Raw genomic sequence first — 125,736 nt, forward strand, 5'->3', positions numbered from 1 at the left:
TTACCACTGTGAGTTCCAGGGTTGCTGGGGGTGTGGGGTGGGGGGGGGAGTGCAGGGAGGTGATCACTGGCTCTCTCATACGTCCCAGTCTGGAAGTGGCAGGGTCCATCCAGTCTCAGCGCATCCGTTCACCAGGCGTAGTTATTGCAGACCATTCAGAGTGAGTCACATGAACCTGAATCTGGTTCAGTTCCACGAGGAGACCCTGCAACAAGGATTTCAATGCAAGGAGTGTCGTCCTCACACAGCACCAGCAGGGAAATGGGAACGTGACACGAGGAAGGAAAGGATGCTGTGAGAAAGAGTTGGCATTATTGAGCAGGGGACTGCTGGGGCAGCTGGGGCTCCATCCTGCTGCTGACCTCTGAGCGATCACTTGTCTAGGTCAACAGCAGAGAGGGTTGAGGAATTGTCCTCTAATTCCCATCTGTCATGGAGACGTATCCCATTCAGCACAACAATAAGGAATATAACACAATATGGTGGGCCGAATATCGTCCCCCTAAAGATGTCCTTGAACCTAAGGATATGTTGTGCTACATGGAAACGTGAGAATGAAGGTTGCAGATAGAAATGAGGTTCCTAATCCAATGACCGTAGACAATGAGACCATACTGGGTTATCCCGGTGTCCCAATGTAATCGCAAGGGTCCTTTACACGTGGAAGAGGGAGGCAGAAGAGTCAGCGTTGGAGCTCGCGCAAAGTCAGAAAGACTAAAGCTCCTTGTTGGCTTTGAAGGTGGAGGAAGGCGCCACCCACCGGCCGGGAAGTGCAGGCAGCCTCTCGAAGCTAGAAAAGCAAGAACTCCGATTCTCCTCTGGGACTTCCAGAAAGGAGCGCAGCCCTGCCGACACCCCGAATTCATCCCCATGAGACCCATTTTGGACGTCTGACTTCCAGAACTGTAACACAATAAATTTGGGTTGTTTCAAGCCAGCAAGTTTGCAGTAATTTGTTACAACATCAATCGGAAATGAATAGACACACCTAGAAATGATGTGTTTTTAAAAATGTATCTGAAGTAAAAGATGAAACATTACCGAAGGACATTTTAAAGGTGCCTGAATAAATAATTGGCTCATGAATGAGTGGACAAACATACATACATATGTATATTCCCAACTAAAATTACAAACTGACTCAAAACTGTCTCTGGGAAGTAAAATGCACAGTAGTGAGGACAAACATTGAAAGGAAACAATGTCCTAGTGTGTCTCAACCATATTATAAAATTGCAGTAATGGAAACAGTGGCAAAGGAACAGACAATAAATTCAACAGACGGCGTAATGCAGTATGTGACTTTATCAAGGGGACGTCATGGGGTCTGAGTGGCGGGCCCCGAGACCATCCACAGAAGAAGACAGACGGTTGATAACATATGGCGGGATGGGTCTCCGAGGAGAAGGGGATCTACGAGTCTCAGGATCTCAGAAACCTCAGTTCAAGAGGAGGGAGAACAGAAGGGGGTGGGGCCAGGGAGAAGCTGGCAGAGTGCATGCCCAAACCGCCTGCGCTCTGGGGAGGTGGGAGGGGCTGGCAGTGGCCCTCAGAGACCAGGGCAGCGAGCGAAGGGTTTCTTGCAGATCCACAAGTCTTCTACACTACATTCGGTATCATTCCAGCCATCACCGGGCAATTGCACACGGTCTTTGTCTCTAAGATTGTTAGGTTCCCCTTCTTTCCAGAACCTGTGGACACCATCCGAGCTGAGTTCCCTCCTCCATCCCCACAACCCACCCTTGGACAAGCTGGTCCATGGCCTTTGTCAGCAAATTTCCAAGAACCAGCCAGATGGGGGAGAGGAATTCAGAGGTAGGGTTTTCAAAATGTAGGTTCAAAAACCACCTCCTTCAAAATCAGCTCTGGTAAAATAACAATGCAAATTCCTGGGCCCGTTCCTACACTTACAGCATCAGACCTCTCACCCCACCCAGGGTGGATGCAGGACTCTGCATCTCCACCCGGCTTCTCAATGGTACTGCCCAATCCCAGAGTCAGAGCACCCCTGGTTTGAGGTGGGGGTCTTTTCCCTACCCTCCTCCTTCTAGGCCATCACCAGAGTTGGAGGGGGCTCTTGTCCACCAATTGGCAGGATCCCTCATTGTGTTGGTCACTGAGGCCGATCCAGGTGTGCTTATTATTTCTGATATCCCAAGACTTCAGGAATTTCTGGGGGCGTGGCAGAGGGAGAGGGTGGGGCATCAGAGGCAGATCTGTGCATGCCACCTGTCCCATGCCTGCCCACATCCCCCCGGTCCCCTGCATCCCACAGAAGTTCTTTCTGCCGTCTAGCCTACAGCCCCTACCTAAGTTGTATGTGTTCACATGTGCATGCATGCTGTGACGTGTGGAAATGTGTTAGCTTGTGTCTCAGTTCACTTATGAATCATCGGAGGGATTACTCTGAATTCCCTTTCTGTCCATACATGGGCTCCTCTCACGTTACCTTCACAAAGCCATTATTCCTCGTCCAGGAAGCCTTCCCTGACTGCATGTGCATGTCCCCCCCCCCCCCCGCCACCAGCTGCCCACCAGACCTCCATCTGTCAGAGGGCAGAGGAGGGTGGCAGAAGGCTTTTGGTTGACCAGTCACCCAGCCCTGCCCCAGAGAGGAGGCTGGCCCGGCACACCCGCTCCTCCGCATTATTGATGACCACCAGCTGGGCCTCATGTCCTCACAGGCAGAGACAGAAGCTTTCCAAGTGTTCTAGGCCCGGGAGAAGAACACAGTTTCCCTGGAAGAGTTCCCAATCCCAGGGGCAGGGCTTGCACAGGCCAGCTCGGAGGGAGAGCGGGTTGGATTTGCCAGCTAAGGAGACAGGCCCCCAACACCTGCCTTAGATCTTGGGAACCCAAGGCTGGGACCCTTTGTTCGCTGTCAACTCAGTCCCTGAGAAATCCATGAGAAAGATCCCACCTCTGCTTTGCCATCCTCATCTGGCTACCATGGAAGGTGAGCCCCAGCCCCACCTGGGACCTCACAGGGGACCCCACAGCTGGGTTCCTCGATGTCCAAACTTACCCAGGGTGGTATTCATCCAGGTCAGCAGCTGCCGGATCTCCTCCAGGTCTAATTGCATCTGCTCCTGCAAAACGACCGCTGGAAGAAGAGGACTTTAGTTATTAAGCACCTACTGTGTGCCGGTTGCAGAGACGGCCCCATGAGAACAGGATCTCTGCATCTCACTGTGACCGCAACAGCCCATTAGACACAAACGAGAAAACTGAGGCTTAGAGAGCAACTTGCCCAATATCACAGGCCCCCAAGACCTCATGCAGGGGGCCAGTGTCCTCCTCCACTCCTGCCTTTCCTCCTTCATCCCTTGTCCAAAGTCATGCAGCCTCAGAGCCCTCTCCCACTCCAGAAGCCAGCATCCAGCCCCTCACCTGGGCTGCGGTTCTCCTGATGGCCTGTCTCTCTCAGCAGGGATTGTTGGATCCTGGAGACTACAATAGAGCAGAGAATTTCCCTTTATGAGTGCCAACTGTATGACTGATCCTGTGCCAGGTCCAGTTTCAAGGTCTCTGAGAGCCTAAATCTCCCCCGTGCCCCGGCCCCTCTGAGGAAGATAAGCTGTATTTCACAGATGAGGAAACAGGCTCAGAGACAGGTGGTAACCAACCCACAGTCACACAGAAGATGAGGCAGAGCTCAAATTCCCCAGTCCTAGTGGGTTTGGGGTTTGTGGAAAAGGGCAAAAGGGCAAAGGCCATCCAAGAGTGAAAACTCAAAGGCACTCAGGACTCCTAGTTCCCAGTCCCTGACTCACCTTGAACCAAGGTGGTCAGCAGGAGCATGAAGAGACCCAAAGAGATGAAAAGCAGCATCAGAGGCAGAGGGGGCCGCGTCAGACACCCTGCAGGAAGGGCAGAGCTGGGGGCTCCGGGACAGAACTTGCTCCACCCCACCCATGCTGGATGGAGCCTCCCAGCTGCCCCCTTCCCCAGGTGTTTGCTGCTGAACCACCCACCCCAGTACCTGGTAAGCTTCCTGATCTCCTGGGTCGCCCAAGGTATTTCTCAGCCAATTTCTGGCCAGCAAAGAGCTCCTTCTCTTCCGAACAGGACAGAACAAACTCAGCTGAGCTTTGTAGCCTGTTGAGCCCTGCCAGAGGCCAGACCCAGATCCCCCCAGACCCTGGAGCTCTGCCTTCCCCAGCATTACCCCAGAATGGGGCCCCACACACATCTCCGCCATCCTCCTCTCCTTTCTGCTCTTCTGTCCAACTTTTCTCTGTACTATCTGTGGTCTTAACAACCCCATGTATTGTGTATTGCCCTCGGGAGCCCCTCCTCAGACCAATTCCTCCCCATCTCAGGAAGAAGAGCAAAGAACAGAGTGAGGACTCCACTTCCTCTTGGGAAAGTCGTGGGTAGAGATGAAATGCCTGACACAGCTGTGAGAGAAGTCATTCAGGGTCGGGGCAGAAGCTTCTCGGTCAAGGCCAGCGCCAGAGGTGCAGCTCCAACCCCATCCAGTCTTCGAACCTTTGGCCCCACCTTATCGGAGCCTCAGGTTCCTCAACTTTGAAATGGGACAGTTACCCTGTCTCATACTGTTATTGTGAGGTTTAATACAGTGCACCAGTAATGGGTATAAATTGTCTATCCCAATGATAAATACTCAGTAGTAATAGCACTTAGCATATGCCCCACAGCCCTGTGCGATGTGTGTGTTCTCTCTCACTGCCACAAGTGATAAACCCAATTTTGTTCAATCATAGGTATGTTCTGGGTGGTCTTTGGCTGGGGGGCACTGACAGTTCTCACAATAGCCCTATGAGAAAGGTACAGCTATCATCCTCCTTTACATATGAGGAAACTGGAAAACAGAGTGGGCAAGCAACTGCCTGAGGTCACACAGCTTGTAAGTGGTGGGAGATGGACCTAGGCGGGTTGACCTCTGAGTCCCTGCTTAACCATTACACTAAGCAGTTACCTTTTCCCCCTTTGTAATTACTAAGTATTTTGTAGACAATCACTTTGAAACTATGTGTATCAAACTTATTTATGTATGGCTCCTGGTTTCCTATCTGATTCAGTCAGTTTTATGTTACTATGTTTCATTTTTAAACTAAAGTGAGTCTCTGTCTGAGGGTGGGGCAATGTATAGTGGCCACTGTAACAAGAAAGTATCTTCAGACTTAAGAACTATGCAGGCAACTCCATAGAATATAACAGAATTTGGGTGGCCGGATGGCTCAGTTGGTTAGAGCAGGAGCTCTTACAACAAGGTTGCCGGTTCAATTCTTGCATGGGATGTTGGGCTGCGCCCCTTGCAAATAAAAGATTGAAAACGATGACTGGACTTGGAGCTGAGCTGTGCCCTCCACAACTAGATTGAAGGATGATGACTTGACTTGGAGCTGATGGGCCCTGAAAAAACACACTATACCCCAACATTCCCCAATTAAAAAAAAAATTTTTTTAAACTGTACTCTTAAAAAAAAACAAGGAATATAACAGAATTAATTATGGGGTAATCTATTTATGGGAAGATTGGGTCAGAGAAGAACAGACCACCCAGCAATTTTGTGCAGATTATTCTCCGTTACCAGACCCCCTGTTACTGTGCTTTTTATAGTATAACTCGATACTAATGATTGACAAGACAAAGGAACAAAGAATACCTCCTGGTGGCCCTGTGATAGGTGACTGTTTAAATCCATACTGTCACAGTTTGAAATTTACCTCCATGTCATGTCATGCCTGCCATTACTAACAAAAATGTTTATGGCTACATTTTAAGACACAGATGATCATCAACTAGAAGGCTTTGATGTGCTTGCTAAGGACTGTGAAGTTTATCACATAATAAAACTTTAAAAGGAAATGAAATCCAGACACAGAGATGGAGTTGATTTTGTTCATATCTACATCTATACACTCTTATAGACAGCATATAATTGGATCATCATTTTTTATCCATTATGTCAATCTCTATCTTTGAATTGAAGAGTTTAACCTTTTTATATTTAATGTAATTATTGAAAGGGTAGGGTTTATATCTGCCATTTTGCTATTTGGTTTTCATATGCCTTGTGTCTTTTTTGTTCCTCAGCTCCTCCATTACTACCTTCTTTTGTATTAAATAGATATTTTCTAGTGTATAATTTAAATTCTCTTGTTTCTTTTACTATACACTTTTTAAATTAGTTTCTTACTGTTTTCCCTCAGGATTACTTTAACATCTTAACTTATAGCAATCTAGTTCATATTAATACCAACTTAATTTTTAAAGTACACAAAACCTTACTCCTATATAATTCAACTTCCCCCTCCCTTTATCCTATTATCTGAAATTACATCTTTATACATGTGTGCCCATCAACCTAGATTTCTAATTATTGCATTATACAGTTGTATTTTAAATCATATGGTGAAAACAGAGTTAACAAACAAAAAAATACATTTATACTGTCTTTTATATTTACCTATGTAGTTACCTTTATTGGTGCTTTTTGTTTCTTCATGTAGATTCATGTTACTGTCTAGTATTCTTTCATTTCATCCTGAAAGACTCCCTTCATTTATTTTATTGTGGTAAAGTAAACGTAACATAAAATTTACCATTTAAATTGTACAATTCAGTATGTTCATAATGTTGTGCCACCATCACCACTATCTAGTTCCAGAACACTCTCATCAACCCAAAAGGAGACCGCATACCCTTTAAGCAGTCACTCCCCATTCCCAGCTCCTCCCAGGCCCCAGAAACCGAATCTACACTCTGTCTCTATGAATTTACCTATTCTGTACATTTCACATAAATGGAACCGTACAACACCCTTTTGTGTCGGGCTTCTTTCACTTAGCATAATGGTTTCAAGGTTCATACATATTGTCGCATATATCAGTACTTTATTATTTACTGTGGCTGAATAGTGCAGTTTTGCTGGATATAGAATTCTTGGCTGACAGATTTTTTTCTTTCAGTATTTCAAATATGTCTTTCCACTGCCTTCTGGCCTCATTGGTTTCTGATGAGAAATGAGCTGTTGATCTTATTGAGGATCAATTGTACATGACAAGACATTGCTCTCTTGCTGCTTTCAAGATTTTCTCTTTGTGTTTCAACACTTTGATGATCAAGCATCTAAGTGTGGATCTTTTTCAGTTTATCCTACTTGGAATTCTTTGAGCTTCTGGATGTGTAGCCTGTCATTTTCATCAAATTTTGGAGGTTTCAGTCATTATTTCTTCAAATATTCTGTCTCTTCCTTTCCATTCCTCCTCTCCTTCTGATACTCCCATTATGCATATGTTGGTATGCTTGATGGTGTCCTACAAGTTTCTTGGGGCTCTGTTAAGTTTTCATCATTCTTTTTTTTTTTTTTTTTCTGTTCATCAGACTAGATAATCTCACTGGACCTATCTTCATTTTTTTTTTAAATTTTATTGGAGAAGGGGAACAGGACTTTATTGGGGAACAGTGTGTATTTCCAGGACTTTTTTTTTTAATTGGGGAACAGTAGTGTGTTTTTCCCAGTACTCATCAGCTCCATCCAAGTTGTTGTCCTTTCAATCTTAGTTGTCAAGGGCGCAGCTCAGCTCCAGGTCCAGTCGCCGTTGTTAGTTGCAGGGGGCACAACCCATCATACCTTGTGGGAGTCGAACTGGCAACCTTGTGGTTGAGAGGATGCACTCCAACCAACTGAGCCATCTGGGAGCTCAGTGGCAGCTCAGCTCAAGGTGCCCTGTTCAATCTTAGTTGCAGGGGGCAGAGCCCACCAGCCCTTGTGGGAGTCGAGGAGTCAAACCGGCAATATTGTTATTGAGAGCCCACTGGCCCATGTGGGAATCAAACGGCAGCCTTCAGCATTTGGAGCACGAAGCTCCAACTGCCTAAGCCACCAGGCTGGCCCCTCTAACTGGTTCTTTTTAATGTTTTCTATTTCCATTTTTATGTTTCCTATCTCTTGAAGTTCTCCCAGAGATCACTGAGCACCCTTATAACCAGTGTTTTGAACTCTTCCTCTGGTAGATTGCTTGTCTCCATTTTGTTTAATTCTTTTCCTGGAGCTTGGTTCTGTTCTTTAATTTGGGACACATTTCTTTGTCTCCCCATTTTCGATGCCTCCCTGTGTTTGTTTCTATGTATTAGGTAGGGCTGCTATGCCTCCCAGTCTTAGTAGAGTGGCCTTATGTAGTAGGTGTTCTGTGGGGCCTTGTGGCGCAGTTTCCCTTGTCACCTGAGCCGGGTGCTCCAGGAGAGTCCCTTGTGTGGATTGTGTGTGCCCTCCTGCTATAGTTGAGCATTGGTGGCTGTTTGCATGTCAGTGGTAGGGATTGGCCCTCAGGCTGAACGGTTGTAAGGACTGGCTGTGACTACAGTGGAGGAGACGTTGTGCAGGGGCTGATGGAACTGGATTTGCTTTAGCAGGGTTCTGGTGCCTGCCCGGTCTGCCCTTTGGGTGTGTCATCCTCCAAGGCAGCTGGGTGGTGTTTGGGCTCACTCCCAAGCTGGCCACTGGGTGTGTTGGCATCGGTGCCTCATAGGAGGAGCCCCACTGCAGGCCAAATTCAGCCGCAGCCTGTGCCCTACCTGGGGCTTCCTGGAATGAGCCACAAAACAGTCCACAGCTAGCCGCCACGCATGCTGGGCTTAGAAGTGCCTGGGAGAGGCTAAGCTGCAGACTGAGGCTGGCTGCCACTAGTGCCAGTCTTGGGACTGCTTAGCAAGAGGTATGGGGGCATGCCAAGGCCAGATGCTGCTTGTTTGGAGTTTGTGAACATGTGAGAGATTTTAGCAAAGTCCAAAACATGAGACAAGATAGCCCATTTGTATGGAAAAGCTACTGTAAGTGGCTTGGGTGGGCCTGCAAGTTGGGTGTGTGTGTGGGAGGGGGTTTCAGGGAATCACCAGGGTGGGGTAAATGGTGTTAGCCAAGTTGATGGAGACTTAGATATTGTGCTTGCCAAAGTCTGCACAATGTGAAGGGGAAGGTCTCAACAAAGGAATGATGCTCTCTGACAGCACTTCTGTCTGGAAGAAATCTGTCCCTCCAGCCCTTGCCCTGACCCCAGATAATTCAGTTCCTCCCTGTATACCCCTGGAGCCTTTCAAGCTTCTGCCCCAGTTCTGGAGCTCAGAGTGAGAGAGTCTGTCAGCGAGTAAGTCCGTGTATGGGCCCTTTCAGAGGAACACATGGGACTCCATCTCACTCAGCCACAATCTCAGCTGTTTTTCACAGTCAGATGTTATGGGGACTTCTCTTCCCAGCTCTGGAACTCTGGGCTGGGGAGCCTGGTGTGGTGGGGCTGGTACCCCTCACTCCTGAGGGGTGACCTCCACGACTGAGATAGCCCTCCTGATTTTTAACTGCCACATGAAGGTATGGGCCTGGCCTATTTCATGTATCCACCCCTCCTACCAGTCTTGAGGTGGCTTCTTCTGTATATCCTTAGTTGTAGGACTTCTGTTCAGCTAGATTTCAGGAAATTTTCAATGATGGTTGTTCTGTAGTTTAGTTGTAATTTTGATGTGGTCGTGAAAGCAGGCAAACACAGCATTTACCTACTCCACCAAATTGACCAAAAAATGATCTCATCATTTTATATAAGGGACTTGAGCGTCTGAGGATTTTGGTATCTGCAGGGGATCCTGGAGCCAACTCCCAAGGTCACCAAGGGACAAGTTAAATTTTGGGGAAGTCAAAAGTTATATGTGGATTTTTGACTGTATGGAGTGTCAGCACCCTGAACCCCTGCATTGTTCAAGTGTCAACTGTTTTTATAAAAACAGCTGGGGGCTGGCTGTTCAAAAGGAGAAGACTGAGTCTGTTTGCTTCACTGCTATAACCCCAGTGTTAAAAACACTGCCTGGCACATAGTAGTCACTCCATCAGTATTTGTTAAGTGACTAAATTAATTATTATTCCTTGTATGTTCTTGGTGGAGAAGAGGTGACATAACCAGAGTGACTGCTGGAATGGTTGAACAGAGTATAGAAGATCTAACTTGTGAATATGTTATAAGTCTTTTCGGGGAATTAAAGTCTTTTGTTGAGCATTTGTTTGGTGCTAAGAGACCTGTTCTTTCTCATGACAGACCTATGAGGTGGGTTTATGCCATAGACTAAACGTTTGTGTCCCCCCCAGAATCCCGATGCTGAAATCTAATCCCCAATGTGATGGTATTTGAAGGTGGGACATTTGGGAAGTGACTAGGTTATGAATGAGGTGAGTGCCCTTAGAAAAGGAACCCCAGAGAGCTCCATTGTCCCTTCCACTATATAAGAACACAGCTAGGAGATGGCTATGAACCAGGAAGTGCATTCTCACCACATATGGAATCTGCCAGAGCCTTGATGTTGTACTTGCAACCTTCAGTACTGTAAGAAATAAATGTTGATTGTTTAAGACACCCAGTCTATAGTATTTTGTTATAGCAGCCTGAACGGACCACTTCACATGGGGGAAACTGAGGCTAAGAGAGTAGAGGAGAACTGCTCGTGGCTGCACAGCTTGAGGCAGAGCTGGGGTCTAAGCCACGTCTGTCTGGTTTGGTGTACTCTTTGTGTCTACCTGGACTTCCTAAGGAGTTGGTGGCTTTTCCATCTCTGGAGACGTATCAGCGGAACCGGGACATCAACCATCTCAGGAAGGCCAAACATGATACTCTTTCTTGGGTGGACTATTTCTACCACATTATTATTAACCCTTTCGCCTACTGTTCCATAACTTGTGGTTAGATCCTGAACTAGCCATCCAGTTTTCCTTCCTGGGGCCCTAGAGTCCTGCTGAAAAACTTTCAGTTCCTCTAGGAAGCCCCTAGATCAGCTCTTTCGTTTCCTGATCTTTACATCTGCTGATCACTCTAATTGAAACACTACTTCTCCCTGCACCCCATTCAATCTCTGCTCCAATGCTTTACCTTTCAGAATGTAACCTTTCCCCTGGCATATAAGCTCCTTCTGGAAGCTCCTTCCGATATCACCAAACAATTCCCCAATTCTCAGCCATCACCAACTGCATGTCCTACGAATTTAACTCATTTCTGACATTATCAACCTAGAGATGGCATCAGAGCTGTTAAAAAAAAATTCAACTGGGTGAATTTTAAAGATCTCATTGGCTTTATTCAACCATTCATGAATAGGATTGCATCCAATCTAGCAGCTAGAAAGGAGCTCCAAAGAGCTGGGCAAGGCAAGATTTTAGAGGAAGAAGGGGGCAGGAACAAGGAAGTTGTACAAGGTAAAATAAAAAGTGCATTGATTATTGCAAGGTAGTTTCCCTGAAGGGGATGGCTGATCAGGCGATTTCTGGTTTAAGATTCCATTTCTGAGAGAGCTGAAACTGGCATTACATGAAGTCTTGGTCTGGTAGCATTGGGCTTAGCATAAGCAATTCCATTGTGGGTCTGTTGTCTTGTTTCTAACAGATCCCACAGATTAAGGGCTCAGTCCCACAAGACTGTTCCCAACTTCAGACACCAATTGCAAGTCCAGGCCACTCATATTTCTGACCAATTGGCTATAAGTCAGGGTTCTTACAACCCCCTCTGCTCAGTCCAACAATGTGTTAGAACAATTCACAAAGCTCAAGGAAACATTAACTAAACTTATGTTTACTGGTTTATTATAAAGGATACAGATGAACAGCCAGATGAAGAGGTACATAGGGTGAGGTCTGGAAAGATCCCAAGCATAAGAGCTTCTGTCCCCGTGGAAATGGGGTGCACCACCCTCCTGCATGTGAACGCCTCACCAACCAGCTCACCAAATCTCATTGTCCAAGAGTGTTTACAGGGCTTAATCTCCAGAAATTCCACCCAGAAATTCCAACCCTATAATCACTTGACCATCCTCAGGCTATAAAGGGGCCCTACTCTAAGTCATCTTATTAACATAAACTCTGGTGTGGTCAAGAGACTCCTTATGAATACCAAAAGATATTCTTATCAATAAATTACAAGAATTTTAGGAGCTCTGTGCCAGGAACTGGACTCAAAGAAGAAATACTGTATATTTCTTATTATATCACAAAAGCTACCCTAGATTCCCTGCACACTGGGTCAGGGGGCTCCTCTGAGCTCCCTCAACCCTTACGCCACATACCATGCAGAAATCCCATGCTTTCAGATTATTCTCTCTCTCTAGACTGTGAGTTCCACATGGGGAGCCTGTCCTTGGCTCAAAGTAGGTGTTCAACAAATGTCTAGTGAACAAATGAAGTAAGTGAGCAAATGTTTGGTCATCCCGCTGCCCACACACAGACATATCTTTTAATACCACCTCCTCCAGGAAACTCTCCTTCTCTATCCACTTGGAGCTTCTTCCCAAGTAGTTGGGCTGCACAGATTCTGTCACACCCCGTAAGCTATGATTTGGCAGCAGCAAGTCTTCCCCAAAGACCTGCCCAGGTCAGACCCCACTTACCTCCCCAATTCTTAAACAAGCGCCACCTGCCGCTAAAGAGGCATCAGTCTCCCCTTCTTTGAAGTGTGGGCTGGCCTCTCAGAAACTTGCCGGCAATCGAATTCCAGAACTTCAGCTAATAGCCACAGAACCGGAGGTGAACCCGTGGGCTGTGGGTAGGAATCAAAAACCTGTGGGGTTTCTCGCCAGGCTAGACAGCGCCGCCCATGGGCTCAAAGCGGCTTCAACGCAAGTTTCCAGAACAAATACCATACCTTCCCTCCTCCTTCCCTTTGCGCTGGCGGGACCCTATGTATGGCATGCCGCCCTTCCCCCACCTTTCCGACATTTTCATGTTCTTGTGAGTGACGTCACGGTTCTCCAGATTTGCTCATTTTTCTCACCTTGAGCCTTAGTTCCTCCTGGTCTCTGCTGCCCTGGAGAGCCCCAGGGAGGAGGGTGACACCTGCCCGCAGAGTTCTGCCCTGCAATAGTCGACTCCTGGGTCAGCTGTTGATTCTTCCCGGAAGGCTCCCTCTATTCCTGGTGCTGAGGGTGAGCTGTGCCTCACGTCTTGGAAGGAGGAGACTTCCATGAACACAGGTATGCTTCTCTTATGTTTGAGGAAAAACCTCCTTTGTTCTCTAGGTGTCACCAAACGTCACTCCTGCCTTCATCTCCCTCTTGCCCTCTCTGGGCTGCCCCGCCTCCCATCACTCTCCAAAAATAACCAGTGATGGTATCTACCTTCCCCTTGAGAAAACCAACAGACCAGTTTTGTCTTGGTCCCCCCATCTATTACAGGGGTGGTCACTCCCTTCTTCCTGCTTGAACCTCGTTCTCATCTAGGACTTCTCCTACCTTCCCGGCAGCTCCTGCTCCACTTTTCTCAGGCTCTTCTTCTGCCTGACAGCTAACATCATGTTTCTTTACAAAGAAAAACAAAGTCAGAGGACTTATACTTTCCAATTTCAAGACTTAATACAAAGCTACAGTAAGCAAAACAGTGTGGTCCTGGCATAAGGATAGATGTTTAACCAATAGAATAGAATGGACAGTCCAGAAATAAGCCCATACATCTATGGCCAGTTGATTTTTTATAATGGTGCCAAGTCCATTCAATGGGGGAAAAATAGTGTCTTCAATGAATGGTGCAGGGATCATTGGATTTCCACATGTGAAATAATGAAATTTCACTCCTACCTCATACCATATACAAAAATTAACTGCGAATGGATTAACAACCTAAATATAAGAGCTAAAACCATAGACCTCTTAGATGAAAACATAGGGGTAAATCTTTATGACACTGGATTTGGCAATAGATGTTTAGATATGGCATCAAAAGCGTGGGCAACAAAAGAAAAAAACAGATTAATTGGACTTCATCAAAATGTAAAAGCTTTGTGCATGAAAGGATATTATCAAAAAGGTGAAAAGACAGTCTACTGAATGGGAGAAAATATTTGCATATTATATATCTGATAAGGGTTTAATATCCAGAATATATAAAGAACTCCTGCAACTCAACAACAACAAAAAGACATACAACTCAGTTTAAAAACTGGCAAAAGACTTGAATAAACATCTGTCCAAAGATGATACACAAATGACCAATATAAGCACATGAAAACATGCTCAACATCGCTAGTCATTAGATAAGTGCGAATCAAAATCACAGTGAGATAACACCTCAGGCTTTCTAGGGTGGCTATAATGTTTAAAAATGAAAAATAACAGTGTTGGCAAGGACGTGGAGAAATTGGAAGCCTGTTGGTGGGAATGTAAAATGGTGCAGCTCCTGTAAAAACAAACAAACAAACAAACAAAAAAACAGTGTGGCATTTCCTCAAAGAGTTAAACATAGAATTACCATATGATACAGCAAGTCCATTCCTGGGTGTATACGAAAATAATTGAAAATAGGGACTCAAAGAGTACTTGTAATTGCACACCCATGTTCACAGCAGCATTATTCACAAGCGCCGAAAGGTGAAAACAACCTAAGTGCCCATAGACAGATGAGTGAATAAACAAAAAAAGTACATACAATGGGATATCATTCAACCATGAAAAGGAATGAAGTTGTGATACATCCTACAACATGGATGAATCTTGAGGACATTATCCTCAGTGAAATAGGCCAGACATGAAAGACAAATATTATATGATTCCACTTGTATGAGGTTTCTAACAACATCAGAGAGACAAAAACTAGAATGGAGGTTACCAGGGGCTGGGTGGAGGGGGCATGGGGAGTTAGTGTTAAATGGAAACAGAATTTCTATTTGCGGATAATGAAAAAGTTTTGGAAATAGATAGTGATGATTGCACAACATTGTGAATGTACTTAAGGCCACTGAATTGTACACTTAAAAGTGGCAAGTGATATGTCATACACACAAACACACACACACACATCCTGGGGATGCCAACAAAATGTACACTTTTTTTTTTAACAGGACTTTTATTGGGGAACAGTGTGTAATTCCAGGAATTTTTTCCAAGTCAAGCTGTTGTCCTTTCAATCGTACTTGTGGAGGGCGCAGCTCAGCTCCAGGTCCAGTTGCCATTGTTAGTTGCAGAGGGCGCTGCCCACCATCCCTTGCGGAACTCGAGGAGTTGAACTGGCAACCTTGTGGTTGAGAGCCCACTCGCCCAAGTGGGAATCGAACTGGCAGACTTTGGCGTTAGGAGCACAGAGCTCCAACTGCCTGAGCTACTGGGCCGGCCCCAAGTGTACACATTTTAAGAAATATTATCTATGTATCACTTTTCAAAGTTGAATGGAATTACCATAGCGATGTGTAGTATGACATTCGCTCAAAAGATGGCGTTAATGAAATGAATGCTAGCGTCATTCGTTGTATTACAACTTTAATACAGTTTTTTCCTTTCTTAAAATGTGTATACATTTTTTGCACCCACTGTATATGTATATATACATATATATGTGTATATATATATAATTTTTTAACCACAATTAAAATTCTTCAAAGAGAGAGAGAGAGAGAGAGAGCCAAAGCTGAAATGTTTCTCAATGTCAAGCCTCAGAACTAGACCAGCATCATCTCTGATACATTCTGTTGATTAGGACAAGTGACAAAGGCAGCTCAGATTCAAATAATGGGAAAACAGACTCCACCTCATCATAGGAGAAGCTACAAATATTGTCACCTTTTTTGCTCTTTATGAGACAAGTATGAGGTCTAAGCTCATATTAATCAATATTCACAACAAATGATTTCTGAATCCAAAGTTTAACCCACAAAAAATGTTTGTGCTAACATTTGTTATGGCTAAATACTGAGAGAGGAAAAAAAAGTCTTTTAATAAATTTAAATATGCAAATCTTGATTCCAAAGAAATGACAACCGCACACAAAAACTCACAGTGGTAGAATCACAGTGGTAAAAATTGGACAAAAATTTTGATTGATGAATTAAATGTTTACTGCAAACATTACATGGGAAAAAATGTGCCTGGTAAAAATGATTTCAATAAAGTAAAAATGAACTTTGAAAATCATTTAGGAACGGTATAACTGCACCGAATAAAAAAAATGATCCTGGAATCTAATTGCTAAATGCAGTTTATCATTCAAAAGTCTTTTTTCAATGAAAATGTGTTGGATTTTTTTTTCCCCACTGTGCTTATAAAAATGGAATCAAAGTGTCCCCAGAATAAAACCATCCTTTCTGTGGAAATGGCAGTGGGAGAATGAGAGGGCCAAATGTCCTGTGCATCTTTCTGATGTTCGATTTTATTCCCTAGATACCAGATGCCCCTATCTCCCAGGCAAGGCCCCAGAAATAAACTGGTCATGACCTCTTTCTGGGGGGCCCTGAACCCCACACAGGCTTGTACCTCTGCAGACCCCTCTGTCTCCCCCATCTTGGTTATCAGTCCAGGTTTTTCTGTTCCTCGGAAGTTGTGCCTCACACCAAAGTGGTCTTTCCTGAGAAAGAGCCTCTGGAAACAAGGGCAAACCCTGAGAGTATGGCCCTTCTGAGGGCTCCTCAGTCTTCCACACGGAGGGACCAGCTCAGGGATTGTCACTTGCTTGTTGCTTGGCCCTCACCACGTCCTGGCCCTCCTGACTTAACATTCTGCATCCCATCTCCAACCATGTCCACAGGGATCTGCAGGCCCCTCCCAGACCCACCCAGAAATCAGGGGACTGTGTTCATAAGTTCATTTCAGCTTCAAACTTGGCAAATCCAAAGTCACCTTTTAACTTTGTCAGGAGTATAAAATGCCCAACACATAAGCTGATTTTAAAAGGATGTAGGTAAAGATCTGTTCTTTAAAAAATACGAAATGAGGGAGGGGAACATGGGCTTGTGAGGGAGACAGAATGCATTACATTTATTTTTACCACCCGAGTTTTTAGAAATATGTTTTGGGGTTTTTCTTAACAGTTCCAGAATTTTAATAGATGCAATGTAGATAGTAAGAGAGAGGGAGAGAGGAAAGACATACAGAGACACAGGGAGAGTAAAGACAGCAACAGAGAGGATGTAGACAGATTCAGAGTGTAGACTGAGCACAGAGAATAGACAGAGAGTGTAGACAGGGACAAAACGTAGATGGGACAAAGTAGAAAGTCAGAGAGAGATGAACGGGGCCAGGGAGCAAAGGGATGTCCGTCATTGCTCCCCAAACCATACAGAACCCCCTACTATTTAGAAGGTTGAGATCTAGATCTTAGAAGGTCCTGGCACACCCCACTCTGGGTCCCAGCCCTGCTGTTCCCAATTCTGTCTTCCCATTTACAGTCCCTATTCTGAATTTATGATGTCACCCTCTCCTGAAAGGGTCCTTCCCTGCCCCGCCCCTCCAGGGCTCATCCCTGCATCTTGGCGTGGAAGCGTGTTCTTTTTGCTAAGTCTTGCGTACTGTCAGTGCCTATCCCTACATGTCCTTCCCTAGCATGAGTAACACCCCCAACACAAACCTTGCTTTCCCTGTTAAAGAGTGTTGGGCCCACCATTCATTTATTCATTAATTCATCAAACATGTATAAGCAGTTCCCATGTGCAGGGCCCCTACTCAACAGTACTGGGAAGACCTGACTTAGGCCCTGCATGCCCCCTTACTCCCCGCAACTGTCAGTCTGGGGAGGGTGGGGGATGAGGGCCGTGTAAGTAGTGATAACACAGCCTGATCACAGCTTTAATGGGGGGAACATAAGGCACTGTGAGCCTCAGTGAAGATACTTAACCCGGCCTAGACAGACTAAGGCAGGGGGTCCGCCTGAGTCTTCCGTGTGACCCCCGCCCCCAGCACAGAGCCGGGCTCAAAGAAGAGGTGTCCTATCACCGCCCCTTCAACCTTAGGGATTTCTGGCAACGCCCCTTCTCAGACCCAACCTTATCTGGCCCCGCCCCATCGTTGTCTAAGCCACGCCCCTCCGCCCCTCCCCTATGTCATTCAATCCAGGACTCAAGCCCCGCCGCCGGCAGGCTAACCGCATACCAGTCTCACGATCCCATTGGCCAGAGAGTCTCACTTCACCGCCCTCCTTCAGTGTCATTGACTCCCTAGGTGTCAATCTTCTTTATAGAGTCCCAACAGTTGCCATGGCTTGGTTTAAGGGGCAGATAATAATGGGAGTCTCAGGACGTCTCGTTATTGGGCAGAAAGCCCGGGTCTGGGCGGGGCTTAATGCCAAACGCCTGGCTGCCTCAGTCTGGGGTTCCTCAGGACCGCAGCCGTCCCTCAGACACACCCCTCTTTCCTCGCTATTGGCCCCGCTAGGTGTTGATCAACAGGATTCCACATTCTTATAGGCAAAACCACTCGTCCTTCATTGCTTCCCTAATTTCAATTCGCTTCTCTCTTCAGAGGCGTCAACCTTCTGGTCATAGTCAGAGCCCTCCTCACGGAATCGCCACAGATTGGCCAAACATCCAGTCACTCCTGGCAAGTGGGCGGGGCCAGGGTGCCTGGGGGCGGTGAATTGGCTAACTGGGCCTCGGGGGCGGGGCAGCGGCTCCTGTCAGCCGGTGAAATGGCAGCGGCGGAGCGGGTGGCGGCGGCGGTCTCGGGGGGCGGCTGAGGGGGCCGGGCCGGGGCTGCGGGGCAAGCGGCACGGTGGGGATCGGCGGCGCGGCCCGGGACGGCGAGGCTCGGCACGGCGATGGCGGCGCGCTCGGCGCAGGTAAGGAGGCGGCGCGGGCCGGGCCTCCTGGGCGCCTTCTTAGGCCAGCGGCTCCGCGCTGCGGCCCGCGGGGGCCGGGCCAGACCGGGAGTCCGGCCGCGTCGCCCTGGAACCCGCGCTGGGAGCCCTCGGCACTCCCAGGACGGACCTGGCCGTCAGCCTCAGACCCTGGCCTCCGCCCACCCTCCTTCCCGACACCTCCCGACTTCTCAGGGCCCCTCCCCGCACCCTTCCAGGCACCCCGTCTCCCACCCCGCCCCCTCCCGGGGAAGCCCTCCCAGGTCCATGATCCCCACCCACCCTCTTTACTGACCCTCAGGACCCCTCCCGGGACCCTCAGGGCCCTCCCCCAGCCCCACCCTGCAGACCCGCCCCCCCGCAGTCCCAGGATATCCCCCCAACCCGTCCTGATCCCTTAGGACCCCTCCCATCTGCAGACCCTATGCCATCCCTTCCCTCCCCTGGCTACCCATGCTATCTCGGGGCCTCGATCTGCTGCCACCCCCAAGGATACCAACCTCAGAGCCCTCCCTACCCCTCCCTTCTGACCCCACAGGACCCCTGCCTAGCCTCTCTGTAGGTCAGTATTCCTGACTACAGACCTCACCTCAGTCTGCTGGCTCATCTCCCACTCCCAGCAGCCCCCTGCCCAAGGGCACCCCTAAAAATCACTCTTCAGGGTCCTCCCAGCACACTCCAGTAACTCCACACACACCCCTGATCCTGATTCGTCTTGAACCCTGCTTCTTGGAAATCCACTCTCAAATCATGCTCAGGAACCCTGCTCCCCCGACCCCCCATGTTCTGAACCATACACACACGCGCACACACACACACACACACACACTCTCTCTCACACAGGGCTCCTCAACACCCCTCCTTGGACTTCACCTGCCCAGGCCCTTCTGGAGTCCCCAACAGCTCCCAGCTCTGTCAGGGCAGAGGTGTGAGCTGACTGCCCTTGCCCCAGGCAGCCAGCCTGTCCAGCCACACCAGCCTCCCTGAGCCAGTGCCCCCATTGTGGCCCTGGAGGTGGTGGGATGACCCAGAATCTCCCAGAACTCCTGTGGACACACTCTAGGCCTCTTCCCCTTTATCCATCTCTCCCTGCGTTGCCCTTCTTCCAAGGGAAGGACACTCACTCTCCTACACCAAAGTCACTCAAAAAGAACCCCTGCCTGCCCCCTGATTTATGCCACCTCCTGGTGATAGGGGGAGTTCAGACTGCTCCTGGCCCTGGTTCTGAAGTCTGAGCAGACTGGTGGGACCAGCGTGCTGACCCGTCACACCTGCTGGCCTCCGACAGCAGGGCCAGTGCTGCTGCCCAGGGGCAGCCCCTGACAGTCCATGTGAGTTCTTTCACCCACGACCAGTATGTTATGCCAAAATGAAACAGCTTCCTTCTTTTCTGGCATTTGGGACCCGGTGGGGCTGCGTTTGGGCCTGCCAGAAGCAGACAGCTCTTTGTTAAGGAATATTTTCGGAAGGGAAAAATGTGCTGAAGAGGCTTGGCTGGGACATGAGTGAGTCGTCGGCTTGGATTTTCCCTTAACTGGGCTGTGATCGAGCTAGAGGACCCATGTCCATTGCATCTTTCTGGGTTGTGTTGGCTCTTTCTGCCCGTCGTGCCCCACCACCACCCTCGCCCTCAGGTCCAACCTGTGGGTTCCCCTGGGCTTCTGTGGTTGACTGCGGGTGGTTTGAAGGAACTGCAGGTGGCTTGGCCCTGGCACAGGGATGAGGCGAGACAGAGAGGAGAGCAGATCACAGAACTGGCAAGCTGGCATGGCCAGGACTGCAGGGAGTAAGGAGGAGCCCCGAGTCCCTCCGGTGCGGAATCCAATCAGTCCAGCCCCAGCACTGCCTGTCTGGGCTCCTTCGAGTAATATAAGCAAGCCTAAAAAACCTCAGGTAAACAGGACCAGGCTTCTTTGTGGATGTTCACCAGTGGATTCTGGATGACCTGGGGGAAAAAGCACATCTTGGCTTGGGGCCTCAACTTTTCCATCTGGAAAATGGGATAAATTCTTAGAATAGTAGTTTATACTATAGGGGAGCCCGTGGGGTAAGGATGTGGCTTTGAATGTCCCCTGGGCACCGTGTGGAAGGGGTCAGTGGAGTGCAGGAGGGCAGTTGCCCATCTATGGCTGCCAGCAGAATCACCAGCCACCTTGTCCCTGGTTGTAATTAGGTGATGCCTCACTGGATAATGGCTGACTCTCTGTGGCCAAGCTGCCCCGCAGGAAGCCGGCTTCAGTCGGGGCTGAGAGATGGTCTGTTGTGTTGGGGACAGAGGGCAATGGGGGGGGCCTGCTTGTGGCCGTGTCTCCACCCCATGTGGACCACTGATGATGAGTAGGGAGGGGTTTGTTCTGCCCACTTGTTGAAGGGAGGAGTAAATGAAAAGACTCCTGAAGGTCATGAGGCACACAGGAAATAAACTGCACAGCCTCCCCAGGGTAGGACTTCGTGCGGGTGTGGGGGGCAGAACGCTGTCCAGGAGAGACTGTGAGCTCCTTAGGAAAACACCAGAAAGCTCCCAGGCAGGGCTTGTGAATGATATCAATGCATTTTTACCCTAGGCTGGGGGACAGGTTTGTGTCTTTGTGTATGTGCTTTGATAGGTGCGGGGGCCAAGGGGGAATGTGATGTCAACCTCCTCCTGCAGAATATAGATGCTGATTGTTCCACCACATGCCAGGATTTGAGTCAGATGCCAGGGTCTGAAGGAATGTAGAGGTGGTCCCTGCTCTGCATCGGAAGGTCCTCTCAACGTCACGAGACAAGAGCTAGAACCTGTAGTGCACACTGATTGGGCCCCTGCCACCTGCCCGGCCCTGTGCCAAGCACCGTTTACGTATTATCTCATCTAATCCTCCAGACAACCTGGAGGAACTGGGATTCCAGGGCCATGCCCTTACCCTCACCTCCTGCTGCCTGCTGTGTGGAAGCACGAGAAGACTTGTGTGCAGCGTGCTGCTGTGGGAGCACAGGAAAGGGCCCTGCGCATTTCTGGGGTGTCAGGGAAGAAGGAGCAGGGATGACGTATGGGGTATTCCAGGCAGCCAAAGTGCTTGGACGGAGGCCCAGGAAACAGGAACAAGTGCGGTGCATTCAGGGATGCGTGCCTCGTTTGATGGGCCTCAGCCGCAGCCTTCATGCCCCAAAGGCGACCCACGGGGCCCGCCCCATGGACCTCCCTGGTCACGGTGATGTGGAGTTGGGAGGACTCAGAAAGGTGGCAAACCGCCCCCTGCCTGGGGCAGGCTGCCGCACACCTGCTCTAGATGCCAAATGGAGGCGGTGGAAGAGGGAGGTAGTTAGCAGGACTGACCCACTGGGACCAAGGAAGAGATTCACCCCTTGCAGAGAGATGTCCACGGCTCCGTTGGCACCACTTGCCTGCACTTTTCTTCCATTTCTCAGCGCGCCGGAAGTGTTTGTGACATTGTTCTATTGAAGTCTGTCTCCCACGCAGCCCACGAGTGCCACGAGGGCAGGGCAGCTGTCTGTTGATGGTTGAGTCTCAGGTGAGTCTAGGGTACATAGCAGATGCTCCGTAAATGCTTGGCTGCTTTAGAAGCAGACAGTTGTCCCTACTCACCCGCTTTTGAAAGGGCCTGGAGCTCTTCCCGGGGTCGGTCAGCCTGCCTTGGAGAGCTTCCAAAGGCAGAATGGACCCACCTCACCCCTACCCCCAGGCCCAACCAGCCTTTGTAGCAGGAAAAATACCATCTTGGCCTTGAAGAACCAGGAACCTTCGCAAGATGGTACTTCTCTTATTCACCTGTCCCTGGAAGGCTTATGAGGCCTTTACATCTTTTCCTTTGTCATTCTCGGGGACACAAAGGTATGGGGACATGAAAGATTTGTCAGGAATGAACTTGTTTTGGTGGCAGAAAGTAAGCTGGTGACTATAAAGGGTAGCAAGCTATTTTTTAGGTCGGAAGGGACTCCACAGGTCAGAAGGGTCCGCCCTTCAGATTTTAGCCTGAAGGTATTTGCTGCTGCTGCTTTTATGACCAATAATGACGATTAGAGTTTCACGGAGTTTAATCTTTAAACAGGGTCACCACGTAAGGGTTGGGCCTACTGAGGAGGGAAGGTGTGTTTATTGATTCCACAAGTATCAGGTGCCTGATGGTGTGCTAGACGCTGGGATCCAGTGGGGGGCTGGACAGCCCCTTCCCTCATGGAACTTTCTAGCCAGCAGAGAGTACATATTATGGGCCAGCTTCTATCCCAAATGGGTGTTCGCTCAGGCATGCCTCCCAACAAAACCTGTGACGTGGGTGCTATCATTAGCCCTGTTTCCAGGTGAAGAAACTGAGGCAAAGGGCATTGTCCCCGAGATCACAGATAGAAAGTGGTAGAGGAGGGACTTGAACCCAGGTTTCTGGCTCTGAAGTCCTCGCAGGAAGCCAGGAGATCTGGGATCAGTTAGCCACACACACAGCCATGATATGTGGGTGTGGAAACATGCAGTGTCGCCTAGAGGAGCAGCTAGAACTGGGGCAAGGGGAGGGCAGGACGTCTGAATTCCAGCTGCTGTCCTGCTTACTTGACGAGCAGCTGGCCCATGAGTGGCCTACCTCTTGCCAAGGAAAAGGACATGATATGCCAGGCCATTTTCCCTGGAGTGGGAGCCAGGCTGGGCCATGGTGGTCTGCTGGGCCTGGGGTCACATGACAGCTTTCAAGGGTTCAGATTCAGAAATGACTCTGTGTTCCCATAATCATTAGAGGTGGATGGTCAGTCAGGGGGAGGGGAGGGAGGGAGCCAAAAGGAAAGAAAACTTGAGGCCTTTATTCCTGGCGCCTCTGAAAATGCCAAGCTCTGAAAGACTTTCACTGAGTGCCCGCGACGCTCGGTGCTTCCCGCATATTATTTCTACAGTAAAAGAAGGCAGAGAGAGTGGCAGCACAGTAGGTCAACACAGGGCTCGGGAGTCAGAAATCCAAGTTCAAATTCTGCCCCTGGTCTAGTCGAGGGACCTTTGAGTGACCTTTCTGCTCACAGTGGCACCTCTCGTGTCAGAGCTGTCCTTCACTTTTCTATCTGCACTGCTACAGAATCTCACTCTTTTTAATTTGTAAGATAGACTTTATTTTTTAGAACAGTTTTAGATTTACAGAAAAATTAAGATTGTACAGAGAGTTCCCGCAGAACCCAAGCCCAACTCCCCTAATAGTAACATTTTAGGGGAGTCTGGTGCCTTCGTTACGATTAATGGACCAATACTGATGCATTATCACTGACTATAGTCCACACTTTACTCAGATCTCCTCAGTTTTTCCCTAAAGTCCTATTTCTGTTCCAGGACCCCATCCTGGATCCCACGTTGACATTTCCTCATCATGTCTGCTTAGGCTCCTCTTGGCTGGGACACACTTTCCTTGTTTTTGATGACCTTGACAGTTTTGAAGAGGACTAGTCAGGAATTTTCTAAAATGTCCCCTAATCTGGATTTGTCACACATTTTTCTCATAGTTAAACTGGGGTGATGTGTTTTTGGGACAAGGTGCCCTTCTCAACCCGTCATACCAAGGGCACATGCTCTTAAAATGACTTATTGCTGTTCATCTGGCTGAGCAGCACAGAAACGTTTGTCTTCATTCATTCAGCAGACATTTACGGAGCACGTAACTAAATGTCCGGTGCTGTGTTAGGGGCGTGGAGTAGGAAAATTAAGAAGATAGGCCCTTGGCTCAGAATGTCCAGGACCCAGTAGGGCCGGCAGACCTATATATACAGAGGTCATTGCCACAGAACGTGTCCTGGGCTGGGGTGTAGGGGTGGGTATTGTCAGGGAGACAGGAGAGAAGTGAGCCAGGACACTGGAGGTGGGGGGGGACAGGAAAGACTCCAAACCAGGTCTTGGAGAATGCCTTTGCAGTCCGAGGGAATAGCGTGTGCTGACGTGGGCAGGAAGAAGGAGGTCCTCTTGGCCGGCTGAGTGTGGTGGGGCTGGGATGCGAGAAGGGGCGAGGCTGGCAGGGCTGCGTACACCATGCCAGAGCGTGTGGGCTCCAAGGTGCAGGAGGGGGCCGCAAAAGAGTTGGGGGCAAGCAGCAGGCCTGGCCTGAGCGGTGTACAGCTGCATCATGGACCAGGCAGGCCCGCCTGCAGCCGGAGGACGGGCCGGTTTTAGTCAGGAGAGAATGGACTTGGGCGAGCATCTCCACGTGGGAGCCCGGAGGGTTTCCCAAACGCACGCCCAGTCAGCCTCCTGACTTGGCCCACAAGGCCCTTCGGGGTCTTGGTCCCTGCAGGACTGTCGAGTCACTTCTGGAGTGGCACCCGCCCCTCCCCACTGCCTCTGAACCAGGTTCCTGTGCCAGCCCACTCCGTCCCTTATCTTCTTTGTAACTGAAGTGTAATTCCCATAACGTAAAATTCACCCTTTTAAAGTGAACAATTCAGTGGGTCTTAATATATTCACAAAGTTGTGCAACAGTCACCACTGTCTGATTCCCGAACACTTCATTACCCCAAAAAGAAATCCTGTGCACATTTTCTCGCCCATTCTCACCACCTGCCAGGCCCCAGCTCCCAGCAACCACTAATCAACTTTCTATCTTTAAGGACCTACCTATGCTGGACATTTCCTATAAATGGAATCGTGTCACTTGTGGTCTTTCATGTCTGCCTTCTTTCACTCTGCATCATGTCTTTGAGGTCCATCCATGTTGTAGCACATATCAGAGCTTCCTTCCTTTTCATGGCGGAATAATACTCCATTGCGTGAATAGACCACATTTTGTGTGTCCATCATCTGTCGGTAGACACTTGGGTTGTGTGCACTCGTTGACTATTGTGAATAGTGCTGCTCCAAACAGTCGTGTATAAGTTTTTGTGTGGATACATGTCTTCCATTCTCTGGGGTAGACATCTAGGGGTGGAATGGCTGGGTCATATGGTGACGCTGTTGTTTTATAACTTTTTGAGGAGCTGCCAGACTGTTTACCGCTTTACCTAATCCTTTATTCCAAGCGTTTCTCTCAATCTGTAATAGAAAGTTTAGATGACCGTTTCTTGGTCTCTTCCCCCTGTATCCTCTGAGTGGGCAGAGGCTGTGTTCTTTACCCACCAGCCTTCAGCCCTCAGCATGCTGCCTGGCACCTGGCAGGCATCCAGTAAATATTGGTGGGTGGGCAGATGGGTTCAATTCCTCAAAAATTTCTCAACTCTTAGGTCGTACCAGATTCAGCAGGAGACTCTGCAGTAGTGGTGAATCACCCCAAGAGTGGTGATTCCTGCCCCGGCGGGGGGTCTGATGAAGTTCAGGAGCCAGTTGTCAATCTCAGCCAGTGCTTGGGAGTTAGAAAAAGCTGGGAACGGAGATGTCACAATTGCCAACATATATTTGGCCATTTAGCCGTGAGAGTGAATAACCAAGGGCCGAGGCAGGGCCTGCAGGGAAAGAGGCACCGTGCAGGAGACTGAGAAGCCCTGGGTAGAGAGGCAGGAGACCCAGGAGCCCTGCCTCTTAGAAACTGGATGGGAGAGAACTTCACAAAGGGGGAGGTATGACCAGCAATGTCCAGTACCCCTGAGAGGGGACAGGGAGAGGGAGAAAGAGGTGGGAGACATCTGGCATCTGGACCTTTCTGCCCCCATGTACCCCATTCCAGCTCACCAGCTCAGTCTCTTCCCACCCCTCTGGCTTGGCTTAGCTTCCTAAGCCATGGTTTGCCCTCTGGGGGCATGGCAGATGGTGGTGCCAGCAGGGGCAGGGTTAGGTGGCCCACTACCCACTCTGTGGGGGCCAGGATCCCCCTTTGGGTGGCTGAGGTAGAGCAATGGCAAAGGGCATTGAAGTTGGGGACATTGAGAGGGGACCTATGTGTGGATCTCAGACGAGGTGGCCCCTCAGCACTTGAAGGGATCTGCCTTGTCTCTGTGCCCATCCAGCAAGGGAGGAATGGGTGCATACCCTGTGGAGATGGGGTCTTGTCACCTCATTCCACTCTATGTCCCATGCCTACAACAGTTCCTGGCCCTCAGACAGCCCTCGGTAAGTGCCAGGGAAGGAATGGTTGAGCCAGTAAGAGTTATAGTGCTCCGGAGAGGGAGGCAGGGCTGCCCACACGGCTGGGATGGCAGCAATCCAGGGTCCAGCCCAATCTCCTCCGTTACCAGGGTGGCGAGGTCTGGTCAGTGCAGAAAGTGTGCATGTGTGTGTGCATGCGAGAGTCTGCATGGGTGTGAGACAGTGTGTGAATGCGTGTGCGTCTAAGAGTGTCTGTGTATGGGTGTGAGGTGGTGTGTACCTGGCTATATGAGTGAATCAGTGTGTCTGTGTGAGTGTGTGTGGATTCGTCAGGAGAATGGCTTTCAAGGGTCAGGCAGTGTTGAGAGAGTCTGGGGATGAGTCAAGAGAAAGATCCTGAGGGATCAGAAGTTTCTGTCGCTCAGACTGCAAGTTTCAGCCCTGTGTAATGAGTCAAATCTATTTCCTGTACGAAATACACATTAATATGTGATACACAGCCGAACACACTCTGCTAGTGGATGGTCCTTGGTGTTTTTATAATCAGAAACCCAGACCGGAACCATTTTCTCGGGTTCTTTGGGGGAGGGGGCAGACCCATGCAGTCTAAGGCCCCCACTGCTCCCTAAATCCAGCTGTACTTCTGAGGTTCTAATTCTCACCGGCACCACCTAGCCCCACCACCCAACTCTGAAGCTGGGATACCCATGCGGCCTGCCCAGCCCCTCCCTGCTGGAGAGATCCTACCAGTTCAGCACTTCTTGTCCACAGCGGGTCGCCGCCCTGCTCAGCCACAGACGTGACTCTGCAGGGGGCCCTGGAGCAGCCCCCACTGTCCTTCTTTCAGGAATGATTAACTCCTGGCTTGGTGGTGCACATGGCTTGGTCTTTGGAGCAGGTGGTCCCTGGCTGGCTGAGCAATGAAAGCAAGAGGTCTTCCGGTTCTGCCAGGAGTTGCCACTTAGAGTTTGTACAACTTTCTGAAAGCCAGAGCCTTTGGCACCCAACAGACTGGGGGAGCCCTTGGGGACCAGAGGCAGAGCTAGTGGCCCTGGGGAGTCACAGAGAGAGTCCTGGGGAGGGAGGGTTGTGGGCCACCCACAAGGTAAAAGAAGAATGCACCCCCCACCCATGACAGGGCAGGAGGAAGGCCAGCACAAGGGAAGGAGGATAAGGTCAAGTCCAGCCAATCCCTGAGCCCGTGGGTATTGGTGGAGGCTGAGCTCAGGCTGCAGGAAGGTGCCCAGTGACCTAAGCGTAGCCAAGCAGGTGTAAAAGGAGGGATCTGCTGTCATCCTTTTCCATCTCCCTGTCCCCTGGGGGACCAGTTCCCCCCTCTCCAGGGACTGGGCAAAGACCCCTGCAAGCTAACCTGTCAGAGCCACGTCAGGTGGGGTCCAAGGGCGCAGAGTGGACCCCTGGTCCTGAGCATGCAGTGGGCATGAGGTGGCAGTGGGGAGCAGGATCATCCACCTGCTTCTATGGCCCCGGGGAGCCCTGGTCTCTCACAGCCGTGTGCTAGCCTGGGCTCAGCAAAAGTAGCGTGATTGAGCAGAAGGAACGCTGTCCCCGTGCCTAGTGGCCTTCCCTTTCATAGCCATTCCTGACCCCTAGGACCTCCCACCTGGGTGATGCCAACCCCTGCAGGCATGGCAGAACCCGGAGCCCTGCTTCCCAGCTAGCCCTCAGCCCTGGCCTAGGGGTGGGTAATAATGGCCAATGTTTGTGGAGCGATCACTAAGTATCAAGCACTGTTCTTACACGTCATGCGCAGTAGCTTGCTCAGTTCTCACAGCCACCCTCTGGGGTCAGTCCTGTATGATCCTCAGTCTGTGCAGACTCAGAGAAGCCAAATGACTGGCCCAAAGCCATACAGCTGGTTGAGGGGCTGCCACGCTTTTGGCACAAGTCCATCTGAGTCCAGAGCCTTCGCTGTGCTGCCTCTCATAGGGCTGGCACAAGGCAAGGCCAGTGTCCTCAGAGCCGCCGGGAGTGGGGGCCCAGACTACCCCCAGGAAGAATAGGAGAGATGACCTGGCATCTGCATGGCACATGGCCAGCCCAGATCAGCATACCCATCAGAGCCTGCAGCTCTCACTCTGTCAGTCAGAGCACAGATTTCCAGCACTTTGACGCGTCTCTGGCTTCCTAGCCCAAAGGGAGTCAACACTTCCGGGCACTGGCAGCACCGACAATTATCAGTAGGGAATAATTGCTTCTGGCTGTGCCAGCAGCCCACTTTGGTTGATGAGACAGGAAAGGTCAAATGCTGAGGCAGGACTCCCCGGGTAGGCCACAGTAGGGGACGGGGAGCAAGATGGTCAGGAAGCGCTGCCAAAGCAGGGACTCCTGTGCCCCAAGGTCCCAGCAGGGGCTCTGAGTGACGGGAGCCTCGGCCCGGGGGCCTGCTGAAGACTCGAGTGTGGTGTCGAGCCTTGGCCTTCATAGGACAGCTCGGGCCCTGGCGTGGCCCTCCGAGCTCGTCCAGGCATCTGGACGGCACAGGCAGGGATCCCAGAAGCCAGCGTCTGGAGTACAAGGCACTGGCGCGGCTGTCAGCTAGGCTGGGGTGCATAGGAACGAGGGGTGCACCGAGTGGACAGACCAGAGGTGGGAGCCCAGAGTGATGAAATGTCCCCAGGTGAGCAGCAGGCTCATTTGGCCCAGAGCTGGCAGGAGAGGATGGGCACTCAACCCAATGCTGACCACGTGTGTCTCCGCCCCCAGACAGAGCTGTGACCTGGCCCTGCTCGCAGCTGACGAGCCTGCCCACCATGGCAAGCCCCACTCTGAGCCCTGACTCCTCGTCCCAGGAGGCCCTGTCAGCCCCCACCTGCTCCCCTACCTCTGACTCTGAGAACCTCAGCCCCGATGAGCTGGAGCTGCTGGCCAAGCTTGAAGAGCAGAACCGGTGAGTTGGAGTTTGAAGGTTGGGAAGGGGCTGCACGGGTACAGCTTGGGCCCCAAACAGAACTTTCGCACACTCAGAATTGAGTGTGTCCCCCTCATACTCAGAATTGAGCCCAGCCCTGGGCAAAGGAAGGGTTCCTACCAGAGACAAGGGATGTCTTCTGTCATCCTCCTAACCCTGGGTGAACAGAGTGCCCCATTCAGATGGAGACTGAGGTTTCCAGAGGCAGAATGGATCTGTGAACCTGGCCGTGCTTCACAAGCCTTTGTCAGCCGGGGGATTAAAGCCTCTGACTCTGGAGGCAGGGCTTCCCACCTTCCTCCTCTGGCCCTCCCCTTGTTTTAAAATGTGGCTTTATTATCATTCAGCTCTGGTGAGGTGGACAGATGAGGAGAGGACTGCCGTAGGAAAGACAGTTTGTCACTCACAGGCCCCTAGAAGCAGGAAGCAGGGCACCCCGTGCAGGGCCCCACAGGGAGGCACCATGGTCGGTCAGGAGGCCAGGGGGAAATGCGGGCCAGAGCCTCTATTGTGGTTTCTGAGGGAAGGCACGGGTGACTCAGGGGAAACAGGCCTGGGACTGGCTGGCTTGAATAATTTCAGCGGGCTCTGGGGCATAAGGGCTGGCCCTAGCTGTCTGGCACCTGGCCTGGGGGTGACCAGGACAGAGATAGTGGCCCCTGAGTGTGAGAGCCTGATAATGGAGGTGGTGGGTTTGTGGGTTCTGGATTGGTTGGTTTGCACATGGAAGAGGCACAGTCGGTGAGTCCCTAACTATCTCTAAGAATTAGCTAGGCCACGGATGGGCAGTCCCTCTAGTGTCAGCGAGGCCCCAGCTGTCAAAGCATCAGAAACCCAGGGTTCATATAGCCCCTCGTTTGCTGGTTGCCCCCAGCCAGTGTCTCACCCTCTCTGCGCCTCATCTGTAAAGCGTGGATCTTGACAAAACCTGCCCTGCAGAGTTGGTACGAGACTCCATGAGCTGATTCTCAGCCCAGTGCTGGGCACAGAATAGGACAAACAAATGGGAGTAGCCTCTCCAGGGGCAGAAAGATGGACCACGGCTCAGAGAGGTTAGGGCACCGGCCAAGGTCACTGAGCAAGGACTACACAGCAAGAACAACTTAGACCCAATCCCTAGTGGCCTCTGGAAGCCCCAGGAGGAGGGGCCGGGCTCCCCAGCAGTCCCCTGGCCCCAGGGAGGCACTGGAGCCCAGGGACGGGTGGGAGGCGCCTGCAGCCCAGACCTGCCTCCACCGGCCCGCCCCGCCCCGCCTAGGCTCCTGGAGGCCGACTCCAAGTCCATGCGCTCCATGAACGGCTCCCGGCGGAACAGCGGCTCCTCGCTGGTGTCCAGTTCCTCTGCCTCCTCCAACCTCAGCCACCTGGAGGAGGACACGTGGATCCTATGGGGCCGAATCGCCAACGAGTGGGAGGAGTGGCGGCGCAGGAAGGAGAAGCTGCTTAAGGTGGCAGGGGTGGGGTGGTGGGGCTGGGCGGGCGGCCCAGGGCCAAGGGGCGGATGGCGGGTAGCTGGCCTGGTCACGTGGCCGCCAGACAGCAGTACCAGGGTCTGTCAGGGACCCCGGCATAGGCAAAGGGGTACAAGTGCAGACATGCAGGCAGTTTCAGGGGACCTTGCCAGGGCCGGGGGAGGGGAGACCGTGTGGGTGGGACTGGCCAGGCCTATGTGTGTGTTGTCTGCCCCCACCCCATGTTCCATGACAGACATGGGGCAGCACATGCAGCAGTGTGGATTCCATCTGCAGTGCACAGACTCAGCCAAGCTCTGGGCCACACATGTGATGTGGGCAAGCCCCTTCTCAGGGCTGCACTAGGTGGCTGCGGGGAGGCTGCACTGGGACGGCATCCAGCCCGGCCTCCCGCTCCCCCGCCCTGCCCCCAGGAGCTGATCCGCAAGGGCATCCCGCATCACTTCCGGGCCATCGTGTGGCAGCTCCTGTGCAGTGCCACGGACATGCCCGTCAAGAACCAGTACTCGGAGCTGCTCAAGATGTCCTCGCCGTGCGAGAAGCTGATCCGCAGGGACATTGCCCGCACCTACCCGGAGCATGAGTTCTTCAAGGGCCAGGACAGCCTGGGCCAGGAGGTCCTCTTCAATGTCATGAAGGTGAGTCCCCCGCCGCCCTCTGGCCCTGCATGCAGAAGCACTGTCGATCGGCCTGCTGTCACCGGGCCTGGCAGGGCCTGCCCTGACGCTCACATTCCCTTGCAGGCATACTCCCTGGTGGACCGGGAGGTGGGCTACTGCCAGGGCAGCGCCTTCATCGTGGGCCTGCTCCTCATGCAGGTAGGTGGCCGGGGCCAGGCCCATGGCAGGGACCAGCCCAACCGGGCCCTGCTTCCAGGAGGCGGACAAAAGCAGTGTTCCCCCCATCTAGTGTCCTAGAGTCAGAGCCTCCTTCTCCATCCACCTATCACCTCTGACAGGCCCCGGCCCAGGCCCCCAGTGGGTGGACACAGAGGGGCTGACCGCTTGTCTTGTCCGCTGTACCATCCAGGGGCTGGAGGGGCAGACCGTCCTACTCAGCCACCTCCCAGCGTTGGTCACAGAACTCCAGCGGGGGGCTCAGGCCGACTGTGTGGAGTTTATGGGGCTGGAGGTTTCCTCCAGAGAACCCAGCAGGCTTAGGAACAGGAGAGCGGAGACACTGGGAGGGGCTGTGGACGTGGCCACACTGGGGATTCAAGTCCCAGCTCCACTGTTCCTGCCAGGAGGTCTTCGGCAGGTGACTTCGGCCTCAGGAGATTTCTCATCAGTAAACAAGGGTGACGATATTTACCAGAGGTTCATTGTGAGAGTCCAGGCAGCCCACACAGTCTGCGTTCAAGAAATGTAACTGGAGCAGAGATAGGCCAGCGCTGTACTGGAAGAGTAGCAAGTGCCCCCAACCCCAGCGCCTGCCCACACTCACGCACGCCCCTGCCCGCCCCCCCCTCCCCCCCGCAGATGCCTGAGGAGGAGGCCTTCTGCGTGTTCGTGCGGCTGATGCAGGAGTACCGCCTGCGGGAGCTCTTCAAGCCCAGCATGGCTGAACTGGGGCTGTGCATCTACCAGTTTGAGTACATGCTGCAGGTGAGGCGCCCTGCGCAGCCCACGGGGCACAACCTGGGCTGTCCCAGAGCCACTCTGAAAATTCCAGGGCTGAGAACTCAACTCCAGACGTCCCAGCTCAGAACAGGGCTCTAGTCCCTGGGGGCTGTGTGGCACTGCCCCCAAGCAGGCTTAGAGGGACAGGGCAGAACTAGCCACTTACCATGAGAGCTCCTGAGAGCTCGGGACTCCCAGCCAGAGGGCAGAGGGGTCCAGCTGGCTCTCCTCAGACACACCCATGACCCCCTCCCTGTCTGCTCCTGGGATGGCGGGAGGAAGGAAAGTGTTGTCTGCCTGCCTTTGATGATTACCAGAGAGCTGCAGACTTCTCTGTTTATAAATAGCAGCCCCCGCAGGGCCTGCTCCTGGCTGGCAGACAGAGCTGAGTGTGTATACAAGCGCACGCACACGCACGCACACACACCCCTCAGCCTGCTCCGAAGCCTGTCACAGGTGGGGCTGTGCAGCTCTGTGCAGCTCTGTGCAGCAGTGGGCAGGGGGATGGGAGGCGGGCCCCAGGATACACCTAGTCCTCAAGCCTGGAGGACTGGGAGTAGTTGCTGTCGCGTAAGGGCACCTGGTCGGGCCAGCAAGCAGGGGACCCAGGCTTGCAGAGAAGAAGCGGCACCACCCCTGGCTGCTTAGCCAAAAGCCCCCAAGCAAAGTAGCTGGACGGCACCAGGGAGCCACTGGGTCTGGGAGGAAGCCCGGGGTAGGTGGTAGGGCGAAGAGAACCACCTGAGTCCCTTCTCCAGTGAAGGACATCCAGGGAATCCTAATGCCTTCTCCAGCCTGTTTCCCCAGTTGCTGTCACTTTGCCGCCGTCTAAAGTTCAGGCCAATCAGGCATGCCCTGAGCATTGCTGGGTACAGAGCATGAAGTGGGGAGCTGTGGGGGGAAACAGCGACTGGCGGAATACAGGGTGAGCCGCAATGGGCTCACTCTCTGGGTGACCTTGCAGAGGTATGTAAAACCATCTCGAGCCTCAGAAGCCCCCTGTCCACCAGTCGTAAGGAGCTCATGAGCCGGGAGGAGAGCAGCTGGGCCAGCACCTGTGAGCTGCTGCTACTTCTGCCACCCCTGCCTGCAGCCCCACTTCATGCTACTCAAAGCTCTGGGGTACTTCAGCCTCACCCAAACATAGTGCTGAGGGCACAGAAGAAGGGAGCCAAGGGCTGCCCAAGGCAGATCAGGGAAGGCTTCCTGGAGGCAAGGCTGCCAAGGCCCAGCACTTGCAGGTGGAGGGAGCCTGTGGGCACGAACAGCTGTGCCCGGGGTTGTCCTCACTGTGCCGGGCCTCTCCCCACGACCCCTCAGGAGCAGCTCCCGGACTTGAACACCCACTTCCGCTCCCAGAGCTTCCACACGTCCATGTACGCCTCGTCCTGGTTCCTCACACTCTTTCTGACCACCTTCCCACTGCCTGTCGCCACCCGTGTCTTCGACATTTTCATGTATGAGGTCAGGACCCCTCGCATCCCTTCCTCTCCCAGAGGCCCTGCACTGGAAGCAGAGCCCAGCCAGGCTGGGGAAGGGTCGGGGGGCTTGGGGAGGGATCGGGGAGTTCCCTGGGAGGGCAGGACCAGGGTGGCACTGTCCCCGCTGCCTTTGCAGGGCCTGGAGATCGTGTTCCGGGTGGGCCTCGCCCTGCTGCAGGTGAACCAGATGGAGCTGATGCAGCTGGACATGGAGGGCATGTCCCAGGTAGGCCCAGGGTGGGGTGGGATTGCCGCCCAGCGGGGGCACCTGGGCAGGTAAAGCCTCCTGCAAGACTGGGGAGGGCCTGGCGCTCCTGAGCACCCTTAGCCTTTCCCATTTCCTGTGGCTCCCAGGCCTCCCTGAAGGACCAGGGGGGCGCTGAGGAGCCCCGGACTCTGCCAGACACAATCCAGAGCTAGCTGCCTGACAACAGGGAGACAGGAAGGCCCAGGCCCCGGGAGGTCCCAGTCTCTCTCTCCTGCCAAAGCTGATATGGCAAATAGTCATACTAGCCAAACCATGAGGCCTTGAGTGTGGCTTCGATGAGGGCACAGGCGGGAGTAAGGAGTCTGGGCTGCCCCGCTGGCCCACCCCACCCTAGCCGCCCTGCTGCTCTGCTGCTCGGGAAGAGGCCAGCCTACTTCTCACCGCCATGTCCCCACCCCACATGCAGTCCCCTGCCCCCTCCCAGCGTCCTCCAGCTGGTGCTTCGGGAAAGAATGCACAAAGGCCGCGGTTGTGTCCACAAACACGGGCGTCCATTGTCCACAGCTGCCAGAGGGTCCAGCTGGGCTGGGAAGCAGGAGCCAGCCTGGCCCCGACCCACAGCAAGCTGTGTCCATTGGTGGCTCTCACTTAACCCTTTGAGGAGGCCCCAGGGGCCCCAAGTGGACAGGTGGACCCCTGAGGAGTCTTCCCTCCAGGTTGCTCGGGCTGCCCCAATTCCACAACCTCTTCAGTCTCCTCTCACTGCCCGGGGGCACGGCATGCCTCCCCCTCCCTCTGTGAAGATCCCCTGCGCTTAGACTCCACCACCACCCCACCCCTGGCCTTCACCCTCAGGCACTCCCCCAGCCTGCTTTTCCCCTGCACACGGAAGTCCTGGCTGCAGCAGTTTCTCCCGCTCACACTCATTCCCTCGCTCCACAGACTGACAGAGCGCCCACAGCAGGCAGGCCGGTTACATGGCGACCTCCCGGGCAGACTGGCTCTCACCCTCCCTCTGGAGCACCCCAGCTCTCCTCCAGGGTAGCAGGGTGCAGAGCCCCAGTCGGGGCCCTCATGCCCGTGACTGCCTGTGTCCCCACAGTACTTCCAGAGGGTGATCCCCCATCAGTTCGACAGCTGCCCAGACAAGCTGATCCTCAGGGCTTACCAGGTCAAGTACAACCCCAAGAAGATGAAGAGGTCAGTGGGGGCAGCCAGGGAGCTGGCGGAACAGGGGCCCCCAGGTGGGACGGCGGCCACAGCAGCTCTCTCCTCTGTAGACTCGAGAAGGAGTACGCAGCCATGAAGAGTAAGGAAATGGAGGAACAGATCGAGATCAAAGTGAGTCCCCGGGGAGGGGGCAGTGACGGGGAGCGGGACAGGCACCGGCGGCCCTGAGGAGCTTCCCTCCCGACTCTAAAGGCGGGCGGTCACTAGGGGGCAGCCCTGCCCAACGCACGCTGCTCCCCAGACTGTCCTTAGGCTCTGAGCGGTTGTCCCTCAGCCCAGCTGCCCCTTCGCTCACCACCACAGTGTGTGAGTGAAGGCCTACCTGGCACTGGGGACACAGCAGTGGACGAGGTGGACCTGCCTTCATGGAGCCCCCACTGCAGTGGGGGGACAGTCAATGAATCCACAGGTACAGAGTACAGACTCCAGAAAGCCCTCCCGATAAAGTGTGCGGGGGAGATCGCTGCAGGCCCGGGGAGTCAATTGCTAAGGCCCGTGCAGCAGCGAGCCTGAGGGGCTGGAGGAACATCAGGAAGACTGCCATCAACGGTGGGGGCCCCGAGGTCAGGGGCCAGGGTGGGGGGAGCCCCGAGGCAGGCTGGGGCCAGATGCCAGGGCATGTAGGCCAGGGTACAGCACTTACCCACGGACCCTGGTTCCCCTGGTGCCTGGCTTGCCAGCCCAGCTAGGTTTGGGGGTACAGTTCTGTCACCAACTCCAATATATGGGCTTTTCCCCATACCACCAAGCAGTTCTCCAACACCAGCTGGGAGTCCTTCAGTTCTGATGCCATCTACCTGGAGACAGTGTCAGATCCCACAAGGCTGCTGCCCCCCCCACTTCAGAAGCCAGTCTCAGGCCCAGGTTGTCACCTATGCTTCTGACCAACTGGCTATAGATCAGAGGTTCCTGTGATCGCCTCCTTGAGTTCGATTAATTTGCTAGAGTGGCTCACAGAAGTCAGAGAAACAGTTTACTGACTAGATCACTGCTGCCGTTAATAAGGATAAACTCAGGAACAGCCAGGGGGAAGAGATGAGTAGGCCCAGGTATGGGGAAGAGGTGGACCTTCCATACCCTCTCCGGGTACCACTCTCGCAGCATCTCCAACTGTTCACCAACCTGGAAGCTCTCCGAACCCCGTCCTGTGGGGTTTTATGGAGGTTTCATTACACAGGCACAACTGATTACATTATTGACCATCCTCCACTGATTCAATGTCCAGCCCCTCTCCCCGTCTCAGAGGTCTAGGGGTAGGACTGAAAGTTCCAACCCTCTGACACTCAGTGGGATCCCCTGACAACCAGCCTAAGGAGGGGTCCTTAGGTGACCAAGGGGCTTTCCAAAAGACGCCTCATTAATATAAAAAAGAACATCTTTATCCCTCTCACTTAGGAAATTCACAGGGTTTTAGGAGCTCTGTGACAGGACTGGATGGAAGACCAAATATATGTTTCTTTTTATAAATCATAGTATCACAGGGGGTTTCCTGAGCGTGCAGTCTCTGAACCCAGACTTCCTTCCCTCTCTCCCTCTGCTTTCATCCCTCCACACGTTGATTTTAGTTATTCATTCAACAAACATTTATTGAGCACCTACTGTGTGCCAGTCACAGCAGAGACTGAGGGCCCCCCAGTCCAGTGGGGGTTGGGGGACAGACATAAACACAAACCTCAACACAGCCTGGCTTTGTCCTCTTCAGGGGCAGAGTCCCACAGTGGCTGGGACTCTAGTCCCTGGAGAGTCATAGACCAGGGTTCAAATCCCAGTTCTACCACAGACCAGCCATATGACCTGGGAAGGTGAATTCACCTCTTTGAGCCCTAGCGTCCCTTTCTGCAAAATGGGGATGACACTTGCCCTGCTGTTCAAATTATTACCACCACCACCACCAGCAGCATCATCCCTACCTCCTTTTGAAAGGCAGAGGCAGAACATAGACTAGAATCCAGGTCATCTGCCACCTATACCAGAGGGGGAAAGGGCATCATTGTTTTGGCTCTGTTTGTAGATTTCCAGAAATAGTTTTGTATCCTGAATTTTTAAGCATCTCCCTTTCTCAGGAATGGCAACCTGACTGATGCACCAGTCCAAATGTTTGGGGTGTGTGTGTGTGTGTCTTGCTCACCAGGGTCTATCAGGGGGCTTGAGGGGGGAAGCAGGGGCCAGAGCCTTTATTGGGGTTTTCAAGGGAAAGAATGGGCAAGACAGGGTAGGCAAGTTTGAGCGAGTTTAGGATTGGCTAGTTTGAATAATTTCAGGGCTCTGGGCTATAGGAGCAGCCCCTGGTTCTCCTGGGACAATTTAGGGCAGGGGAAATATTGGCTTGGTGTGTGAGTTCCATAAGAAAGTTGGGGAGGGGCCTCTAGATTGGCTGCTTTGCTTGTGAAAGGCCCTTAACAGACAGGTTGTTTCCTCTCTGTAGGAATTAGCTAGTCCTGGGAGCGGCAAGGCCTCAGGATGTCAAAGCATCAAAACTATAGAAAAAATATTTTAAAGTCTGACTAGTATAATCCCTTCCCACCCCTCAGTCTTGTTCTTTCTTTCCCTTGCCCACCCCCTCTCTGGTTTTCCCTTTGGAGTAAGCAGGAGAGAGGTAAGATGTGGGTCAGGCATATCCAGCTTCTCCAAGGATGGCTATGCTTGTGCCAAAGAGAGGTCAGAGCAGTCAAGGGGTCAGGGGTCAGGATCAAAACTTCGGATTCCAGATCACCGTGAGGGACAGAGCCCCGTGCCTGAAACAGCTCTGACTCCTGCGAGTGGGAGGCTCAGGCAACACACTGCCCAACTCTGACTCAGTTTCCCCACTCATGACATGAGTAAATGGCCATTAATCCTGGGCCTAGAGGCAAAGCAGTGAGGGACAGGGGCTCTCTGATAGCTGCTTCCCCCAAAACACAGAAGTCTTTGCCTTGTGGGAGCCAGACAGGCCCAAGTGTGGGGTAGAAACACATTTCCAAGGATGGCAGGGGTGCTGACCACCGTCCCCCCCACACACCGTCCATATCCATGAAATCACTCACATTATTTTTACTGAACCAAGGTTTGTTTTTGAAAAAAAGTCTAATGGGCCATTCTGAACAGCCCTGTTTTCTGGAATCACTGTCCCAGAACGTACCGTGTTTCTCCGAAAATAAGACCTAGCCGGACAATCAGCTCTAATGCGTCTTTTGGAGCAAAAATTAATATAAGACCCGGTCTTATATACAACCAGATCTTATAGTAAAATAAGACCAGGTTTTATATTAATTTTTACTCCAAAAGACGCATTAGAGCTGCTTGTCCGGCTAGGTCTTATTTTTGGGGAAACAGGGTAAGCCCTGGTTCTGTCCTGCCTGCAGGTGGCCTGGCCCCTCAGGAGACAGACCTCTGTGTGTACAGGAGTGGGAGGCAGGATCTGACTCACTCTCCCTTCTCCCCACATAGAGGCTTCGGACGGAGAATCGGCTTCTGAAACAGCGGATTGAGACGCTGGAGAAGGTGAGGGGTGTGGCCACCAGCCTGTGGCACAGAACCCTCCAGGTCGAGCAGGACCCAGCAGCCAGAGGGCAAGCCAGCCCCCTACCCCAGGCCCAGGCGCCACTCGAGCCCCACTGAGATTTGAGCTGCTGTATAATCAAGGCCGTGGGGAAACTTAGCTTGGGGCTGAGGGTTGAGTTATAACCCAGGTAAATGCAAACACCACAGTCCAGTCCATTTGTGTTCCACGCCCTCTGGGGCTGCCTGGGTGGGAAGGAGACAGAATTGCTGCTTCTAGTGAAGTGCCCAGAACTGGACCACAGCGTACCCCACCCTGTAATTTGGAAGCCTCGCTGCCCTCGAAAGAAAGATGGGAATGGAGGACGAGGGGGCAGTCTTGCCACAGGTCCGTGGCAGGGTGCCACAACTTTGATCCTGGCCCCAAACTGGTTTTTAAAGATGGGAGCACAGGTGGGAGCCCCACTTCCTTTGTGCTCCATCCTCATTTTCACTTGACCCTCCAATGACCTCAGGGAGTAGGTCATCCACAGGATTTTATTGCCCTTGCCCCAAAGCCTCCATTCTTGGTCAGCCTCCAAATGAAACTCACTGAGTTTTCCCAGCTGACCCCAGACTGGCCAGCCCTGGGCACCCCCACCTCCACACTCACACAGACCCCTCTCCTAGAAGGAGCTGGCTCTGGCTTTGGTCTTCCTCTGGGGCCTCTCCTGCTGGTTCTCTGGTTCTCCGGTCTCACTCCTGTGTCCCCTGCTTCTAGAGATAGTCCACTGCATTAGTGACACGTGGTTGTCTGTCTCTCCTTCTCTCTTGTCCCTGTGCCTTCCGCTCTGCCTCCTCCCCCTGTCGCTGGGAACCCCCTCGCCCCGCCTGCCCGGTAGGAGAGCGCTGCTCTGGCTGATAGGTTAATCCAGGTACTGTAGCTTTTCATCTCACTCCCTCACTTCCTTCTGGGTCCACACATAACAGCCAGTTACCGCCTCTTCCCTGGCTGCCGCCATCCCTCCTGGGGCCATGCATGAGGGTGGCTGGGGACTGCTTCTCAGGGGAGACAGAGGAGGCCCTCCAGGGGCAGGGGGTGTGCCTGTGCAAATGTGGCACCTGTGGGTGTGTCTGTGAGTATACCTACACGCACATGGACACAAAGCTTCCTCCAGTGGACAGAAGTGGGGACCCAGGAGGGCTCGGCCCCTGAGGGTGCATCAGCCACAAGCTTAGTGTATGCCTGTGCTAAGCCTCCCCACCACACACACACACACACACACACACACACACACACACACACACCCCTTCTGGCCTCTCACACTTCTCTCTGCTCCTTCCTGCAAGGCCTGCCATCTTCTCTCACTCATCTGCTTCTGCTGCTGCCTCATCTTGAATGGCTTTATCTGGAAGCTTCTGCCTGCCACCTGGTGGCTCTGAGCCTGGAATGGGGGGCCCACATTGGGTGGGGTGAGGGGGATGAAGCGGAGGGGGCATGGATCGTAGCCCCTGGCAGGTTGTGGCCCCAGGGTCCAGGACTGGAGAAGCCTGGGGGGGGGGGCGGTTTGAGGTGTTGTGTATTCTACCTCCCAAACCCAGCCTGGAGGAGCCAGCCCTTAGCTGCCCCCAGACCCCCACCCTCACCAGCAGAGCCTGGCCTCTGGTGTGCCGTGGTCCCTGGATAAGGACTTGTTTCTCCTCAACAGAGGCCACGAGGAAGAGGACACAGCAGCCCCAGCATGTCCTCCATTTATTGGCGTAGTGCTCCATTTATTGCCCCACAGAGCCCAGGCCGCGGGTTGGGGGCGGGTGTCTTCCTCCAGGCTCCTCCCCGCGTCCTGTACCTGCCTAACCCCACCCACATCCCCAGGCCCGGTGGGGCGTCCCATCCCAGGCTCTGAGTGCCGAGGTCTCGCCCCTCTCCCACACGGCCTCCGCGCACTCAGGGACTTCCCTTGAGGTGGGCCGGAGGCAGGGCCTGGGGTTTGAGCAGAGAGTCACGGCCCTCCCCCCACCCGTCTTCCCTGTGCTCAGGGGCAGGTGACGCGGGCGCAGGAGGCCGAGGAGAACTACGTCATCAAGCGGGAGCTGGCAGTGGTGCGGCAGCAGTGCAGCTCAGCGACGGAGGACCTGCAGAAGGCGCAGAGCACCATCCGGCAGCTGCAGGAGCAGCAGGTACCCGGCCGGGTGGGCGGGGCCGCCGCGGGTAGGCCCCGCCCCCACCCGCCTGGCTGCGGTCAGAGCTCTAGTGCGACTGGCTGGGGATCAGCCCTCCAGTTCCTAACTGCGGGGTGAGGGGACCACCCAGAGGCGAGTGCAGATTCTCTGCCAGTCCCACCGGCAGCAATCGGCCCCAGACCCGGGGTGGTGGTGGGGCAAGCCTGCGGTTTCCCTGTTCCACTCCCCGCTGGGGTGCTTCGCCTGCCGCATTGAGAACAAAGCAGTCTGCCACTTTCACCTCTGGTCTCAGCGTGGGAACCAGGCTTTCCCTGCAGAGCCCCCTGCCTGGCACAGATGTGAGGCCTTGACTGGTGGGCCTGTGATTCCTGGGGAGCTCTGGCGTCTCTCCAAGGTCTGCAGGGTTGTTGGGCTTCCCCAAGGACTAGCCATGCAGCTAGGACAAGGGCGGGGACTCCATCCTCCAGTGCCCAGGACTTTGCCCTCAGAGGAGGGTCTGGCCTGTACCAACCACTCTGGGCTGGCGGGGTGGGGTTGAGGGGGCAGCGCCAGTCTGTTGTGGAGTGATGGGAGGATCCATGGGTGAGAGCACTGTGCAAAGAGTCTGCTCCCCTAGGGGGCTTTTAGAACCTTCCTTCAGCTCTACCTTAGCAGGCTGCCTTCCTTATCTGATGACCTGCCAGGAGCTGCAGTCCCCAAGCTCAGCGTGCACGTGTGTGCACATGCCCTGGAAGGGCAGGGAAAGATGCTATAGGCACCCCAGCCCCACCCCATACAGTCCAGGCCTGAATCCAGCAGAACCTGGCAGCCAGGTGGGGATCCCTGATTTGGAGAAACCACAGGTGCTCAAGAAACAATAGGTGGAGAGAAGAAAAGAGTCGTTTGCTGGGAGGACCCCCTCCCAGGCCTGAAGACCTTGGCTCTGACCTTAGTTCAGCGATTCGATTCGAGTTGATTCTATGCTCCTGGGGGGGGGAACTTTACCACTTCTCACCTGCATCCTCCTCCCACCCCTCACGTGCCAGTGCTGTAGCCCCAGCTTGCTCTGAAGCCGCATGGCCAATGGGGAAACAGGCTGGGCTCATCCCACCACTGGCATGATGACCCCTTTCAGGTCAGTCAGAGAGACTCACCTGCCACCCCTAAACTCCGGCCTTTAGGGGATGAAGAGATGGGTGAAGCGGGTGGTGCGAAAGACGCTGGCCCTTGAGCACCGTGTCTAGGAGAGGCCCTGGAGGAGATGCAGCCTGGCAGGGCGGGGGCTTGGTGTGGGGCCCTAGGTCCATCTGAGCCAAGGGAGGGCCGCTGGCACCCATGGAGCTCAGAAACCCAAAGTGGTTGAGGGGAGCAAGCAGTCCTGGGCAGCTGGACAGGAAGCCAGTGGGGAAGAGGGCGGCAGCCAGAGGGGCTGGGCAACCTCCCACAAAACCACCCTGGCAAACCACCAAGGCAGCAAGATGGGGACCCTGCTCGGGCCCCAGGGGCTTTTCTTACCCACCGGCCAGGTCTCCTTTATCAGGCCCAGGTGTCATCCATCTGAGAAGCCTCAGCACTGAGCAAGAAAGTACCCAGCAAACTCTTTCCCCATCCTTTCCTGTTTTGAAATGGGGGTGGAAAGGTGGGAGGTAGAGAAAGAGGGGCAGGAGTGCCGTGGCCCTGAGCCCCACCCTGCCCCACCCCACCCTGACCATGTGCCTAGGCCGCAGACCACACAGCAGGAAGGGTGCCTTGGAGAATCCACCCCTACCCCCACCCCAGCAACCCTGGGAACCAGCCGTCAGCATTCCCACAGGGGGCGTCCTGAGGCCACAGAAGGTCCCTTTCAGAAGGTTCCTTCTGTGTGCCTTTCCCAGGAAGGAGGCTAGGCTGGGCCACCAGGGTCCCTGTGATGGGGTTCAGCAATCCTCCTACAAGGGCAGACGGCACAGGAAGAGTACCCAGGGTTTCTCCTCCCCTCCCTCTCTACCCACAGTCTAAGCCCATGTCCCAGCCCAGGGGCTCTAGGGAGTGGGGGGCAAGGCCTGGGCTCACAGCCAGCTGGCAAGAAGGGTACCCACCCTCCAGCCGAAGCCTGGGCCCGATGCAGCCCTCTGCCTTCCCCCAGGATAACCCACGCCTGACCGAGGACTTCGTGGCCCACCTGGAGACTGAGCTGGAGCAGTCACGGCTGCGAGAGACAGAGACGCTGGGAGCCCTCCGGGAGATGCAGGACAAGGTTCTGGACATGGAGAAGGTGCGCCGGGTGGGCAGGTGTTGGGGGGCTCAGGGAAAGGCGAGGTGGGGTGCTGCTTGCACTTAAGGAAGTACATGACCAAGCCTGAGCCAAGGAGAAGGGCTTGCCAGAGGGACCAGGGGGGAGTGTCCTGGAGTCCTGTTCCAGGTCCCCAAGGAACCCAAGGCTGCCTCCCCTATGGTCTCCACAGGAGGGTCTAGGGAGATGGGAAGTGGATCCCTCACCCCCAGATCCTCCCAAGTCCTGGAAATACATGCGCGCGTGCACACACACACACACACACACACACACACTCACACTCACACACACACTCCAGGGCACACCTACCTTCATGCACCAGGCAGTGCCAGCAGTGTGGTGGTTTTCATGGACTCCCTGGATAACCTGTCCCGTCTGTGGGTCCCGTGCCTCCAGACCCTGGGTTCCAGGAAGGTGGGAGAGGAGGGAAGGCCTAGGCCCAGCAGAGCTGCTCACCCCACCCCCACCTCCATGGAAACATCACCCAGTGGGGCTACTAGGGGCCGCCCTCTCCTGCCTGCAGCCTTGACTCGGTATTGACTCAGCTTCCACGGAGCCGCCAGAAGAGGGCAGTAGGATTCACTCACTCAGGCAGGAGCCTGCACTCTTGGGTGCCCTCCCAGGTGTCTCTGCCGCGGCCTTGGTGGGGCCATCAGCCTCTCAGTCCCCAGCAGCCAGCCCAGAGCTGGGCCTCCCTCCACCTCCCTCAACACCAGAGGGAAATGTGCTCCCAGTAGATCCTGCCACCCTCCCCTGACTCCCAAACCCAAACAAGGGTCAGTGAGGTCGTAGGGCAGCAAGCTGGATTTTGGTCCAAGAGGTTGGAACACAAACCTCTCATCCCTGAGCCTTTGGGAGGCCAGGACAGGGCCTAGGCTGGCCCTCAGCGAGTTCCGAGGAAGAGGGGCTGCCTGGGAGGTGGGGACAGGGTGCTGAAATCCAGTCTTCTCAGCTCCTGCTGGGGCAAGTCTCGGGGTCTAGTTATGGGCCCTGCAGGGTGGGTCTCAGATTCCCAGGTGGTTAAGTCGGCCCTCACCCAGCCCTCCTGGTGTCCTTAGCAGTAACATTTATGGGAGGCCCCCCACTTTGTGGGTTGCCCTAAGCCGGTCCTGTGAGAAAACAGGTGCTGTTCTTACAGCCATTTTACAGGAGAGGGTCTTCCGCTGGGGCACAGAGGTGGTGTGGATCTGCTCCCCTCACCCAGCCCGCCTTCCCAACATGGGTCCAGGGTGTACCCTCTTCCGGCTGGGCTGCCCAAGGTGGAGTCTAGAAGAAACAAGGGGTGGGGTCTCAGCCCACAGGAATGGGCACGGGGCTGCCAGCTGCCCTGGGCACTGACCACTCGTGTTCCCCTCAGAGGAACAGCTCACTGCCTGATGAGAACAACGTAGCCCGGCTGCAGGAGGAGCTGAAGGCGCTCAAGGTGCGGGAGGGCGAGGCGGTGGCCTCGGCGCGCGAGCTGAAGCTGCAGCTGCAGGAGCTCTCAGACACCTGGCAGGTGAGGGCCTAGCCAGAGGACAGGAAGCGGCCCGTGCAACCACGTGGTGGCCGCCCTCCGGGCCTCCGGCTCCTGGGCTGACCGCAGGCCTCTCCCGGCAGGCCCATCTGTCCCGCGGCGGCCGCTGGAAAGAGTCCCCGCGGAAGCTGGTCCTGGGCGAGCTGCAGGACGAGCTGATGAGCGTGCGCCTGCGCGAGGCCCAGGCTCTGGCGGAGGGCCGCGAGCTGCGGCAGCGCGTGGTGGAGCTCGAGACACAGGTGGGCCGCGCCGCAGTGTAGGGGAGGGCCTTGGTGTCCACCATCGGCCCCTTGACTAGGCCGTGACCCGCGTGCATCCGTCCTCCTTTCCTCCCCCAGGACCACATCCACCGCAACCTTCTGAACCGCGTGGAGGCAGAACGCGCAGCGCTGCAGGAGAAGCTGCAGTACCTGGCCGCGCAGAACAAGGGGCTGCAGACGCAGCTGAGCGAAAGCCGCCGCAAGCAGGCAGAGGCCGAGTGCAAGGTGACCCCCGCCCGGGTCCCGCCTCCCCGCCTTCACCCAACCCTGCTTCAACCTTGACTCGCCTTCTCTCCCCTTCCCGCAGAGCAAGGAGGAGGTGATGGCCGTGCGCCTGCGGGAAGCAGACAGCATGGCTGCGGTGGCTGAGATGCGGCAGCGCATCGCGGAGCTAGAGATCCAGGTGAGTGGCGGTGCCGGGTGGGTGGGTGGGTGGGTGGGGCGCCGGGCTAGGTCTGCCTGACCCCGGTGCCCGCGCCCGCCGGCAGAGGGAGGAGGGCCGCATCCAGGGTCAGCTGAACCACTCCGACTCGTCGCAGTACATCCGAGAGCTCAAGGACCAGATCGAGGAGCTGAAGGCCGAGGTGAGCGCGGGAGGGGCCTGAGAGCCCTGTGTCCACTGCCGGTGACAGGCCGGGCATCAGCACCTGGGGTGAGGGAGAGGAGGGTGCCTGGAAACTCAGCTCCGTCCGTGGACATGTGGGTCCACGCCTCCAGCGCGCGCTGGTCCCCCGACCCAGGTGCGGCTGCTGAAGGGCCCGCCACCCTTCGAGGACCCGCTGGCCTTTGACGGGCTAGGCCTGGCACGACACCTGGATGAGGACTCGCTGCCATCGTCCGACGAAGAGCTGCTGGGCGTGGGCGTGGGCGCGGCGCTGCAGGACGCGCTCTACCCCCTGTCCCCGCGCGATGCGCGCTTCTTCCACCGGCTGGAGCGGCCTGCCAAGGACAGCGAGGGCAGCTCAGACAGCGATGCCGATGAACTGGCTGCGTCCTATAGCCAGGGCCTGGACAACTGAGGACGTGCACGCAAGCCCGCAGCCCCGGGGGGCACCAGGGCCACATTTAAACTCCAAGCCCTCCATAGTTTGGCCCACCCGGAGGGCGAGGCCCAGTGCTGCAGGGTGCAGAGGGCACAGCTGGAGCCTGGGGATCCTCAGGGTCCCTCAGCAGGCGTACCCTCCCCAGCACTGTTTAACCATCTTGGTCCTCTCCCTCAAGGCCCATTACCTGGAGGGTCTGCCCGTCTTAACAGCGAGGGCCCAGGAGGACACAGAGTCCCAGGACTGGATAGCAGAAAGCTGCCTCCTCCCAGCAGGCCTCCTCCTGGGACAAGGACAGCCCTGCTGGGAAGGACCCAGGAGCTGGAGGTTTGAGGAAGGAGGGGCCACTTTGGGCTGGATGTCACCACTGCACCATGCCCCTGGGGACCTTTGTCCGCCAGGGACAGATGGCCAGGCTAGGCTTTCCTGCCTGGTGCAGGCCTCATGGCCCCTGCAGCAGAAACCAAAGTCCCCCTACTGTGTGCAGGGCCACCTTGGGTGTGCATGGCCAGCCAGAACCAGCCCAGGCCTTGGCAGTGTCTGTCCCTGCTTCTCAGGGGCCAGAGCAACTGTGAGGAAGTCACGAGACCCCTGTCCCTAGCACCCCACATCGTCCTCTGTGAGACACTCCCATCACCTCATCTTGGCCAGTGATGGAGGGGCTCCCCGACCCAGACTAACCTCCTCTCCAGGGGTCCCCAGTCTCTTTCCCTTCCTTCCCTGTGTCCCCAGACACCCCCTCCGACCAGGGCCATGCCCCAAGGGAGAAGGCTGCCCAGAGGAGTGTCATCTCCATGCCTCCCTCATGGTGGTCCCGTGGCCTCTGCAGAGGCAGAGCCAAGAACGGTGCCAAAGTCCAACGATGCCCCCCAGACCCCTCCTTCCCAGCCTCGTGACCCTTGGGGCTGATGCTCTTGGGGCTCCTGAAGCGTCAAGCAGCCTCACAAGCAGTGTCCCCGATACCTCTTGGGGTGGCAATCCATGCTCAGCCCCCCCTTCCCGGTCGCCCACTCCTCAGTGTTACAAAGCATGGGGACCAGGGTGGGCATCACAGGGCTCCCCCATGTGCCCCCAACACTGCCCACTACCATTTTGCACACTGCCTGTTCACACTCCACATGTCACCCAGGCGGGGATGGAAAATAAAGTGTATTTACACAGTCATGGACAAGGGATGACGGATGGGGCAGGCCTGGGGGTGCGGGGACCGCACGCAGCCTCGGGGCCCCAGCCCCGAGTCCTGCAAAGCACTAGGGAGGGGAGCAGGCTGTCCTTGCCCTTGGGAACCTTCCAGAGGGATAGAGGTCATAGCAGGCCAGAGGGGATCAAAGAGGTACCCGGGTTGGGGTGCAGCATGAGAGAGAAGGGAAGGGCATTTGCTGGTTCAGTGTGAGCAAAAGTGTGGCGATTGAGAGAGATGGTTAGAATTTGGGGAACACGTCACAAAGGCCTTTAGATGTTAGGCTCACAGACACATTCTAATAGCCTACCATTGTCAGAACAGTGGCTCTGGAGATGGCGAGGGCAGAGGGCATGAGTTCCCTCCTGGGTGACTCAGCTTGGGCGTCCCCTGAGAGACATGGAGAAATGTAGGATCTTGGGATCTGGGTATGTTCATTCAGCACACACTTCCTGAGGCCCTTCCAGTGCTGTGCCCAATGAGTATCTGGCTCTAGGGGATCCCCAAGTTGGTGGAGGAGACAGACACCAGCGTGGGGGCAGGGGCTGAGCCTCCATGCTCATGTGGCAAGCGCCCAGTAGCCTGAATGAGCCGGGAGATCAGAGAAGGCTTCCTGGAGGAGGCAATGGGGTGGGAGTGTCAAAGCCATCTCTAAGGGCAAAAGCATCAAGGCAAAATGTGGCAGGAACCAGCAGAAAGCACATGATGCCTATGAAGCAAGAACAGGAGAAAGTATGGGCAGGCCAAGAAGGGGCTTCTCCAGTCAGGAGCGTTTTCGCTTTGAACGGAGGGCACTGGGGAGCCATGGACGGCTTAGGTGAGGGGGGCGCCATCAAATGGACCACTGTGTTGGGGGAAAGTGGGAAGGCCAGGACAGAGACAAAACTGAGCCAGGTAGTGGAGACAATGAAAGGGGGCTCCCCTAAGGGAAGAGGGCCCAGGGAGTCAGAGTCCTTTGTGGGGTTCCCCATGGAGCTAAGGCATAGTCCCAGTTGGCTGGGGACAGAGCTGGGGATGGTAAAGGAAGGATCCCCAGGAGGAGAAACTTAGTTGAGTCCAGGCAGATGCCAGCCAGGTCCTGTCCCTCAGTACCTAGTGTGGACCAACAAAGTGTCCCCAACTCTGCTGCCTCCCAAGCAGCAGGACAGGACACTGGTTTTGCACCAGGACAACCAAATCCCACAGATTGTCCCATCACTCCACAGCTCCTGTGGGTCTCTGCATTATTCCCATCATTCAGATTTAACACGGAGACCCGACAGTCTCTGTCTATCCTGTTCCCATAGGGTAATTCCACCCCACTGGCTCCCTAGACTGGGGCACGGCCCCAGAAAAACTATCTGAGGTTCTGCCCTGCTCCCTCCGGGGCCTGGCCTTGAGGCCCTGGTTGCTCAGTAGGTCAGGAGTCAGTCCCTACCTTTGGGCTGGAGAGGACCCCTGGGTCCTTGCCAGGGCCCAGCTAGAAAGGGAACATCTGCCACCAAACTGCAGCTTGAGGGAGCATGTGTGCCCCCCCCACACACACACACATTGGCTCCTAGGGGTGGAGGTGGCATGGCCCTTCTGGGAGGGCCAGTTTCTCCTCGGACCCTAAATTGGGAGGTGGCCATGTCCAGGGTGAGGACAGGTAGGACTGGGTGATCTCTATCTGACAGGAACCTGGCTACAGGGTGGACTCTGTGGACCGGTCTCAGGGCAGCGGCAGGACTGAGGGCCCCCACTCTGTCCTTTTACCTGCCCTGGGGATTGTAGTCCCTACCAGGCCTCCATCATTCTTGGTGTGAAGCAGGAGATCTTCAGGGAGGAAAAGCCTGGGGGGTGGGGGGTGTTTCCTGCAGGGCCACCTGGGAAGGAGGGCCTGGACTGGGGCTTGAGGAGTCCAGGGTCAGGGTGACTGAGCTACTAGAGGAAGGGCAAGGCATTCTGATGGAGGGAGGAAGACAAATGAAGACATTGGTTGGTTCTAGTAAGGATCCCTGATTGTAGGGCACAGACAAGATGCCTGGCTGGAGGGACTTGGGGAGAATACCCTAAGTTGGGGGGAAAGGTGAGGCCCATAGGTTGTGAGCCATAAAAGGGCATGGTGAGGACACCTGGAGAGGAGGAGGCAATGAGGACACCCTGGTCTCCCACTCAGCTTGGGAGAGGCTGCTTCTTACCTACAGGCCCCCCCCATTCTGTCAGGCGGGCCCTATTCCCTGTATCTGGTCTTCCTGACGGGCCTCCCCCCAGCTGCAGGCTTTCTCTGCACTGTAATCTCCTCTGTGAGCAGTGGACAGTGAGTGCACCCTCAGGAGGGAACCGAGAGGCCACAGTCTCAGGTAACCCCTTGCTCCGTCCCACACCCCAGGGCGTGCACTGGGGTGCACACCGGGAGGAGGGGCCCTCGCCTCGGAGCCCCGGCGAGCACTTCTCACGTGTCTTCCGCTTCTCCCCAGGAGTGCTGGCTGCCCTGGTTGAGTGTGGGAAGTGCTTGGGTCATTCATCCATTCTGGCCACGCATTGACTCACCCATTCGGCCACGTGGCCCCACCTGGGTCCCTCCAGAGCCTAACGTTTCCATCAGAAGTCGGACAGGAAAAAGCCTACGTTCACGCACTGCGCTAGACTAGGGAGATCCCACCCCAGCGGGATCCCACCCCAGCCCTGCCCCGTGCACCCCTTATCCTCAGTAAAGATGCCACAGCTCCAGCCCCGCGGCGACAGCAAAGGTGCACAGACTGCAGTGTCCAGGCTTTATTGCTAACTCTGGGCTGCGAGTGGTAGACAATACGCTGGACACAGGGTGGGACCCAGGCCACGGGAGGGGGTGAGAGGAGTGGGAGCATATTCTAGGCCAAAGAGGCCAGGGCTGGAGGGGAGGACCTCGGCCAAAGATGTGGGTGGGTTGCGAACCTGCGCCAAAATTCTAGGGCTCTAGGAGGCTGAGACCAATCCACCCAGAGCCAGACTCAAAGAGGAGTGGACTGGTGTCTAAGACAAAGAGGTGTACCCGGAGGGGCGGCTCCTAAGGCAGGGGTGGAGCGTGGTGGGCGGGGCTAGGGTCTGGCTCAGTGGAAGGTCTCCACCTCCACCACCGTCCAGTCACCCTGTGGAGAAGCCACGTCGTCTGGGGAGAAGCTGGTGACCGAGGTGATACTGGCGCGGGACTCGTCCAGGGGAGACAACAGTTCAGCCCACCGGCCCAGTTCGGCATCGCTGAGAGTAGTTCGGGAGCCCCCTGCGCCGCCGCCACCCCCAGCGCTCCCCGGGCCACCGCCGCTGCCGCCAGCCGCACCTTCGGCCGCCGCTAACAGCAGCGTCCGGCTCAGCAGGTGCTGCACGACGCTCGCCTGCAGCGCCCCCAGCGGTAGCTCGCCCAGGCGCGCTGGCTTCGCGCCGCATGATGTCGCCCCCGACCCAGCCGCGGCCTTCCCACCACCTGCGCCAGGCCCGGGATCCAGCTCGCCCGGGGCTTGGGTCGCCGACTCAGGCCCTTCAGCCTCGTAGATGGTGCAGAGGCCGTCAGCGGAGCCCGACCCGGCAGCAGGAGGCCAAGGCAGGGACGCTCCTGCAGGGAAAGGTGCCAGGACAGAGGAAACGGGAAGCCCCAAGCCTCACAGGACCGCGCCCCTGCCCTCAGCTCCGCCCCCAGAACCAACTGCCCCGCCCTCGAGCTGCGAAGCCTCAACTCCGACACCGCCCACCTACCATCCCTGTACCTCGCCTCTCCCACAGCTCCCCAGAGTGCGGAGGACTGCTTACCTGGGGTACTGCGAACGGCCAGCGACGGAGCGGGACCTCGGCTCCAGGCAGCCGGGTGGCAGGCGGCGAGCTCCGCGTCAGCGGGAGGGGAGGCTGTGGTGCCGCCCTCGGGCCCGCTGTCGTAGCCGCGCAGCTCCTCCGGCGTACTTGTGGCGCTGCTGCTGTGGCCCGCCAGATCCGGGCCGCTCAGTGTACTGGACGGACTGCGAGAGGGTGGTGGCGGCGGGACCGGGGCCAGGGCCAGGGTCAGCCGTGACCCCGGGATCGAGGCATCCGGACCCGGGGTCGGGGGACGGTGTGGGGCCTGGAGAGGGGGTGAGGCTGGGGCAGAGCGGGGGGCCTGCAGAGGGGGCAAGGCCAAGGAAAGGGAAGCCTGAAGGGGCGTGGCCAGAAGAGAGGGAGGTGCCTCCAGAGGCGGTGAGGCAGGGGGAGAGGGTGGGGTCTGCCAAGAGGGCAAGGCCAAAGAAGGTGGAGCCGGAGGCGGTGTGGCCAGGGGGGAGGGAGGGTCTTGCAGAGCAGTTAAGGGGGGAGAGGGAGGGTCTTGCAGAGGGGGCAAGGACAGAGGTTGGGTTTGCATAGGGGTCATAGCCTGGAAAGAAGGCATGGCCTGCAGAGGGGTCGGGCCCAGAGAAGGTGTTGTCTGCAGAGGGGACATGGACGGAGAGGGAGTATTCTGCAGAGGTGGTGAGGCCAGAGAATGTGGGGCCTTTAGACGGGGCAGGGTCTGAAAAGAAGATGTGGCCTGTAGAGCAAGTGTAGCCAGAGAAGGAGTCTGTGGAGGGGGCGCGGCCAGTGAAGGAGGGGCTTGCAGAGCTGACGAAGACAGAACAGGTGGGGCCTGTAGAGGGGGCAGGGTCAAAGAAGAAGGAATGGCCTGAAGAGGGGATGTGGCTAGGGGAGAGGGAGGGGCCTCTGGAAGGGGTATGGCCAGAGCATCCAGCGAGGGAGGCGTGGCCAGTGTGTGGGGCGTGGCCTGAAGAGGGGGAGGAGACATAGAAGGACTGGCCGGCGGAGGGGGCGTCGCCAGAGCAGAAAAGTCCTGCAGAGGGGCTGTGGCTAGGGGAGAGGATAAGTTCCTCAGAGACCTTGCCTGAGAAAGAGGGCTTTGTAGAGGGGGTGTGGCTTGTGGCAGAGGGTCTGACAAAGGAGGTGAGGTCAAGGGAGAAGGGAGAGTCAGAAGAGGGGGCAAAGGAGAAGTCTGGGTGGGGGGTGTACTCTGCAGAAGGGGTGAACCTGCAGGAGAGAATGGAGCCAGAAAAGTGGCCGTGGGATAGGCGGGTGCCTCGGGAAAGGATGTACTCAGGTGTATGGGTGGAGCTTGCAAAGGGGGTGTGGCCGGCGGAGAGGGGAGGGCCTGCAGAGAGAGTGGAGCAGAGGGAGGAGGGGCTAGTGGGAAGGGCGTGGCCAAAGTACTTGTAAGCGCCTGGGAAGGAGGCGTGGTCGGTGGAGAGGGCGGGAGCGCATCCTGCAAAGGAGTGGCTGTGATATCGGTAGGCAGTGCCAGCTGTGCGTTTGGACAGGGAGGAGATGATGTGGCCAAAGGAGAAAGGCTCTGCAGGTTGGCTGCGCCCTTCCTTAGGGGTGCGGCCTGCGGGGGGCGCAGAGCTTGCAGCCCTTTCGATTTGGGCTGCGAAGGGTGCCCCAGAGCCCGGGGTGTTCCACCCAGCGAGGCCCCAGAGCGGGCTGGGGAGGACAAAGGGGTGATGCTGGAGCCCAGGGGGCGCGAGGCTGGCCTCTGGAGGCCCCCGCCGGCGCTGGGTCGCCTCCTGGCGGCAGAGCTTGGCTCCGCGGTGCTGCTGCGCTCTAGGGTGCTGCTCACTGATTTCCTGGGGACCTCAATCTGGGCCCGGGGACGGGCACTCGAGGCTGCCCGGGGAAGCCCCCCCTCAGCGCCCGCACCTCGGGTCCGACGGGAGCTGGCTGGAGAGGGGACGTTTGGGGTGGGCCCGGAAGAGTCTGGGGATAAAGCAGAAGGCCAAAGGGTCATCGATATTCTCAGGCTGGTCCCCCTCACTGCCCAGGAGCCCTGCTCCTCCCTGCCCAGGAAATGTACCTCTCCGGGCCCCTGCATTCACGGTGCTTCTTCTGGGAGCTTCTGGAGTTCTTCCTCTGCCCACAGGTTCTTCAGCTGGGAGCCGGAGCCCCTTCTGCCCAAGAAGACCTACCCTGGGGGTGGTGGTGATAGAGGGTATTCAGGGTAGAGCCACCCCCTCCTTGTTTGACCTCCCATGTCCACATTTTGCCATCTGTGAAATGGGGTATATGGGCTCACTGCCTACCAAGAATGGCTTTCACCCAATTTGAGCCCAGTGATCTGCAAGTGTTCCCACGCCCCAATTCATGTATAAAATTAAAAGGTTCCAGAGAGTGATACTAACCTTTGCCTAAGGAAGGGGGTAAGGCGTGTTACCTGGTGGTCCCACTGGCACTTCCTGGGATAGAGATAGAACCCAGACTCGAGGTCTTGGCCGAAGTTCGCTCACCTCGCCCCGCCGCTGGGGTCCTGGAGGCTGCCGGAAAAAGGTCCAGTCTATGCGGTGATCCGGGAAAGCAGGGAGAGGCTGGTGCCTCGGAAGGAAAGGGGGGCAGGGATACGGGGTTGGAATCGGGGAAAGAGGGGTACCTGGGCTCCGGGGACCTGTCCCGGGGCTCCGCATGGGTCCCACGCGAGGAGTTGCTTCCGGGAGAGCGGCTGCCCGGATGCCCCCGGCTCTGTCAGCCAGGGGCCCTCGCCCTGCAGCTCCCGCTGCTCCCAGAACTCGGAGGGCTGCGCCGGTTACAGGAGGAGGGGGTCGTGGAGACCCTGGGGGCCTAGGGGTCGGAAGGCCGGGAGGGCGAGAAGCCGGCGTCCGCGCGGCGGTCCCTGCCCTGGACTTGTCCCTCTTGTCCATCCTGTACCTAATGAGAAGACAGACTGGTCAGCATCCCAGATCCTGGACCGTTACGCAGCCTGCAGGGACCTGTTCCTGGCACCTAGCTGCAGCTTCCCCAGCGTCGCCACCCATAGGCGCCCAAACCTCGGCCTCCATCCACTTCCCTCTCACCCACCTACACACCGGCCGAGCTGCTCATGATTTTCCCCAAGTCCCACCCCCATCGCCCTCCACCAGACCCTGCCTGCCCCAGCCCACCTCCCCACCCTCCTGCTTCTGCTCCCCTTCGGGATCCAAGATCCACGCCCCTACCCCTAGACCACCAGCCTCGGGGACTGGGGGCTGCTACAGACTCCAGATGGGATGGGGATGGAGCGTACTCCCGGGTCCCCTCGCCAGCCCGAGGGACGCCGGCACCTGCCGGGAGGAGCAACTCCGGCTGCCCGCGCACTGGCTCGGGGAGACAAAGAACCGCGTAACGAGCGCGTCCCCCTCCCCCAGCCGGACCCGGGCCGCGCCGCCCCCTCCACCTGCTGCCGCGGCTCTCACCTCCCGCTCGGGTCTCCCGCGGCTCCACGCAGGGTCGCCTAGGGTGGGGCTAGGTGGCAGCGCCTCGGCGGCCGCGAGCAGCGGACAGGCGAGAGGAGGGGGCTGCGGGCTGTGGCGCCGAGAGCCGGGCCCGCCCCTCCGCTGCGGGCTGGGGAGACCCGGGCGCACGCGCCGGATCCAGACCCGGGAGGCGGCGGGAGCGCGCCAGGGTGGTGCGGACGGAGGCGCGGACTGAGGCGCGCGCTGGAGGGAGGGGCGGCTACTCCGCGGCTGCGCCAGAGTACCCGCTACCCAACCCGAGGGGATTCGGAGGAAGAAGGAATTCACACACAGACACACACACACACACAAACACACACACACGTCCTGCCCACCGCCTCTCCACCCCCACACCCCCACACACACCTGTCCCGGCCCCCACAACCACCTGGAGACCGAGGCTCGCCTGAAGGGATAGGCTGGACCCTGGCAACTAGGGGGCGGGACCATAGCACCTCCCGCCCCGTCGACCAATCCAGCCGCAGCCGCTCTCCGGAGGCCGGGCCTTCCAGGGTCGCTGGAGGCATCCGCCCCTCCCAAACACAAAGGCTTTTCCCAGACCCCAGCAAGAACCCTACCCGGTATGGGGGGACTACTGGGAGAATGCATCCCTGGGAATTTAGGGGCAGAACCCGGATTTGGGAGAAGAGAGGAAGAAAGGAAGGTCGAGAGGGAGAGAGAGAGACTGAGTATGGTGAGAGGTAAGCCAGTCTGCTGCAAGGCAGGGCACCCCCAACCTCCACACCCTCCTAGGTCACATGAAGAGGCGAGGTCAGGTCAGTAAAGGCTTCCTAGCAGAGCCAGGCTTTGGGGGACCAAGATTATGAGAGTTTGGGAGGTGTCAAAACGGGCGCATAAAGGAGCAGAGACGATCTTGGTTGATTTCAATAACTGGAGCACTTTTGTTTTCTTCCCGTGCTTTAAATTCATCAATAAAGAGTGAGCTCACAAAACCCTAGGCTCCCACACTCTCTACCCCAACAAAAGCAAAACCCCAGGTCACTTACTTTCATTCTCTCTCTTTTTCTCTCCCTCTCGCCTCTTCTCTCCCCCATCCTCCCATAAGCACACTGTGTGGCCCCAGGTGTGCTATGTAATTTCCAGGTCCTACAAGGTATCTTACAATCATAATAACCACCAGGGCTGGTCCAGCCACAACATTGGTGATTAGTAGCCTGGAATCGGCCCAGAACACTCAGGTGTGGCCGGAAGCAGGGGTTTGGATTTTCTTGATTCAGGTTCAGGGAATGGAAGAAAGAAAGAGAGAGAGAGAGAGAGAGAGAGAGAGAGAGAGAGAGGCCAGGCTTAGAACTAAATACCCTGCTTTGACCAGTAGGAGCGATCTTCAGAACCCATCGTTTCCATGAACCCTCCCTCCAGCCTAGGAGAGATGCTTCTCAGTCCATCACGGCACTCCCCTCCGTATTGGGTCATTCTAGGCCTCCCCTCCTTCCCAGGTCTACTGAAGGTCACCTGTGTGAGCCCCTCTGGCATGACAGCTGTCTGGTGCCCCTGCCTCCTCGCCCACCCGTCCACCAGCAGTGCCCTCCTGAGTCATATCTGCTGCCCAGAGGCCTGCCCTCCTATTTTCTATGGTGCAAGGGTCCCTCCAAGACTTAATTGAACCCATCCTGAATTTCAATGAGATCTGGACTCTACCCTCATATGAGAACATTCCTCAAATTTGGTCCACCAACAGGGGGATGAATTGCACAAAGCAAACATACCCTACAATGGAATACTCAGCAATAAAAGCAACAAGCCACCAAGACACCCAAAACAGGGACACATCTCAAAAACATTCTGCTGAACAAAAGAAGACACACACACAGAAACACACACACACACACACACACACACAGAGCCTTCATTGTATGATTCCATTTATGGAACATTCTGGAAAATGCAAGCTAATCTATAATGACAGAAAGCAAATCAGTGGTTTCTGTGGGCCGGTGAGGGAGGGAGACTGTTGGACCACCCATTGTAGTCACTCTCAGATTCCTGACCCTCAGAAACTGGGTGAGATAATGAACGCTTGTTGTTTCAAGCTGCTAGATTTGGGGGTAATTTGTTATGCAGCTAGCTAACTATCTGAGGGTCACAAAACCTTAGAAGCTGGGTATTAATTGCAAGTGTTGGTGAAAATGTGGAGAAATGGAAAACCTTGTATTGGTGGGAATGTAAAAATGTGAAAGACAGTGTGGAGGGTCCTCAAAAAATTAACAGAGAACTACATAAAGCAGCAATTCCACCTAAAGAATTGAAAGCAGGTACTCCAAGAGATTTACACTCTCTTGTTCACAGCAGCATTATCCACAATGGCCGAAAGGTGGAAACAACCCAAGTGCCCATCGATGGATGAGTGCATAAACAAAATGTGGTCCATCCATACAATGGAAGATTATTCAGCCTTAAAAAAGAAGGAAAGTCTGACACCTGCTACAACATGGACGAACCCTGAGGACATGATGCTCAGTGAGAAAAGCCAGACACAGGCGGACACACACTGTGTGATTCCCCTTATATGAGGTCCCCAGAGGAGTCAGATTCATAGAGACAGGAAGTAGATGATGGAGCCAGAGGCTGGGGAGCGGAGTTAATGTTTAATGGGGACAGAGTGTCAGTTTGGGAAGAAGAGGAAGTTCTGGAGATGGATGGTGGCGATGGTTCCACAACATTGTGAGTGCACTCAATGCCACTGAGTTGTACACTTAAAAATGGTTAAGAGGGCTGGCCCCTGGCTCAGGAGGGTGGAGCTCCATGCTCCTAACTCTGAAGGCTGCCAGTTCGATTCCCACATGGGCCAGTGGGCTCTCAACCACAAGGTTGCCGGTTCGATTCCTGGACTCCCGCAAGGGATGGTGGGCTCCACCCCCTGCAACTAGCAACGGCAACTAGACCTAGAGCTGAGCTGCACCCTCCACAACTAAGATTGAAAGGACAACAACTTGACTTGGGAAAAGAAAAAAGAAAGAAAAAAAATGGTAAAGATGGTAAATTCTGGGGTTTTTTTAAGTGTGTTTTTCCCAGGACCCATGAGCTCCAAGTCAAGAAATTGTTTCAATGTAGTTGTGGAGGGTGCAGTTCACAGTGGCCCATACAGGGATTGAACTGGCAACTTTGTTGTTAAGAGCACTGCGCTCTAACCAACTGAGCTAACCAACCACCTCTAAGATGGTAAATTCTATGTTATATGTATTTTCCCACAATTTTTTTTAAAGGCTGGGTATTATCCATGTGGGAAAATCCACACATTACCAATGGGAACGTAAAGAGGGCAGCCTTTCTGGAGAACAACTGGAAAGCATTGTGCGTGTGTGTGTCTTATGACCCAGGCTTTCCACTCGTGTCTGTACTGCAGCAGCACGCCCCCTCTGTATAACCTGAACACCCACAGTCCCCACGTGCAGGGAAAGTCAGAAGTGCCAGGGAGGTAACACCCCTGCATCCCCCTTCTCCAGAGCAACCCTCAGCCAAGACAGACAGGACCTGCGCATCAATATTTCAACTCCCTCGTCCCTTGGGTGGGACAACTGGGGAGGTGTGCCTTCCACCACTGCCCAGAGCTCCTCAGAAGAAGGGAGCCCCGGTTGCCCACAGTAGCAACCTTCTCATTCATCCTTACTGATGTACCCTCATTAAGGCTTGCTGCTCCCCTCCCTTCCCAGTCTCATCTCCCCACTGCCCCACCATTAGTGCTAGCGGGGATCACCTTCCAGATGAACTATTTGCACCCAATTCTTTGTCTCAGGGTTTGCAACCAGAAAATCCACAATTAAGATAACACCTCGATCATCCACCCATCCATCATTAACTGAATGCCCACAACTGTGTGTCTGGCACCATTTCAAGTGCTGGGGACACAGCAGGGAACAGAAGGGACCCGTGTCTGGGGCTAATGAGGCTTCCAGCCCAGTGACCTCAGACTCTTGCATAAGGGTGCCAAGCTGGATGTTCATTCCAAAACCAAGCTGGAAACAAACCTCAGGGCATGGAAACCAAGGCGCTTCTCTGGAGGCAAGAAGAGGCCATTGAAGGAGAGGATAACCCAGGACTTTACAGAGGTTGAGTCCTAGAGGGTAGCACCCATTGCAGGGTTTCACAGAGGAACCTAAGTTTAGGGCGTTCCAACCTTCAAGGTATCAGGTCTCAGGAGGCTGCTGATCTGGTGAACTCTGGGGCCAAGTGGGGGAGGGGTCTCACGCTCCCACTCTAGTCTAAATCCTCTTTGTTTTGCAGACAAAGCAGATCAAGGTTCATTCACACAGACCTGTGGGCTGAATCGGTCCTTTGGCTAGTCTAAGACCGAGAGCAAGCCTCCCTGGGTAGGGAGGAAAGGGTGAGCACGAGGGAGAAGAGTGGGGTGGGGAGGCAGAATCATCCTTTCTAGAAGCCAGCCTCCCAGACTGGACTCTAGCCCCAGCACCCAGAGCCCCTCTGGCCTCTGCACCCCCCCACCCCCACCTAAGGACCTGGGAGCAGCTAACTCCCATCTTCCCCCAGTGGAAAGCCAGCCTCAAGGCTGGGCAGGGTCGGACAGGCGAGCACCTCCCATCCACGCCCTTCCCCTTACCTCCCCACCCTACCCCCCAGGTTGGCTTTCCTGGGTGGGTGGTCAGGGAAGCCCCCTCCCTCTCCCGTGGACCTTGGTTGCAGGTTCCTCAAAACCAGGTGGCTGCACCTTGGGGTGGGGGCAGGAGGAGGCCTTCCCCAGGTTCCCAGAAGGATGTTGCAGGCTGACTTTGGGTGCGCAGTGCCTCCGACCCCTTCAGTATGTACCAGTCCAGTTTCTGCCCCATGGCAGCCAAGCCCTGAGTTCAAGGCCCTGCTCCTGGGGCCGGGCCCTGGCCCACCTCGGGAAGACCAGGATTAGGGTCGCCCTCCTCCAGGGATCCCCGGGCGCCAGGAGTCGGGGGCCACCTGGGAGCGCCCTGAGGGAGGCAGGGCCGAGACGTCAGGTGGGCGGGGCGGGTGGGGCGGCTCCCGGCTCCTGTCCCGCCCGCCCTGACTCACCCAGGCTGGCCCGGGAACTAACTCCGCCGGAGCCCCGACCGCTCCGCTTACAGGGACCCAGGAGTTGGGCCCAGCGTCCGCCCCGAGCGGTGAGTAGGTGGCTCTCCGCCCCTGGGGACTGGATGGCGGCGTGAGGTTCGGGCCCACGAGAGGACCGCCCCAGGTGCTGGCTGGCACTGTGGCCTGAGCCCGCCGCCACCGTCAGGGGCGCAGGGGAGCTGGGGAGGGAGTGGGGGCAGAAAGAGGGTAGGCCCTGGCCAGGCCAAGGACGCTGTTCAGAGGCCCAGGTACGCCTGGCCAAGGACCGATTGAAGACGAACAGGCTGGGGGCGACCCCAGGGGTCTTGATCATGTTCCGGTCTCCTTGGCCGCTGAGAAAAGAGACAACTCATCTCTGTGACCCCTCAAGGCCTCAGAACCACCACTTGGGGGTCTCACCAGCTGCCCCCTCTGGGACTTTGAACCTCAAGATTCCACAGACCCCCAAATCCTGGCAGGGCAGCTTGGAAAAGTACTAGGCTGGGAGTCCCCAGGCATGGGGCCTCCGCCAAGATCTGCTATGAAGGGACCACCTTCCCCCACACAGGTCTCAGTTTCTCCCTTGTGTAAAAGTCGAAGTTTGGACAATGTGCTCTCCAAGGCCTGTTCCAGGGCTGACAACTGCCACGGTGTCTTCCTTGCCCCTTAACGTGGGCTGTGGGTGGGGACAGGGACTAGAGCAGGAACATCCACCTCCACCATGTGTTTGGAGGCAAGCTGGGGGCTTGCGGGAGGCCTGAGAGAGGAGAAGCAAGAGTCAGGCATGGATGGGCGGAGCTAGGGCTCTGTAGGGGGCACACACCTGGTCCTAGACTGGCAGAGATTCTGCCCCCGCCCCGGCCTGGCATGCAGAGCTGCCATCCCTTCAGCTCTCCTCTGCTGGAACCCTCACTGAGGTTCTTTTGGCAGAGATGCTGGTCTCAGTGAGAAATTTTCTCCCTAGCTGAAACAGAGTGGATGCAATCAGACAGATGGGATATAGGGGTCGCGCCTCAAATGCCATTTGTAGCTGTGAAACCTTGAGCAAGTTACTTCTCTCCCTTTGAGTCTGGAAAAAAGTGTCCCCACACTCACCGAGTTGGGATAAAATGAGGCATTGAAAGCGTCTGGTGGCTTTAAGTTGCATGTATATCTGCATTGTTGTTTTTCTTGGGGCCCTTCCCCATCTCGAAAGCCCTTTTCTCCGGATCCTCCCACTAGCTCTGCTCAGACAAAGGGGGGGCCAGCCTTGTGTCTGCGGAATCTTAATGGCAGGTTCTAATAATTGAGTTTGAGTCATGGAGACACATAATGATAGCCCCCCGTGTCTGCCTCTGATGGTGCTGTGTATGCACCTTGTTCCATGCGAGCCACTGGGCCATCTGTTGGGGACCTTGGGGCTCTCTGCCTTCTTGCCTTTGTGGACCTGGGATGGCAGGTGGCGGAGCTTGCACCATAATGAGATGGGTCCTGGAGGGTGACAGGGACTCAGGCAGTAAGTTAGCCCCCGACTCTGTGTGGCATTTCTGCTGTAGCCCCCAGAGCTACTGTTCTTAGGTTAAGTAGCCGAGCAGTGTCCCTTGCAGGGCAGGGGCAACAGTGGGTGACTGGGACTGGACAAGTGTGTGGTGGCTCCCTGGCCCTGGGTGCCCCCTCAGCTCAGCGTGTGTACTTGCATTCATGCCCACATGCACTAATGTGCACACTTCAGAATGACCCCAGGTGTCCCTTTTGGAGGCTGCAATGTACTGTCAGCCACTGGGGGCTGTTGAGATACCCTGGGTATGTTTCTATCTGATTCCCTGGTGACAGATCCACGGGGATGCACTGGGGCGTTTTCATTCAGTTTTTTGTTTAGGATGGTATAAAACTGAGCATGACAGATGGGACATTGCGTGAAGGATCTTGTGTTCTCTGTGCACCTCCTTATGTGTGCCTGGTGCTGGGTGAGTCAGGGCCTGAGTCAGGGGCCCTGAAGCTTGGGTGTGGGCAGGTGTGTGCCCGCCACTTGTGAGCCCATCTCCTTTCTGGTACAGAGGTGGGAGCCTATGATGGGATTAAGTGGGTGGCACCTGCGTCCTGTATCTCCATCCACTCCTACATAGTCCTCACCCAGGAGTCACACCAAGGCTTTCAAAGAACCAAGGGACTGAAAAGGGAGGTGTGGAGGTGTCAGAGTGATTGGCTGAGCTGTGGGACAGGGGTCAGTTTCTCCCCCGGAGATGGGTGGAGGGAGGGCTGGAGGACCGGCTGGCAGCCCAGATGCTCCCTTCCTTGCCCAGCAGCCTGCACCCAGGGACAGGCTATCAGGATGAGGACAGCAGGCTCCAGGAACCCTTTGGGAGAAAATGAGGGCTGCAGATTGGGGACCATAAATGCCTAGGAGCCTCCTCAGAGGCAGTGGGGGCCTTTCTACCTTTCTCTCCTTCCACCTCCAGCCTCCGGGAGAGAAGAGAGAGGCTCTGGATCCCAGCTAGTGGCCACACCCCCGTGCTACTTGCGCCTGGCATCTGTATCTGGAATAATGATACCTTGGTCTAAAATGAAAGCCAGGGACAGACAGTGGGCCGGCCGCCCAGGAGCCTGGCAGCCCAGCCCTGTCCCACTTGTAGGTGTCACCCTGGCTTTCTTCCTGAGTTTTTCATTTCTTGATCCTCTGCCACAGCCTCGCCCACCCTGGCACCCCCTTGCCCCTGGGCCTCTCAGAGCCCAGGTACCTGTTTTCTGCCTCTGATTCTGGGCACTAGCCCCTCTAGAAACCTAGGTGTCCTAATCACACTCACCCCCAGGGCTGACCCGCCTTCAGTTTTGCCACTCCCTGCCCCTGGGGCCTGTAACCAGAGCCAGGCTCCAGCCGGCTTTTCCGGTTGGAGGTTGGAGGTGGTGCCCCAAGCTCCCCTCAAGGGGGTGGCGGGCCTCCCCGGAAGTCCTGAGCGCTGGGACGTCCTCTTGTCCAGTGGGAAAGAGCCAGGACTGGACACCGGGACATTGGGTGTCTGGAGTCAAGAGATTAGAGAGGGAGTGTTTCAGGCTCCACGTGTGTCAAGGGTGGGAGGAGATGCTGGGGCTCTGGGAGAAGCGAGATGGTCACATGGGCTAGCGAAAGGACAGCGGCCCTGTGGACAGCCCCTCCTGAGCTCTGAGAGGGCAGGCAGCTTCATATCGGAGCAGAGGTCCTGGGGAGCAGAAGTGGTGTAAACAGTACTTGCTTGGCTCCAGGAAGGAGGTGAGATCTGGGGGAGAGGGGAAGGGGACACACAGTTCCTGGGTTCTGCCAGATTTGGGCAGGGCAGAACGCGGATCCAGAGCAGAGGCTGGTATCGGGCTCCTAGGGGGCCCACCACCAGGCTTTCCTGCCTGAGAATCTCTGCACCCCTTCTTTTCCTCTCCCATAGGCAGGATGATTCCAGTGGCTGAGTTCAAGCAGTTCTCCGAGCAGCAGCCAGCCTTCAAGTTGCTCAAACCCTGGTGGGACGTGCTGGCTGAATACCTCACGGTGGCTATGCTCATGATCGGGGTCTTCGGTTGCACCCTCCAGGTAAGTGGCGAACTGGGGCGGGACCTGCAGGGAGCAGGAGAGGCGGGGCCCGCATAGGGGTGGGGCTTTGCTGGAGGGACGGGCTTTAGAGGGTGTGGCGTGGGGGCGGGGCTTGGGAATTCCGGAAGTCTTCCTGTTATACCCAAGGAAGAGGAAACCAGAGGTTCCTACACTCGCAGACCAATCCTGACCTTCCCATTCCCGCCTCCACTGGCAGCAGCACCAAAGTTCTGCGCGTAGCGATGGTGGTCCGTACTTTTATAATACAAAGTTTCGTCCCTGGAACCTAGAAAGAACTGCAGTTACTTTATTAGTTGGCTAAGGCTGCCATAACAAAGTATCACACACTGGGTGGCTGGAACAGAAATTTATTGTATTACAGTTCTGGACTACAAGTCTGAAATCAAAGTTTTCACAGGGTTGGTTCCTTCCCAGGGCTGTCAGGGAGAATCTGTTCCATGCCACTCTCCTAGATTCTGGTGGCCTCCGGCATTCATTGGTTTATAGGTAATGTTCTCCCTCTATCTTCATAGCATCTTCCCTCTGTGTGTGCGTGTATTCAGATTTTCCCTTTTAAAAAGGACACCGTCGTATTGGTTTAGGGCCTGCCCTCATGACCCCGTCTTAACGTGATTACATCTGCTCTGCAAAGACTATTTCCAAAAACGGTCCCATTCACAGGTAGTGGGGGTTAGGACTCCAACATCTTTTTTGCGGGGGGGGGGCACAAGTCAACCCAACTCTTTTTCAAAGACCAATGCTCAGGTTTAGTGATTCTTCCAAAGTCACAGCTAGCGGGGGCCAGTCAGATTGGGGCTTTCCACCTCAGCCTACTTCTCTCCCAATCCCCCCACTCCCAGGTGACACAGGACAAGATCATCTGTCTGCCCAGTCATGAATCCCGGGAGAACTTGTCCGAGGCCCCGTGTCAGCAGCTGCTGCTGCAGGGGGTCTCCGAGCACATGGGGGGTCTCCAGGAGGTGAACGGCCTCAGGAACAACCTGGACCTACAGCAGTACAGCTTCATTAACCAGCTCTGCTACGAGGAGGCCCTCCACTGGTACCCCAAGTACTTCCCCTACCTGGTTGTCATTCACACACTCATCTTCATGGTCTGCACCAGCTTCTGGTTCAAGTTCCCTGGCACCAGCTCCAAGATCGAGCACTTCACCTCCATCCTAGGCAAATGTTTCGACTCACCGTGGACCACACGGGCCCTTTCCGAGGTCTCCGGGGAGAACCGTAAGGGCCATGCTGCTGGACGAGCAACAGCAACCATGGAAGCCCAGGCAGGGCCAGGGAAGGCAGGGGAGGGTGAGAAGGAAAAGGTGCTGGCAGAGCCTGAGAAGGTGGTGACTGAGCCACCAGCCGTCACTCTGTTGGACAAGAAGGAGGGCGAGCAGGCCAAAGCCCTGTTTGAGAAGGTCAAGAAGTTCCGTGTGCATGTGGAAGAGGGGGACATTTTATACACCATGTACATCCGGCAGATGGTGCTCAAAGTCTGCAAGTTCGTTGCCATCCTGGTCTACAACCTCATCTATGTGGAGAAGATCAGCTTCGTGGTGACCTGCACGGTGGAGACCTCCAGGTTCACGGGCTATGCCAGCTTCTGCTGCAACCACACCAAGGCCCACCTCTTCTCCAAGCTGGCTTTCTGCTACATCTCATTCGTGTGTGTATACGGGGTCACCTGCCTCTATACGCTCTACTGGCTTTTCCACCGGCCCCTCAAGGAGTACTCCTTCCGTTCCGTGCGGGAGGAGACTGGCATGGGTGACATCCCCGATGTCAAGAACGACTTTGCCTTCATGCTGCACCTCATCGACCAGTACGACCCGCTCTACTCCAAGCGCTTTGCCGTCTTCCTCTCTGAGGTCAGCGAGAGCCGTCTGAAGCAGCTCAACCTCAACCACGAGTGGACGCCCGAGAAGCTTCGGCAGAAGCTGCAGCGCAACGCCAAGGGCCGGCTGGAGCTGGCCCTCTGCATGCTTCCAGGACTGCCTGACACCGTCTTCGAGCTCAGCGAGGTGGAGGCGCTCCGGCTGGAGGCCATCAGTGATATCACATTCCCTCCGGGCCTGTCGCAGCTGGTGCACCTGCAGGAGCTCAGCCTGCTCCACTCACCCGCCAGGCTGCCCTTCTCCTCACAGATCTTCCTGCGGGACCGCTTGAAGGTCATCCGTGTCAAGTGCGAGGAGCTCCGTGAGGTGCCCCTCTGGGTGTTCGGACTGCGTGGCCTGGAGGAGCTGCACCTTGAGGGGCTCTTTCCTCCAGAGCTGGCTCGGGCGGCCACTCTCGAGAGCCTCCGTGAGCTGAAGCAGCTCAAGGTGCTGTCTCTGCGGAGCAATGCTGGCAAGGTCCCAGCCAGTGTGACCGACGTGGCCGGCCACCTGCAGCGTCTTAGCCTGCACAATGACGGGGCCCGCCTGCTGGCACTGAACAGCCTCAAGAAGCTGGCGGTGCTGCGGGAGCTGGAGCTGGTGGCCTGTGGGCTGGAGCGCATCCCTCACGCTGTCTTCAGCCTGGGTGCGCTGCAGGAACTTGACCTCAAGGACAACCACCTGCGGTCCATTGAGGAGATCCTCAGCTTCCAGCACTGTCGCAAGCTGGTCACGCTCAGGCTATGGCACAACCAGATTGCCTATGTCCCCGAGCACGTGCGTAAGCTCCGGGTCCTCGAGCAGCTCTACCTCAGCCACAACAAGCTGGAGACCCTGCCCACCCAGCTGGGCATGTGCTCTGGCCTCCGCCTGTTGGATGTCTCCCACAACGGGCTGCACTCCCTGCCACCGGAGCTGGGTCTCCTTCAGAACCTGCAGCACCTGGCTCTCTCCTACAATGCTCTGGAGGACCTGCCCGACGAGCTCTTCTTCTGTGGCAAGCTGCGGACGTTGCTCCTGGGCTATAACCACCTGAGATATCTGTCACCTCAGGTGGGGGCCCTCAGTGCCCTCAGCCGCCTGGAGCTCAATGGCAACCGGTTGGAGATACTGCCGGAAGAACTGGGCAACTGTAGGGGGCTCAAGAAGGCGGGCCTCCTGGTGGAGGACACTCTTTATGAAGGCTTGCCAGCAGAGGTTCGGGAGAAGATGGAAGAGGAGTAAAGCCAGGGAGGGGCATGTTGCGGTAGAGGCCTTCTGGGTATTTCTGTCCCCAAATCTACCAATGTCTTCAAGGGAGGTGGCCAGGTGGGCCCAGGCCAGGAGAGGAGCAGACATGTCAGTCTGTGGGGCCCAGGCAAGATCCTGGGACTGGTTTGTCTGGGGAGACGGGAGTCTGTGGATTTGGGGTAGAATGTCATGGAGGGATTAACTAAGTCATGGAATTCACAGACCAAAACCACACCTGTCTTTGGCTGGCTGGCCTGCCCCCAGCCCTGGGCCAGACTGCTGCCCTTCCCCTGGACATTCTAGTTCAATCAGTACAACAAAAGGGGTGAAGACACATCCCAGTAAAATTTCAATCCTTCCCTGCCCCAAGGAGGGGATACAGACACAAGGGGCCAGTGCACACTGCCCTCACTTGGATGTTAATCCCTTATTTATAAGTTGATTCCCATGGACACGTGAACTCAGAAACATGGGCCTCTTAGTTGGCTATGCATCAAAATCAACATTTCCAAAACAAACACCCCAGGCCCCACCCCTGAAAGACTGACTCAGAAGCTTTGGCTGGAGGCCAGGAATTTGCCTGTAAATAAACATTCCAGCTCATTCTGACGAAGGTGGTCCTAGGCCTGTATGTTGGGAGATATCTGGATATATATAGCAGGGATTCTGAACCCTTTTTAGGTCCCTAGGCCCTTCGAGAATCTGATGAAAGCTGGGCACCTCCTTCTTCAGGAAAATGCTCGTGTACACATTCATGCACAATTCTGCCTACAACTTCAGGTCGTCAACAGATTCCCCCAGCTCCCCCAGAGGGCTACTGACGGATGTCCTAAGGCCGGCAGACACCAAGTTAAGAACACCGGCTGTGGAGGGTACACTGCTCTGAGGACAGGCAGGGACTTTGTCTCTGGAATGTTCCCTGTGTGAGGAAGCATGTGTCAGTGGGTGCTTAATAAACAGTCCTAATGATGAGAACCATCATTCCGATCTCGTGTCCACGCCTGTCACTAAGCTTTCCGTTTCACCAGACCACTTCCAGGCAAGTGGTGACATGTGCCACAGTCAAGGGTATGAGTCTCTGTCCTGGGTCAGAGGCGGAGAAGGGGGTAAGGAGGCGCCCTCGGCTAATCAGGAAAAATGAGGTGGCGTCTTCTGCCTAGGTTTTCCCTGGGGAACCCCTTTTCTTCTACTTTCCGTGTTATCCTCCTGATTCCATACTTTTGTATCTGCTCCCCCCATAAGTCTTCATCAGAGGGATCCCCTCGGCTGGACCAGGAGTGGGCAGGGCACTAGGCACAGCCTGCCTGAACCTGACCTGGGCCTGGCCCCCTCCAAGGTATCTGCAGGATGCAATCTTCCGCCTGGCACCCAAGAGCAGAGGCAAGCTGCTCTCCATGGACCCAGGATTCCAGATGGGGACATTTCCCCAGCACCCTTCAGACCAAAGGAATATTTAGGCTACAGGGACACCAGGCAGAGCCGCCGAACCCCAGGGCCAGTCTTTTGCATTGTCCAGGAGCTGGGTTCACATTCTGGGGGCAGGGCAGACAGGGAAAGCCTGACACTGTCCCACGCCAGTCTGACCTGGAACTCTCCAGCACTGACGTTGGTCCCGGTCGCCGAGGTCAGAGGTCATGCCGGTGGACAGTAGCTCTAGACCTACCCCGCCTCTCTCACTTGTCCTTGGCTAACCCTGAGCTTGCTGAAATGGCAAGGGTGCCTAATTACGGTGAGGAGGCAACAATTAAGCATAACAGAGATCCTAATGGACCATGTCCCAGGCGAGAAAGGCAGTTCTGAGAGGGCGTGGGTGCCAAAAAAGGGCCAGTCAGGAAGAGCAAAAAGAAGGCTGAGGCGACCAACCTCCCCAAGTCCCCAAGCACGAGCCGCCGGGCATGCGCGTGCGCAGCAGACGCCACGCGCGAGACCTCCTCTCCTCTAAGCGTGCCCGCCTTTCCCCGCCCACCGCTCTCTGCAGAACGGTGATTGTAGTTTCCACACAGCGCCGTTCACCACTGAGTTCGGGAAACTCGCGCGTGCGCATCACGGCGGAGACGTTGCACGTTGCCAGCCACTAACTCTAGGTGGTGTCATCCCTCGGGCTGGGACGAGGGACGCACGCGCGGGGGTTCGCACGAGGGAAGGGCGGGTGCGCAACACGGGCATGCGCGGTGCGGGGCGAAACGGCGGCTCGGCGGGGTCATCCGGGCGCAGGCGCAGTGCGGTGTTTGTCTGCCGGGCTGACGGTCGGCCGGGCGGTGCGCGGCGGCGGCGGCGGCGGCGGCGGGGAAGATGGCGGCGTCCTCCCTGGAGCAGAAGCTGTCCCGCCTGGAAGCAAAGCTGAAGCAAGAGAACCGCGAGGCCCGGCGGAGGATCGACCTCAACCTGGATATCAGCCCCCAGCGGCCCAGGCCCAGTAAGCACGGCGGCATGGGGGAGGGGGCGGGTGGGGCGGGGCGCTCGCCGCGGGAAGCCCCGCCCCCGCCGCCAGGCCCCGCCCCCGCTTCCGGGACGCTCTTGCTTCTCCGGTCCGTTCCCCCCTCCCCGCTGTCGTCTCGCGGCGCGAGGGTCACGGCAACCCGGGGGGCGGGGTGCTGGCAAGCTCCCGGGCGGCTCTCACCCGGCCTGGGTGATTCCCCCTGACGGAGCCTGGGAACCTAGTTACCTGGCTCCAGGCGAGGACCCCACCTGATGACCCGCCCCCATCATCGTGATCCTCGGAGTCTCTGTCACCTATTGTGAGCCGTGCTCCCCCTACCCAATCCAATCGGCCGTGACCAAATCCACGTCCTCCGCAAGCACATACACATCCCTTTTGACCAGATGGTTCCGCTCCCGTTATCTCGGTGACTGTGTCAAGAGGCCCCTACCTACCCCCACTCCACGCCTGGGTCCTTGTCATCCGGGTTCAAGGGATGGTTCACTCACACTTGTCCGGGGGACACCTCAGGTCACTTGAGCACACGTAACCCCCCTTATCCCTCTGACCAAGACGATTCTCCCACTCCTTGTGACTGTGTCTGGTGATCCCTTCTCCGTCGTGGGCTCTTGTCTTTGAGCCCAGCAGCCCCCCTCCCGCACACATTCTACTCACATACATGTACCAGGTCCCCTTCACTCCCTGATCAGTTTCACTGCCACCATCTTGGTGAATGTGTCTGGCCCCTCAAAAACACACACTCAGCCCCCAACCTGGAGACTTTGTCGTTTGGGCTCAAGTGACTTCCTTTTCCCCACATACCCCTACCCACCCAGCCTGGGGACACCTGAGGCCCATATGGTGGTATCTAGCATCCCAGCACACATACGCCTCCCCTCTAATTCCACCATCTCAGCACCTACCTTCCTGTCATCTTGTCATCTGGAATCAAGAGCTGTCCCCCCTGGGATCACCATGACCACATGTAGGATCCTTGTTATGTCCCATAGAACCCAACTCCTCTCAGCTGGAGGGCATCAGATTTCCCGCTGCCCACAGACTTGAAGAACAGCACCCCCATGACACTTACGTAGCTCCTGTGGGGTCATCCTGACAGGAGGGGAAGACATCCCTGTATCTGGGTACTCCCCAACCACCCCCTACTCACCTGGCCTGACCTTCACAGCCTTTCCTCGCCCCCGCCGCCGTCTTGTGTGTAGGGTCCACTCCCCATCTCTCTTCTGACGTGGGTCAGTGTGGGTGCCTCACTGAGGGGTCTTTTGGGGGCCCAGAGAAAGCCCCAAGGCGGTAATGCTGGCGTTGGACACTCCCTGGGGTAGGAACCCAGCCAGGACTGGAGGGTTTCTACTAAGCTCCAGGATGGACAAGACAGCGCTGGGTACGGGGCGTCGGGTGCCTACAGGGGTGGCTGTCCCAGGTGCAGAGCAAGGCACGGCAAGACCCAAGGCGGGCAGGCCCCCGAGGAGCCCCCTGCAGGCATCTGTGTGTGTCAGCGTCAGCTCCATCCCCTCCTGCCGGTCCTCCCATCTGTCGGTTTCCACCCATCTCTGCAGTTTGGTGCCTCGTGCCTCCCCCCTCCTCCTCGTTATGATTTGATTTCTTTTCTTTTGGACAAATCGGTTGTTTCTGTTGTGATTTATCGTGGTGTTGTTTTTTTTCTTCCTTTTCCCCATCCAGTTATTGTGATCACTCTAAGCCCTGCTCCTGCCCCGTCCCAACGAGCAGGTACCAGCCTTTTTATCATCGCCGCTTGGACATCTGCACCGTTGACCTAACCGCTGCCCTAGCCGCAGAATGCCATCCCCCTCCCCCCGTGCTCTGTGTGTGTGAGCGCCCCTGCGTGCGTGCGCATCTCCTCACTCACTGTCCCTCTCACTCCCTCACTTTCTCTTTCCCTACGGTCAACATCAGGCCCACCTGGCCTCTTCCTGTGTCCTCTCTCCTCTCTGTCTCTTGGGTGCAGGTTTGGACCCCCTGGTGGAGGACCTGGGCTCCCTCATTGACTGGGAGTCTGTCACCTGTGAGGGGGTCATGCATGTGCGTGTGTGTGCGTGCGTGAGTGTGTAGAAGTAAGAGGGAGAGAAAGGGGGGCCAGCATGTTGGCTGTGCCTGTTTATCCATTTCAGTAATTCAGGGGACACGTCTTGGCCCCTGGGTGCTGTACCTGTTTTAGGCTCGGGATACAGCAGTGAACAGAACCGACCAAGTCCCGCTGTGCAGCTGATGCCCCACTAGGAGTTGAAGGGGTGAGAATAGTGAGCGCCTCCTGACTGGGGAGAACTGGAGAAGGCGACAAGTACTGGGGAAAGCAGAGGAGAGCAGGCTTGGGGGTTCTGTAGGGGGACTGTTGGGGGAAGCCTCTGGAGAAGGTGGGGTTTGAGCAGTGTCTTGTGGGAGGGGCGGGGAGCATGTGCACAGCCCTGCCAAGGCCTGAGTACAGGTGCCAGCGGGTCTGGCTGGAGTGGATGTATGTGGGGTGTGCCCATGCATTGGGTCGGTGGTGTGTGAGAGACCGGGCTGGGGTCTGTCTGGTCCTGTTGGTCCTTGTGTGTAAGTGGGATATTAGGCAGTTGAATGTGTGTAAGTGTGTGTGTGTGTGTGTGTGTGTGTGTGTGTAAGATGGTGTTGGGGGCTCCGTGGTCTATTATCTGCCCATCTGCATGTGTATGGGGGTTAGTGCCATGCCTGTGTGTGTGTGTGTGTGTGTGTGTGTGTGTGCGCACACCCCTGCTGACTGACAGCCTGGTACAGCTGTGGCTCCTGACAGCCCCCATGTCCTCTTGTTTTCTCTCATTCATTCATTCATTTATTCATTCATTCATCTCTCTCTCCCTCTCTTTCTCTCTCTCTCTCTCTCTCTCATTCATCTTCATGCTTTTCCTCTGACCGCCTGATCTACTATATGGCCCATTACCTCCTCAATGATCTCTCTGGGCCTTTGTGTATCTCCACCCTCCCCCACTTGCTCCCCTCAAATCCCCACCATGCTTCAGTTTGGGGGGCTGGCTGGAAACCTCTGTATCCCTGCAGCCCTTTCCCGGGCTCTGGGGCAGCTCTCAAGAGGCCCAGTGCCTGTACAAGGGAGGGGACCCCCAGGGCACCAAAGTGTGGAGAGGGTAGGGGTGTGGTTCCTTGCCCCAGAGAGCTGTTGCTGCAGGACAGAAGGGCTCAGATGCCCCCCCCCCCCGCCCAGGGAGAACCTGGTTGTATCTCAAGAGAGTCCAGGTTCAGGGGGAGTCCAAGGTGAGGTTGTTGAGCTAGAGAGAGAGGGCTTAGGACTGATTCTGGCCACAGCAGGGCAGAGGTGTAGAGATGTAACAAAGTTTGGGGTGGGAGGGGGCATGGAGGTGAGGGTGCTGGGTCCAACTGTGTCCCCAGGGTCCCCAGAGCTCTTCCTCTACTCTAGCAAGACTTGTACTCCTTCTAGACCTGTAGGCCAGGGTCATATACCTGCCCCCTCACTCAGGCTGGGGTCAGTAGCGCAAGGAAAGTGCCTGGCTGCCAGCAACTCAAGCATACCTGTTGGTCTACCCATCAGTCACTGGGCCCATGTTACCAGGTGCCTGCAAAACTGGGGGAGGAAAAGGTGGGTCTCAGCAAGACGTATGGAGAGAGAGAGGAGGAGCATCAGCTAGGCACAGGTGCTCTCCGTGGCAAGGTGAACCTGAGAGGGCGCTTCTAGCCAGTGCCTCCTCCAGCCAGGGACCCCCTTCTGGCGTGCCAGGGACTCTGGGTATGAGGGTTCAGTGGAGGATCATCTGTCTCCTCTGGAGGCCATACCGACCTCTGCTCCTCTACCCTGTTGCCAGGCCAGCCAAGGGAGGCTCCCAGTCCCTCAGGGAACCTGCTCCCCTGTCTGGGCTCCTCTCTGGCCTGTCTCTGCAGTGCCTTGTCTGAGCAGCTGGGCCCCAATCTTGGCCCCCGTCTGTCTGTCTCTCTCCTGCCCTCTCATCCCCTAACGCCGCCTGCCCGTCCTGGGGTGTTCGCTGCCTGCCTGCTGCCTGCCTGCCTGCCTGCAGCATGCCCAAGCCGTCCGCATGCAGGCTGCTGGAAAGAACCAATCCCCTGCCTGGCCCAGCACCTCCTCCAAATCCTGTCAGTCCTGGAGGGGCTGTGCCAGCCGGAACCCATCACCCACAGGACACAGGCCCAGCCTGGGATCCTGCCCCTGTCCCGGTTGGCCCCAGCTCTGCAGGTCGGGCTGGGAGGCTCACAGATGAGCCTGCTGGCCAGAGGGTGGCCTTCCCTGACCCTGGAACAGAACGTGGAGCAGCTAGAAGCCTGGGTCCCTTGCCCACTGTCTCCCCAGTGTGGTCCGCCTCACTCCTGTTGGGCAGCCAAGTTCAGTGTTGCCCACAGGACCAGAGGCCAGGCTGAGCCTCGCAGGCAGTCCTTACAGAGTCCTCAGCGTGGACACTGTGGCCCTGGGCCTGCGTCCTGGGCAGAGGTGGGGGAGGAAAGGAACCCAGCAGGGAGCTGCCTGGCTGGGATGTCATCAGCCTTTGGGTCTTGTTTCTGTCAGCATAGACTTGGGGACAAACCCTCAGCCTCTGGGGACCATCATTCCCAGCCATTCCCACTCCATCTCCTTCCAGGGCAGGAGGATGGGAGAGACACCCTGAGAGTGGTCCGGGGTTGGAGAGGGAGACTTCAGCTCCTCCCACCCACCAATTGGGCAGGGGGGTCTGTGCCAGCCTACCTGAGGGTGCCGGGAGGCAAAGACCAAAGTCCCCAGTCCCCGAAGGCGGGGGCTGCTGGGCGCTGACCCCCTCCCCGCCCCTGACTCTCATCCCCCCCAGCCCTGCAGCTCCCGCTGGCCAATGATGGCGGCAGCCGCTCACCGTCCTCCGAGAGCTCCCCGCAGCACCCCACGCCCCCTGCCCGGCCTCGCCACATGCTGGGGCTCCCATCCACCTTGTTCACACCCCGCAGCATGGAGAGGTGAGCTTTCGGAGTGGAGCCAGCTGGCCTGTGAGGGGGCAGTATGGGGAGCTGAGGGCCGACCCTAAGGAGAAGGTGGCGGAACCTGTGGGAACCCCTGTGTGTTAGGGGCTGGGGTGGCCTCGGGTTGGTCAGGACCCCCCTCCACCCACACCCTTTGCCTGTTCCCCCAGCATCGAAATTGACCAGAAGCTGCAGGAGATCATGAAGCAGACAGGCTACCTGACCATCGGGGGCCAGGTACTGCCCCCGCCTCCCGGGGAGGGGTAGGCGGGACATAGCAGGTCTAGGTCTATGGGGGGCCGTGGCCAGGCAGACCCCCATCTCTGGCTCTCCTCACCAGCGCTACCAGGCAGAGATCAATGACCTGGAGAACCTGGGGGAGATGGGCAGTGGCACCTGCGGCCAGGTGTGGAAGATGCGCTTCCGGAAGACAGGCCACGTCATCGCTGTGAAGGTGAGGCCCCGCCCTACCCGGGTGGCCCCGAGCCCCTCAGCTCGGACGCTGAGCCCCCCCCTCCCGTGCAGCAAATGCGGCGCTCGGGGAACAAGGACGAGAACAAACGGATCCTCATGGACCTGGACGTCGTGCTCAAGAGCCACGACTGCCCTTACATCGTGCAGTGCTTCGGAACCTTCATCACCAACGTGAGCCCCCCGCCCTCTGTGGCTTCCCCTGGCCCCTGTCCCGGGAATGGAGCCTGTCTGGCTTGGGCAGGAGGGGAGGCCGCCCCATGCTGCGCCTGCTGCCCCTGCAGACGGACGTCTTCATCGCCATGGAACTCATGGGCACGTGTGCCGAGAAGCTGAAGAAGCGGATGCAGGGCCCCATCCCTGAGCGGATCCTGGGCAAAATGACTGTGGCGGTAAGTGGCCAGGCGGGCTGGGCCAGGCGGGCGGCCCCCACGCTCCGCCCCCCACAGGGTGCGCTTCCCTTTCCTTGCCGCAGATCGTGAAAGCGCTCTACTACCTGAAGGAGAAGCACGGCGTGATCCACCGGGACGTCAAGCCCTCCAACATCCTGCTGGACGAGCGGGGCCAGATCAAGCTCTGTGACTTTGGCATCAGCGGCCGCCTTGTCGACTCCAAAGCTAAAACTCGGAGTGCGGGCTGCGCCGCCTACATGGCAGTAAGTGGGGGCCCCGCCAGCAGGTGGGCATGGAGGCCTGGGCAGCGCACCCACCCAGCCACGGGTTCATCCTCCCCCTCCCGCTGTCCCCACCCCTGCAGCCTGAGCGTATTGATCCCCCGGACCCCACCAAGCCAGACTATGACATCCGGGCGGACGTGTGGAGCCTGGGCATTTCCCTGGTGAGTTGGGGCGTTTTCTGAGGGCTGGGTGACCTGTTCTCAGGGTGTGGGAGGGCAGCGAGGAGGACAGGCTCCTGGCCACTCCAGCCCGTCTCTCCCTAGGTGGAGCTGGCGACAGGACAGTTTCCATACAAGAACTGCAAGACAGACTTCGAGGTCCTCACCAAGGTCCTGCAGGAAGAGCCCCCACTCCTGCCTGGTCACATGGACTTCTCGGGGGACTTTCAGTCCTTCGTCAAAGACTGGTGAGGAGTCCTTGCCCCGGCCCTCCACTCCAGGAGGCAGGCAGGTCAGGTGTGGCCCCCAGCTCAAAGCAGCCGGGGAGGTTCAGGCCGAATCGGGATGGAGAGGCCCCGCCCCCCCATGGGATCAGAAGGGCTCAGGGCCGGGGCTGCAGGTAGGAGCTGGAGCCAGAGCCCTGGGAGTCACGAGTTGGGTTTGGATCTGGCCTTGAGGGCATTTGGCCAGCTGGCCTGGGGCTTCGCCTCGGAAGGTTGTAAACCAGCAGAGGGGTCCCAGGGCAGGGGGCTCTGAGTGTCCTGCACCAACAAGCAGAATTGTGCAGACAGGAGTCTACGTTGGATTCTCCCTTGGGGGAGCCCCCGCCTCCCATGGGCACCTTACAACCCGGTTTAGGCCCCTTCCCAGGTGGGTGCAGGCCTCGGGTTGTCTGTGGTGTCCCAGCTGGCAGCACAGGGCCAGGAGGACACAGCAGCTCCTTCCTGCGGCTCTTGAAGACCCCTGGCTCAGCTGGTAGGTCAGCTGAGCCCACCTCCAGGCTCTCACTTCCCTTTCTTCCCTTCTCTTTCTCCAGCCTTACTAAAGATCACAGAAAGAGACCAAAGTACAATAAGCTACTTGTGAGTACCTGGGGCCCCTCCTGCCCTGCCCCAGCGTTGCTCCGTACCCCTGCCCATTCGGACACCCAGGGCCTGGGCGAGGCCAGCCAGGAAGCTGCCCTCGTCCTAAGCTTCCCCCCTTGGTCCCCACAGGAACACAGCTTCATCAAGCGCTATGAGACGCTGGAGGTGGACGTGGCGTCCTGGTTCAAGGATGTCATGGCAAAGACCGAGTCACCGCGGACTAGCGGAGTCCTGAGCCAGCATCACCTGCCTTTCTTCAGGTAGCCGCATGGCGGCGGCCATGCTCACCGGGGGGCCAGGGACATGGACACAGGCCCCCCTTCCCTACCTGGCCACCCAGCTGCCCATCAGGGGAGACCTGGGACCTGGACGGCCGCCAAGGGCTGAGGACAGCAAGTAGGGGACGCCAACCCACCCCTGACTTCCTGCCCAGCAGCCGTGGACAGATGGGCCCGCCAGACTCTAGCCCTTCCAGTCCTGGGGTCAGCCGTATGCGTCCCCCCCGACAGACACTGTGAACGGAAGACAGCAGGCCGCGAGCAGACTCGCTATTTATTCAGTCGTAACCTCTGGGCTGGGGTGGCCCCCCAGGGGCCAGGAGAGAGTCGCCTGTCCTGTACCTTCCCACACTTGCCCCATGCTGTCCCCTTCGCCTCCCTGGTGCACATGCTCCCTGTCTTCATTTCCCTCTGTCACCTCCCTCAGTGCCTCTGGTTTTCCCCATCTCCCTCCCTGCCTCTGCCTCTCTCCTGGCCCATACCTGGGCTCTGCCACCCCCGATGGGACCCCTGGGTCCACTTAGGTCTGTGGCGAGGGACGAGTCCCTCAGCTGGTGTCCTCGCCCCAGGAAGGCAGGCTGGGCATTGTGACTGCAGCAGACCCGGCTCTCTCTCTCTCTCTTTGATCTCAGGGGGTCCTTTTTGGAGTTTATTGTATTTTATTGTACTTGGGGGGATATTTGGGGGGTGGGGGGAGGAAGAAGAGCTTGTTCTCATGGGGTTTGTCGGTACCTTCAGAAACTTTTACCAAAGTCATGTTTAGCTGCTTGTGGTGGAGCCCCCAACCACCTGTGGGCACCGGGGGGCCGGGCCATCGGGGCCTGGGCCACTGTGCCTCCCTCAGCCTGGCCTGGGGAGACTAGTCCCAAAGGTGGGCACTGGGGGTGGGGGCTCCTCCCTCAGGGCTGGAGACTGGCCACAGCTTAGGGGTGGGGGCGGTGAGTTGATCTCGGGGTGTTGATCTCGGGGTGTGGAAGGAGCCCACAGGGCCGTGGCCACACCAGGTGGTCTTCAGGGAAGGTTTGTGTGGGGTGTGGTGGAAGGCAGCAATATGGGTGTGGCAGGGAGGAGGGATGGGGGCCACGGGGCCCAGGGAGTCAGAATCAAGGGTACAGAGAGTGGATGTGGGGGTTCGAGGAAGTGTGACAGGGACAGAGGTAAGGCAGGCCGAGGGCTGGGCATGTGAAGGCAGCCACGCCTTCACAGTGCCCGGAGTGCCCCTCAACTCCCCCAGAGCTGGCCAGTCCCCAGCCTCTCTAGAGGCTGGGCCACGGTGCCCCCTCCCCCCAGCCCTCTGCAGCAGCCAGAGCCGGAGGGGGTGTGTTTCCTTTTTGTTGGTGATGCATGCAAATCAAGTGGATAACTAAACAAAATAACAAAAAAAGAAAAAAAAACACAAAAACCAACCAACGCCAAAGGTGAGGAACCTCGCTGGACGTAGCTGGCGCAGTCTAGTCTTAGCATAAGCATCACTGTAACCTCTAGCCTATCGACTCTTGTTACTCTTACTAGTCACAAAAGGCCGCATGTTTAAAAAGTACTCCACTGTCTTCTCTCTGCTCCCTCAATCCCCGTCCCCGGGGTACGGCCACCTCTCTTGCCCCAGTCCCCTTTGTGAGGGGATGGGGGCAGGGTCGGGTGCCCACAGTCCTGACTCCACCCTCCCTTGTGGGTCCCAGCCCCAGGGGGCCTTGCCGGTAGCTAGAAGGTCATGTGGCTGGTCCCAGGGCCAGTAATGGCCCAAGGCCTGCTGCCCGAGTTTATTTTTATTTAACTTTGTTTTGTGAGTGTGTGTCTGCCTGCCCCCCTCCCCTTCAGTGTTAAGTGGGAGTTCTGGGGGAGCCTCTCCTCCCCCCTCCCTCTCCCATGTCCCCCCCTCCCCTCTGTCTCCAGTCACCAGCCATCCTCGACCAGGCAGAGGGCAGAGCAGGCAGGCAGGGGCCTGGGGTGGCCTGGCCCAGCCCATCAGCCCACAACCCCTTCTCAGACTGCCAGTATTGCCCCTTCCCTTTTTAAAATGAAACATCCTTGTTTGTAAATCCTTAGACGCTTGAAAATAAAACCCCTCCCTTTTCTTCCACTGAGTCTGTGGTGTGACCTGGGCCTTGGCAGGGTGTGGCTTGAGACTCTGGAAAAGGGCTGTAAGCTGTGTGACCTGGGGGAATAGAGGGATGGGGGAGCAGTGCCATCCTGGTAGATGAGGTCTCTGCATCGAGGGGAAACTGAGGCAGGGTTTGGGCTGGTAGGTGGTGTTTGTGGTGAGTTGCCCAATAGCAAGCAGGCAGTGTGAAGGGACACCTGCCATCCCCCACCCCACCCCCCCAATAGCTGTAGGTCTAGTGGAAGAGGAGCTCTTAATCCCCGGCAGGCCTTGGGCAAGGGCTCTGGTGTCGGCCCCTCAGTCTGCCACCCCCGCTCCCTGCCTCCTGAGGTGGTTGCCCAGCCAAGGACAGGGCCACCTGCCCACCTGCTGGTTCTGAGTGCTGCCTGGGCTGGTGCCTCTGCCCCCGGCCCCCGCACGCTCACTGTAGCCAGTCCAGTATGCTGGGTGCCACGTTCCTGTTGCTGGCCCTTCTCCCAAGGACCTCCACCTTGCCCAGCGGGCTCCCGGGTACGTAGGGGCTTGGGGGACTTGTATGCCATTGCTCTCCCATTCCTCTGCCTCCCTCTCTCAACCTGACCTCTCATCCACCCCGCCTGGTGGAATGGGTGGCTGGTGGGGTCTGCCCGTCCCCATTTCTAGGTTCTCTGGGATCCCCAACTTCTTCAAAGCTCCCAGCAGCCACTGTGAGGCCAGGGACTGTGGGAGGGGAACAGTGCGAATGCTTTTAAGGGGTGTGTGGGGGACCATCCTGAATGTTGGAGAGTCAAGGACTGCAACTGAGTGCTTCCAGAAGGCAGACACCAATGTGTCCATGTGCGCGCTTGTGCGTGTCATCACAAAAATTAGGAGACCCTCGTGGGCGCTTCCCCATTTGCTGTCACTGCCCTCAGCCTGGGAGTGAGGAACCTGGACAAATGGAAAAGCCTCAGAACCTGGTGGCTTAGCTGTGTCAGAAGGGCTGGGGGAGAGCACCCCCATTCCACTTTACCCCTTTGGTGACAGCACCTGCCTTCCCTTAGAAAAAGAAGGGTGGGACCAGCACCCCCTACCCGGCCCTAAGCTGGCCCTGCTGCAACCCCAGGACAGCCCTGGGCCCTCGCCCAGCCCTCCCCTCCCCCATCAGGTAACCCTCACCCACTTTCCCCACCTGGAATTCCCTCACTGCGGGGGAAGAAATCGAGGTTCAGGAAGGAGAACTCCTCTTCAGGCACACAGCTCTGTGCTGGGCTGTGATATCGCAGGGGTTTCCAGGGGGCACGTCATATCTGCTTATCTGCTGGCCCACTGGTGAGGAACGAGCGCGGAGCCGAGCATGAGTGAATCTTCCACCGCATCCATTTTCCAACGGACGTTGGATCATTTGCCGGAGGGCCCAGGGGACAGCGCGTCCTCCCTCTGTGCCACCCTTTCTCCCCCAGCAGCGCCCCCGTTCCCGGCGGCGCCTGGTTCCTGGCTGCGCCGACCACTTTTCAGTCTAGAGCTATCGGAGGTGGAGGACGCCTTCCCGCGCCGCGCCGGGCCGCTCGAGGTCCCGGCCGACAGCCGCGTGTTCGTGCAGGTGCGGACGCGGGGTGCGTTGGGGCCCGGGGCGGGCAGGTGGGAGCGGCGGATCCTGGCCACGGTACCATACCGCCCTCCCACCCCCCACGCCCAGGCGGCCCTGGCTCGTCCTTCCTCGCGCTGGGGCCTGGCTCTGCACCACTGCTCGGTGACACCGTCCTCACGCCCGGCACCGGGGCCCGTCCTGGCGCTGCTGCGTGGAGGCTGCCCTGTCGACTCCTCGGTTGCCTTCCCGCCACTGCCGCCGCGCCCCGGTGCCGCCCGCTTCAGCTTCCGCCTGCGCCCGATCTTCAACGCCTCTGTACAGTTTCTGCACTGCCAGCTGAGCCGCTGCCGCCACCTCCGGGGAGCCCGCCGGACTCCTATGCCTGTGACTCTGCGGCCGCCGTCGTCGGTGCGAGGACGCAGGGCCGGGAGTCTGGGCGCTGGGGCCCGTCGGGAGCTGGGCATCCTCCTGGCATCTGAGCGAGGAGCCTCTCGGTGTTTGGGGATCTGGGGGTCAGGGCGCTTTGGGGCCTTGGGCACGGGTCCCTCGGAGCTGGGGGTAGGCATTTGGTCTCTTTCAGGCTAGGGGCTGGGTGCAGGGAGCTTAAAGGGCCGGGAGAGTTCTGCGAAAGGGTTCCCCAGGGAACAGGTAGTAGGCACTGAATTCTCTCTTGGGCAAGGCTTTGGGATCCCCTTAGGCAGAACTCTGAGGTCCCTCCAGGGCTGAGCGGTTGGATGCAGAAGGCCACTATGGGGCCAAATCTCTGGGTACCTAATTTTGGGCTTCACAGAAGGTTAACTGCTCAGAGAGCGGGGTCGTGTGATCTTGAGAGGCTGAAATTTGGAGTCCTCTCGAGCTTGGCGTCCGGCTGCGTGTGTATCTTAGGGGCTGGGCTGAGGTACCCCCAAGGGGCTGGGTATTCAGCGCTCTAGTGGTGGGACTCCTGGTTGCAAAGAGTGCTGGACTCAGGTCTCTTGGGAGCCCCGGGACCAGCCCTCGGATCACGGGGCTCTCACGTCCCGGTCTCTTCCCTCTCCTCCCCCCAGTGTCTGCCTCAGGATGAGGCATGCACTGACGCCGGCAGCGGGGAGAGTCTGGGTGCCGATACCCCCTACCTACAAACGCTGACGCAGCCCATCTTGGTGACGGTGCCGCGGCCCTCCCCCAGTGAGAGCTCGGTTCTCCCCTGCCGGGGTCCCTGGGGTTGGGGAACGGGCGTGGGGAGGACCTCTGGGACCTGGGCCTAGTCTCAGGGTTGTACTCCTCACAGGGCCACCCAAGGGCGTCCCCGGCAGAGCCCTACGCCCCGAGCCTCCTGCGCCTCCGGCACCTCTTGCACCGGCTCAGGCAGCCCTGGAGCCCGCGCCAGTGGTGGCGCTGGTGGTGGCTGCCTTCGTGCTAGGCGCCGCGCTGGCTGCCGGTCTCGGCCTCTTGTGCGCGCACTCAGGTATCTACCTCGGCCCACCAGGATCTCCGCCAGGCCCGGCCTATTTCCGCGCATGGGGATCCCAGGGTCGCTGCGATCCCAGCCAGCGGGACCGGACCATCCCTAGACATGCCTCCGCTAGGCCCGCAGCAGCCCCCAGGGGGCGCCCCTGCCCCAGGCCAGCATGCAGCAACCCCTACTGCTCCACAGCCTACCTCTCCCTTCCAGCGCCTCCACCTCCCGGCCCGCCCGCAAGAAACTCGCCTAGCGGCCCTCAGCCCCAAAGGCCCCAGTGAGGTAGGTAAGTGTGTGTGTGTGTGTGTGTGTGTGTGTGTGTGTGTGTGTGTGTAGGTGTAAAGTGTGGCCGATAGCTGGAGGAGGAATGTGATGATGAGGACTCTTCATAGAGCTTTCTTTGTGCCAAGCAGCGTCCTAAATGTTCTCCATATATTAATTTAATCCTTGTAAGAACCTTCAGGTAGATACTATTATAATCCCCATTTTAGAGATGATAAAATGAGGCAATCTCTGAATATATCAGAGGTCACATTTGGTGGAGCTGGGATTGGAACTCAGACAGTGGGTCAGTCGTGGTGGACTGTAGGCTCTGTGTTGGACCAGCACTAGGCGAGAGTTCAGGGACAGACCTAATGTCCTCACCTCCATGCACATCTGATGGGCGGGGCCAATGATTAGCTGGGAAGGAGGTATCCTGCGTAGAGTCCTGGGTCACTAGCGAAACCTGGGTCGCACCCTTCTAGGGATGGCGCCCCCCCCCCCCAGCAGGGTCCGGCAAGACTCACCAGCCAAGGCATCAGACAAGGCTCGAGGACCAGCTGCTGTGACCTCGGACCCTATGGGACCATGATCCCTGTACCCCACCCTCCTAGTTCTTCCTCCCACCTGGGCTTAAAATAAACATCTGGTCTGACCTACTGAGTTCTGAAGTCTTTGTGTGCACAGACCTTGTGGAGTGGGTGGGGTGGGTCAGAAAGCGGAGGCCTGGGACCAGGACTGGATGGATTCTGGGCTGGAAGAGGTCCAGACTGGAGAGGTGGGGCAGAGGGGCAGGGTTCATAGCCCAAATACAGATAGAGTGCCAAAAAACACATATACACATTTTAAGACAGGAAAAAACTATTAAAATTGTAATACTCAATATATACCAGTAACAGAAGATGAATACAAGTCACGTTTGACTTCTGCAATTACGAGAAGTGCTCCAAGTGGTTACCGTCAGCGTCTAGACACTTCTGATTACAGTGAACTACTGCTTCAGCAACGTCGGCCAAAATGTCCCCTTATATACATTTTTTTTGGCATCCCCAGTATATACACTGATGTGCAGATAAGGGCCAGGGGAGACCCAAGGGCGTTCTATCCCAAATAGAAAGGGGCACCAGACCCCACCAGTTTAAGTCTGAAACCCTGCTACCTTCCTCCACCCTTTCACCAGGCCACCTGTCTCCTGTGAGCCTCTCAAATCTAGGCCGTATCCTCTCTCCACTCCCATCGCTTGGACCCTACCCTCGCTAGGGTCTCGACCTCCAGCCTCTGTCCAGTCTCCACTCCGCCTAGTCTAGAGCTCCTTAAATCCCTCCCTGCCTGAGCTCCTCCCTCCCGAGCATAGACAAAAGCAGGACTCTAGCTCCATTTTACAGATGAGAACACTGAGGCTGGGTACAGTTAAATCACTTGCTCAAGGTCCCCAGGGCTGGGCGACTCCACAGCCCAGGCTCTTGGCTGCGACTGGACAGCTCCATCCAGGACCCACCCCTCTTGGAGAAGCAAAGCACACAAAACTTAGTCCAGGAATGGAGGGAGAGCACGAGATCTAAGGTTTGGGCTCCAGTTTACGAATGAGATAAAATGCGGCTGGGGAGATAAAATGAGATAAAATGAGATAAAATGCGAATGAGATAAAATGCAACCCCGCGGCAGTTAGTTTGCCAGCCTCCGCACTATTTCCCACCCAGGCAGCTCCCTCTACCCAGCACACGCGAGGCCGCGCCCCCATCTGCTTCCGCCTCCGCGCAGTACTTTTGGCCCCAGCGGCCTCCGTAACCCCGCCCCCCAGAAAGCGGCCCTGGAGCGCGGACTCCGCCCTCACCGGCATGAAGCCCCCACAGCGGCGGCGAGCGGCCCCGGCGCGCTATCTGGGCGAGGTGATAGGCTCCGCGGCCTGGAGCGCTCGCGAGAAGCGGCAGCTGCTCCGACTACTGCAGGCGCGGCGGGGCCAGCCGGAGCCGGACGCCGCCGATCTGGCCAGGGAGCTGCCGGGCCGGAGCGAGGCCGAGGTCAGGGGTGTCCCGCGAAGAGAGCGAGGCTAGAGGCGGAGCTAGGATGTGTCCGGGGCGGGAGCCGGGAGTAAGATGGGTTGGCGGGGCTTGGGCGGGTAGAGCGCGAACTTGGGAGCAGGGCGACCTTAGCAGGGAGGCTGGGCGTGGGTGGAGCACGCGTGAGGCCGAGGGGCGGGGAGAGGTGGAGGTAGTGCTGCGGCGGCTGAGGGGCGGGGCGAAGGCAAAATTTAGGGGCGGGGCGAACTCCGAGTAGGACGAACTGAGGTCCCCGACGGGGCGGACCGGGCGGGTGGCTCAGCGGGACAGTGCGGGAATGAGGTTGGAAAGTCAGGAAATGGGGCGGAGTGGTTGTAGCGGGGCGGTGAACAGGATAGTACTTAGCATGTGGGCGGGCCTTGCCTGCGGTCAGGAGCCAGACGGGCCTGGACCTTAAATATTTATTAGGTAACTCGTCACACGTGGGCCTTGGCCCCAAACCCCGGGCAGATTCGCTATGACCCTTAAGACCAAGCTAGCGGGAGGCAGTGGTCTTTGACTTCTGTCTCCCAGCGCTGGTCTTGTAGAAGGCCCATGCAGCCTCCTCCTCTCTCCTCCCCAGATTCGGGATTTCCTCCGGCAACTCAAGGGTCGCGTGGTACGGGAGGCCATTCAGAGGGTGCACCCAGGTGGCTCAAAGGGTGCACGGTGCCGGGAAACACAGACCCCAGCCCCTATCGAGGTGAGGCGAGCAAGGCTCCCCAGAGCCAGCCCCTGGAAGATAGGGTGGGAGTAGGGGGGATAACCTGGTCAGGGGATCCCCAGGAGGGGCAGGGCTTGGGGGACTCCTGAGGGTTGCTCCCTAGGCTGACCATGTACTTTCTGGTTTCCCCACCCAGGTATGGATGGATCTGGCAGAGAAGATAACAGGCCCGCTGGAGGAAGCCCTGATTGTGGCTTTCTCACAGGTACAGCCATCCTCTAGGCAGGACAGGGGTGTCCCTGGGGACAGGTTCATACATATGAGTCTAAATAAGGTGGACCTGGGTCCTGGGCCCTTTCTCTGGTCAGCTCTGTGACTCTGGCCAGTCACCAGACACCCTGAGCTTCTGTATCCCCGCCTCTGAGGCCGTCCCCTATATGTGACGCCTTTCTCGGGGTGGCAGGAAGGCTTTGGTGAACAGGCCCAGCCTGGTGTGCAGGGCAGGGGAGTAGCCAATGGGAAGACTTTCACCTTTCCCTGGCTGATCTCTCTGCCTGCCAGGTGCTCACCATTGCAGCCACAGAGCCCATCAGCCTCTTGCACTCCAAGCCCCCCAGGCCCACGCAGGCACGTGGAAAACTACTGCTTCTCAGTGCCCCTGGAGGGCAGGAGGACCAGAGCCCTGAGGCTCGTGGCCCTACCCCTGAGGCACCTTCTGAATCCCTGGCTGGCCCCTCTCCCGAGGGAGATCTCCAAGTGGACTTTGAGAAGATCTACAAGTACCTGTCGTCCATCTCCCGCAGCTGCCATGGCCCTGAGCTTTCCGCAGCAGGTGAGAAGAATGGGGAGGGCTGTGGGGATAGAGTCCCAGGCGGCAAACCCTGGCCTCCCCTTACCCTTCCTCTCTCTGTCCATCACCAGAGTCAGCTGTGGTCCTTGACCTGCTCATGGCACTTCCTGAGGAGCTGCCTCACCTGCCCTGTACAGCCCTGGCTGAGCATATGCTGGACACATACCAACGCCTGACAGCCCCCCAGTCTGACCCCAGCGGTGGGAACCTGGGGCCGGGGGCTGAGGATTGTGAGACTGGCTCTGGGGGGCAAGAGGATGCCGACCAGGCCACCCCCCAGGCCCCTGAGAATGCTGGGCCCGGTGAACCAAAATCCGCCTGGCAAGCAGCTGGGGTCTGCCCCCTGAACCCATTCCTGGTGCCTCTGGAGCTTCTGGGCCGGGTGGCCACCCCTGAAAAGTGAGGGGCCTGGCAGGCAGAGAACACGCCAGATATCCAGGAGCCCCTGGCCTTTAGTACTGCTTGGGCTGGCACTGGGCTGGCATGAGGATCCGATCATGGTAAAAGGTCCCTGGCTCTGTGCGCAGTACCAGGTGGCCTTTAAGAAGCTCCACACAGCAGGGGTCGGAGAAATGGAGGCCCTGTTGTATAGGGGTTCAGCCACGAACTGAGGTGGGGGCAGCTAGGAGCCTGGGCCAAAACCACCTTCAAACACTCCCTCACTGTCGCCTCGTCCCTTCCTGCTTACTGTACCCTGTAACTGTGAATAAAGTTGTCAGTTTGCCTCGCTTTCTTTCCTGTGGTTTAAAGGTGGGAATGGGAGTCTAACGTGCAGAGGAAGACATCAGAGGAAGGAGAGGCAGAGCTTGGGGTCCTGGGGACCAAAGGGGGCATGTGAGGAAGGGGGGTGTGGTCACCAAAGGCTGCCGCTGCCAGGTCCAGTCCAAAGCCACCTGGAGTGACCTTGGTTTGGCCATGAGGGGACCCTTGGTGATTGTGTGGACGGTTAAGGCAGGCCTGAGCCTGACAGGTGTCAGGGAAAGGTTTTCTGAGCGTGTTGACCTTACGTCACACAGATGGAGGGGTGACACTAGCAGAGAGAGGGTGTGTTAGGGGAACAAATTCTGGTACTTAATGGGACTGCGCCATCTTAGAAAGCAAGCTGACTGCCCAGGGGGTGGGCCCGTACACCTGAAAGGAATGTTCTTGCATAGACAAGTGGGCCCGTTGCCATTTGTCTGTATATATCACGCCTCCATCCCTTCTGGTGTGATTTACCATCTTGCTGCTACTTGTGTCTGTAAGTTCCCTTAGTAAATTCTTGGTGTCATTCTGGATTTCCAACATAGAAGCCAGGTGGGAGGAACCAGGCCCAAGGCTGGGGGGACCCAAGGGTTAGGGGTGGGCTGCCCCATGTGGCAGGAGGTTAGAGAAAAGTTCCCTGAGGGAGCTTTGAGGAAGCGACCAGAGAGGAGGAGGAGCAGAACTGGGTAGAGGAGGCAACTGGAGTCTCGGCTGCTGTCAAAGGCCCCAAATTCCTGGAGATGCTGTTGGGTCTCCCTGCAAAGGGTCCCCCCTCCACCAGCCTCCCAGGGTGTGGGTTCAGGGGCAGGTTGGGGAGGGCGGGTTAGGGTGGGAACCCACAGCTTGGCCTTCCCCCGGGCCTGACTAGCCCTCCCAGAGCCGGTAAATTTTCCATTCGAGCTTGTGCATTCACTCAGCCTTCCTTTTATAGAAACACTCGCTTCTCCCCACACACATTGCATACAGCTCCCCCAGGGCACACGTCTCCAGGGCGGGCTGTGGAGCGGAGCCAGCCCACTCCATCATCACAGCCCCTCAGGCACCAGACCTACGGGTTCCCAAGTGCACGTGGTGTTGGTGGGCAGGAGAGCCCAGGCTCAAAGGGGCTTGGGACTGCAGGTGTGGTCGTGACACCAGGAGGCTATGCCAGTTCTTGGAGACCACCTCCAGGGCTGGCTGGGGGTGCCCTATCCCAACTCTGGCTAAGTCCATTCTATGCTCCCTAGAGTCTTCCTCAGGTCAAGGGAAAACAGGGGTCCTGGCTGTGCCTAGAGCTAGGGGATCGAAACTAACACACCAGTATCCCCAAAGTGTGGGTCTGGGTGTCTTTGCAGCACTGGGCAGCTGTTAAGAGGCTGTATAAGTTAGACTTGGGTTCAAATTCCAGCTGGGCTAGAATCCAGCCACGTGGTGTGGGCAAGTCACTCAAGGTACCTGGACCTCAGTCCCCTTGCCTGTAGAATGGGGAGGCTAACAAGACTCCGTCTGGGTCCTGAAGGGTGAACGGGCTATGTGCAGGAGGCGCTAACTCAGCACGCTACTTGGCTCAAGCGCTCAATAATAGCTTTTATTATCACCATTAGCTCAGAGGCAGGGAGGAGTGAGAAGGCATGAGGAAAGCAGGGGGAGGGCAGAGTTCCTGGGGGGTTGGCAGGAGGGCCAGTGAAGGGCGGAGATGGTGACTAAGGGAGGGGAGTGCTGAGCTGGACTGGGGCCTGGGCTGGGGGTGGGAGTGAGCCTGTGTGCTTTCCCCCAACGGAAGGCACCATGCATCCTGGACACAGCAGCCATTGCAGCTCTTCAGGCTCGGTCTCCCGGGCAGACTGCACTGGGCATACTGATATGTAGCGTTCACGTCCACCCTGTGGGTCCAGGAGGGAGCCCAAGGAGGGGCTCAACACTTACAGGGGAATGGAGGGGGAGTGGGGATGGCCAGACGACAGGGGGAGACATTGGGGTCCCCGCATTCTGGAATGGATACAACACTCATGCTGGCTGCAGGACAATAGCAGAGCCACCCACAGGCTGGGTGGTCGGTGAGTTATGGGGCTAGGACAGGGATAAAGGCACGAAGTGGGCCTCGGGCCTGCCGGGGAGGATGAGAGGGGTCTGGGCAGGGAGCGGATGGACTTCTCACTCCCTCCCCGTCGGGCTGGGCTCTGGAGCGAGATCCTGAGCGCAGTCCCGGCCGGCGGCACCCCTGTCGGGTGTGCCCCCCGTAAAAGCGACGCGGCCGCCGGGGGTTGTCGCGGCTCAGACCAGCGCGTAGTCGAACTGGCCGCGCTCGAGCGCCTCCTTGTGGTCGGTCCAGGACGAGGCGGGCATGCGGCTGTAGGGGTCGAGCAGGATGCGTACGCAGCGTACCATCAGCAGCACCAGCACCACGAGCAGGCAGAGTACGAAGGCGAACACCGTGCGCTGCTCGGCGTCCAACCCCGCGCCTGCCGGGGGCCCAGTCGACGGCGGCAGAGGCTCGGGGGACAGCGTCCACGTCGCGCTCATGGCTCACATCGCCGCGCGCCCTGCGGACGAGGGGCCGGTCCGGGACGCGGGGATGAGGCTCTTCCTTCCCACGTCGCCCTCCGACCTTCCCTGTCCCCCGTCCCCCGTCTCCCGTCTCCAATCTCCGGGCAACGCCCATGCCCGGCCCGTAGACACGCCGCCAGTGCCACACGGGGACCCAACTCTGCGCAGGTGGGGACAGTAAGAGCAGAGAGAGGAAGACCCAACCCGGCCGGCCCGCGCACAACAGGTGCGACCGCGCGGCCCGGGGGTGCGGCGGGGACCCGGCCTCGCTCCCGCCTGCTCCCTTTGTTCTCTACGTCCCGGGGACCCCCTCCCCCACCACCCCCGCCGTGTCCCTCACCCTGGCCTCGACCGCGACGGGGACCGAGCGCCCGGCGGCCGCGCTCTCCTCCGGGACCCGCGCCGGCTCCGCTATCGGCCTCTACTCGGCGGTGGTGGCAGCAGCAGCGGCGGCGGCGGCCCCGCCTCAGCCCACCCTACCCGCCCCTGGAGCAGCAGAGACCGAGGCGGGCAAGGCGCGAGAGAGCCGGGCCGCCGCGGCTGTTCCCATGGCGACAGGGGCGGGGCCGCGGTGGGGGGCGGAGGCTGCGTAGGGAGCGGCGCGCGGCAGCGACCCCGCCCCGGCCTCTGGATCACCGCGCCCCCGCCTGGCGGAGCCGTAGGCAATCAGGACCCCACTCTCCCCACCGCCTCAAGCACCCCAGACCCAGATAACTCCCATCCCGACTTTAGCTCCCGCACCCCCATTCTCCTCCTCGCCCAGACTCCCTGTTTCCAGTGCCCCCCAACACCGCTCATATGGCCACTCCAGCTCTCCCAACCTTGGCGACCCCAACCCTCAGAGACCCGTCCCTCCCCTCCCCCCCCAAATCCCGGAAAACCTACCTAATTTTTCTTGTTACTGGTCCTCCGCCCGCCCCCCGCCCCCAGAGGGGTGCAGGCTCCTGACCAAACGGGGCACCCCTTCTGGGGCTGCAGTTCCTTCAGTGACCTTGACCAAGTCCTTCCTGTGACCACCTAGCCCACACCCCACTGACAGATACCTCGGACCACCCAAGTTGCTCTCCTGCACTTTGGTGTTTTATTATCATTTCCAAATCTCAGACATACATACAGGATAATAAGGACACTGTTAAATTTTTTAAAAAATGGAGCTAAAATGGCCTGGCTGACATGGCCCGTGGGCCCCACTGTCCTGCCCCCCAGAGGAGTCCCTGGGCAAGGGTCTCTTGGCACTCACTGTCTGGCTTACGTGCCCTGGTAACCTGCTGGCCAGCAGCCCTTGGGGGGCAGAGGGCGGTGCAGCCCTTGGCAGCCCTGGGCCCTTCCCTGTCCAGCTGGTTCTGCAGCTGCCCTGGCAGAGAGCAGGGAAGAGCCAACAGTCTTGTCCCGAGGTCTGTTGCCACAGGTGGACGTCGGTCCCGCCCCATGTGGCTGCTGTGTGACGATCCAGCCCCAGAGCCCCGGTTTTGGCCGCCGCGGTCAGAGGACCTGCTCTGTGCTGGAAGCGGAGATGTCCAGGAGCCGCCAGGCTGCATAGGGGTTGAGCTCATCCTGGTCCCGGCACAGCGCCCACACATACAGCATACGGAGCACCTTGTCCTATAGGAGACGGACGGGTGAGGGCCGGGGCCGAGAGTGGGTTCATCCCACACGGGACAAGGGACTGCAGAAGGGCAGGACAAGACTAGGCTGCCTGGTCAGGACAGAGGACACTGGGAGGGACCAGGAGGGATGTCGGGGTGTCGTCCTGGGTCTGGGGTCCAGGGCAGAGGCTGGGGCCAAGGCTAAAACTCAGGATGTAGTAACACTGGCCAGGTCAGTCTCCCTCTGACCTCCACCAGGTACCAACTCGGGCCCTGGAACTTCTGAAGGTACTACCCTGCTGTCCCCTCCCAGTCACAGAACCTGCTGGCTCTCAATGGCCATCAGTGCAGGTGGCTGGACGCTGCCATCCGGCTGGCCCATGCTGTCCCTCCCTCACTCACCGGGTTGCCCTCGACCACCTCGCCTTTGGGGTTCTTGATCACCATCACCAGCTGGGCCTGGAAGGTGACGATCAGCACGGGGCCCTGCTCCATCATCTTGCCCATGGCCAGCTGCGGGAAGCCGACAGGGTGGGTGGACCTCAGAGAATGTCTCCTGCCACCTCCCTGCTGCTTCCCTCAAGGTGGAGCGCCCTGGGATGCTGCCAGAAAGGGGCCCCGGCACCGTGACACCTCGACTCATCACCCTGGCCGTACCCGAAGAGCCACCCCGAGTCAGCGCCCCCCAGCCACTGGCTCCTGCTGGCCTGTTTCCAGGTAGGGATTCCCCACGAGACCCTCCCCAGGGACAAGTAAGATGGAATCTGAACTGCTGAGAATCCATGTGGGCTCCCGGATTCTGCCATGTGGCAGCCTCTTGGTCCCCAGATTGTGGCCGGGTGGAGGCACAGGGCACCTGGCACTGGCATACCTTCAGCCCCGAACAAGGAGGAAATTGGGGTGATTGTGGCAGAGCAGACCGTTGGCGGCCTGAGAAGTCCTGGCAAAGCCCCCGCCCTTCCCAGGGAAGTTACAAGCACAGCACTACCTTGGGGGACCCTGGGGGCCCTGAGGTCTGGGCAGCAGCACCCCCTATGCCCACCACTTGCCTGAGAATATTCCACCCACAGGACTATGGAAATCTTTTACTGCAAGGGACCTTTGAGGTCATATAATCTAAGCACTGGCTTGTGCTGGAACTCCTCCAGGGACGGGGAGCTCACTCCTCACTATGATCCGCGCACCTTCCCAAGCCCGGGGTCGACACAGCCCACCTGGGAAGGGGCACTTACATCGACGTTGTCAATGTCCAGGATGCGGGAGTGGAACTGGAGGCCCAGCGCCTTGGCCTGCTGGATTGGGTGGGCCAGCTGGCTATAGGTCTGCAACAAGAGGCCCGCATGCCGGTGTGACGACCACCTGAGCACGCGCCATGCCAAGGGCTGTGCACCTGCCAATGCCTGCCCACCCCGGCCTGTGCCAGCGTCCTGGGACACGCTTCCTGCAGGCAGCTCACCGGCAGTTTCGTGATTTCAGCTCTTGCCCTTCCAGAAATGGCCCCGGTGCCTGCGTGTGCTATGCCAGCAGCAGCCGATGCCAGGAGCCTGGGTCCAAGCACAGACGCTGGTGCCACTTGTTGGCTGGCCTGAGTCACATGCTTCCCTCTCATTATAAAGCCAGCACTGTGTCAGGCAGGACTAGCGAAGGAAAGCTTTCATCAGCAAAGGCGGTGATCCTCCTGGAACACCATTTGCGATGCACTCACAGGGAAGCGGAGCCTCCCTGGCTGATCTTCAACATTCCCACATTTACCTCAGTCTTGGCTGGAATCAAACGATTTTCTAGGATCTGTCCCAGCCCACAGGTAGCTCTGAAACCAACTGCCTTATTCTCACTGAGCAGCCCCTCGTGGGTGGCTGACGGCCACAGGCAGCCTGTTCTTCCTATGGGCAGTGGCGCCCTACATGACATTCTTAAGCCCCCCGTGCCTGTTCCCAGGCCCAGGACATAATCCCTGGGACATGTGCAGCCTCGTAGCACAACAGGCAACAGCGATGGAAGACATTCCAGTAGCATCTACTTTTTATGGAAATAACTGATCCACCAAGAAAAAGCACAGGTGCCCAATCTACTTCTTGTGCGGTTTCTTAAAGACGATGTTTAGAAAACACCTCTGTGAGCGGCTACAACTTCAGCTGCGTTTCCAGGAGCACGGCAGCTCTCTGGCAAAGGGAATCAGCAACCTCCTAATGGTCCCGAAGTAAAAACATAAAAAACGCAAAACACTCATAACTGCCTGCTGGATTAGTCACCGTGCAGGGGAGTGTTTAAAAAGAAAATCTGACATCTTCTCCTCTGCTTTTCCCAAGTTGTTTGTGAGCTGGTACAGAACAGAATCAGCCAAACAGCCTCTGGATTGCTTAATACAAAGAAGCTGGAAGAAAACACCCCATGAAGACACAGGCCAGGGAGTGAACACGGTGAGGCGAGGAGAGGAAAGGCGGCCGCAGGAGACAGGGAGGCTGCCGGGAGGACGGCACACAGCCCTGACCCTGAGCCCTGACTCGGGAGCAGTGGGGTCTCATCAGGACCCATGGCTCCTTCCCAGGCGGGAAATTTACTAACATCTATTTTGATCTGTGTTCTGGGATCTCTCAGCAAGAACAGCAAATGAATTCACTCAGCGCTTCGTGTGTCCTGGAATGCTGCTTCTGCATTCGTGCTGTACCCTCATGACCCGTGAGACAGGAGCAACAGTGTCACTCTAGCCAAGGGACTGGAGGGAACACAGGCCACTGGGGCCCCAAACCGTGCTCTCTCCAGCTCCCATGTCTGCTGGGGGAACGTCTAATGCACCCCAGAATTATTCACTGTTTCCACCTGACCCCTGGGCCCCCAGCCTGTACCCCAGACCACCGTGGCCATGAGGCCTTGCTTTATGTCACCCAGGGCCACCTGAAACAAGGCAGGTGGACAGGCTATACGGACACCCCATCTTACTCACACTGCTTCTCCTATGATCACATCTTTTTATCTCCCTTATGAGCCTTCTTGACCAGAATTAAGATTGTGGGGGGTGGGGCCCGGGGGGGTGGCCGCTTAGCTCAGTTGGTTAGAGCAAGGTGCTTTTAACAAGGTTGCCGGTTCCATCCCCACATGAGCCACTGTGAGCTGCACCCTCCACAACTAGGTTGAAACAACTACTTGACTTAGAGCTGATGGGTCCTGGAAAAACACACTTAAAATAAACAAAAGTTAAAAAAAAAAAAAGATGGGGGAAGGGTTCTGGATGACAAGAGGCAGAGGCCCGCCCCAGCCCCAGGCCATCCCTCAGGCCCAGAGGGAGGAAAGAGAGAGCACGCTGGAAGGACCATCCCTGACTAGTTTCATCTGGAACCACCAGCCACCTGACCCTTAGCGGGTCCCACTGTTACGTGGTGCCCAGCGCACGGCGTGGACGTGCAGAGGGACAGAAGGCTCTGTGCTGGTGGGGTGTCAGACACAAGGACCCCCCTTTGACCACAATAGGCCCTGTCGTGCCCTTTCCAGACCTTCTCCAAACTGTGATTTCTTTTGAGGCCTAAACAAAAAGGAAAGTACTCACAGCTTCATAGCACCAGTCTTTGAGAATGTCGAGCTCGCCAGAAATCATGGCCTAAAAAGGGAAAGACAAATAAATAAATAAATAAGTGCGAGGATGAGAGTGGGCTCTGGAGACAGAACTCTCCAGTGTTCTCCAGTGCGAGCCTTTCCTCTGCAGACCCCTCCCCACCCTGTGGGTTCTGGCAGAGGGAGGGAGGGAACTTGGGTCAGGCTGCAGCAGGGAGTGCTGCCTCCCCAGACCCGTGGGAGCAAAGCCCCTGCAAGTGTGACAATGGGGTGGCCCAGAGTGGGTCCCAAGGGCCTGGTGGGAAGAAGAGGAAGGTGGCAGCAGGCCAGTCTCTCACCCTGGCTGGGAAATTGACTGAGTCAAGGAGGTGAGAAGCTGCTTTCTGCCTCCCCTGGGGATGCAACTTTGGATAGCCAGGCCCACACTGGGACAGGAAGTGTCCTGCGTGGGGGTGGCCTGGGGGAGGGGCAGGGACAGGGGGCAAATCCCAGGGTGGGTTCCCAAGGAGCAGTGGGGGTGCTTCCACAGGAACCTGGAGTCAGGGCTGGATCTGTGAAGCATCAGGGAGCAGCCCAGAGAGGGGAGAAGAGGGGCCAGATGCCCATGGGAAACTGCAGGTGGGCAGAGCCCCGAACCACCCTCACCCCAGAAGAAACTGCCTGAGCTCACCCTGTTTCCCCAAAAATAAGACCTAGCCAGACAATCAGCTCTAATGTGTCTTTTGGAGCAACAATTAATATAAGACCCGGTCTTATTTTACTATAAGACCTGGTATAATATAATGTAAGACCGAGTCTTATATTAATTGTTGCTCCAAAAGACACCTTAGAGCTGATTGTCTGGCTAGGTCTTTTTCGGGGAAACATGGTAGGCTGTTGCTTTCGGCAATCACTCCATTCCCACCTCCACCCAGCCCTGCCCAAAGCAGCATGAGGGACCCGGGCAATTGGAGGAGGGAAAGGGGACCACCGGCAGGCTGGTGAGGGAGGTGGCAGACAGAGGACAGGCATCGACGCAGGGCCGGAGGGTTTTTCTGTGGTCCCACTGGGGCCCCCCAAGGAGTCTGGCTTGAATGGGCTGGAGGTTGCCCAGGCTCCAGCCACGTCTTGGGGGCTGGGAAAAGGCAGCCGACCTTGGGTAGAGCCTTGTGGAGGGTGGGACCTTGAGCAAGCTATACCCCCAACCCCATTTCTGAGCCAAAAGGAGGGGCAAGGGGCCCAGAGATGGGATTCGGGATTCCTAGGATCTCCGAGGGAGGAAAAGCCCCTGGCTGTGGGGGTGGTGGCCCTGGTTCTGCCTCCCGGCCCGGAGGCACTGGCCTGGGCTCGCACGCATTCCCCAGGCCCCCCTCACAGCTTGCCCCAAAACCACAGCTGGCTTCTCCCTGACTCCTGAAAGGCCTCTGACACCTGGGAGACAAACACCTGACCCCTGGCAGCCACGAGGGAATAACTTCAGACAGAGAACATAAAGGAAACAAGAGGTGAGAAGAGACTCAGTCATGGGGGCAGACAGACTCCGTGAGTGAGGCCAGAAAAAGTCAGAGTTGCCCTCACCGGGACCAGAGGGGGCAACGTGCAACAGGCACCTTTTCTGAGGTGCATGACAGACACGGGCTGGCTGTGGGGGTGCTCAGGCCTCTGAAGATGGAAGCCCAGTCTCTGTTCCGAAAACACCCCCTTGGCTAAACAGCCCTGGAGGAACCTGCGATGCGGCGGGCCTGGGGCGGGGGCACCCACCTCCAGCACATTGGGGATGATGTCGCTCTCGCACTGCTGCAGGAAGCGCTCCTTGTCGAAGGCGGGGTCCACACGCAGGATCTCCGTGAGCACCTCCGACATCTCCGTCTTCGAGAACAGGCCCCCTGGGGGCAGCCAAGCCAGGAGTCGGTGGGGAGCCCGGAACCCCTCCCTGCTGCCTGCCTCGGCGTGGGGGTGGGGGGCGGCCCTGGGGCCACCCACTCACCCAGCAGGTCTGTGACCTTGTCTGTCAGCGCGCGGGAGGCCCGGATGAGCGCATTGTCACTCTCATCGTACTTCATCTTCATCTCGAAGAACCCTGCAGGAGACGGGGGCAGGGTCAGGCGTCCTTCTGGAAAGACAGCCCTAGTCCCCGACTCCTGGGAGCTCCCTGTGGCCCCGCTTCAGACACAGGCCGTGTACAGGAGGGGACCTCTCTGCTCTGCACCTGCTTCTTCAGCGGTGCATGGAGACTGGGGCTGCCAACCTACCTCAGGGGGCTGCAGAGACAGCTCAGCTGTGGGCCCAGGGGGCTGTGTGAACAGGAAACACAGGCCTCCAGGGTCCCCACAGGACAAGGGACAAGGGCGTGTGGCGTGGCCCCACTCCTTGCAGACATCTAGGAAGCCCTGTGCCCCAATGGGAGCAGAGAACCCCAGGGTCCCGAGCAAGCTTCCGCTCTCTCTGCACAGGGCTCCTGGCCTCCCATCTTCCGTGAGACAGTGTCTCTCGGAACCCACAGCCACCACTGCACCTGGCCACCCCACTGCAACCACCACCACCTCTACCGACGCCCGAGACGGCGAGCCAGTCCTGACAGCAATGCCCCTGCCCACCGGCCACCTAGAGGCCGGCGCCCCACTGCTCGCTCACTGGGTGAGCCTGCAGAAGTGACCCTGGTCTCCTCCTCTGTAAAATGGGGGTCTGACTTGTGCCTAGCACCGGGGAAGTGCTGGTACTGTCCTGTCACTGCCGTGCTGTCACCGGGGATGGGAGACTCACGGTTGAACACCACGTTGTTGTCTCTGAAGTCCTTCCACTGCTGGTACCACCGGGACTCCTTGTGCAGCACGACCCCCAGGGCCTCCCTGCGGAAGACGGGGCGGCTGGTGAGCAGCAGCCCGGGGCCGTGGTGACCCCACCCTCATCAAGTGGCCTCCTGTCTTCTCTCTTGCCCTTTGCACCACCTATCCTCCCCCAAATCCACTCAAGGGAGCCAGGGAACCTGGAGCAGAAAGCAAACTCGGTAACCGACTTCTGTGGGCCTGAAGGGAGGCGGTGAGGGGCCCCTGGCCGCCTGCTACCTACTCGTTGGGCTCAAACACTTTCTCTTCCTTGAACTTCTCTCCGGCAAACTCCTTCCTTTTCCTGAGCCGTTCGGGCCTCCGGTAGGGCCCGGTCTGGCCCAGGACACTCTCGTCAAGCTCCTTCTTCACTGATTCCACCCCCTGGAGGAGTACAGAAGGCACGGGGTAGGCACTGGGGACCTTCCTGACACCCCCAGACACTGTCGGCCTATGAGATTGTGTCCAGAGACAGGGAGTGCCTGTCGTGAACCCCATCTCGGGCCCAGTGGCATGTGGGGCCTCGCCTTCCCCAGGTCTTATGGTTAAGCAGCCCAGAGCACCCACCCAGCCCAGTGCAGGCAATGACACGCCTGAGCTTCCAGGGAGACCCCAGCTCTGCCTGACATCCCCCCTTCCCTCCAGGAGCAGCAGACACCCTCCGCTGCCCCTAGATGACCCTCAGGTTATAAGACTGACACCTCACTCTCCCTGGAAACCCGAGGGGCATCCTCAGTTCTGCCTCTGCCGCACTCCTCCCATATGAGCAGACGCAGTCTGTGTCTACCTCCCCAAATCTCTGCAATCCACACTCCCCCGGGCAGGTGCATGAGGGCCACCTCAGACTCTCCGGCTTGCCCCTACCACTGCCGGAGTCCTCAATGACGGCTGTGCCTCTTCCACACCCAATATAGGAGTACCTCGCTTCACCGCACCTCACAGATCTTGCCTATTTTTACAAACTGAAGGTAAAACACTCCACTGGCAAAAAGATTACAACTCACTGAAGGCTCAGATGATGGCGAGCATTTTTTGGCAGAACGGTATTTTTTTTTTCCAACTTTTGTTCATTGGCCCATGTGGGGATCGAACCGGCAACCTTGCCATTAAATAGCACTGTGCTCTAACCAACTGAGCTAAGTGGACACCCCCGTAGCAGAACAGTATTTTTTAATTAAGGTGTGCACGTTGTCTTTTTAAGACATAATGCCATCGCATACTTAACAGACTACGGTATACTGTAACTATAACTTTTATACGCACCGGGAAAGCACAGACTTTCTATGGCTGGCTTTACCGTGGTGTTCGCTTTATTGCTGGTCTGGAACGTAACCTGCAATATCGCTGAGATCTGCCTGTATCCTTCTTTGGCTCCTTGTCACTTTCTGGAAATCTAAAGTCCCCTGGATGGCCTGCAGGACCGCTCCGATGGGCCCTGCTTTCCCTCCGAGCCCCCTGCAGTTGCTCTGGCCATGCCAAGTTGTGTGGGGTGCCCCGAGCAGACTGTTTGCACCCCTCTTTAGGGCCTCCTCTCTTTTGCCTGTGACTCCTTCCCTGTGTTCCTCTGTCACATGTCGCTCAGGAACTGCCTGTCCCCAGACCCTTGAGAGCATGAACTCGGACTTTTACTCCTGTGGCCCCGTGGTAAGGTTTAACAAATGTTATCGGGATGAACTCAGGACCTCAGGTCACCCCAAGTGCGCCAGACCTCTGGGTTATGGACGCAAGCTCAGGGTGTTAGCAGCCGAGTGCGGGCGAGAGGGTCACAGTGCATTCAGTGACCTGCAGCTCCCTAGGGCTGTGACGTGCCCACCCTCCCAGCCAGGAGGGGAGCGAGGACCCGGCACCTGAAGTGGGCCCACCTCACCAGTCTGCACCCCCCTCGGCATTGCCAGCCCTCTCCGGGGTTGAGCTCCGAGGTAGGAACTTTGGCTCTGGGCTTCGGAGCGGCCAGAGCCCAGAGCACCCTTGGCTGCAGGGCCCAGCGTCCAGCTCACCTGAGAGAGGGCTTTGAAGGCGGCGGTCCTGCCCAGCTTCTCCCCGCCCTTGGACACCGTCTCAGCCGACTGCTTGGCAGTTTTGGCTGCTTCCTCCATACCCTCCTTGATTTTCCGGCCAAGGTCACTTTTACTGACTTCATCGAGACTCTACTGAGACAGAAGGGAAGCGGTGTCAGCGCAGTACCCCTCGGGGGCCCACAGGAGCTCCCCTGGAACCAAGGCCAAACCAATCTTCTAAAAGGCGGGTAAGAGCAGGTGCTCTGAACTCACCTGGCTGAGGCCCCCCAACTCAGGTGCACACATTCAAGAACACTGCCTACAATTTCTGGGGTGCCGGACTCTGGGCCAACTGGCCTTTCCCCAGAATAGGCCGGAGCCCTGAATCCTGGTAGGATTCCACAGGAGCAGCAGCCGGAGGTAAGAAGGAAGGTGGGGTGTGCCCAATATTGGGCTGGCCTCATACAGAACCGTGCAAGACCCTGGCCCCACCCCGGCCGCCACAAGAACAACAAAAAAACCCAGAAGCAACAAAAAGGTAGCCCCGCACACTGTCTAGGAGGGTTTCCCTCCCATCTCCACCCTCCCCTAGGTGCCAAGTCCCTTCCCCTTCTATTTTCTGGCAGGCAGGAAAAACTCCTCATTTTATACTCATGTCCCATCTGTTGGCTCGCCCACTTCTAACTTCAGTAGTAACCTGCGGGCAGGTGGGCAAGCCTGACCTCCACTCCTTCCTGAGGGGTGTTTGTATTTGAACTCCGGAAGCCTCCAGGCCAGCTGGCTCTCCCGTCACTGGCCACCCAGCTCCCCACCCACGCCTGCTGGCACCGCTCCCCGGAGAGGGCAGGCACTGATGGGCCTCGGGAGCGATGGCCAAGACCCAGGGGACAGGTACAGGGGACGCAGAGGCCAGTACCTCCTTCACGGTGCCTGTGATGGCCCCCAGCGTCTTCTTGATCACCTCGCTCGTCCGCACAGTTTCAGATTCAATTGTTTTCTACAGTCAAGGGTGTTGTTTGCTTTTGTTACCACGCAGCCATTACTGGACAGTCAAAGGCTCAAAGAAGCATTTTCTCAGTGGCCCCTCCTCCAAACCCCCCACCCCAAGTGCCCCTCACGGCCCCACTGTCTGTTCTGCAGATCTCAGCAGCTGAACGCTGGCAGACTGGGACCCTCCTGAGTACAGGAGCCCCCGGCCCTGCAGCTTTCTCTGCCTGTCCCACTGGTCCCCCGCCCAGTCACCAGCCACTGCAACGTCTCCCACACCCTGGCCCCCCCACCCAGCCTCAGCCTGCTTGGCCCCCAAAGGACTGCTCATCCCACCCCCTTCCTTAATGAAAAGGAAGGGCGATCTTCCATCGGGCTGAATCCCACACAGGCAGGAACCACACAGGTACTTAGGTCCATGCGGGCGACCTGAGGACACTCAGAAGCAACAGGCCTTGCCTATGGCCTGGGAGGGGGGACCAAGAGAACAAAAGCCAAGGGACGTGGGGCAAGTGCCCACAACCCCATTCACAGTGGCGGGCTCTTGGCAGCTGCTCAGTAAGAGGTGGCAGCGGTGACTGGTAATTATACCAGCACCGTGACCCCTTTCTACCCATTTCACCCACAGGACCATGATCAGGAGGCTCTCAGCAGCAGTGCACCTCGAAACCAGCGCTCGAGGGGTCACTGGGGGCTGTGGGGACGCAGATTCTAACCCAGTAGGTCGACAGGGCTCTGAGACCCTGTACCCAGGAGAAGTCAGTGCAACTCACTCTTGTCCCCTAGGCTGCTATCATCAGTGAGGTGACCTCACGTCCACATAAGCCGCTCCTTCCCCAATCGCACCCACGCTGAGCTCTTCGCACTGTTCCGGGACCGGGGAAATCCTGGCTCTGAAAGCAAGTGTGCCCACTGAGGGAGACACGAAGCAAAGGGACTCACGTATTTCCTCCTGGCTTCCTGGAGTGCATCTGACTCTTCCAACTTCCGGGCCTCGTCTCGGAATTTTTTTATACTTTCTTTCATTTCTTTGTTTTTGGCTAATTCTTGTTTGATATTATCTAGCAAGCCGGACAGAAAGCCTTTTCTGCTTCCAGAAGAATAGGATTTGGACTAGAAAGAATGTAAAAGGAATGAAGGATTTTTAATTTTCTCCTTTCTGTTGATACAGATTTAACAATGAATAGCTACCTTTTTATAAGAATGATACAAGACAAATTTAAAAAGCATCAGGTGATAAACTATGGGACATCCAGACAATGAAGTATTATTATTCAGCAATAAAAAGAAATGTGCTGGACACCGAGGAACCTTAAATGCCTGCTATTAAGTGAAAGAAGCTGATCTGAAAAGGCTACATAGTATATATGATTCCAACTGCATGACATTCTAGAAAAGTGAGACAGTGAAAGAATCAGTGGTTGTCAGAGGTTGGGGTTCAGGATAAACAGGCAGAACACAGGATTTTTAGGACAGTGGAACTATTCGGTATAATACTATAATGATGTATATACATGTCACTGAATTTGTCAAAACTCATAGAATGGACGACACAAAGAGTGAACCCTATTGTAAACTATGGACTTTAGTTAATAACAATGTTTCCATATCAGCTCACCAGCTGTAACAAATGCAAGATTTGAATAATAGGGAAACAATGTGCTGAGGGGGAGAGGTGTATGGAAACTCTCTGTACTTTCTGCTCAATTTTTCTGTAAATCTAAAAGTGCTCAAAAAAATCACATCTATTAGAAACAAAACAAAATGCCGGGCTCCTTCTCCAACAGAGGAAATGCTGGACAAGAAACAGTCGCAGCTTGGAATACTCAGGGGGATTCAAGCACGCTCACCCATGGCCAAAGTCAACACATAAGGACAAGTTGAAAGGACTCTGTGGCCCCTCATCCCAAAGGAGCTGGCACAGGGTCCTGCTCCCTGGCTTCTGGGGCTGGGGTAACTTCTTCCTTCTCCCAAGTCCTCAGCTGGAACTTACATGTCACCCAAGGTGCCTGGGGGCTGGCACCAACCTCCCTCTCGGCCCACAGGGTCACACTTACCAAGAGCCCAAGCTCAGAGTTCCTCTCCACAGGAAAACCCAACACACCCAGAAGCCAGACCCGAGGGAGGCCAGAAGAGGCCCAGCTCCAGGCATAAGCACCACTGTTGTACAATGCTCAAGACCCAGGTTTCAGGGGCAGATGGAGCTGGGTTTAGATTCCTGCTTTGCCACCTGTGTAACTAAGAGCAGGCTTAAAAAGAGAAAGCTTCTGATGTTCATTGCAGCTTTATTTACGGTGGCCAAGACATGGAAACAACCAAAGTGTTCTTTGATAGATGAATGGATAAAGAAGTGGTATATATACACAATGGAATAGTATTGTCATAAGAAAAGATGAAATAGTGCCATTTGCGACAACGTGGATGGATCTTGAGATTATTGTTAGGCGAAATAAGTCAGACAGAAAAAGTCGAGAACCATACGATTTCACTGATATGTGGGATATAAAACTGAAAACAACAAAAGAACAAGACAAACAAATGAAGAAACAAAAACTCAGACACGGATAATAGTTTAGTGGTTACCAGAGGGTAAGGGGTGGTAGATGAGGGTAAAGGGGATCCAAAAGAAAAAAGGAGAGAAAGCTTAAAGAATGATTATGACAGAGTCAAGTCACTGGCAGGCGGCTGCGTGTGCTCAGCTGCAACCACCGCTTCCCCCAGGGTGTGCTGGGTATGCCGCTGTGGCTGGGGGCTCATTTTACTGGTTTCAGGGGTGACTGCCTCCCTCGACCCTGTCAAGCCCCAGGGAGAGCTGCGCCAAGCCCAGGTGCTGCTCCACGGGAGGGGCGGCCAGGCCTGGCCAGCTTTTCTCTCCAGGGGAGTCCAAGTTGAAGACTGTCAGGGACCCTACTGCCGTGCAGCAGCCCTGTCACTCACTCGGGCTACAAACTCGAGGTGGGGGGGGAGAGACTGGACAATAAAGGGGAACGACCACAGGGCCTGCCCCATACCTGGAACAACCCCAGGAGAGATCAGGGAGGTAAAGCTGAGTGAGGCAGGCGCAGGTAACTAGCTGCCTGCAGGGAAATAGATGAGATGAGACTGGGAAGGGAGAGCGAGGGCTGCCCAATGCAGATTAGGGAAGAGTGTCAGGTTTAGGGCTTTCCTGTCTGTGCTGGTACCAACAGAAGTATGGTTAAGAGGAGTGATGGGGAGGGCAACAGCTCTAGAAAAATGCTACCTGTGAGGAACATAAAAGATGGGGGAGATGTAGCCTGGGGAAACTGAGGCCCAGGCTATGAGGGGTGACTCTGCTTAAATGCCTATAGGGCTGTCACCCAGAAAAGAAAACAGCTTTGTTTGGTGAAGGACATGGGGACGTGGATTTCAGCTCAGTACAGGAGATGCCCTTCTAATCACTGGGGCTGACATAACGAGCTACTTTGTGAGGCAGAGACCCTGTCTCTAACAACGCTGAGCACTTCCAGGATGCAGAGAGGACCAGGCACATTGGGCACTGTAACTCTGCAGGCCTTGGATATGGGATGCCTGCCAGTGAGATGCCACTGGCAATATGGGCAACATCCTGCAGCCCTGTCTCCTGTCAACGAGGTCTGATTTTTCAGGCCTCCCACCTTTCGTCTGCTAGTTCGTGTCCTGAGTTACTCACCAGGGGCAGCTCTCCACCCGGCCGGCGTAGCTGATAGGTACCCTGCGGTAGTGGCACTAGGTTGTGGCTGGATAGAAACTGGACTCCACTGCCGAGGCATCTCTAATTGGGGGAGAAAAGAGAAAGATCCATTCTGATGAGAGGGTGACTAGAAAATAAGTATAGGCCACACTAAAAAAGCAGGGGTTGCTTTAGTCTCATTTGCCCATTTTTATTGCATGCCTGCCACATGCTAGACGCTCTACAATCTTCCCAAGTTCTGAGAAGCCAGTGGAATTTGGTGGAAAGATAAAACATGGAATCTCTACCTCCAGGGCCTATACCTACCCTCCTCCCTCTGAAGCTGGGGGATACCAGATGCGTCCCAGGAAATGGTAACCTATTGTGGAAGAAGGCTAAATGTGTCAGCTTAATTTAATCCCTTAGTCTGAAAATGGGCAGGCTGATCCTCGATGCCAGGGGCAAGCAGTCTTCTCTCATAAGCCCACCCCACTTCTGCTGGCCTTGTAAGACCAGAGACCTGGGCTTTCAGAGGTAAACATTGATAACTTTTTGTCCTAGGCACAACCCTGGAATAAACCTACCATGTCCTGGTCTAGGGTTGGGCTGCAAGCACGGCCACTTAGGGAGTCACTGGGGCAAAGATGTTGCCAACCTCATGTGAACGGCATTTCTTCTACCAAATAATGAACTGAAGCTCCATGAAAGAAGGGCCTGTGCAGGTCCTGTTCAATGCTGCACTCTAGCATCCAGCACGGAGCCAGACGCCTTGATGTCAAAAACCTGATAGAACCACTCTTCCATTTCCACATTCCCTGGGCCATTCCTCTGCATTCCATGCTTCCTGTCTCCAGAAACCCTAGGCAACATCCCAAACTTACACAGATACCACCATCTCCTACAGCTACTCAAGTGTAACTCTTGGGCGTTTAAACAACTTGTTTTACTTCTCTAAATGCCTACACCCATTGGAGCCACTGACTTCAGTAACAGTCTGAAATGGAAGGAGATGGCTGTCTAACTTGGGAGAGAAATTCCATAGCAGAACCAAACCTGAGGGTAACTCCCCCTTGGTGTTGTCCAAATCCAAAAACGTGTAAATTCAACCTCTAAACCGTGACTCAAAAGACAGGCAGCCAAGAAAAAAAATCAATCCAGGATCAAAGACACCTTCTTTCTCCCGACACTCAGATTCCAATGAAATATTTCCCTTCCTCCAGAGTCTGGCTCTGGAGTCAGCCACCCCACTAACTCTGAGACTATGGGCAGGTTGCTTGAAAAGGTTGTCTCATTTCCTAACCTGTGAAATAGCGGCCGCAGCAGCAACATAAAGTACTACGTTCTGCGTGAGCTTTACACGCCTTGACTCCCACCGTCCCTCTGAGCCCAGCCCTTAGCAAGAGCCAGAGTTACCTCCCGCACTTTCACACAGACGTACAGGAGAGGCAATGCAGGAAATGCTCTCGACAGAGGCCCTGGCATATAAACGTGAGCCATGCCTGTCACGGTTTTTTGCCTTCTCGGTACTTTTTCTCCACTGGGCGCCAAGGCCACCCTTCACTCCGCGGTGCACGTGGGGTCTCACCAGGAGGCGAGGGACGCCGATCCGCTCCCTGCCCAGCCCCACGCAATACCGCCCCTGCCCGGCACGCTCGGCGTCGGCGCTCAGGCCTCGCTCCGGGTCGCCTGCCCCAGCCTCAGCTGACTCAACGAGCCAACCCCAAGCCTCTCGCCGAGCGCAGGGCAGGGCCGAGGGGGCCAAAGGCGTGAGGAGAAAGCCCTGGAGGTCGCGGGCCCAGAGGTCCCTAGGCCGGTCACCCTCCCAACTCCCCCTTGGCACCCCGGCCCCACAGGTCCGCTCACCCGCGGGCAGCGGCACCAGCCTCCCCGCAGCGCCGCTGCCGCCATGTTGGAGGATCCCGTGTGACCTTCTTTCGGCGCGGCCCGATGGCGTCATCCTTCGCGTCTCCGCCGAGCGCCAGGGGCCTGGGAAAAGCGGGACCGCGGCACCCGGTTGAGGAGAGAAAAGGCCTCTGATTGGACAGAACTCCCCAGGGAGGCAGGGCCTTGGGGCGGTCTGCTATAGGGGCGGGGCCTGATTAGGGGGCGGGGAATTCCTAGAGAGCTAGGCCTCTGATAGGACAGGATTTTGGAAGAGCGGACCTCTGACTCGAACTCCTGTGAGGTAGAGACCTAAAATTGGATACTACTACAGAGGGGCGGAGCCTGAGGGCGTGGATTCCCTCGCGAGCAGTGCTTCCCCTACAGAACACGCGCGGTTCTTTCTGGTGGCGGGAAGGACGAGCAGGCCGAACGACCTATCACAAGTACGGATTCAGTTGGATTCTGACTCATTGACCAGCGAACCAGCCCGATCGTGATTGACTCTAGCTCTCACTGACAGTGACAGACTGACAATGACCGACAGACGGGCAACTGTGTTGCTCCAAGAGCAAGAGCGAGTGAGCTCTTTTGTACACTTTGGGAAGGCGCCTGATGGTTTTGGTCCAGAACAGGAAGGGGACGCTGAGACCAGGTTGAGTGTGGGCCACCCCTCCATCGATTCAGTGCGAATTAACATACCTTGCCCTGAAGAATCTCGGGCCTCTGTCCTTTCAGCACCCAAGTACTATTTTCCATTTAGAGAATGCCGCCACCAAGTGGCGGTACCTTGACGTGGCCACGCTATCGGAGGCTGGGAAGAGGGAGGGGTGGTCCCTTGGGAGAGTTAATGTATGTATGTTGTGTTTGCCCAATGGAAGCATTTGCATTATTAAGTTGTGATAAGGTCTATGGGACTTGAAAGAGGTAACCTACACATTCTGGCTTCAGGGTTGGATAGATCTGCGTTTTCTGTCCCTCAGGAGATTCACCTCAAGGTAGGAGCAAGGCATGAAGGCTCTACTCTGGCTTTGTTTGAAATCCCTTCACTCCAAGAGGAGCAAACTAGTTACATGGTTGGGATATACAGGTTTGTTGTTGAGAAGAAAGTCTGGGCTTCTTAGTTGTAGTTGGTGTTAGGTCTCTGAATGTTAGAGACCTTGACTTAATGTTAGGTCTCTGAATGTTAGGTCTCAGACACCTTCACTTGCAGACAGAGCCATGTCTGCAAGAAAACAACAAAATATCTGTTAGCCTGCACCTGCAGACAGAGCCAAACTTGCGATAACAGAAAACGCCACAAACCAGCTACTGGCTTACAGGCAGTGAGCATTTTCTGCTCAAACAATGCTACCCTGTCAGCACCGCCCCTACATAACCCTCCTCACCCCCTCCCTTGGGGCTACAAATCTCCTTTAGACAGGCAGCCTGGGCTATAGCCATCTTTGCTCAGCCCGACAGACTTTCTCTTAATAAACTTTCTTAACGTGCCTGACCATACACGGTCCTTTATCGGCCGACCTATCAGTTGGGACCATGGAGGTGGACAAGGGCACCCAAGAAGAATGTGTCAAACAGGCACATCAAAGGCCCAAAGGTAAAGTTGAGGATGAAGAGCCTTTAAAGGAGACTGGACAGGACTGGTCAACAGGTAGGAAGAGAACCTGGAGGGCCTTGGAGAAGGCGATGGAGTAATCAGTGTTGAATGCTGCAGAGGGCTCAGGCAAGACAGGTGAGGCCAGAACTGTATCCGTCATTTTTGCATTTTACAATATTGAGGGCTTGGGGGGACAAGCAAGAGGGTTTGGGTTGAATGGTGTCTGTGGAAGTCAGATTTCAGTGGGTTGAGATTTTTTTTTTTACAGGGGTGTGTTGGAGCCAGTGTGTACTGGCTGGTGAAAGCCAACTGTCAAATTTTTAGGAATTTTGAGCCAGTTGCTAAACACAGCCATTATTTAAAAATGGATTGTATAACCTTATGATCAAATGGATTATATTAAGACAAAGGTAATAAATACTCAAAACTCAACACTTCCTAATTATTTTACTACATGTTACTATCTGTGCTGCTGAGGTTATTCACATATATCACATCTGTGCTCTGGAAATACTATATGATATGAGCTGCTGCACTGCATACTGAGTCTGTGTTTAAAGACACCACATCAGTAGTTTGAAATTGGCCATAGTGGGAGTATTTACACCACAGGAATTGACAAACACTATAGGTCAGGAGCTTTTTGGTTTGTTTGGAGGGACAGTTATTAAACAATTAATCAGCACATAGAGGGAGTGCCCAGAGACTCCTCTGAGGAATATCTGCTGTGAGCGAAAGGTGAATGACGACAGCTTGGAGAAACAAGTGTGGAAGAGTGAGGGTGGTTTGATTGTTTGTTTTTCCCAACTTTTTATTTTTATTTATTTATTTATTTATTTTTAAAGATTTTATTGGGGAAGGGGAACAGGACTTTATTGGGGAACAGTGTGTACTTCCAGGCCTGTTTTCCAAGTCAAGTTGTTGTCCTTTCAATCTTAGTTGTGGAGGGTGCCGTTCAGCTTCAAGTTGTTGTCCTTTCAGTCTTAGTTGTGTCGGGCGCAGCTCAGCTCCAGGTCCAGTTGCTGTTGCTAGTTGCAGGGGGCGCAGCCCACCATCCCTTGCGGGAGTCAAACCGGCAACCTTGTGGTTGAGAGGACGCGCTCCAACCAACTGAGCCATCCGGGAGCTCAGCAGCAGCTCAGCTCAAGGTGCCGTGTTCAATCTTAGTTGCAGGGGGCAGAGCCCACCATCCCTTGAGGGAGTCAAGAAATTGAACTGGCAACCTTGTGGTTGAGAGCCCACTGGCCCATGTGGGAATCGAACTGGCAGCCTTCGGAGTTAGGAGCATGGAGCTCTAACCGCCTGAGCCGCCAGGCCGGCCCATCAACTTTTTATTTTGAAAAGCTTCAAAGCTGCAAAAAAGTTGCAAGAATACTATAATCAAAACTTATATACTCTTCATGTAGATTCATTTTGCCTCACTTGCTGTAGCATTCTCTCTCTAATATACATACGAGGTCTGAACTCATCCTAGAAAAAGTGCTCCACACCTCATTGCTGAATATCACTACGGCCACCTTCCAAGTCCTCCTCTTGGGAAGCTGTGCACGGACGCTTCGCCTGGTCCACCCTTCAAAGCAATTTTGGAACTCTTTTTCTGGAATGGCCATCAGAGCTGTCGTCGTATTACCCTTGATGTCCTGAATGTCATCAAAATGTCTTCCTTGCAATGTTTCCTTTATCTTTGAGTAAAGAAAGAAGTCATTGGGGGCCAGATCAAGTGAGTAGGGAGGGTGTTCCAATACAGTTATTTGTTTCCTGGCTAAAAACTCCCTCACAGACAGTGCCGTGAACTGGTGCATTGTCGTGATGCAAGAGCCATAAATTGTTGGCGAAAAGTTCAGGTTGTCTAACTTTTCTGCGCAGCCTTTTCAGCACTTCCAATAGTAAACTTGGTTAACTGTTTATCTAGTTGGTTCAAATTCATAATGAATAATCCCTCTGATATCAAAAAAGGTTAGTCACATCATTGCAACAAGTTTGCGAACTTAATTGTCAGACTGCATGCATGTGTGCCTGTGTATGTGTGTATACATACATACATACATACATACATACATACAGGGGGTGTCAAAAAATGTATACACATTTTAAGAAAGGAAAAAACTATATTAAAATTACACTGATGGTAACCACTTCGAGCACCTCTTGTAATTGCAGAAGTCAAACGTGACTTGTATTCATCTCTGTTATTGGTATACATATATTGAGTATTACAATTTTAATACAGTTTTCCTTTCTTAAAATGTGTACACATTTTTTGGTACTATATATATATAGTGCACTATATATATTATATATTATATATATTATATGGCTATATATATATTTATATATATATATCCAAACAAACAAATATGTATAAAAATATACACAGATGGTTCTCAACTTATGATGGTCCAACTTAGGATTTTTCGACTTTACAATGGTGCGAAAGCCATACACATTTAGTAGAAACCGTACTTCGAATTTGGAATTTGGATCTTTTCCCGGGCTAGCGACAGGCAGTGCGATACTCTCCCATGACGCTGAGCAGTGGCAGCAGTGAGACAACTGTGCCCAGCAGTGTCTGAGCACTTTTACGGAGGCTGGGCTACCTGTGGTGTTCGGTAGGTGAGTGTATCAGATGCGTTTTCCACTTGCGGCATCCTTAATTTATGATGGGTTTATCGGGACATAACCTGTCGTAAGTGGAGGAGCATCTTTACAAAAAATCTGTTTGTTTTGCTAAAACATTTGGAAGAGAGTTGCAGACATCGTGATGCTTCCCCTTCAACACTTAACCATGTGTCTCCTAAGGGCATTACCTACGAGACCACAATGCTATTATCATGCCAAGACAGTCATTACCATTGATTAAATCATTCAAATTAAATCAAATAAAACTGCTATTCTTTCCCCAATTTTCTTTATAGATCTTTAAAACAAAATCTAGGGTTCAATCAAGTTTCACTTCTCACACTTGGTTATCACTTCTCTCAGTTTCCTTTACCTAGAAAAGTCCCCTTGATTTTCTTTGAGGTTGATGATTTTGAAATCCTATTGTCTTATAAAAATGTCCCACATTCTGAAGTTGACTGATTGGTTCAGCATGAGTAGTTTCAAATTTTTCCAAGAATGTTCCATGGGTGATGTTCAATGAGTATAGTTTCGGATGTGCAAGACGAGTAAGTTCTAGAGAGTTCTGCTGTGCAACATAGCACCTCTAGTTAACAACACTGCATTGTGCACTTAACATTTTGTTAAGAGGGTAGACCTCGCCTCACGTGTTCTTTACCCCCCACTTCCTCAAAAAAACCCACGAAACAAAGGGATACTAGGGAACTTTGGAGATGATGGATATGTGTGTTACCTTGATTGTGACAGTGGAGTCACAGGTGTATGTATATGTCCAAACTCATCAAATTGTATACATTAAAATGTTTACATTAAATTGTATACAATACTCTACATTAAATATACACAGAAATGTATGAAACACAGGGTTTGTATAGCAATTATACCTCACCAAACCTCACATGGTGGACGGGTCAAAGGATTTCTGTGGGGCCCTGGGGTACTTTTGTAAGAAGCACCCAGAAAACGTAATGGCTTAAAACAGGTATTTGTGCTTTCACACTTTTTACGTGTCAGGAATCTGGGGGCCACCCAGCTGGTCCTCTGGTTCAGGTACCCTATAAGTTTGTCATCAAGGTGTCAGGTGGAGCTATATTCTTTTCAAGTCCCAACGGGGGGAGGTTCTGCTCCAAGATCTCAGTTCCTTGCTGGCTGTTGGATGAAGGGCCTCAGTTTCTCACTGACTTGGCTGGTGACCCTCAGTTCTTTGCCACATGGGCATATGGCAGCTTCCAACATGGCAGCTGGCTTCCATTGAAGGTGCAACAGGGGGCCAGCAAGACAGAGTCAGTCTTCTGTAACCTAATGCCGGCTGTGACGACCCATCTCAACTGTCATACTCTGGGAGTTAAAATGGACTCACTAGGGCCTGCCTACATTCAAGGGGATAGGATCAGATAGGAGCATGAATATAGGAGGTGGGGCACATGGAGGGGCACTTTAAAGGCTACCCCCCACCCACACTCTTCATACGTGTTAGAGTGATTTGCTTGTATGGCCTGGGGAGGTCAAGACTTGGGACTCAGGGATCACTCCAGCTTTATTTGTTATAGTTGTGCCATAACAGAACCTGGGACCTGGGCAGGTTCTATCTTTTGCGCTTAGAGATTTCCTTCTTGGCCTATGTGTGATATCATTTTTTGTTACCATTCCTTGCAAACTTCAAGAAAGAAAAGTCTCGTGTTACCTGCAATTAAGTCATGTTGACAGTATGTACTCCTGACAGGATGTGATACGATGAGGAGGGCCCTTCACCTCTGGGATCTTCCTCTCAAAACCCATCACCGCAGTCTATCCGTGAGAAAAACCTCAGACAGGTCCCCACTGACAGAGAGTCTATGAAATTCCTGACCAGTCTTCCTCCTTGGTGTCAAGGTCCTCAGAAACAAGGACAGCCTGAGAGACTGTGCCAGACAAGAGGAGCCGAAGGAGATGTGATGATGAAATGTCATATGGGGTCTGGGGGCACAGAAAAAACACTAGGGAAGTTTTGAGGAAATCTGAACAAAGAATGGGCTTTAGTTAATGATAATGTATCAGTCTTGGTTTGTTGATTGTCATAAAACCTTGTACTGACCTAAGATGTTACAAATGGGGAAATGGTGTGGGGTGTATGCGAACTCTGTTTACTTTTTAAAAGGCCTGTTAATTATTTGTAAGGTGTAAATTTTGGTATACAAATTATTTTATGACGTTTAGCGTGTCCATCCTCTGTGTCACTATTTTTTTTTATGAACAGACGCATAGATTTAATGTAGTCTCTTCACTAAACAGTACTGGGTTCTCAATATAGGTATTAATGTAAGAAACAATTCGTGAGCATTCTTCTTTTTGTTAAATAGAAAATTATTTTTTAGAGCAATTTTAGGTTCACAGCAAAACTGAGCGTAAACACAGATTTCCCATAGACCCCTGCGCTCCACCAGCCTCCCCCGCTATCAATACGGCATTAGAGTGGTGCACTTGTTATAACGGATGAACCTACGTTGACACGTTATTATTATTACCCAAGTCCATAGTTGACATTGGGGGTCACTCTTTGTGCTGTACGTTCTATGGGGTTGACAACTATTTAATGACATAGCCATCATACAGAGTAGTTTTACTGCCCCCAAATCCTCTGTGCTCTCCTTATTCATCACTCCGTCCCCCGCCCCGAACTCCTGGCAGCCACTGATCCTTTTACTGTCTCCATAGTTTTGTCTTTTCCAGAATGTCATCCCGTTGGAATCATCCATTGTGTAGGATTTTCAGATTGGCTTCTTTCACTTAGTAAAATGCATGTAGGGTTCCTCCATGTCTTTTCATGACGTGATGGCTCATTTATTTTCAGAGCTGAATAATATTCCATAGTCTGGATGGACCAGAGTTCATTTGCCCAGCACCTGCTGAAGGACATCTTGATTGCTTCCACGTTTTGGTAATTATGAATAAAGCTGCTATAAACATCTGTGTGCAGGTTTTTTTTATTATTAAAATTTATTGGGGTGACAATGGTCAACAAAACTACATAGGTTTCAATGTATGCAGGTTTTTGTATGAGTTTTCACTTCATATGGATAAGTACCAAGGAGTACGATTGCTGGATCAGTTATTTCTTTTTTATACACTCAGTATGCCATAGGACAATATCCAATTCTCACTGTGATTATGTTTCTGTCAATTTCTTCTATTCCTAACATTTTTTCATTTGGTTATTAAATTTTATGAAGCATATACATTTAATAAGGCCAGGTCTCCAATTTTATGGTAATGTTTATCATTATATCATCAGGTTCTTCATCTTTGTGATCAAAATGATATTTTTTTCTAGTATTAATATCACCAACAAAATAATCTTAATAACAATAATAGCTACAATTCATCAAGCTCTTACTAGGCCAGGCCGTGTGCCAAGTGCTTCATATACTGGTTTACTTGGGCGCTTTGTGGCTATAAAGAACCTGAATGCGGGAGGCGGGCAGCTAACCATGCAGCTAGGCCTCAGAACAACTGGATTAGGACAAAGCTACGTCCTTAGCAAAAGAAGTCTGTGGCCTCCAGACTAGTGCTCTTCCTGCTCCCCTTCTCCCAGAGACCCCCCTCAACGCTGTAAGGGCTGAATGGTATCCCTCCAAAGCCATGTGTTGAAGGCCTAAGCCCCAGCACCTCAGAATGTGACCGTATTAGGAGATAGGGTCTTTAAAGAGGTAACCAAGTTAAAACGAGGTCATCAGGGTGGGTCCTAGTCCAAGGTGACTGGTGTCCTGATAAGAAGAGGGGGTGAGGACACAGACACGCACAGAGGGAAGCCCACGTGAGGACACGGAGAAGACGGCATCTCCAGGCCAAGGAGGGAGGCCTCAGGAGAAACCGACCCTGCCGACACCTTGATGGAGAACTTCCAGCTGCCAGCACTGGGAGAGAATCCACGTCATATAAGCTGCCCAGCCTGAGAGACAATGTTAGGGCAGGCTCTGCAAACTCAGACAACAGGCCGTCTGCATTTCCCCTCGGGCTCAGAGCCCCTGTCCTCTCCCAGCTTCTGTTGCCCACAGGCCTCCGCCATCCGTCTGCCTTCTGCCTGGCTTCCTTCCCACTCCGCTCCCTCTTCTGCCAGGCTGTCTCTCCTCCATGTCCTGTTCTCCTTCCCGAGGTGTAAGAATAGCTGCTGGCATGGGTGCCGCACCTCCTCTGCTCCAGACAGCGTGCTGGGCCCCAGGAAGCGGGATCACATTTAGCACCATTCCACCGCCCTGGCGGTGGGTGCTATCATGAGCTTCTTGCACACAGGCACCCAAAGCTGGCAGAGGGGAAGGAAGTTGCCCACAGCCACACGGCTAGTGTCAGAAAGAGAGTCTGGCTGGCCGCGGATGGGGCAGAGCCTTTGTCCCAGCTCTCAGAACAGACCCCTGAGTGTGGGCAGGGCGATGTGGAAGCAAAGGCTGTGCACGTAGCAGGCCCTGAATTCTCCTTCAGATCTGTGAAGTCAGCAGCATGCTTCCCCTTCTTCTGGGCAAGGAATTGAGAGCCTCCCGGGCTAAGCCACTCAAGTGTTACCATTGGAAAACAGAGGTGTTTGAGAAGCTCTAAAGGGCAGCTGGACTCTCAAAGGCTTTCTGCAGGAAGGGAGGGTTCAAGCAGGGGGTGGGGGAGGGATGTTCCAGTGCAAAGGCCTGTGGAAATGTCAGGGAGGGGCTTACATGGCTTATAAGATGATCAGACCTTGCAAGACACCAGGCTGACCTGTTAGCCAGGCTGGCCTATCTAGTAAGTGCTTTGAGGGCCCTTGCAAATGCTTCCATTTATTTTAAAGTTAGAAAGAAAAAACATATAATCTAGTCTGAGTTATATTCATTTCTAGGCCAACTCAGTTGTAAAGTACCATTTTTAATTATTTTTTAATGGAGGATGGGACCCATGAAAGTCACAATGGGGCAAATTTTTAGCGTATTTCTTGGGCCTTCTCATGCTAGAGTCTGTCTCTTCAGTCTTGGGTGCCATTATCAACTCCTCTTCTGTTATCATGACCCAGGAAGGGGAGACAGGGTAGGGAGAAGAGAGAAAAAAAAAAGTGGGACTGAAAGATATTTGCACACCCACGTTCACGCAGCAGTATCCACAATAGCCAAAGGTGGAAGCCACCCAAGTGTCCACTGATGGATGAGTGGACAAGCAAAATGTGCTCTATCCTTAAAATGGAATAGCTATTCAGCCATAAAAAGAAATAAAGCTCTAAGACATGCTACAACAGGGATGAACCTGAAAGTATTTGCTAAGTGACACAGGCCAACAATTTCTGAAATTCACGGAGCTCTAAGTGCAGAGAGCCATTCTTCTCTCAGTATTCGGGTGGGCTTCAAACACAGATCTGGGGGCCTCACCCCCCTGCTTTAAATACCTTATGACATAGATAGGTAGATTGGTGTGACTGTGCCGTGTTTCTGGAGGGATGCACATAGGCAGCTTGAGGGAGGAGAGCTGGGTGGCTAGGAAGCCAGAAAGCCTCGCTCATATGAATAATTTCAGCTCGGGGGCATAGGGGCTGTCTGTAGTTGTCTGGCACCTGCCCTGGGGTGACCAGGGCAGAGAGATAGTAGCCCTGAGTGTGAGAGCCTGATAACTAAGGTGGTGGGTTTGTGGGTTCTGGATTGGTTGATTCGTACAAGACCCTAAGATATCAAAGCACCAGAATACAGAAAATGACAGACACGGTTAGTATGCAAGGAGAAGACGCAGCATTGCCAAGGGGCAGACAGGAAGGCTGGGGCAGGACTGGAGGCCAGGAGTCACCATCCCAGTGGGGAAAGGCAGGTTCTAAGACACGGAGGAAGTGGGAAGTTGGGTTCCTCAATGCTGGGACACCCCTTTATCCCGCCCCCCCAAAGTCCTCTGCCTTTGAGACTTCTCTGGAATGAAGGGGTGGAGGGAATTGCCGGGACCCAGCGTGGGGTCCAAGCTGACAATACAGGGCTGCCGGGGCTGTGTGTGGCTCGCCCTCCCGGCCATTAGTTAATAATGGACATGTGTCTTTCTCACAAGACCAGCGCTTCTCTAACAATCTGTGGTGAAGGATGAGGTTTTGGGTTTTGCCTCTTTTAAAATTTCTGATTTGTTGTGAAGCAATACGTGGTTCTACCGTGCATGGCTGGTACACAGCTGGACGTACACTAGGTGACTTCGACAGCACCCTATTTGGTTTAGACCCTGGGCAAGGAGATGAGCCCACTGAGGATGCCTTTGGATGTCGAAACAATGTCAGATCGCTTTCCACCTTTCTAAACACGGCTGCTTGAATCCTCGAATCCTGTGTCTCACTGTGGACAACCTTGACCAGTATGGCACGTGCTCCGTGAGGACAGGGACAGTGTCCTTTTGGCTGATCTTTGCACTCTCAGAGCTGGCACACAGGAGATTGCTATGGGTTGAATTCTGTCCCGCAAAATTCATAGGTTTCCCCCAGTTCCTCAGAATGTGACCTTATTGGGGAACAGGGTCATTGCAGATGGAATTAGATAAGATGAGGTCACACTAGAATAGGGAGGACCCCAAATCCAATATGACTGTTGTCCTTATAAAAAGGGTGTATTTGGACGCAGATGTGCACACAGGGGAGACGCCACCTGAAGGCGGAGATCCGGGTGAGGCAAAGGAGCTATGACATGGTAAGTTGCCATTGTTTAAGCTGGCCTGGCAAAGTCATGCATACGTCCCCTGGTAATGTCTGGTGGAAGAGTTTGTGGACAGACTCAAACCCCGTGTGAGCTGACCCATTTGGCAGGCTGCAGCACTGAAGGGAAACACCACAGAGCTCAGCGCCTATGATCAGCTCAACTGGTCACGCCAAACTCTGGGCAGTTACACCCCTAAGATTTTTGTTTTTAAATTGAAGTGAAATTCACATAACCGAAATTCACCATTTTAAAGTGAACAATTCAGTGGCCTTGTGTACACTCACCACGTCTATCTACTTCCAAAACATTTTCATCACCCCAAAAGGAAACCAATGCCCACTAAGCAGTTGCTCCTCATTCCTCCCGACCACCTCCAGCCCCTGGCAATGACTAATCTGCTTTCTATGCAATCTAGCTATTCTGGACGTTTCCCATAAGTGGATTCACACACTGTGTGGCCTTGTGTGTCCGGCTTCTCTCACTGAGTACCGTGTGTTCAAGGTCCGTCCACGTTGTAGCAAGTGTCAGCGCTTTAGTCCTTTTCACGGCCGAGTAATATTCCAGAGTGTGGATGGACCACAATTTGTTTATATTCATGTGTTGATGGACGAACTGCCCTAAAATGTTTTACATAGTGAATATGTGTGGGCGGAATAAGAGAATGGTTAAAAGGATAGAGATGGAGGGCGAGTGAACTGTGGGGAGAGCACAAGTGGCCCAGGCCCTTCTACCTTCTGTGAGGGCCAGGAGTTCAGTAGACTCTGGAGTGAGCTGTGGGAGTGTGGGGAGGGAAGGACGCGGGGTAGGTGATGTGTGCGTGATAGGTGAGGAAAGCACACTTCGTCCTGACAGCGAGAGCATGAGAGCAGAGTGTGTGTGTGTGTGTGTGTGTGTGTGTGTGTGTGTGGTGGAGGGGAGGGCAGGTAGGGCTGGGGATGTTGGCAGGGGATACGCAGGTAGCACAGCAGCCAGCCAGCCAGCCAGATGACAGAAACGGTCCTATGTAATGAGAGAGCAGATCCACGACGGCTGTGCGCAGTCCTGGACATACCATCCAAAGGGAACTGACTCCTCCAGCAGCTAGAGCTGTGCTGGGCTGCGGGCTTCCTGTCTTCAGGGGCTCAGAACCAGGGCTGACCTGCTCCCCACTTCAGGCCAAGTGCACAGAGCCCCCCTGCCAGGTTTGGAAGGACCCCAGGAGGGGCAGTCCTCCACCTGACACACCCAGACTGTGGCAGGATGGAAGCCAGGATTCTGTCCTTGGAACACGATCACCATCCATCTTGCTTCTCTTTGCCCTGAGTACCGCTGGCCTGCAAACACACTGTGGATTTTCACACTCACAGACCTAGACCGGACACGCCTCACTGCTGTAAACACCAGCTGTGGGGAGCAGGTTTCTCCCCACCTGATCACCAGGGCGAGGGAGTCTTGGCTCCACTGGGAGGCTGCTGGCTGCACACAGCAGCTGGTGTGAGACAGGGCGTCAGGCCCCAGGGGCGGCCTCCTGGGCAAGCGACCCATGTAGACACACAAGGCCCCGGCTTGGTTTCACACTCTGCTGCTGCCATCTTGAAATTCTTAATAAATTGTTTAAACTTTATTTTTAAAGATTTTATTGTGGTAAAATACACATAAATAACATAAAATTTACCATCTTAACCATTTTTCATTTACCATCTTAAACAGCTCAGTGGCGGTCAGCACATTCACATTGTCATACAACCATCACCACCATCCATCTCCACAACTTCCTCATCTTCCCAAACTGACACTCTGTCCCCATTAAACACTCACTGCCCTCCCCTCCCCCAGCCCCTGGCACCACCATTCTTTGTCACTGTGAATCTGACTCCTCTTGGCATCTCATATAAAGGGAATCACACAGTGTGTGTCCCTCTGTGTCTGGCTTATCTCACTGAGCATCATGCCCTCCAGGTTCATCCATGTTGTGGCAGGTGTCAGGATGTCCTTCCTCTTTAAGGCTGAATAATATTCCATTGTATGGATGGACCACATTGCGTTTATCTGACATTCTTAATACTTTTTGAAGAAGGAGCCCCACATTTCCATTTTTCACTGGGCCCCACAAATCATGCTGCCCGTCCTGCTGGCCTCGGTCATACTAAACGCCTCTGTCATACCTGTCAAGCAGGGTATATCCTTCTAGACCAAACAGACAGCTTGCTCATTCTCCTCCTCTCTGAAATCCACTGAGGGGAACTCAGTGAGGAGCAAACAATTAACCCCCTACCCCCACCCCATGCACTGCTTTGGGGAAGACCTCGAGAAGACTCAGTGACAAACCCTGAAGGGGCCTATTATGGGTGGAATTGTGTCCCCGAAAAAGATATGCTGAAGTCCTAACCCCCAGGACCTCCGAACGTGACCTTCTCTGGAGACAGGGTCTTTACAGAGGGGATCAGTGTAAGATGAGGTCGTCAGGGTGGGCCTTAGTCCCAAAGGACTGGGGTCATAAAAAGGGGAAGCTTAGGCAGAGACAGACATGCACAGAGGGAGACGACGTAAGAACTCAGGGAGAAGACAGCTGTGTGCCCGGAGTGATGCATCTAGAAGGCCAAGGAATGCCACCCTTTCCTCTGAGATCACACAGGGAGGGCACGGGGTCCCTCGGCCCATCAGGAGCCTGCCCGCTTGGAGGACACCCAGGGGGTGACCTTCACGGGCTTGGCCTCCTCCACCTGTCCCCTGCCTCTGTCATCCTCCCCGACACGCTGCCCACACCTTCTAGTCTGATTCTTGGATTTTTAAGGATATAGCCTGCACTGGGCATGGAGGGGTTAAAAGAGCCTGAAAGGGGAGAAAGGAGAGGGAAGGGGGTGCTTTACACACATCATCTCTTTAAAGTGTTTAAGACTACAACTTCACCTGCAATTTTCAACTGAAAAATTTAAAAATAACTTGCTAAACACTGGAATTTTTTTTCTTCTTCTGTCACAGAAGCAGATGAGTGGAATGTTTTAGGATTTAAAAAATTACAAAAAAAAAAAAATGTCAGAAAGCCTTTTTACAAAGCCTGTTTAAGGTTTGTGCTTGTTTTCCTGTGGGTCTGGGCCCCAGACGCCTTCACAATCATCTGCCTCCTGATTTTATCCTCACTGTCCGTGCAGAGCTCGGACCTTGCTACCGTGTTTCCCTGAAAATAAGGCCTAGCCGGACCATCAGCTCGAATGCGACTTTAGGAGCAAAAATTAATGTAAGACCTAGTATTATATTATATTATTTATATTAATTATATCAATTATGTTAAATTATATTACACCCGGTCTTATAGTAAAATAAGACCAGGTCTTATATTAATTTTTGCTCCAAAAGACGCATTAGAGCTGATGGTCCGGCTCGGTCTTATTTTCGGGGAAGCACGGTATCTCCATCTCTTTCTAAGCTTCCCATATTTTTACCTTTAAACAGTTGTGCTGTGGTCGATTTGCTCGTCACACACACACACACAACCCCACCTACTCCATCAGAGCACACACACACCACCGCCAAATGCCCGCTGAGAACCCTTTAAAATGCCATGGCCCCCTCCTGGCCCTGACCCAGTCCACACAACCAGTGAGACATGGCAGCCCAGGAGGTGGAATTTAAGTGGAGGGGAGCACCCAAAGGGAAGGGCCTGGCATCCGAGGAAATGAACAGCAGTCTGCCTTCACCGCAATTTTATTTACGTGGATGCAGGAGAAAGCTTACGTTTATTTGTAGGTAGAAACTGCCCTTAGCTGAGGCTGCATGCCCTGACCCTTCTGGGCTGGTCTTTGCTGAGGGGCCCCTGGTGGTTCTGGGGTTCCGGGACCTACACAGACTGTTCTGGGGCCTCACTCTCCCAGTCCCCTTTGCACTTCCCAGTGGCTGGCCCTTTGGTGTGGGCCGGAGCTGGCATTTACACTGCTTTTCCGCAAGGTTTCTCTGTGAGGGTTTGCTTGACAGAGAAAGGGGTCTTCATGCCCGGGCCACTAAACCGGTTCCCTGCCAACTCCCGGCTCTGTGCCCACCCAACCTTTTGTCCTGGGTCCTTCCAACTGGGAAGGGCCTTTCAGCTCCTACACCCCTGTGACTCTCTAAGTCACCGTTTCCTTGGGCTCCAGCGGCTGCCCCACTGACTTTTCAGGCCCCGGGTCGACTTCAACTTGAGAAAACCAATCAGACAGAAAGCAGTCCTTGGAATAAAAGTAAAAGGTGGCTTTTGAAGTTCCATGGTCTCCAAAAGGCCCAACGACAACTCAAACACTCCTGAGCAGAGACGGGTAGCAGGCAGGGCTGGTGTCACAGAGGGCCCTGCACTCAGCTTAATGCTGTTGTCGACGTCTTGCGATTTATATGCTTTTTGAACAGGAGGCCCCAGGAGGCCGTGCACATTGTGCGCCAGTTCTGCTGGCAGGTTATCAGCCTAGGGTTCTCAGAGGACACTGTTCCAGGCGGGCCCAGCAGGCAGGAGCTGGCTGGCTGCTCACACTGTAGGGGCTCGAGAGGTGGCCTCCAGTGCTATGGAGTGGCCTGAAGACCCCCGGCAGAACGTGGAGTTGGATCCAGGCCCCCGGGCATGTGCCCGCGGGCACCTGAGTCCCTTCCCAACCCATGTGGTCAGGCCGACAAGAAGCGTCATGCCTCTTTTGCATCCCCCACTTCTCATCCCCAACTGAACCCCAAAATGGACAGTTCAGAGACACAAAATTCAGGGGCAGGCCAAACCCAGAATGCTGTTTACCAAACTGGTAGGGAAAAAAACCATGCAGCACTGACGGCCCGTTTTCCAGCTGGCTACGCTTCAGCGTATCATCTGTAAAGTGGGTACAGGAACAGGAACAGTAACACCTTCCTCACGGGAGCTGCAGAAAAGTACGGACTTCGTAAAGCGCACAGCACGACTCACGGCTGGCGGCTTTCGATTCCCACCGCTACCTCCAGCTCCTTGCAACTTCCTTCTGTTAACTCCTGCGATGCCACCCACGGGGGCCCTGCTGCCCACACGCCAGCACTCTCAGCACTCGGCACTCCCACAGGTGGGGTGGGGGTCTTTGGTCGGCTCCTTTGGACCCCTGGGGTCCAAAACGTGCTCACTAACCGCTAGGCTGAGGCAGGTGGGCAAAGCGGTCACATGCTCCTTGGCCAGCTTTCATGATGCTGCAGGACTTCCTCGTAGCGTCCAGATGCTGGTGGGTGAGAAGTCTGGCCTGCTGCTTGTCAGAGGTTGGCAAGGCTGTGCCACCACCACTGCCCTGCTCAGTGGGGATGCCAGGCCAGGGGCAGAGGATAAGGAGTTGATTCACGGACCCCTCACGCCCCAGTGAAAACACTTCACAACTCGGTCCTACTTATCACTAGACACCAACCAAGGTTCTCCAGGACAAACTGGTGATTATGATTTTCTCCCCTCTTCTGGAAATCCTTTCAAATTGTGCTAAGAAATGACTGACGTTCAACAAACAAAAACCCCAAAGACAAAGGGCTGTAGGCGTTAGGTCCTCAGAGCCTTAACCTTGAACGGAAATGAAAGCAGCCCATGCTGAGGCAGTTTGGTGGCAAGAGCTCCTGCACCTCGCACATGGGGCTCGGCCGGTCAGGGCTCCGAATTCGGGGGTGAGGGAGAATTGGAAGCTGTCCTTGGCATCAGAGGTGGAGACGGGGCTGGCAAGGCTTTGTCAAAACACACCCCTACTTACAGCACCCCCTTACGCCTCTTGCTTCTCAAAATGGGTTCCTGGAGAGTGGGCATTGCCCAGGGCTGGTTAGGAATGCAGATGCTCAGGCTCACCCCATACCTGCTGAAGAGGAATCTCCTTTTTAACAGGACCCCTGGGGGAGGAGGACGCACTCCAGACGGAGAAGCTCTATTCTCTGACACCGGGAAGGGCTGACACCCAGAGCCCGTCTCAGTGCACAGGTGCAGATGATGTCTGGGACTGCCCGCGCCCAAGGAGCCGCCCGGAGGGCCCAGGAGCCCTGCTGGAGGCCCTGCTGGCCCTGGGCCTGAGCACCTGTGGGGCATCCCTGAAGTTACCTCTTGCTGCGGGGTGGCCCTTCTTCCCCAGGGGGTGCAGGCCTGCCCTTCTATGACAGGCAAGGGCGGGATAGTCTGAGGCCTCCCCAGAAGCCATGGGTTTGATCAGCCACATCTGGAAAGAGGGGACGAACACAGAACTACAGGAGACACACACAAGCGAGAAAAACCAGTGACTTCAGGGGAGGCCACATAAGTGCCTGATGGAGAGGCTCGTGTGCAGGTTCCAGCGGAGCCCACTGGCTGTGCGGGAGTGGTGGCTGCTGTTCTCTGCTGACCCAGACTCGCTTCTGGATGCTTCTTGGATTCAGAGCGGCATGGTTAAATGCAGTACCTTACTTGATCTGTTTTCTTTTTCAAAGGATCCTATGGGGTGAGTGTTATGGAGCCCATTTCAGTCGGGGACAACGAGGCTTAGAGTCAGTGGCTTGCTCGCACTGCACACTGGGGAGCAGGCAGACCAAGATTCAAACACAGGACTGACCCTTAACCCTTGTGCTCTGTTCTGCCTCCGGGTTAGAATTCACTTTCCCATCACCCAAGGAGGTTACTTTCAGAAGACAATCAGAATGGACCCAGGGATCAGGAGTGCAGAGCAGATCCACAAGGAACGCCTTGGGACAAGACACCAGGCCGAGAACATTTGAAACCGGAGAGGTGGGGTTTCTGAGGGGAGGGGGGCTGGCATGCAAGTGCATCAGGGGAGGGGGCAACTCTGGGCTGAGGCAGAGGGCCGTGGGAGAGGCGGTCACAGAGCACTTCCCAGTGCTTGTCCCTTGGGTACCCTGGACTGGGCTATCCAAGGTCTCCCTCCCTCCCTGCATGGGTCAAGGCCACGGCCTGGCACACAGGGCGAGCTTGGCAGCGGGCAGCCCAAGTTCACCGAGGAGGAAGTCACCTGCATTCCCGGCTGGCGCTTTGTCAGAGCTGGCTGCTTACAAGGCATACACCATCACCCCTACACCACCACATCTCAATGATCCCACTTCATTTATTACCAAAATATCACAGAATTCCAGTCATAGTTCACATACAGTGTTTAACACAAACCTGATACCTGTGGAAAGAACTAAGTATTCGGACAATCGAATGTTTGGAATCGTTAACACCCCAAACCGTTATCACTCTGTACTCCAAAAATACGCTTTGAGAGCTTTGGAAACTGAATTAAAATGTCTACACAGCTATGAACAATTGTTTAATAAAACTTTTTCATGTTTCCATTACATGTAAATATATCAATTTGGCATCTCTATAAAAACTCTGAAAATGGTGCAAAAGTTTCATTCTCTTTGAGAAAGCCATTGACAAAAAATATTCACACTTCACTAAAATTTTGAAAAATGGTCTTCTTTCAAAGCTTCTTTATTAATCTGAAATCTTCTGGATTATCAAAATCTAGGTTTGCTTTTTCTTCCTAAAACACTAAAGAACATTTATTCACAAGGATAAAAAGGCAAATGGGGAAATGGAAAACTGAGAAGGGCTTTTTCTCCCCTTAAAATTAAAAAAAAATAAAAATAAAAATAAGGCTAGTTACATAAGCATCCTCAAAATAACACAATGGGATTCATTTTATTGTTGACTTTTGGACAGCAGTGTCATACTTTATTGAAAACAAACCCATGTAAAAACAAAGTTAAAATGAAAAATGGTACCTGAAAAATAAATTATTTCATATAAAACAAATTAATAACTTAAAACACACTAATATACAAAATGTCTACTCATCTACTGTACAGCATGGGGACCAGTCAGTAAAGCTCCCCCCAGAGCGAGTCATTGTAAACGGAACATTACACGGTAGGAGGTGGCCCCAACCAACAGATAAGCCTTCTCTTCCGGCAGAAGTGCAATCCCGTCCTCTCAAAGTCACAGCTCAGACCGTCGGGTAGCCTAACGTAGGTCCTGGCAGTGACTTACAAGTAAGTTTTCTTTTCTTAAAATGACCCAGTGGAAAAACTTAACTATGTCACCAAAGGGTTGTGGGAAAAATATACAATACAATCATTAGATGTCAGAGGCAAATGAAAAGGTTTGGAACCATGAACCCTGCCTGAGATTGGGATTCAGGTTCTCCTGCTATTGTAAGAAAGGGGCAATTATCAATGCCATTCCACAAAAAGCACTTGCGACTTTAGTTGGTGGCTGGCCTGGGAATCTGGTGAGCGGGAGAGAGGTGCCTTAGGTCCTGGGAAGATGGGAAGAATTTCAGGTGGAGAGCTAAAGTGGGGAATGGAGAAAAGAGGCCCTGGGCAGCTGACTCTTACTCTCTTTTACCCAACCCAGGAGGGCTGCAAAAAGCAGGGGGGGAAATCAGGCTGAATCAGAAGTGAAATGGAACAGAGGGGTGATGCTAACTCCGATTTTCAAGCCCGACGGCGGACTCAGGTCAGTCAGTGGCTTTAGTTTGGAGGCCAAGCAGGAGAAGTTATTGCCAATAATTCATCTACTTCTCTGATCCAGCTCAGAGGCAGCGACTCCTACAGCAGTGTGGTGCGGACCCTGGACGCTGGGTTTCCAGCACTAACACCAAGTGCAGACTCTCAAACGTTAAGGCAGTTGCCCTTGGCAAGGGAAAGACTCACCTTCTCAACAAAGAAGGCCGAGCCCACCCAGCACCATCTGCCTCCACAGGAGAATCCCTGTCACAGGACGTGCGACGAGAGGACAGCCAGCAGAAAACCACAGCCTGGCACATCACATCGAAAAGCTAAATGGGGCAGAGCCAAGGGTGAAAAATGGGTAACTCAACCGGAACCAGGTTTGCAAGTTTGGAGCTGCTTAGCAAATAACTGTTAGGGGACGTTACACAGGCCAAAAGAGAGTTCAATCAGAGCCTCTTTGGTATTTATGTACCAAACCAAACTGCTGAGAAATTATCTACTCTTAATTCTTTTTCATCAAAATTCCCAAATAAAAGGAGAGCACTCATTTTGTGAAATACAAATATGATTGATCAGTGTAAAATTTTTTTAAAAAACGGTTTCTTTTGGATCATGACTTTAAAAAACGGATCATCCTTTTGCAAATAAGTCTAGAGACTATGTAATGAATTTTTCAGACACAGCGCCAGCATCTGGTACCTCAATGGGAGTGACAGCTGCTTTTCAGGAGGAACTTGTCAAAAGCGGAATCCTTCCACACACCTGCAAATTGAAACTCCCAAAGAAACAATGGGGTTTTTAGTTAGAAGGCTGTCCAAAGAGTGGCGACCATATAACAAGACTTTTACTGAACTGAGGAACTTGAGGCAACTTTCAAAGGCTTGTATGTACTTTACATTTCCTTCTCAGCCTATCGTGCCAACATCAGAATAATCAGTCTGGGTCAAATAAAAGGGAGGGGAGGGAAGAAGCTGCAGTGCTGGCTGCGAGCCCAGCGTCATTTCAGTTTACACTTATGACAATCCTCGCGAGAAGCCGAGCACCAGCGAGGGCTGGCAGGAATACATGTCAATGAGGAGATTTACGGGTCGGTTTCAGAAGTGGGAGTCTCATCTCTGACAAGCTGCTGGCCTGAGGCTGCACATCCCGAAAGGCATATTGTTGCAGAAAAACATCCCTGTCCCGGGGTGAAGAACGCTCTGGCGAGACAGAGCGGGGACCCTCTTCGTGTTCTGGGCTCCAGGAGGAGGCACGTAAACTGGCTTTGACTCAGGATTTGGAAACTTCTGCTGGAGGGAGGAGGTCCTGCATTGGCACAGGCCAACTTACGAGACAAAGCCTTAGGTATGAACTTTGCCTCTCGTGGGAAAAGAACACGGCAACATCTTAAATTTGGGAGGATAATGCAAGCAGCTGGCAGCCCCTCAATAAAGTATGAGGGTAACAGGACAGGGACAGGCAGCCTCACATTTTTCAAGGGCTTCTCAGAACACTGATCTGCTCTGGAGAAGGCTGCTGCACTTATTGGCCATATTTTTTCCACTTAAAATAGATAGATAAATAATGCCACAATTCCATGATATCGATAACTAAAACACAGCCTATTGTCACACGTTTTAGTCTCATGTGAAGGTTAAAAACTGCTGGTACTAAGTTATCCTGTTTTTGATTCTCTCTGTACACTATTTATAAAAATCGAATCACACTCCTGAGAAGCTGCCTGGAGTTCCGGCCCTGGCTACT

General features: G+C 55.2%; 8 protein-coding genes and 1 pseudogene across 19 annotated transcripts; 5 read left to right on the top strand and 4 right to left on the bottom strand.

The window, feature by feature from the left end:
- Window positions 1-1,549: 1,549 nt before the first annotated feature.
- On the bottom strand, window positions 1,550-12,686 carry LOC117038519 (CD209 antigen-like protein 2; annotated as a pseudogene).
- Window positions 12,687-18,364: 5,678 nt separating this feature from the next.
- EVI5L (ecotropic viral integration site 5 like) lies at window positions 18,365-47,331 on the top strand. Of its 3 annotated transcripts, none has more exons than XM_033134763.1 (20): window positions 18,365-18,527; window positions 29,248-29,431; window positions 30,711-30,900; window positions 31,338-31,562; window positions 31,668-31,742; window positions 32,403-32,528; window positions 33,864-34,007; window positions 34,161-34,250; window positions 35,335-35,432; window positions 35,513-35,573; window positions 38,889-38,942; window positions 39,821-39,853; window positions 40,956-41,096; window positions 43,204-43,332; window positions 44,708-44,848; window positions 44,950-45,105; window positions 45,205-45,351; window positions 45,434-45,529; window positions 45,615-45,710; window positions 45,867-47,331. In XM_033134763.1, the coding sequence occupies exons 2-20, from the start codon at window positions 29,295-29,297 to the stop codon at window positions 46,143-46,145; spliced, it is 2,418 nt and encodes an 805-aa protein (XP_032990654.1). In that variant the 5' UTR covers window positions 18,365-18,527; window positions 29,248-29,294; the 3' UTR covers window positions 46,146-47,331. The 3 variants fall into 3 exon arrangements, with proteins under 3 accessions (XP_032990654.1, XP_032990656.1, XP_032990655.1); XM_033134765.1 differs by having other exon boundaries at window positions 45,844-46,013; XM_033134764.1 differs by lacking the exon at window positions 39,821-39,853 and having other exon boundaries at window positions 45,867-46,145.
- A 2,752-nt stretch (window positions 47,332-50,083) lies between these two features.
- PRR36 (proline rich 36) lies at window positions 50,084-55,305 on the bottom strand. Its single transcript, XM_033133413.1, has 6 exons — window positions 54,516-55,305; window positions 53,717-53,991; window positions 53,504-53,603; window positions 53,147-53,259; window positions 51,094-53,049; window positions 50,084-50,899 (listed from the first exon to the last, which is right to left on the bottom strand). The coding sequence occupies exons 2-6, from the start codon at window positions 53,982-53,984 to the stop codon at window positions 50,400-50,402; spliced, it is 2,937 nt and encodes a 978-aa protein (XP_032989304.1). The 5' UTR covers window positions 53,985-53,991; window positions 54,516-55,305; the 3' UTR covers window positions 50,084-50,399.
- A 4,264-nt stretch (window positions 55,306-59,569) lies between these two features.
- On the top strand, window positions 59,570-67,567 carry LRRC8E (leucine rich repeat containing 8 VRAC subunit E). 3 transcript variants are annotated; one of them, XM_033133384.1, is made up of 3 exons: window positions 59,570-59,659; window positions 62,984-63,126; window positions 63,987-67,567. In XM_033133384.1, the coding sequence occupies exons 2-3, from the start codon at window positions 62,989-62,991 to the stop codon at window positions 66,228-66,230; spliced, it is 2,382 nt and encodes a 793-aa protein (XP_032989275.1). In that variant the 5' UTR covers window positions 59,570-59,659; window positions 62,984-62,988; the 3' UTR covers window positions 66,231-67,567. The 3 variants fall into 3 exon arrangements, with proteins under 3 accessions (XP_032989275.1, XP_032989276.1, XP_032989277.1); XM_033133385.1 differs by lacking the exon at window positions 59,570-59,659 and adding an exon at window positions 62,555-62,814; XM_033133386.1 differs by lacking the exon at window positions 59,570-59,659 and adding an exon at window positions 63,562-63,633 and having other exon boundaries at window positions 62,995-63,126.
- An 887-nt stretch (window positions 67,568-68,454) lies between these two features.
- Window positions 68,455-76,881, top strand: MAP2K7 (mitogen-activated protein kinase kinase 7). 2 transcript variants are annotated; one of them, XM_033134170.1, is made up of 12 exons: window positions 68,455-68,652; window positions 70,354-70,401; window positions 73,476-73,617; window positions 73,791-73,857; window positions 73,961-74,074; window positions 74,146-74,265; window positions 74,376-74,483; window positions 74,567-74,746; window positions 74,848-74,928; window positions 75,031-75,173; window positions 75,743-75,788; window positions 75,921-76,881. In XM_033134170.1, exons 1-12 carry the CDS (start codon window positions 68,529-68,531, stop codon window positions 76,053-76,055), a joined length of 1,308 nt encoding a protein of 435 aa, XP_032990061.1. In that variant the 5' UTR covers window positions 68,455-68,528; the 3' UTR covers window positions 76,056-76,881. The 2 variants fall into 2 exon arrangements, with proteins under 2 accessions (XP_032990061.1, XP_032990062.1); XM_033134171.1 differs by lacking the exon at window positions 70,354-70,401 and having other exon boundaries at window positions 68,457-68,652; window positions 75,921-76,189.
- Window positions 76,870-83,213, top strand: TGFBR3L (transforming growth factor beta receptor 3 like). 7 transcript variants are annotated; one of them, XM_033134178.1, is made up of 7 exons: window positions 76,870-78,680; window positions 79,592-79,731; window positions 79,828-80,127; window positions 80,766-80,886; window positions 80,990-81,166; window positions 81,374-81,442; window positions 81,907-82,071. In XM_033134178.1, exons 1-6 carry the CDS (start codon window positions 78,611-78,613, stop codon window positions 81,439-81,441), a joined length of 876 nt encoding a protein of 291 aa, XP_032990069.1. In that variant the 5' UTR covers window positions 76,870-78,610; the 3' UTR covers window position 81,442; window positions 81,907-82,071. The 7 variants fall into 7 exon arrangements, with proteins under 7 accessions (XP_032990069.1, XP_032990070.1, XP_032990068.1 ...); XM_033134179.1 differs by having other exon boundaries at window positions 79,595-79,731; XM_033134177.1 differs by lacking the exons at window positions 76,870-78,680; window positions 81,907-82,071 and adding an exon at window positions 83,122-83,213 and having other exon boundaries at window positions 78,697-79,731.
- SNAPC2 (small nuclear RNA activating complex polypeptide 2) lies at window positions 83,210-85,702 on the top strand. Its single transcript, XM_033134172.1, has 5 exons — window positions 83,210-83,442; window positions 84,044-84,163; window positions 84,321-84,389; window positions 84,686-84,956; window positions 85,046-85,702. The coding sequence occupies exons 1-5, from the start codon at window positions 83,260-83,262 to the stop codon at window positions 85,375-85,377; spliced, it is 975 nt and encodes a 324-aa protein (XP_032990063.1). The 5' UTR covers window positions 83,210-83,259; the 3' UTR covers window positions 85,378-85,702.
- Window positions 85,703-87,264: 1,562 nt separating this feature from the next.
- On the bottom strand, window positions 87,265-88,805 carry CTXN1 (cortexin 1). Its single transcript, XM_033134722.1, has 2 exons — window positions 88,585-88,805; window positions 87,265-88,240 (listed from the first exon to the last, which is right to left on the bottom strand). The coding sequence occupies exon 2, from the start codon at window positions 88,218-88,220 to the stop codon at window positions 87,972-87,974; it is 249 nt and encodes an 82-aa protein (XP_032990613.1). The 5' UTR covers window positions 88,221-88,240; window positions 88,585-88,805; the 3' UTR covers window positions 87,265-87,971.
- Window positions 88,806-89,302: 497 nt separating this feature from the next.
- Window positions 89,303-104,841, bottom strand: TIMM44 (translocase of inner mitochondrial membrane 44). The gene is made up of 13 exons (XM_033134721.1): window positions 104,701-104,841; window positions 102,838-102,939; window positions 100,110-100,280; window positions 99,097-99,177; window positions 98,181-98,330; window positions 96,428-96,567; window positions 96,122-96,207; window positions 95,346-95,438; window positions 95,120-95,244; window positions 93,375-93,425; window positions 91,063-91,152; window positions 90,233-90,343; window positions 89,303-89,846 (listed from the first exon to the last, which is right to left on the bottom strand). The coding sequence occupies exons 1-13, from the start codon at window positions 104,743-104,745 to the stop codon at window positions 89,727-89,729; spliced, it is 1,365 nt and encodes a 454-aa protein (XP_032990612.1). The 5' UTR covers window positions 104,746-104,841; the 3' UTR covers window positions 89,303-89,726.
- Between the last annotated feature and the right edge of the window lie 20,895 nt (window positions 104,842-125,736).

Source organism: Rhinolophus ferrumequinum, chromosome 18 (assembly GCF_004115265.2).
Source record: "Rhinolophus ferrumequinum isolate MPI-CBG mRhiFer1 chromosome 18, mRhiFer1_v1.p, whole genome shotgun sequence".
NCBI lineage: Eukaryota > Metazoa > Chordata > Mammalia > Chiroptera > Rhinolophidae > Rhinolophus > Rhinolophus ferrumequinum.

Bases quoted from the DNA above. Each gene is read 5' to 3' on its own strand.
- EVI5L (XM_033134763.1), top strand. From the start codon at position 29,295: ATGGCAAGCCCCACTCTGAGCCCTGACTCCTCGTCCCAGGAGGCCCTG. The intron at 34,251-35,334 runs GTAGGCCCAGGG...GTGTCCCCACAG, and splicing joins ACATGGAGGGCATGTCCCAG to TACTTCCAGAGGGTGATCCC. The intron at 45,711-45,866 runs GTGAGCGCGGGA...CCCCCGACCCAG, and splicing joins TCGAGGAGCTGAAGGCCGAG to GTGCGGCTGCTGAAGGGCCC.
- PRR36 (XM_033133413.1), bottom strand. From the start codon at position 53,984: ATGGACAAGAGGGACAAGTCCAGGGCAGGGACCGCCGCGCGGACGCCG. The intron at 53,260-53,503 runs GTAACACGCCTT...CACCACCCCCAG, and splicing joins AGTGCCAGTGGGACCACCAG to GGTAGGTCTTCTTGGGCAGA. The intron at 53,050-53,146 runs GTACATTTCCTG...CTTTATCCCCAG, and splicing joins GAATGCAGGGGCCCGGAGAG to ACTCTTCCGGGCCCACCCCA.
- LRRC8E (XM_033133384.1), top strand. From the start codon at position 62,989: ATGATTCCAGTGGCTGAGTTCAAGCAGTTCTCCGAGCAGCAGCCAGCC. The intron at 63,127-63,986 runs GTAAGTGGCGAA...CCCCACTCCCAG, and splicing joins TCTTCGGTTGCACCCTCCAG to GTGACACAGGACAAGATCAT.
- MAP2K7 (XM_033134170.1), top strand. From the start codon at position 68,529: ATGGCGGCGTCCTCCCTGGAGCAGAAGCTGTCCCGCCTGGAAGCAAAG. The intron at 73,618-73,790 runs GTGAGCTTTCGG...CTGTTCCCCCAG, and splicing joins ACACCCCGCAGCATGGAGAG to CATCGAAATTGACCAGAAGC. The intron at 74,266-74,375 runs GTGAGCCCCCCG...CTGCCCCTGCAG, and splicing joins TCGGAACCTTCATCACCAAC to ACGGACGTCTTCATCGCCAT.
- TGFBR3L (XM_033134177.1), top strand. From the start codon at position 79,486: ATGAGTGAATCTTCCACCGCATCCATTTTCCAACGGACGTTGGATCAT. The intron at 80,887-80,989 runs GTGAGAGCTCGG...TACTCCTCACAG, and splicing joins GGTGCCGCGGCCCTCCCCCA to GGCCACCCAAGGGCGTCCCC. The intron at 81,167-81,373 runs GTATCTACCTCG...TCTCCCTTCCAG, and splicing joins CCTCTTGTGCGCGCACTCAG to CGCCTCCACCTCCCGGCCCG.
- SNAPC2 (XM_033134172.1), top strand. From the start codon at position 83,260: ATGAAGCCCCCACAGCGGCGGCGAGCGGCCCCGGCGCGCTATCTGGGC. The intron at 84,164-84,320 runs GTGAGGCGAGCA...TTCCCCACCCAG, and splicing joins AGACCCCAGCCCCTATCGAG to GTATGGATGGATCTGGCAGA. The intron at 84,957-85,045 runs GTGAGAAGAATG...GTCCATCACCAG, and splicing joins CCCTGAGCTTTCCGCAGCAG to AGTCAGCTGTGGTCCTTGAC.
- CTXN1 (XM_033134722.1), bottom strand. From the start codon at position 88,220: ATGAGCGCGACGTGGACGCTGTCCCCCGAGCCTCTGCCGCCGTCGACT.
- TIMM44 (XM_033134721.1), bottom strand. From the start codon at position 104,745: ATGGCGGCAGCGGCGCTGCGGGGAGGCTGGTGCCGCTGCCCGCGG. The intron at 102,940-104,700 runs GTGAGCGGACCT...TCCCCCAATTAG, and splicing joins GCTGGTGCCGCTGCCCGCGG to AGATGCCTCGGCAGTGGAGT. The intron at 91,153-93,374 runs GTGAGTACTTTC...CTCTTGTTGCAG, and splicing joins AAGACTGGTGCTATGAAGCT to ACCTATAGCCAGCTGGCCCA.